Source organism: Peromyscus leucopus, chromosome 14 (assembly GCF_004664715.2).
Source record: "Peromyscus leucopus breed LL Stock chromosome 14, UCI_PerLeu_2.1, whole genome shotgun sequence".
Taxonomy (NCBI): domain Eukaryota; kingdom Metazoa; phylum Chordata; class Mammalia; order Rodentia; family Cricetidae; genus Peromyscus; species Peromyscus leucopus.
In genome coordinates this window covers 54,639,881-54,779,987 of record NC_051075.1, presented here as the reverse complement: position 1 = coordinate 54,779,987, position 140,107 = coordinate 54,639,881, and the positions used below count along the sequence as shown (strand labels likewise).

Here is a 140,107-nt window from a genome sequence, read left to right as displayed (position 1 = left end):
GCTGGGATTAAAGGCGTGCGCCACCACCGTCCAGCGACAGCTGTGTGTTTAAACAGCACACCATAAGTGTGAAGACTGCCCCTGTTCCTTGGAAGGCCAATGACACATCCTGACTCATGTGGCAATGGCAGAAGTCAGCTGGGTAGTTTGGGGAACGTTTTCATACTGCCTTTCCTTCGTGTGTGTGTGCATGTAGAGGTCTGGAGCCAACATCAGGGGTCGTCCTCAATTGTCCCCCCCCCTTTTTTTTATTCTTTAAAATGTGTGTGTGTGTGTGTGTGTGTGTGTGTGTGTGTGTGTGTTGTGTGTGTGGTGTGTGTGTGTGTGTGTGTGTGTGTGTGTGTGTGAGACACAGTGCTTGTGAAATCAGAAGACAATTTTCTGCCTCGATAAGGCAGGGTCTCCCTTGTTTCTGCCATACTGTGTACTGCAGGCTGGCTGTGGGGCGGGGACAGCGCTTCTGGGTGATTCTCTCATTTTATCATAGGAATGCTGGGGTTACAGATTTGTAATGCTGCATCTGACTTGGGGTTTCAGTCTCGTATAACTAGCACCTTTAACAGCTGAACCATCTCCCTGATCTTCTACCCATTTATTTGTTTGCTTATTTATTTATTTATTTGAGACAGAGTCTCTCTATTTTGTAGTTCTGGCTATCCTGGAACTCACAGATATTCACCTGCCTCAGCCTCCAGAGTACTGGGTTTAAGAGTGTGCACCACACACTCTTACTTTTTTCACCTTATTATTTTTTTAATTTATAAAAATTGCAGCCTGGTGGTGGTGGCGTATGCCTTTAATCCCAGCACTTGGGAGGCAGAGCCAGGCAGATCTCTGTGAGTTCGAGGCCAGCCTGGTCTACAGAGTGAGTTCCAGGATAGGCTCCAAAGCTACACAGAGACACTCTTCTCAAAAAACCATCAAAAAAAAAAAAAAAAAATCTGAAGGTCCACTATGACCCCTGCATGGAGTGAGGAGAGAACCTCTCCAGGAAACACACCCAGGTCATGAGTTCCTGGGACCACATTCCATGGAGGACTGCCTGGTCTCCAGAGGGCCTCAGCAGGTTGGAACAGAGCCAGTTTACTGAGAGGAGAAACTGAGGCAGCTCCCAGACTCCTCCTCTACTCTAAGCTCCCATACAAGGCTCAGCATCTCCTCCAAAGGAGTGTTGGTTAAGCCGTGTGTGTGTGTGTGTGTGTGTGTGTGTGTGTGTGTGTGTGTGTGGTGTATAACACTACTGGGAAGCATCAGACCTATAGGCCGCAGGGCAAACCCATCCCAGCCAGGCCCTAGAACTCCTAAATATGAGGTGCATTATGGTACATACTTGTAACCCAAGCGCTGAGGAGACAGAGACAGGGGATCTCTGGGGCTCACAGGGCTGCCAGTCTAGCCCAGTTAGTGAGCTCCAGGGTCATAGACGTGTTTCACAGGAAGTAGACAGTGTCGCTGAGGATGACGCCCAAGGTTGTCCTTTGCCTCTGTATGTGTACAAATGCACACGCACCACACGCGCGCTCGTACACCCACAAGCATGTGTACTTACTGGTGCATTCAATTTGGTGTCTTTAAAGCAAAAAGCTCCAGCACTTCGAAAGGAAAAATCAAAGAAGAGAAGGAGGAGTCCCCCTGCCCTTGTCCCCTGTCATCAACAGCCCCTGGCTGGATCTGTGTCTTCTACCCTGACCTCAGACAGTGCTCGGTGCCCAGAACCTTGAGACCAGCAGGTGAGTGTGATGTTTAATCGCCATTGTCGCTTGACTGGGTTTAGGATCACCCCGGGGACACACCTCTGGCTGTGTCTATGAGGCCGTTCCTAGAGAGGGCTAGCTGAGGGCAAGGACCCACCATGAATATAGTAGCATCATCTCTTGGTCTGAGGAACCGTGCTGAATAAAAAGGAAAAGGGGAGAAGGTGAGCTGAGCACCAGCGCTGACCACTCTGCTTCCCGAGTGTGGATGCTGTGACCAGCTGCTTGGGGCTTCTGCCATCACGCCTTACCCACCATAGTGGACATCGTCACACCGCGAGCCAAGCCACGCCCTTCTTCATCTAAGTTACCTTTGTATTTTGTCACAAGGAGAAAGGCAACACAGCGAGGATTCCACGAGTAGAATGGAGAGTCCCGGGAAACGCCACGGAAGAACAGACCTCACCGGTTCCAGGAGGCTCATGCTGGATTCTCAGGACAAAGCCTGCGACTCGGTACTTCTTACTGTATTTTAATTAAGTTACCAAATGACGGACGGAGACAGAGAACCCAGGAGGAGATAGTGTTGACAGAGATGACAGAGAAGACTCCTGGAGGCAGGCTGAACTGCTGAAATAGGAGAGCTGGCCCCGGCCAGGCACATCGCTAGGGACGGCCAGCCTGTCCCTCTAAGTGGCGCATTTTAATGTCATGTGTTGGCATGGAGGCCGCTTAGACCAAGATGGGAAGACACTTGGGGCAGAGTGTCTCGCAGCATGTGTGGTGGAGACTCAATGTGTTATTCTAATTCCTGTCAACGACAGGCTGCTCCTTTCATAAAGGAATATGAAGAAATTGCTAGAAACATAAAGGGGAAAAGCGTCATACAAATTCGGAGTCCTATCATTTTATTTAAATTGTTAAACGGTCGTGAAACCCTCTGCCCCACTGCTAGAGGAGTTTCTAAACGTTCCAGGGGCCTGTCTGATCTCACCTCACCTTGGGCTTGCTCCTGCCCAGGATGGCTGTGGAGCAGGTCAGGATGGCTGTCTGGGGCCAGGGGGAGGCCTCTGGCTCTTTGCTCCCTGCGGTTTTCAGAAGGGCTGGGACCACACCTGTGATGGAGGGCAGCCTAGGACACACAGCTGAAACACTCCGAAGACTTGCAGAAGTTGAGGCTGGGAAGACATGTCTCCTAGTCTCTTCCCACTCCTTCCTGGGTGCCCTGGCCACCCTGGGTCTTGTGCCTCCATGGGGAGGGTGACTTGACCTCTGCTAGGAGGGTTTCTGAGTGGCCAACAGGCCTGGCTGGGATGGGGTTGCCCTGACACTTGTTAGTTCGGCTGCATCACAGCGGTGTTTTACATAGCATGGACTTGCCCAACAGTCTCGTGGAGGAGACACTGAGCCTTGTATGGGGGCTTAGGGTAGATGAGAAAGTCTAGGAGCTGCCTCAGTTTCTCCCATATTCGCCACTATATCTGACTCTGCTTCAGCCTGTTGAGGCATTTCCCTCAAGTCCTGCCTCTGCCTCCATAGTGCTGTGATTAAAGGTGTGACTACCACACCTGGCTCATATTTATATTAAATTACCTGTTTATGTGTGCGTCTCATGTGGGTTCGTGCACATGAGTGCAGGTGCCCGTGGAGTCCAGGAAAGGCTGAAGGCTTGGATTGCCCATGATCTGTGGCACAGTCCAAAGCCTTGTCCTTTGGCTTTCTGGAGAGCCAGGCGGGACATGGTGACCCTTGTTGGAGTCCTTCTTCTGTACGGAGAGAAAGCTGTAACATATGCAAGGTCCTGTGACTGGAATCTGCCTTGTCCTGGGAGAGCTCAGGATCCATGGCTGAGGAAGTCTTGTCTGCGGGGGTAGTTGCCTGTTTAGCTGTTGACCCCATGCAACATTTCTGGGCCTCAGTTTCCCTGCCTGTTTCCCCTCCCCCAAATCTAGCCCTGTTCTGCCCACCCCAGCTCAGGCTGGCCTCAGACCTCTTCACAAGCGTGAAGACCAGGAGCCCCAAGTGTATCAATTTCTTCTGGGTTCTGGGAAAATTTGCACTGGAACAGGGAGGAGATTAACAGGCCGACTTGGGAGATGCCAAGGGAGGAGCCCAGGGCCAGGTTCCCAGCCTTCTGGAGGGAAGGTGGGTGTTGAAGTGTGGGGAGTGTGCAGCCTGAGGCCCTGGCTGCTGGCTGGCTGGCCCTTGCCAGGGAGGGCGGGTTTTCTGCTGTCTGGCTTCCGAGACCCTGCCAGGATCCCGGCTGGACTGAAAACAGGACGGAAGGCTGTCTCCACTGTCCTCACCCCAGCACACACAGGGTGGGGCCCCTCTCCCCCTCTTCTGTGGAGCCTGGATCCTTCCCAGGCCTACTCCCCGCCCACCAGCTCAGTTTCCCGGTACCCACTGACCCAGGACCAGCTGTGAATACAGGGGACACATCTGGAAGGTGGATCCGAGGTGGCTGCCTGCCTTGGCAGCTGGCTTGAGCTAGGAGGAGCAAGGCAGGCAGGCTCCAGCCGCCATCTGGAGGAGTTTCTGAATTACCCACTGGCTAGAAACCAGAGGCCAGAGCGCGCCTGGGCCGGTCCGGCTGGCTGCGACTCCAAAGAGCCTCCTCCTGGCTCCGGGCCTCACCACTGCTTCCTCCCTCCACCGCATTGTGTCTTCACCAGCCTCTCAGCCCTGCAGGCTCCTCCCGAGGCACTGCCAGCTCGTGGGGACCGTCAGCCTTACACTCACGCTACCCACACAGTAGACAGAGGAGACCACCCAGGATCCCAGGGCTGGCGAGCGCGGCGGCTGGTCCTCTGCTCTCTCCCTGACTTGTACCTGCCACCTGTTGAGGTCAGTTCTGGACTCCGCCTCTTTTCTCTTAGAGACACGAATTCCGTTGGTCAAGCTCAGGAGGAGGCCAGGCCGCATTCTTCACCATTCCCAGAAATGCAGGATTGAGACAGTGGTAAGGGCGGTGGCCGTCCCCATATCCTCTAATGCTGATGTCCAGGCAGAATGGCCTTTTATATTTAAAGTCCTCTCATCAGCGCTAGGAATTTGGCCCAGTTGGTAGAATATCTAGCAAGCACAGAAGCCCTGGGTTAGCTCTCCAGCACCATGTAAACCAGTCGTGGCATATTATTTTAATCCCTGTACTCTGTAATGTCAGCACTTGGGAGGTAGAGGCAGGACAATCCTATCGGTCTAGGTTACTTGAGATCATATCTTAAAAAAAGAAAGAAGTCCTTCTCCCAGACATGATGGGCTATATAATTTTTGAGGCCATTTGTTTTAAAATTAAAATGTTTTATAGCTGGGCATGGTGGCACGTGCCTTTAATCCCAGCTCTCAGGAGGCAGAGGCAGAATCTCTGAGTTCAAGGCCAGCCTGGTCTACAGAGCTGAGTTCCAGGACAGCCAGGGCTACGCAGGGAAACCTTGTCTCAAAAAAAAAAAAAAAAAAAGAAAAAAAAAAAAAAAAAAAAAAAAAAAAAAAAAAAAAAAAAGAAAAAAGAAAAAAGAAAAAAAAAAAAAAAAATGTTTAATATAGCAAAAAAAGAGCATGAAACTCACTGTGGGGCTTTGTGTGACTTGTCAACCCATAAAAGAGAGTCCCTAGAAGCCCTGCCCCCCCCCCACCCACTCTGGCCTACTCCATCTTTCCTAGATAGGCTTTAAGAGCTTGGCTGTAGAGTCTTGGCACTGACCCACCTGTAGTGGATACCTATTCTATCTATGACCTTGAAGCACCGACCCCTAGAGATGACGTAGCAGGTAACTGTCCTACCTACCTATGACCTCGAAGTACCTGTCCCTGGGGTAGGGCTTGGGGCTACGCTTAAGACCTGAGTCTTCTCTCCCTCCTGGGCTTGGATGCTGAGATGGACCTGGCAGAAGAACAGCGTTGGACTGTACCTTGGACTTCCAGGACCCTATGATAAATCTCCATGCTGTAGTGAGTCTTCCTCCCTAATAAATTCCTTTACCCTTGAGGCAGACTCCGTGGATTTCTCGCCCAACCCACCCATTTGTTCTTCCTCGCTTCCCAGACGTCTTCAGTGGGAGGCTTTACATTCTCATGAACACCAGGGAAACTGAGGTAACCAGGGGGCCCCTGAGCCTGCTGATCCCTTGCAGAACCACCCACTCCGGTGGGCCAGGGGAGGGGCCGACTCTGCTGGGGATGGACTCTGGGCCCAAGGGCCCTCAGGTGCTGACAGGCGCCAATCAGGGCTCTTGGCGGGGGTCTGGTGAAGATGGAGTCCGGCCCTGTCTTCTGTTACCCATTGGTGTCATTTTCCCTGAGGGAAGCCAGGGAGCACTAGACTGCTCTGCCAGTCCCAGACCAGACACTTGGTTCTTTTTTTTTTTTTTTTTTTTTTTGGTTTTTCGAGACAGGGTTTCTCTGTGTAGCTTTGCGCCTTTCCTGGAACTCACTTGGTAGCCCAGGTTGGCCTCGAACTCACAGAGATCCACCTGGCTTTGCCTCCTGAGTGCTGGGATTAAAGGCGTGCGCCACCACCACCCGGTGACACTTGGTTCTTGAAGCCACTGCTCGGTAGCAGACTGCCACAACCTGGTGCAGCAACCACCTTTGGAGCTGTTCAGTCCCCTGAGCCGCTGGGAAGGCAGGGACCTAGGTTTGTGCTCGAATGTTTCTTGATTTAGGAGCGTGGGTTGGCTCTGACAGACACCTGGACAAAGTCAGTGCTGAGAAAGGTGAGGCCCAGTGCTGAGACAGACGGGCTCTAAGATGGGCCGACGGCTCTGATAGGCTGCTCTGGCCATAGCCAACTCCAAGACCCTGTTCCCATGGCCTGGTCCAGTCATCCAGGCCTGTCAGACATTTGCACCTCTGTTTCTCCACTAGGGTGGGTTTAGTCAGGACCCTGGCAGTCACCATAGCGGGACTCAGATTAACAAGGAAATGGCTCGTCTCCACAGCTATGAAGTGGTTTCTGGATGGTGTTTTCTATGGAGGTCCTTATGATCATTTAACACGCGCTTCTTTAATTAGGGCTTTAACATTCCATGTTACTGAGTAGAGCAGCCATTTGAATTCACTCATATCTGTGAGGTGCTACTCAAGGCTGTAGCCCAGGTTGGTGGTACACACGATGATGGCCCGGCACTCGATAAGACTTCCATACACAATAAGGAATCCAACGTAAGGCAATCTGGTGCCAAGTTCATGCCCTAACCACTAGACAGCATTTCCTCACCATCACCTCAGTGTCCCCTGAGAAACCTCTGAGGAAAAGTTCCAGGAACAAATTCAAATGGAGACCTGTATCGGGCCTGGGCTGACAGGGGGGTGGGGTTGATCTCAGCTTTGTTGGAAGGAGCTTAAGGAGATGGGGAGGGATGTCTACTCAATGAACATCTTCACTCTTGAGATGTCGGGTGAGGTGTGTCCCACTTCACGGGAGACCTCTGGGTCTGACTAGGTTGACTAATTGCCTCCCAAGTCCCGTAACACGATGGTCTTGGGCAGGTGGGGAAGATTTCTGTCAGGAAGGGTGTCAAAAGTTTCTGGAAGAGATTACTATATTCCTAGTGTGCCTTCAGCTTTGCCCATGAAAGTCATCAGTGTCCCAATGTAGCTGGGGTGTCTGCTCTTACAGATTTTATGTGTATATGGGTGTGCCTAAGTGTAGTGTGTCCACAGAGGTCAGAAGAGAACACTGGATGGATCCCCTGGAACTGGAGTTACAGACAGTGTGTGAGCTGCCATGTGGGTGCTGGGAATTGAACCTGGATCCTCTGGGAGAGCAGCCAGTGCTCTTAACCACTGAGCCATCTCTTCAGGCCCTGCTCTTACAGTTTTGTTGGACCATCATCCTCTGGGACATCCCTTCTGTCTTCCTGAGCATCTGAGGGCATTCACCCAAGGGGGGTACTTATGCACAGGCATTGCCTGGCATCTGCTCTCGGGGAAAACCCACAGCTGGGTGGCAGAGAGTATAGCCCAGGTGCCCTTCTGCCTGCCCTTTAAATGTACACATCGCATTTCCCAAGTTCTGCACTGTTTCAGGTGTGGTCCTGGGCATGGAGATCACTAGGGAAGCAGGACAGGACTCAAGAGACTCCAAGTCCATTAGGATGATGTGTCGCTAGACTATGAACACAGGGTATTCATAGGCAAGGAGAGCATGGTGCCTGTGTTCTTCATTTTCGAGGATGCTTTTGGCTACAAGCAACTATAGTGTACTTTCTCATTGGGACCATCAGCCCACAAATAATGATGTGGAGACTTATTATTAATTATGAAAGCTTGGCCTTAGCTTAGGCTTTTCCCCAACTAGCTCTTATAAGCTCAAATTGACCTGCTTTTATTAATCTACATCCTGCCGCGTGGTTCAGTTACCTCTCCGCTGTACTGCGTGTCTGACTTGTTTTAGTCTCGCTGGCGTCTCCGCCTCTCTTCTTCCTAGAGTCCTCTCTCTCTCCTGGAAATCCCACCTATTCTCTCCTGCCTAGCTATTGGCCATTCAGCTCTTCATTAAACCAATCACAGTGACACATCTTCACACGGTGTAAACAAATATTCCACAACAAGTCACGGAGCAGTGGACTGAAAGTAGCCCAGAAATATTTGCCCACTTCACAAGAGGGGCTTGGGATAGCAATGCCATCAAAGACTCTGAAGAGATGGTTGTCTTTCTGTCCTGCCATCCTCAGTGTGATTGGTGACACTACCTGAAATTTCTTCCCCCTCCCTCCCCTGAGACAGGGTTTCTCTGTGTAGCTTTGAAGCCTGTCCTGGAACTCACTCTGTAGACCAGGCTGGCCTTGAACTCACAGACATCCGACTGCTTCTGCCTCCCAAGTGCTGAGATTAAAGGTGCGCATCACTGCCTGGCTCTCTCTCTCTCTTTTTTTTTTTTTTTAAAGATTTGCTTAATTTTTATGGATACAGTGTTCTGCCTGCATGTATGCCTGAACGCCAGAAGAGGGCGCCAGATCTCATTACAGATGGTTGTGAGCCACCATGTGGTTGCTGGGAATTGAACTCAGGACCTCTGGAAGAGCAGCCAGTGACATCTCTCCAGGCCCAGCACCTGTAATTTCTAAACTGGATGCCACAGTTCCAAACACCACATCCTCACACAATCATGGCAGCTCGGAGTGGAAGGCAGGCAACCCTCCTGTACCTATTCCTTTTATCAGAGATCCTGGTGCTCTTCTCTTTACATCTCGTAGGGTTAATTGGGTCACATAGGATGTCTAACTACAAGGAAAGTTGAGTGTTCTGGCTAGTTTTTTTTGTCAATTTGGCACAAGCTAGAGTCACCAGGGAAGAGAAAACTTCAACTGAGGATTGACTCCATCGGATTGGCCAGTGCGCATGTCTGTAGAGAACATTTTCTTGATTGGCTGCTGCAGGCCGCAGGAATATATCATAAGAACTCAGCTGATTATGGCAAAGTCACTACCTGAAGGAATCAGGGAATTCCTCCAGAGGAAGCCAAATCCCAAGGAGTTTTTGGTGTTACTTGGCTTGTTATATATCAGCTGTCTTCTGTTATGAAAATCATGTGTGCCTTCATAGTTTTCCCAGTTGACTTTTCCCTAAGAAGAGCTAACAGTGTGGACTGATCACTCTCTGGACATACACACTCCAGGAATTTGGAGAACTGACTCAGGAAAGGCTTTCTCTGGAATCAGATATCTCCCTTGGCCACTTTCAAGGACTAGAAGTAATAACAGTCCACATGCAAGTCTCCTGATTTAAGACAAATTCCACAAGGAGACACCGCCTAGGTCAGGTGGATGTTCAGTAATAGCTTTACACAATTTAGCTTGGACCCTCCTTTCTTTTTCTTTTCTTTTTTTTTTTTTCTTTTTTTTTGAGACGTTTCTCGTTAGCTTTCACTTTCTGAACTCGCTTTGGAGACAGGTGGTGCTCAGAGATCGCTGGCTCTGCTCCCGAGTGCTGGATTAGGCGTGCGCCGGCTTTTTTTTCTTTTTTTTTTTTTTTTTTAAAGATTTATTTATTTATTATGTATACAGTGTTCTGTCTGCACATATGCCTGCAGGAAGAGGGCACCAGATCTCATTACAGACAGTTGTGAGCCACCATGTGGTTGCTGGGAATTGAACTCAGGACCTCCGGAAGAACAGCCAGTGCTCTTAACCTCTGAGCCATCTCTCCAGCCCTGGACCCTCCTTTCTTACAGCCTTACTAACTTTATAGACCTCTAACTCCTTACCTAACCACTTGTAGAAATATTTAGATAACCTTCTGTGCTAACAGCTATGCTCAGCCAGAACCCCAGTTCAAGCCTCCCTGTAATTATCATTATTGGCAGCATCCGGCCAGGTCCATCCCCAGATGGAGGAAAGTACTTTATCAGAGATACCTCTGTACTCTCTAAGAACAGATTTAAGCATCCGGGCTACCTGTTTGAGAAGGCCTGGCGAATGTGTCAATTAAGCTCTACTTCCTCTTTTCCCAAACCTTACCTGTAGTTCCAGATCTCCCTTTAACTATCACCAGAGGCATCTAGCTGTACAGGTTGCCTAGCGATCGAGCACACTTTCCCCTACCCTGAAGAAAAATGGCAGAAAGCTTCGACAGATAGGAGCCACAGGAAAAAAGAAGACAGTTTTATTTTCTCCCATTGACCTAGCAGCTTATAGATTCTTAACATTTTCTACCATCACGTTTAAGACTATAGTTGAAGCTTGACGCTTTAATCAGCACTCGGGAGGAGGCGGATTTGGAGGAGGCAGCCTGGCTACAAGTAGTTAGAAAAAAAAAAAAAAAAAAAAAAAAAAAAAAAAAAAAAAAAAGACTATAGTTGAGCACATGAGAGCCCTCTTCTTTGATATTACCTGAATTTAGCCTTTAGTTAATTCATTTCCCTATTGGTCACTTCCCTTTGGGGTTGCAAGTGATAATTAACGGTTATTGCCTCCCTATGTGATTCTTATCACCCCTCCATTTGACCCTGGAAGCCTGGCTTTGCACTGCCAAGGGAATACTGCTTGTAAGTGTATATATACCAGGACTCCCAGGGCACGGGGAGACAGAGAAGAGAAAAGAGAATGGAAGAACTAGATGGGTAAGAACTTGAGAGGAACGAACTGAGATGGGGAAGAACTAAACTGAAGGACTAGAAGAGAGTACTAAAGGAATGAGATGGGAGATGAGGAAGAGCCAGATGGGGGAGAACAAGATGAGGAAGAACGAGATGAGGAGAGAGAAGGAGATGGGAGAGGAGATGATATGGGAAGGAACAAGATGGATGAAAACCTAAAAGGGGCAGAACTAGATGAAGGAATTAAGATAGAACCTAGAGGGGACTACAGATAAGTGTAGAGAGAAATCAGGCTAGAAATGAGCTAAATATGAGAGCAGAATATAAGCTTGTAACTGACACAGAATAATAAAGTATATGGACTAAGGAGTTTAGTGTACATAGATTCATTTCTTCTCATCAAAGATTAATTATCAGCTGGTTGTAGATTCTTCCCGGACCCTGGGAGGGGACTATCGAGGGGCTGGACCCCCATAGTCCCCATTAATTGGCAATTGCTGTGGGAGGGCCATTCCTGGGAAGGTGGTCCTGGACTCTATAAGAAAGCAGACTGAGCAAGCCATGAGGAGCAAGCCAGTAAGCAGCACCCTCCTCCATGGCCTCTGCATCAGCTCCTGCCTCCAGGTTCTGCCCTGACTTCCTTTCATTATACACTGTGATGGAGACCTGTAACCTGAAATAAATAAATAACCTTTCCTCCCAGGTTGGTTTTGCTCACTGTTTCATCACATCAACAGAGAAGCTAACTAGAACACTGGAGAACTGAGTACCGGGAACTCCCAGGTTCTGTCTCGTGGAAGGCAGAAGAAGGGCAGTGGCCATTGAGTGGGAAGAAGTCACCTGCCTCCGCCTTATCTAGTGAAGGGTTTCAACTGTGGCGGAACCAACCTTGCTGATAACTATTGTGAAAAGTTTTGTTTTTAACTTTAGGCGTGTGTGTGTGTGTGTGTGTGTGTGTGTGTGTGTGTGTGTGTCTGCCTCTCTTTTGTGGTGAGATGCATTTGCTGGAGGCAACAAATAGATGGATTTGGCTTTTGCCTGAATCCACTGGTCTGTGTCTTATGGTTGGGGAATTGAGGCTATTTGATATTCAGAGTTATTTTGCAAAGTGGGTATTGGTTTCTGCCATTTCGTTCATTTTATAGTGTTTGCCTCCTCTCTCTCTCTCTCTCTCTCTCTCTCTCTCTCTTTTGAGACAAGGTTTCTCCACATAGCCCTGGTTGTCCTGGAACTCACTCTGTAGACCAGGTTGGCTTCAAACTCACAGAGATCCACCTGCCTTTGCCTCCCAAGTGCTGAGGTTAAAGGCATGTGTCACCAACGCCCAGGTTGGTTTATTCTTTTCTGGGGTGAGGTCTTTTCTTTGGATTTCAGACTGCATCCTGGGCCCTTCCAGGCATCTTATAGTGGGGTGAAGAGTAGGGAGTAAAAATCCTTGCTCCCATTGATAACCACTGATTAATCTTCCCTGAGTCATTAGGAGGAGCAAGGAAAATGATCTCAGTTTATTTTCTGTTGCTATAACTGAAACGTTTAAATCCCCAGGTAGTGAATAATGTTGCCGATACACTGCTGATATTAAAAAGTCAGATCAGGCCGAATTAGTGAATCCAGGTTTAATCTGAGCAGAGCATTCGTGGGTGGTCCCAGGAGAAGAGGAGAAAGCCATGAGGGAAAGCCAGGAGAAGTCTTGGGCCAGATCTTAAATAAATATCCTGGGGGGTGGGTGGGGGTGGAGCCGCTGAGTGGTGGGTCTTCTCAGGGGCGGGAAGGCAGTTCTAGGAGATGTCGCCAACATCACAAAAACCAAATATTTGAGGCTGGCAATGCAGAAAACAAAGAGAGTGGCCAGGTATGGTGGCGCACACCTGTAATCCTGGAACCTGCGAGACTGGTCTTAGATGCTCGCACACCTCTGTAGAGGGCCTTTGCCGTCCTCCCAGCCTGAATGGCTGCTCCTCGAGGTGTCCACAGGACTCCCTCATGGCCTTCATCCTCTGGTCAAATTCAATTTCTCATCTGCTTAACTGTAATCCTTCCCACTCCCCGCCCAGCTCTTTTCCGCTGTACTTTCCTGGATTTTCCCCTAGAGCACATCTGATTTACCGTGTGATTTATTATATTATCTGTTGTCAGTTTACTCTTGTACGAATGTAGACTCCATGTAAGAAAGTCTTCTCTTTGAAACAGATTTCTCTTAAGCCAGGCATGATGGTGCATGCCTTTGATTCAGCACTTGGGAGAAAGAGGAAGAGGAATTGTGGGTTCAAGGCCAGCCTGGTCTACAGAGTGAGTTCCAGGTCAGCCAGGGCTACATAATGAGACTTTGTCTCAGACAAACAAAGATTTATCTCTGTGTGTGTCTATGCACATATGTTTGTGGGTGCTGGCAGAGGCCGGAAGAGGTGTTGGACCCCCTGGAGCTGCAAGTACAGGCAGTTGTAAGATGCCCAGGGCTGGGAACTGTGGTCCTGTCCTCTGAAAGGACCTTTATCTCCCAATCTGCCTATCGCCACCCTAAGTGCTGGGAGTGCGACTGTGTACTGCCCACACACCACAATTTATGTCGTGCTGGGGATCAAACCCAGGGCCTCAGGCGTGCTAGGCGGGCACCCTACCAACCGAGCTACACCCCCGGATTCCTCCTCTGTTTGTTCTTTAAAAAATGGTTTATGTGCATGAAAGTTTTGCCTGCCTATATGTATGTGCACCGTGCGTCCGCCTGTTGCCTGCAGGGTTCCGCGGAACTGGAGTTACAGACAGTTGTAAGCCACTGTGTGGGTGCTGGAAGCCAAGCCTGGGTTTTCTCCAAGAGCAGCCAGTGCCTCTAACTGCTGAGCCATCTCAGCTGTGCGCACCCACCCACCCCCCTACCCGCTCCGCACGCACCTCTCTTTGGAAGGATTTACATTCTGAATCCCCCCCGATAATTTCAAAGAGGAGTTACTGCTGCATCACACCATATTGGGGAAAAGCATTTTAAGGCTATCATCCCAAGTTTGAAATGAACAAGTAAGTGGAGGACCAACTGGGGGCCAGGAAGCAGGGATGGGGAAGCCCTTAAGAGCCATCCAAGAGCCGGGCGGTGGTGGCGCACGCCTTTAATTCCAGCACTCGGGAGGCAGAGGCAGGCGGATCTCTGTGAGTTCGAGGCCAGCCTGGTCTACAAAGCAAGTTTCAGGACAGGCTCCAAAGCTACACAGAGAAACCCTGTCTCAAAAAAAAAAAAAAAAAAAAAAAAAAAAAAAAAAAGCCATTCAAGAGATGGGCTAGGCTGGCAACCTCCCCTGTGTGTTGGGGGAAGGGACAGCGTCGTGTGTGTGTGTGTGTGTGTGTGTGTGTGTGTGTGTGTGTGTGTGTGTGGCCTGCCTACAATTGGCTGCTCCACAGGCAATGAGACAGTGATGCACAATGTTTCTCTAGAGAGTAACTTTCGAACCCAAGGTCTTCCAGTCCCTGTCTTGGCGCTGCAGGCTCAGAAGGCAGACTGGCTTTGCCTTAGGAAGGGCGGAACAGTTCCCCAGACTGCATTTCCTCAGCTGGGCACTCCTTGCCAGGAAACAAAACGGAGCAGCTGGCATTGGGGGACCTCATTATAGCAGGGGCACGTTGGGGGCTCCCAGAGAAGCCCCTTCCGAGGTCCCAGGATTTGATGTTCATACATTGTCCGCTTTTGGGGTTTCATGGGCTACACCCTCCACCCCCAACTCTAAATAAACACCTACTCTATCCCCTAGCATGGTCTGCGTTTTCTTAAAAAAGCCCCCCACCCCAGTAGTCCAAGCTTGGCCCCCACAGGACCTGAACTATCCACGTGGAGAAGCTGCTCCCCAGGCAGGTTGAGGTTCTGACCTTGGCTGTCAATATGCTGCTGTGTGCTGCTGTTGACGCCAATGACATGGCTACTTTCTCTTCCTTTCCTCTCTCCCTCCTTCTTCCCTCCCTTCCTCCCTCCCTCCTGCTCTCGATCTCTTTCTTCTTCTTCTTCCTCCTCCTCCTCTTCCTCCTCCTTCTTCATTTTTTTGATAGCCAATAGGAATCTGATTTTCCCGAGCCAGTTCTTCTCCCCATTACCAGCTTTCAGAGAACCAGGAAAACCTTAGCCCAAACGGAGGACTTGTAAGGCCAGAGCGCCCCCTGCTGGGCAAAGTAGAAACCAGCGAGTGGCATCTCCGCGGGACTCTGAGGGATGAGGTTGGTTCCTGGGGGCTTCAGTCTCTGACAGGCGCCTGTTTGAGTACAGAACACACAACAAGTTCAGACACGAGCACGCTTTTGTGTGCACTTGTGTTTCTCACTTTCCTTGGGCTAACTCCGGCGGATCTATGGCCGTTCTCACTGACCCTGCTCACCCTGGACCCCTACTGCACCAAGACTCCATTGGTCTAAGGGCTCAGTCTTCCGCAGGACTGAGATGCTAGCTTCAAGCGGGATTCCTAGGATGTCTGCATTTCTGACTGGCCACATAAAATCCCGAGTCCTGTTTCCCCCTCACAGGCTTGCCTCACACATCGTCAAGGCTGCAAGTTGGGGCAGGTGGCTCATTGGGTAAATGTGCATGCCACTCAAGCCTGGAAACCCGAACTTGGATCCTGGAAACCCACGTAAAGGCCAGAAAGGGTAGTCGGTGTCTGTCATCATACCCCTCCCACGGTAAGATGGGAGGAAATAGGAAGCTTGTCGACCAGCTATCCAGAAGCATTCAGCCAAACCAGCAAACAGGAAGGATTCTCTACCAAAGATGGTGGAAGGTGAGGACCCACACCTGAGGCTGTCCTCTGACCTCTACATGCACACTGTGACATGCTCACACTCGGAAACATAAACATGTGTATGTGTGCATATGTGTGCACACATGCACACACACACACACACACACAAATAAAATAAAATAAACCAGACTCATACAGGATAACACTCCAGGACAGTCAAGTGAAGGTGGACCCAGAGCAGGGGCCGAGGGCTGACGCTTGGGAACCCTCTTTGTGGAGTCCGGACACACCACCTCCTCCACAATGACTTGTTCACCACCAGGAAGTCCAAGAGCCAGGGGTTTTTAAGGAGTTTCATGAGATGGGCATGACTGACAGAAGGAGGCCAGAGGATTAAACTCTCCCTCCAAGCCACCCCCTCCTGGGAGGGGGACATTTGAGGCTGGACTGGAAGGTCTGGCTGCAGTCTTGGTCTTTCTGGTGATCAACTCCCATCCCAAAGCCAACTGAAGGTTGTATGAATCCTCCATTAGCATGAAAAAGACATCTCTTCTGGGGGAAATTCCTAGGGTTTGGACACTCTTGCCTAAGAACTATGGGAAAAAAAACCCAACCTATTATTTTCAAGCTGGGGACGAGGCCTGGTTCCAATATGGCAAATGCTTTTTCTTTTCTTTCTTTCTTTCTTTTTTTCTGTATCTGCACACATCTGTACAAGGAGGAATGTTGTGTCCCAGGCATCTTGAACTCATAGCAACCAGCCAGTTATCCTGACATTTTCAAGTACTCTCAAAAGCCGTGGCAAGACAAAGCAACAAGAAGAAAAAGAAAAAAAAATCTCCCTGCTAGGCATGATGGCTCATGTCCACGAGCCTAGCCCTCAGGAGGCTAAGACGGAGGGATGCAGAGCACTTGAGGCTAGTCTGGGCTACAGTGTGCACCCAGAGGAGGGGGGGGGGGAGGGAGGGAGGGAGGGAATAGAGAAGAGAGAGAGGGTGAGGGAGGTCCCTCTGAGGATCACGCTGCCATTCTCCCCCTATGGGGCTCGCTGGGCTGGGAGCCAGCTCCCACAGCTGCCCAGCCTCCCCCCCCCCCATGTGATGTCGGCTTCCTGAGAACCTTTCCTTCATTTTGGTTCAAGGCTGCTGGTCAGAAGCCAGGGTCTTAGGACACAGGCTGGCGTTGCCAGCCATTGTTTCCTTTTGTTTAATACAAAACAAATCCCGAGTCCCCACTTGGCAGGGCAGACTTGGTTTCCTGAGGACACAGGAGCTGCCACCAGGGCCGACTTTGGAGGCCGAGGTTTGTGTGAATGCTCTCACCCCTTCTGAACCAGCGTCATGACCATACCTGCTCTGAGAAACAGGTGGGCTGTGGCGCTTGCTTGCTGGGATGGAAACTCCTGAATCCAGAGTCCGCGCCTTCCCCTGGACTTGTGGTGGGGCTTCCCTTGGTAAAGATGTGCTGGCATCCTGCTCTGTTGATCTGTCTAGAGGTCATCACTGCCCCACCAAGCAAGCTAGTACTGCTGTTCCCACATCCTGTTTCCCTGTCATTCTTAAGACCCTGGGCTGCTTGCATTCCAGCCCAAGGTTGAAATTCCTCCACAGCATCTTTAAGAGTCAGTACTTGGATGTGTTGAGATAGCCCTGCCTGTGCCCTTTGGGTCCCAGAGTCCCCAGGACCCTCTCTCAGGAGTGGAATACCTCCGTCATGAGGTTGAGACAGGAGTTAAGCTCTCTGGAGGGAGTAAGGATGCTCTTGGTAAATTATAGGCTACCCACAAGGCTGGAAAACAAGGAAGGGTTCATATGCATTATTCCACTTACTCTTCACTGGGCTCTGTAGAAGACAGGATGCTATTATCATCCCCTATTACAGGTAAGGAAACTGAAGCCAGAAGCATGGACCCCACTGCTCAAGGTCACAGAGGCGATAACTGGTAAAGCTAGGTAGACTGCAAACCGAGAATGGCGAAATGCCAGAATTTACGTGGTTGACCACGTTACGGCTCTCACGCACGGAGGTATCCCTCCTGTTTCCTGCTGCTTTAGCTACCCAGTGGGATAGCTGAGCCCCATGGGAGTGGAGGCCAGGGGTGGGGATCGGCAGGGCTCATAAACCTTCCCCGTAAGAATTTGGCCACAGCAGAGTATGGAGTGCCGAGTGTTGGTTGGCACGGCTGCCTTTGTCTCCTCATAAGCCGTTCCAGCCCTCACAATGTATTTCCCACTTTGATGTCTGCAGAGCGAGCCCCTTTAAAACTGCCCCCTGGTGGTGAACCTGTGCAAGGCAGCCTCAGGGACAGGGAAGGACACGGAGTCTCAGTGTGGTGCTTGGCTACCTGGGAGATCGTGGACAGGACGCTGAACCCCTCCTAGTTGGGAAACGAACTTAACGGTGCTCACTCCACAGTCCTGGGAGGACGCAGGGCTTGTTCTCAGAGCCCAGTGGAGTGTGGAAGGAGGGATAAACCCAGGCTGCTGTTTCCCAGGGTATACAGCCGCCTCTAGGCTCTGCCTCTTCTTGATGGCCTCTGCTACTCCTGCTTATGTGTAGAGGCCGAGTGGCCGCAGCATCGCCCCCCCCTCGAGGCCCTCGCGGGCTTGCTTGTTGGGCTGGGTTTGCGGGTGCTCCTGCAGATCTGCCCAGTGGTGCTTCCTGCTGCCTAGCGGTCTGGCTAGATAGGGGACTGGCTGGGGAACTCTGTCCAGGTGCCAACTTTCCTTCCTTCCTACAGAAGTGCGCGGTAGTTCTTAGTAACCCGGATCGACTGTGAGAACGCGGAGCCGAGGAGGGGTTTGCGCACTTATGGGCTTCCTGGATCCCTGGGGTTGATCAGGCTGGGTTCCAGGGGCAGACGTTCAAGATGCTGGGAGAAGTTCATGGAAGATTCCAAGTTTAGGGAACGTCTCTGAAGAGCTCCCTGGACCGTTCTCATGAGGACTTTTGGAGCTGACCTGACACCTAGTGGCTACACATGGGAATGACGCCATCTTTGGGAGTTGAATTGGGTGGAGGCCACTTGGGATACTACGGGAAGGTTTGGGTTTGGCCATCTGTCTCTCACTTACTTAGGGTGGAGTGTCAGGGTCAAGGGGTGACCTAGAGGGCTGAAACTGGTGATAGGGGTAGACTTTAGCTCTCTAGACTTTCCGTCATTCTTAGAAACCAGTCTGAAAGAAAATCAAATTTGTAGTGAGCGTAGCTCCCTCTTTAATTTTATATACAGAAAGAAACGGGAAGCTTTTATTGATGTATAGTCATTCTAACTTTCAATTTTTGTTACATGTTTGGATGTCCCTTTCAGCCATACACAATCCCTAGGCCCTATTCGTTATGGGTGCTCCATAATAAGTTTGTAGGTTATGAAACATTTCAAAGATCCGTGACTTCAAAAACCCCAGCTTTCTTTGAGGAGACAGTTCCGACAGCCACAGAACACCCCGATATGTCCGCTCCTTTCCTTCTTCTCCACCATCCTCACTGTGACCCTGAGTTCTTATCTCACCACCCAGCTCCTGGAAACTCAACTCCAGCTCAGGATTGTACTGTCTGTGGTACTGACTGCTCATCATCTGCTTGTCTGATTATCACGTGCCGAAGACAGGCGCTGTCTGCCCTGATTGCTCTACGGTGGTCCCTGGCGACGTGATCTTTGACACGCTTCAGCATGCCACAGCCTGTCCAACTGTGGTGGTTTGAAAGAAAACGACCCCCGAAGGGAGTGGCACTGTTAGGAGGTGTGACCTTGTTGGAAGAAGTGTGTCCCCGTGGAGGCGGGCTTTGAGGTCTTAGACATATGCTCAAGGTACCGGTAGCCCAGTGTCTCAGACCACTTGCTGTGGCCTGCAAGATGTAGCACTCTCTGCTACCTCTCCAGCACGTCTGCCTGCACGCCTCCATGTCCCACCATGATGATAATGGACTGAACTTCTGAAACTGTAAGCCTCCACCCCAATGAAATGTTTTCCTTCATAAGAGTTGCCGTGGTCATGGCATCTCTTCCCAGCAATAGACACCCTAGCGAAGATACCAACCCACCCGAGCCTGTTGTGTGCTCATGGCTCTTCCTTTTCTTCTTTTTGTTAAATTCTCGCATCTTGCCTTTCTCTTCTCTTCCCTCCCCCTCTCTTCCTCTCCACTTGTTTGTGTTGATGTAGGTGGGTGTAGGTATGTGTGTGCCACAATACTCTTAACGTCCGAGCCGTCTCTCTGGCCTCTTGTTTTTTGAGACTGGCCTTGGACTCACCAAGTAGTAATTTTTGTAGTGTGTGTGTGTGTGTGTGTGTGTGTGTGTGTGTGTGTGTGTAAGACAGAGAGAGAGGGGGGGGGAGCAGGAGCGCTTCTGCGCCATAGCGTTCACACGCAGGTCAAAGGGCAACCTTCAGGAGTTTTCTTTCCATCGTGGATTCCAGGATTGGATTCAGGTAAGCGTGGGCGGCAAGTCCCCTTGTCACCTGAGCCATCTCGCTGGCCCTCTCAAGGAATTTTTTTAATGCGACACAGAGGGATGAGCTCTGGAACAGACTGAGAAAGTTTCCTGTTCACTGTTCCATTACTCAGGCGAGACCCCTGAGGCTCCAAGGTCAAGGGACCAGGCTGTGGTGTGCTGAGGTTGGACTAGACAGATGTGGAGTCTCTGGGTCTCTTAGCCCAGGGTCCTTCCCTGTGGCCCCACAAAGTTCCTTCCGAAGGACCCTTGCTTCTTCAGTGTCTCTTTCTCCTCACACTGCCTCCAGTCTTGCCCCTGACTGAGCTTACACTGACCATGGCCACTGCTTCTGTGACCTAACCTCTGTGACTCCCTTCCTTCTGTCTAGCAATCCTGCCTTCCCAGTTAGTCGCTGTGGCTCTAAACGAGACCACTTAGACCGCGTCCCTGTGACGTCACTAAACCCTGAGTGTTCCCCCACCCCAAGGAAGGGAACAGACTCAGCAGCACAGAGATGCCCAGAACCAAGCCAGACTTTATTTGCTCACACTTAGCTCTGCTCACGGCATCTGTCCGTCTGACCTTTGGTTGAATTTCCTCACAGCCACCACAACATGCCAGGACTTCTCTCGCTGGAGTTTCTGTCCAGACCGGACTGGCTGTTGTGACTTCCAGGCCTTTAAGAAACTGGTTTGAGGGCAGAGAGCAGTCCTCTTTTCCTCCGGTGCAGCTCGGGCCCCGTAGCCATCATGAATGACACAGTAACGATCCCAACCAGGAGGTCCATGACTAACCGTCTGCTTCAGAGGAAACAGATGGTGATCGACGTCCTTCACCCGGGGAAGGCAGCAGTACCAAAGACTGAAATTCGGGAGAAGCTAGCCAAAATGTACAAAACCACACCAGATGTCATCTCTGTGTTCGCATTCAGGACCCACTTTGTTTGCGGCAAAACAGCTGGCTTGGGCATGATCTATGATTCTCTAGATTATGCTAAGAAGAAGGAGCCCAGACACAGACTGGCAAAACACAGCCTCTATGAGAAGAAGATCTCCCGGGAACAGCGGAAGGAGCGCGAGAACAGAATGAAGAAGGTCAGGGGCACGGCAAAGGCCAGCGCTGGTGCTGGGCAAAAGCCAAAGGAGTAGATCTGCGGTGATTTGATCTGCGGTGATTTGATCTGCGGTGATTTGATCTGCGGTTGATGGGCAGACAGTTTCAGAGAGAACAAATAAACTGAAAGCTTAGGTGTCTGGAAAAAAAAAAAAAAGAAAGAAACTGGTTTGAAAGGTAAGGGAATAAGGGAATGCTGGGCTGGGGAAGTGTTAAGGTACCTGCCCTGCAAATGTGAGGACCTGAGTTCAGATCCCGGATACATAAAAGCCCATGTGATGGTGTCCAGTGCTTAGAGCTGGGGTAGGAAGCTCACTGGCCAGTCCATCTAGCCAATCGTGAGCTCCACCTTCAGTGAGAGACACTGTTTCTTTCTTTCTTTCTTTCTTTCTTTTTTCTTTCTTTTCTCTTTCTTTTTTCTTTCTTCTCTCTCTCTCTCTCTCTCTCTCTCTCTCTTCTCTCTCTCTTTCTTTCTCTTTTTCTTTTTTGTTTTGTTTTTCGAGACAGGGTTTCTCTGTCTAGCTTTGCTCCTTTCCTGGGACTCACTTGGTAGCCCAGGCTGGCCTCGAACTCACAGAGTTCAGCCTGGCTCTGCACCCCCCCCCCCCAGTGCTGGGATTAAAGGCGTGCGCCACCACCGCCCGGCTGAGAGGCACTGTTTCAGACATTAGGGCAGAGAGCAGTAGATGAAGATGCCAACCCTCTGGCTGCCACACGTACGTGCACACACATGTGCACGCACACACACTTGCATGCATACATGTGTGCGCGCACACGCACAAACCAGATGGCCAGGGAGATGGCTCAGCAGTTAGTGGCCCTTGCCAGAAGCCTGACCACCTGAATTTGGTCCTCAGAATCCATGTCACGGAAATGGTGGACTTACTTCCACAAGTTGTCCTCCACCTCTATAACGGAAACGTGGCACGTGTCTACCCGTCTTGCCAGACCTAGCTGACGTCCCACCCAAGTGATGCCTCCCGTGGTCCCCTGTGTACCGACACCCCCCCAGTCACCCCTGTCCTCACCTTGGAGGCCTGGATGTTGTCATGGGGGCTGGAGTTCCTCGGGCACGGGTCCCAGGCTCTTCCTCAAGTCTTGCTACGTCAGTGAGCTGAGGAGGAGAAGGAAGGTGGACCGTGGGGCCTGGCCGTGGGCTCTGGGACGAGGCCTCTGGGATACTGTAAATAGTCTCCTCTATCTCACAGAACACAGAAGGCAGATGGCAGGGGCCTGGGGCTGACGCCCATCCCGCTAGGGGTCCTTTGGCAAGCAGGGGGGACGGGCTGAGGGCCATGCTCACCTGAAGTCCACCATACCGTTCTTCTCGTTCAGCTTCTTCACGAGCTCCCTGACCTGGTACCGGTTGATGGGGACCTTGTTTTGCTGAGAAGGTGGGTGGAATGTGTTATGGGGTCCTCTGCTCCTTCACACACAGTGACCCCCCCCCCCATAATGTCTCACTCTTGGGACCACTGGTGGCCGTTGAGGGCTCAGAGGTACAGATGACTGTACCTACCACAGGGAGGTACCAGAGGCAGCCGCTTCCCATGGCATTGCCTTGCCTCCACAGGACCCCCTACTTCCGGGGAGGGACAAGGACTCAGGATCCAGGAGCAATTCGTGGCCTGCTGAGGTGGACAGGAGCTGGACTCGTCACCATGTGAAGGCCATTCTTGCTCTCAGATACCTAGCCCTGGCCAGCCCTCTTGCCCTATGGGTCTGGGTGTTAAGGCATTCATCCCTGCCCGGGCCCCAGACCCTTCCCCACAAGGCCTTCCCAGGATGTTGTCACAATTGATCCCTTCGTGCATACATCTCAGGGGACCTCCATTCCATTCACTGTGTTGGTAAGAGGGACCGTGGGGGCCCAGAAGTTGGTGACGTTGAAGGCCGAGTGTGGGAGCCGCGGGGAAATGGCCATTTCCCCCATCTTTACTTTTCATCTTCCTAGGAGCCAAACGCTACGGGGCGGGGGTGGGGGTTGGGGGTAGGGGTGGGGCTCTGAGATGAACGTATGCGTCCGGAGTGAGGCGTGGTATCGAGCCACGTGACAGATGTGGGCAGGGGGTTGAGGGAGGTGTTGAGTTCCCCTCCGAGTCAAGATGAATGAGGGCAGTGCCCTCAGCCGACCTTACAGGGCAGTGTGAAATGCAAGCCTGTCCACTCCCCCACCCCACATTACCCAGAGGCCCCGGGAGTCAGCACACCTGTATCATGGCTTTCCGGAACTCCCCCACAGGCATTGTCATTGACTGCGACGGATTCAAGTTCTTGAAGAACTCCACAATTGAGATCTTCTGCTGGTCTGTGTAGTTCTGAGAGGAGCAGGAGGTGCCAGGAGCAAACGCTTGGCTTTATTATGGCTATCACACCTCCCTCCTCGTCCCTCCAAAGGGTGGCCCAAACTCCTGGACCCAGACGTCCCAGGGGAATGGGAGACGGCAGCTCCAGCTTGAGGCCATCTGTCCTTTCACCACGGCTTTAGAGCGAGCACCAAGTGCAGGCGAGGAGCCGATGGCGCCTGTATTTGTCTAATTCCCCGGCAGCCTCACCCCAACCCAACAGAGGCTCCACTCATCCCGTCCACTCCCCGACTTCACAGACGGACACCAAAGCTGCTGAGCAGCCCCTGGTCTCACGGGTGCCCCGTGGCGACCAGATCGAAGTTTATTATTAAGCTTTGAAATGAGCTCCATCAACACCCTGCGCTTTTGGGGCTCTGCGGCTGGTGGGTGGGGCTTCTCTCAGCTGGGAGGTCACACAACTGCCGCGTGATTGGTTGGATGGGCTCGAGGCACACCTAGGGTTCTCACAGCCCCCCACCCCCACAAATGTACCCATGGAGAAGTGCTTTGCCAGGAAGCCTTAAAAGCAGCATTTCTGGGCCGGGCGGTGGTGTTGCACGCCTTTAATCCCAGCACTTGGGAGGCAGAGCCAGGCGGATCTCTGTGAGTTCGAGGCCAGCCTGGGCTACCAAGTGAGTCCCAGGAAAGGCGCAAAGCTACACAGAGAAACCCTTTCTCGAAAAACCAAAAAAAAAAAAAAAAAAAAAAAAAAAAAAAAAAAAAGCAGCATTTCTGTTTGTATCCTCTCAAGTCACACCCCATGGTCAGAAAGACAGCTGGTTAGTCCTGGCGGATTTACACCGTTTCCAGGGCTCAACAGTTCCCTTGGCCCCCTGCGCCAGACGGAATTAAACCCCAACGCAAGGTCTGAAATCTGAAGATACCAATTACGTCTGGGTCAGCCTCCTTTCTGGCCAGCTTTGCCTTTCAGGCTTCTTTCTGAGTCTGAGTCCCAGGATTCCGCAGCTGGACTGACGTGGTTCCGCTGCCTCCAGTGCCCCCGAAGGCTGCCTGCACTCCGTGCGTAAACCCTTCCTGCTCTGCCGGCAGAAGCCCTCTTGCTGGAACCGCCTTCCAGGCTCTGTGCTCACTCTGGTCCTTCCTATATTCTTCTGGGATCCTCCCCAGCCCCACCTCTGCCAGGAAGCCCTCCTTTTCTCTTGGCTCATCCTGGGGTGTCTTTACTTGGAATTCGGGCGAAGTTTGGTGGCCATGCTCACTTTCGTCCTGTTTCTCCTGTGACATTTTCTTTTCTTTTGGTCACTCCTGAATCTGTCCCATCTTCCCAGCCACCTGGTTGCCTCTTTCCAACCGTAGTGTACACAGATGTCTTATTTCATCTCTACCTGAAGATTTCTTCCCCGCTACACTCTCTTTTTCTTTGCGGTGCTGAGGATTGAACCTGGGACCTCACACATGTTAAACAAATGAATTGCCACTGAGCTGCATCCTCAGCTAGTCCTCTTTTGATTTAGTATTTTGATACAGGGTCTCTTTAAGTTGCCCAGGCTGGCCACTCTGTAGCCTAGGCAGGCACCCTGAGTACTGGGATGGCAGGTCTGCACCACCACTTGAGGTTTACACTCAAATTTAAATTTATTATTTATTTTGCTGTTCCTGAGATCCAGCGGCATCTGGCTCAGGGTCTTTCTCCATTTCTTTTTTATTTTGCTTTTTTTTTTTTTTCAAGATAGGATTTCTCTGAGTAGCCCTGACTATCCTGGAACTCACTCTTTAGACCAGGCTGGCCTCCAACTCAGAGATCCATTTGCCTTTGCTTCCCGAGTGCTGGGATTAAAGGCGTGTGCCACCACTGTCCAGCTTGCCACTCTCCATTTCTATTCTTTTTTTTTTTTTTTTAAATATTTATTATGTATACAGTGTTCCAGAAGGGGGCGCCACATCTCATTACAGATGGTTGTGAGCCACCATATGGTTGCTCAGGACCTCTGGAGGAACAGCCAGTGCTCTTGACCTCTGAGCCATCTCTCCAGCCCACATTTCTATATTCTTTAAAAACAAGAAGTGGGACCCTCGCTCTGCATCCGGCTTCCCTTCTAAAAACCCATCTCCCCCTGGTTTCATTGGAGTCTTCTTCCTGAAGAAAGCTGATACCTTTTGCCTTCTAGAACTTTGCACATAATAATTTTCATGGAAGACCTTTTTAGATTTAGTTTTGGAAACAGAGGAACGGAACCGACCAATCAGAGGCCAGAAACAGCCTGAGGTGGGGGGGGGACACACCCCAGAAACTGCATTAGCATAGTACCCCCAGATGGCGGCCCCCAGAGGTGCAGCCACGCCTGAGAGACACCAGACCAGGGATGCAAAGTTCCTTTCAGCGTCAATATTCGCTTGGTTTTTAAAATTTCACCCTTGTACCTACTTGTGATTTTCTGGAGACACACTAAGAGAGGGCTTGCCGGGTGTGTGCCCAGAAATAAAGGACTCTGCTAAGCGTGGGATGACTCGGCATCCAGTCTTAGAAGCTGCAAGCCCAGGGTGCTTATTATGTCCAGGCCTTACTCTGAGCACCTTATACCTATTAAGTAGTTCAGTCTTCACAGCCACCCTTCTCGTCTCTTCCCATTTTACAGGTGAAAAGACTGAGGCACTGAAGGCCTCCGTGGCTTGCCTTTGGAGGCACATTAGTAAAAGGCAGGTCTCAGGTAGCAGACTCTATCCTGTGCCTTCACCCGCCCCCCCCCCCAACATCTCAGTTTTTCTCTCCTTTGGGGTAAGAAGCAGTGTCCAGTGACCCAGTATCCAAGGGCAATAGTTCAGGTCTCCACTGCAAGGAACCTTATTAGGAAGGATCACATTGACACCCAGGCAGAGCCAGTGCTGGGTGGGTGATTTGGGACCATGTGGCAGCTTCCTCCAGGGTTTTCTAAATCTTTAAGGGGGAGGAGCTCACCTGGATCAGTTTCATGGGATTGGTCCACAGAGAGGTGGTTCTCTTGCTGGAGAGACCCTGTAATCCCTTGTACACCACATCCAGCTGGGGGTGAAGGGCACAGACCCCATCCAGGACTCTTACAAACTGCTCTGTTACCAGAATGTTCTGCAGCAAGGAGAGAGGGGCCACGGTGGAGGTGATGTCACTGTGCCGTGTGCCGGCCGACTCGAGTACCCGTCCCTCCCACCCAAGCCAAGTTCAGGAGCATTGGTCCCTCTGGTACGTTCTGCTTCTGAACTGGCGTGGTTTCTGGTGTTTTCTAGCGTGGGACTGACTTGTGTCATGGGTTACTTTTTGAGGCAGGGTCTCATTCTATAATCTAATACAGCCTTGGATGTCACCCAGGCTGGCCTTGGACTCATGGTGATTCTCCTGTTTTCATCTCTCAATGCTGAGATTACAGGCATGTGTCACTATGGCCAGTTTTATGGGGTGGTAGGCATGCAATCCAAGACTTGGTGCATGCTAGACAAGTAGAACTTAGCTACATCCTCAGGGCTGTTCTGGTGTTATGGAGCTTGTGACTTGATTTGTAAGTTTCCCAGGTGTGTGTGTGTGTGTGTGTGTGTGTGTGTGTGTGTGTGTGTGTGTGTGGTGGTCTTACTTTGTAGCCTGGACCGGCCTTGAACTCACTAAGAAGCATGGGTCGGTTTTGAACTCACAGTGACCCTTCTGCCTTAGCCCCCTGAACACTGGGATTATAAGCATGTGTCAGTCTGCTCAGATCTCCTAGGAGATTTTGTTTAGATGTTTTCATTGTGTTTGGGTGGCTTGTTTGCAACATGCTACGGAGTCAGCTCTTTTCTGAGGCGATAACTTTAAGTGGCCCCATTTGATGGGCAGAGGGTGGTCCATACACAGATACCCTGACCTGTCCACATCTATGTGAATGTTGTCCTTCAGAGCAGGTACCCAGGATCCCCAGTGCCAACCATCCTGCTACGGCTCACAGCGAACTGGAAACTCCTCTTTTGGAAGAAGTCAGAGCTGGCACCCAGGACATGGAGAGTGCATGTGGTTTGGAAGAGCGATCTAGCCTGTTCTCCATTAGCTAGACGACCCTCATCTTTCTTCGGGTGTGGTTCTGAGTCCCCTTTTGCCTTTTCAAAGGATTGAACTCATGCTTAAGGGCTGAAGGTTTTGCAGATACTCTGGTCTTAGGAGTATCTACAAAGCAGGAATTCCAGTACGGTTAGAGTCATGGCATCATCATTGACAAGAGGGTAGGACACTTGGTCCCCAGGGCAGTGTGAGTAGTGATGGAACCTTTCAGAGGCCTAGTGGGAGGAGCTTGGGTCGCTGGGGACACTGCCCTCACAGGAACAGGTGTCATGCTCAGGGGACCTGTTAGTTCAAGAAGGAAAGGAGACTGAGTCCTTGGCTTCCTGTCTCTCCATGCAGTATCCTTTCCTTTCCCTGTGCAAGACCTCTGTGATGCCTTCTTGTGTAAGGTAAGGTGATCAGAAGGGCCTTCACCAGAGCTGGTGCCATGCTACCAGGTCATTCGGCCTCTGGAGTGGTGAACTAAATAGCAATCCTTTCTTTAGAACACCGTGGCTTCAATCACTGCGTCACAGTATCAGAAGAAGACAAACTGGCTAACTCTGTCTATTGGCTCTGGCAGACAGGTTTAATGGCCGTTATGCATGGCTCACGGACCCCTAAGCAGCGCATTTCTAAGGTTTCCTCAAGTGTACCAAGCCTGGGGCCACGCCCCCTGCCTGCAGGAGTCAGGTGGGCAAATGGTTATGAAATGTGAATGTGGCTGAGACTCTGGGGCAGTGTGGGTTGGGGCTGAGGGGCATTGTATCCAGGGACAGTCAAGGCTAGAGTGTGGAGAGATGGGGCCCCTGAGGAGAAAGACTCAGGAGCAGGAGGGGCAGGGAGGGGTGGGTGACGGAGCAAAGAGAAAGAAGAGCGAGCGCGTCAGTGGCTTCAAGTGGAGAAGCATTCAGCTGCAGATATTCAAAACATCATGACTCAGATAACTGCAAGCATGAGGGGAAATCTTACGGCACATCACTGTGAAGCATTAGGGGAAGGAAGATACTCTCACATCGCTGCCTTCACGGAACTAGAGAAGGAGGCGGGGCCCTGGCTTTCTCCTAGGTGTTTCTCATTTGCTGTGGGTCCTGGGCAAATGACCCAATGGCTGTGCTTCAGGTTTCTTGTAGGTGACGTGGGAAATGAGGGAAAGGATGTGCTACAGACCGAGTCTGCACCCCCACGTTCAGGATGGTTAGTTGTTTTATGTTTTGTTTTGTTTTTTTTGAGACAGGGTTTCTCTTTGTAGCCCTGGCTGTCCTGAAACTCACTCTGCAGTCCAGGCTGGCCTCAAACTCAGCGATCCGCCTGCCTCTGCCTCCCGAGTGCTGGGATTAAAGGCGTGCCACACCACTGCCTGGCATCATGATGGTTAGTTTTAAATGTCGATTAGCCACAACCTGAGAGTCGTTGGGGAAGAAGATCCGCAGGAGGGATTGGCTGCATCAGGTTGGCTTGTGGGCATCTCGGTGCTGGATTGTCTTGATTGCCTTGACTGATGTGGGAAGACCCACAGACCATTCCCTGGATGGGGGACCTGGGCTGTATAAGGGTAGAGAGGGCTAGCCAAGCACTAGGCCTGCAAGCATGCATGTACTCAGTTCTCTCTGCTCTTGACTATGGATGTGATGTGACCGGCTTCGAGCTCTTGACTCTGTGACTTGTCTGTTGTGATGGACTGTAACCTGGAATAAGCTTCTCTTTCCTCGTTGGCTTTTCGTCAGAGTGTTATGCAACAGAAATAAAACTGTTCCATACCCTCCAAGGGCATTGAAGTCCCTTTTGCTTTTTTTTTTTTTTTTTTTTTTTGAGGGTGTCACTGTATAGCTCTGGCTGTCTTGGAACTCACTGTGTAGACCAGGCTGGCCTTGAACTCAAAGAGATCCACCTGCCTCTGCCTCCAAAAGTGCTAGGATTAAAGGCACAGGCCACCACACCAAGTGGGTTTCAGGTCTTATCCCATAGATGTGGCCCCATTTGGAAATAGGGGCTTTGTAAGAGATAAGCAAGTTAAATTGAGGTCATTAGGGTGGGCCCTGATCTAATATGATGAAATCCTTAGGAAAAAGAAAAAGAGATTTTGCTTAGAGATGGTCGTGGACTCAAGGAAAATGCCATGAGAGGCTGAAGGCAGAGATTGGGGTGATAAGTCTGCAAGCCAAGGGGTGTCAATGACTGCCAGCAAGAGCAGAGGCCGGGAGAGAAGTCAGGAGCAGATTCCTTCTCAAGTCTGGAGAAGGAACCCAGCCACTCCACACCTAGATCTTGCATTTCTGGTCTCCAGAGCTGAGAGGCAATGCGTTTCTCCTGTATTAGCTTCCTGGCTTGTGGTACTTTGGTGTAGCCACTCTGGAAATGAACACAATACTCTACGAACCTCTTAGAGTAGCGCCTGAGGATCCAGCACCCTGAAATCACATTGGGACAAAAAGTACCAGTGGTCGAAAGTATAGGATGTTGTTAGTACCAACTGCCATCCCTGCGATGATTGGCCATGTCCCAGGCAGCAGGCTAGTTGGTTCACGTTCCTCCTTCAGGAAAGGATCACCTCTAAGTAGAGCTCTGAGCACATTAGGCCACAAGTTGTGAAACAAAAATGCATTTGTGAGGTGGGTCCTAAAAATCCTGGGATTCTGACTGGGTATGTGGCACATGCCTTTAATCCCAGCACTCTGGCAGGCAGAGGCAGGCAGATTTCTGTGAGTTTGAGGCCAGCCTGGTCTATATAATAGCAAGTTCCAGGTCAGCCAAGGTTGAAAAAAAAATCCTGGGATTCTGGAACATTCTGGGACCCAGTCCATTTATTACCAAATTTGGTAGTGTACAAATTTTGTCCTGGGGTCCCTCCTCCCCCATCTCTCTCTATGGTTTTTCCTCGTGAATACTCTTAGGTGCTCATGTCCTGGGTTCCCAGGATCGAGTACATTATTGCACATCGTGGTGATGTTCACTGAAGGGCTACTCCCCTCACTTAGTCCCTTGCCTCTTGTGTGGGAGGGCCTGTCAGGGACACAGCTGGCAGAATGGTGATTGGCTTGTGCCGGGAGCAAATGACCGGCATTTGATCACTTACAGAGATGTCAAGCTCTTCCATCCTGGATTTGGTGTTCCTCTTGATGGACAGGATAAGATGCACTGCCCCCTCCATGCTCATCGGGTTCAGGAAAAGCTGTGGGGGAAGGGAACAGCAGGAGGAGCCTGAGATGGGGCAGGAGAGGCTGTGTTAGAGGACAGCTTCACTTTCCCCAAATCACAACCTCTCTGCTGCTCCTAGACCTCTCCACCTCTTCCTGTCCGTTTGTCCCACCATACATCCTTCCATCTTTCCACCCGCTACTCAGCACACATGTGTCTGTTCATTTACTCTGCCCACCCGTAACCCATAAGCTCATCGCTTTGTCCATCTATTACCCACCCATGCATCTACTCATCAATTCACCTTACCTTCCATCCATCTATGCATACATGCACTAATTAATCCATTTCACTATGCTTCCATTTGTCTACCCATCCACTCACCAGTCTCTCTTATCATCCATCCACCCATGCATTTATCCTTCCATCATCCACTCATCTATCCATCTATTCATCCATCTACTCATCCATCCATCCATCCACTCATCTATCTATCTACTCATCCATTCATCCATCATCATCCACTCATCCACCCATCCTTCCATCCTCCATTCATCCATCCGTCCATCTTACCTTACTACCCATCCATCCACTCATCTATCCATCTACTCATCCATCCATCCTTCCATCATCCACTCATCCTCCCACTCATCCATTCATCCACTCATCCATCCATCCATCTTACCTTACTACTGATCCATCCACCAACCTACACGTCAATCCATCTCACCCTCCACCCACCCAACACATCCATCCTCCAACAAATATATATATGTATATATATGTATATATGTGTATATATATATATATATATATATATATATATATATATTTTGGTTTTTCGAGACAGGGTTTCTCTGTGTAGCTTTGCGCCTTTCCTGGAACTCACTTGGTAGCCCAGGCTGGCCTCGAACTCACAGAGATCCGCCTGCCTCTGCCTCCTGAGTGCTGGGATTAAAGGCGTGCGCCACCACCGCCCGGCTCCCTCCAACAAATATTTATCGAGGCCTGCTGTGTATTAGCCAGTGGGCTAAGCCCAGATAGACATGACAAGGGCTCTGTCTTCAGATGACATTACTCTAGTTGGAGAAGACAGGTAGAAAAGTAAATGGCATCAGATATGTGAGGACAGCAGTGACAGAGGGATGCATACATACTGAGGAGCAAAGAAAGGTGGGTCCATCATGGGTAGAGGACCCTTGAGTAAAGCCTTGCTGGGATGGGGGGAATTAATCATATCTGAAGGGGGATCAGGAGCAGAGTTGGGGAAAGATTCACAGAAGAAGAAAAGAGCAGGCAAGGGTGAAGGTGCGCTGGAGAAAACAGCATGGGGGGGGCGCGTTGGACAATAACACATGCTCCGTAATTGGGAACAGAGAGGAGGAGGCAACAGAGCCAGGAAAGGTCACGGCATGGTGGGCCTTGTGGGCTTAGGTTAGTATTGCAAGGGGGCCGAGAGCCACGGAAGCATGGATGGAGATTAGGAAGAGCGAGTGTGGAGGCAGCTGCCCTTGGCTTTGACTCCCTGGCCTCTTTGTACCCATGGAGGAGCTGTTCCAAGGGTCCCAACCTAATAATGCAGCCAAAGCATTCAAAAAGGTGCCCGGTGCATGGCAAGCAGTGCATGGGTGGTGGCTGTTGCTATGGGAGGCCACTTCAGGTGGTTGTATTAGGAGGGAAGCCATGGGTTTTATAGGGCGTTTACTGTGTGCCAGTTTCCCAGACTCTGATGTTCTCTGGTGAGAAAAATCCAGTGATTGTGCAGCTCGGCACCTGGACTTTGTGGGACTCATTTCCCAGGGAGATTTCTTAGTTTCCCAAGACGGGGGACCGAAGGGGTATGAGTGTGGAGGACAGTAGATACTTCCTTTGGGAATTTCCTTTTCTACTATTTTCTTTTATTTAAGACATTTAAAAAAATTATTTCCGTGTGTGTGTGTGTGTGTGCGTGTGTTTTCACAGAGGCTGGGAGCTTCAGAGCCCCTGGAGCTGGAGTTACAGGTGGTTGTGAGCCACCCAACATGGGTGCTGGGAATTGAGCCCAGGCCTTCTGAAAGAGCAGTGTGTGCTCTTAACCGCTGAGCCATCTCTCCAGCTCCACTTTAAACATCTTTTAAAGTTTAAAAATCCATTTGTTACCTATGACCACTGTGGAAGATTAAAAGTTAAAAACATGTTTGGAATCACCTAATTCCAATAGACAGAGGCAACCATTGTCCATCTGTATGAGTTGGCCTCTCTAAGTCTTAAAAAAAAAAAAGGATATGTTTTAAAACTGTGTGTATTTATTAGTGTGTGTGTACGTGTTTGTGTGTGTGTGTGTGTGTGTGTATGTATGTGCATACATGTGTGCCATGACGCGCATGTGAAGGTCAGAGGACAGTTCTCGGGAGTCGTTTTTTTTCCCCTTCTAACATGTGGTTCTGGGGATTGAACTCAGGTCATTAGGCCCGGCAGGTAGTGCCTTTACCCACTGAGCCATCCTGCCAGCCTTACTTCTTAGTCGATGGGACCTTTCAAAAGGTTCAGGTTCTTACAGCAATCCTTGGCTGCACCGGACGTTAAGGCTGAGTTACTCACAGCCTGGACCGCCTCTCTGAGCTGAGTGGTTCCATTCCACCCCAGCTGGGAAGTCTAGTTTTCCTTCTGGATGTCCAGTCTGGTTCTATTGACCATTATCATACTTCCCCTTCCAGAATCTGGCTTCTTCTTGTCACCTTCATGGCACCTCAGACAGCAGGTTTATTCTCCGTTTTCTCAAGTCCACTCCTCCTCCATCAACAAGGATCCCAACGCCCTCCATGCCTCCACCATCCTCTTGGGGGTGGGGTGGTTAGAATGGCCTTGAGAGCCAGATCCAAGCGGCCACCCTCTTCATAGTGATGTGGTCTGAATGAGTCACTTAGCCTCTGTTTTCCCGTCTGGACGGTGGACCTGGCAGAGATACCCAGCCATACTGGGCAACGGACTAATGAATTATTGCATCATCAGATTCAGGGTGTGGCTTGAGAGAGCCCAGAGAGAAGACCTCGGAACAGAAGTTCTCGTGCATCTGTTTTTTCCAGCTCTCCAACGGCCTGTGTCATAATTAGTCTCCCCAAGTAAGCTAATTTACAACGAAATATTAATCCGTCCATCCATTCACTTACTACAGATTCGCCGGGTGTCCAGCACCATGCTGGGTATGAAGGGTATGACCATGGCCAAACTGAACATCCTTGTCTGGAGGAAGAGTTCCCATTCAAGTGAGGGTATAGTCAGGAATCATAGTATAGAGTTCTGCACGGAGGGAGAGCAGAGTGCTGGCTGCGGTCCCCTAACTCAGGAGGTCGCAGGCTGTCGTGGATGCTTGTGTGCCATGCTCTGCAGCTGAGCAGGCATGGGTGTGGCTGGTGCTAAGAAGGAGAGGAGGAAACAGGAGGCCAGGGGAGCCATGAAGAGCAGGGGTGAGCTGAGGCTGCAGAGGCTCATGGGGATCAGAGGAGTGCCAGAAACCACTGGGATCTGGGATTAGTATCTCCAAAGCATAAAATGGCCTTAGTGGGAAGAAAATCCCAAGAGAGACCCAGATGGCACGAGGGGGGACCTGTGTAGAAGCACACGTGTCACCCGAGAGCTGGGGCGGCCCTGGGTGTATAGCAAGGGCACCGTGTGCACATGGAAGTACGGTGTGTGTGTGTGTGTGTGTGTGTGTGTGTGTGTGTGTGTGTGTGTGTGTGTGTGTGTGATGATTCTCCCTAGCATTATCCAGTCCACTTCTACTACCCTGCTTCCCTACAACACAGACAGATGGATCACACACATACAAATATATGTACACACACACACACTCACGGACACACAGGCAGAGAGAGGCGCGTGGCATACAGACACAGACATGCACACCCAGGCGCCAGCTCAGCGAGTCTACCTTCATCACTTGGAGGCTTTCATTGACCTCCAGGCCCTTGCTGATTCTGGAGGCTCCCTCATTGGTGATGCCGTTTCCGCTGACGTCGATGTAGATCAGACAGCTGTTGAGTCTGAGGACGTCGGACAGGGCCTGAGCGCCTTCGTTCCCGAAGCCGTTCATGGAGACGTCCAGTTTCTTCAGGGTCACGTTAGACTCCAGGGGAGGGGAAGAGCACCGGCATCATGGTGGAGTGAGACTCCCCAGGGAAAATGCCTTGACTGCCAGCCCAGCTCCAGGCCTCACCCCCACCCTCATCCTAACCGATCTAAACCTTTATCCTTACCCCTAACATACTCTGCCCTTACCGTCACCCCCCACAACTCTCAATCCATCCCGTCCCAGCCTAACCCTCTCTCTCACCTTCCCTCCCCCCTCCTCCCCCAGAGCTCAGTGGTTTTCTCTCGAGACGGATGTACACAATCGTTCCCGTTCCCTCCAGACGGGGCTCAATCTCAGGTCCTCTCGAGATCGTCTCTCTGCCCCTTAACTGAACTATCCTCTGAAGGCATCCCTAGAGACGGTTACTCAGGCCTCAGTAGGGAGGATTTATAAACTAGAAGGGCACATCCAGGGATCGTGGGAGGAACCCCAACAACTCAGAAGACACTTGGTGAGAGCTCCGCACACCCGGATGCGTGGTGACCTCAAGGAAGCGGCTGAACTCACCTCTTAGAGCGTGACTTACCCGGAGACCGTTACAGAGGGCCAAAGCTGCCCGAGTGTGGAAGTGATTCCAGCTCAGGTTCAGCGACTGGAGCCCTACATTGAGGGCTGGGAGGAAGAACAGAGACACAGCTCAGCATCTCCCACATCGCCAAGACCCCGCCTCAGACCCACAGCACTGGAGGTGGGTAGGCAAGCTAGAACACCCAGCTGACAGCTTAACATTTTAAAAGTGCATTGGTGTTTTGCCATGGGTGTCGGGTCCCCTGGAAGTGAAATGACAGACAGTTGTGAGATGCCATATGGATGCTGGGAATTGAATCCGGGTCTTCTGGAAGAGCAGTCAGTACTCTTAACCATCTCTTAACCAGAGATGGCTCTTAACCAGCCATCTCTCCACCCACCCACCCTTTTTTTTTTTTTTTTTTTTTTTTTTTTTAAATTTTAAAGACAGAGTCTTACTATATAAAGCTGGCTGGCCTGGAGCTCACAGAAATCCATCCACGCCTCCCAAGTGCTGGGATTAAAGTTTGTATGCCACCATGCCTGGCCAGTGATAATTTTCAGTAAGTTACTTAGACACAAGATTGAAAGATGACCTTTAATTCTGGGGAAAAAGATGACTTAAAACAGTCCCACTTTTCTAAAAGAGGGCAAGTGGCGTGATCTAGCCAGTCAGCAGGTGACCACAGATGTTTTCTCTTGAAGAGGTGTGCACTCTGAGACGCCACCGAAGAAGACAGCGCAGACTGTGGAAGGACTCCATCATAGATGTTTACCCTGCTGTCACGAATACAGTGACATATATCTTGAGTGTTCATCTGGGACCCTGAAGGGTGTGACTCAATTGACAGAGTGCTTGCCTAGCAGACGTGAGGCTTTGGGGTGGATCTCCAGAGCCACGTTAATTGGACATGGTGGTGTATGCCTGTAATCTAAGCACTTAGAGGATAGAGTCGGGAAAACCAGAAGTTCAAGGTCATCCTCAGATATAAAACAACTTCTAGGCCGGCTATATAAGACTCTCTCTGAGAGAGAGAGAGAGAGAGAGAGAGAGAGAGAGAGACTGAGACTTGAGGATATGATTATCCAAAGATGGAAGTTATAGTTAGGGGTCAAGATTTGCACAGAAAGCACACTTTTAAAATTTATTCATGGGGGGCTGGAGAGATGGCAGAGCGGTTAGGAGTCCTAGCTGTTCTTCCAGGGGACTCGGGTTCAATTCCCAGCACCCCCACGGCAGCTCACAACTTTTGGTAACTCCACTTCCAGGGGATCTGACACCTTCACACCAACATCTATGCAGGCGAAACACCAATGCACATAAAAAATAAATGAAATTTATTTGTGCTTTAGACAAGGTCTCGGCCTATAGCCATCACATGGCCTAGAACTGGCTATGTATTTGTGGTGGTCTGCTTGCCTCTGCGTCATGCCCAGCTCACGCGTGCACGGTTGTGAGCCACCACGTGGGTGTAGACAGTTGAGCCCGAGCCCTCCTCTGCAAGGGCAAGTGTTCTTAGCCTCCAAGCCTGTTCTCCACCCCGGACCCACATCTTTCTAGTCTCAGTTTCCCAAGCAGGTAGTACTGACTACAGGCCCATGCCACCATGCCTAGAGATCGACAGGGTCTGTCACCTCCAAGCTGGCTGGGTAGATCAAGCCTTAACCAACCTCTTGAGGCTCCCCTGGACTCAGCCCCTAGGGCACCCGGCCTACATTGCCTGGTGGTGCAAATCCTTGTGTTGACACAAATGCTGTGTGTGCTCCCTTGTTGCCTGCTTGTCTTTAAAGTTGCTCTTGGGTGCCAGGCGTGGTAGTGCATGCCTTTGATCCCTGAATTTGAGGGGTGGAGGCAGGAAGAGCAGGAGTTCGAGGCCAGCCTCAGCTATGTGAAATCTTGTCTCAAACAAACATATAAGCAAACACAATACTCCAAGTTAAAACAGTAGAGCTGTGTGTGGAGGCAGGCAGTCCTCTGTGAGTTCAAGACAAGCCTGATCTACATAGCAAGTTTCGGGACAGCCAGGGCTCCATAGAGAGACCCTGTCTCAAAAATCACAATAAGAAAATTTCCCAAAAGATCTTGTTATCTTTTATCATGTATATGTTTTAAATACGTTTCGATAAAATATGTGAATAGTTTAAGGTGCAGTTTATGTTATGTGACATGTAGTAATCCTGATCTCCCCAACACCAGCCAATTGCTGTTTTAAAAAGAGATTTATTTAGTTTATTTTTTATGAATGTAATTAAAAAATTTTTTATTAGACTTACTCATTGTTGTTTATGTATGAATGTTTTGCCTGCATGGATGTATGTGTACCACATGCATGCTTGGTACCCGTGGAGGTCAGAAGAGAGCATTGAGTTCCACAGAAGCGGAGTTATAGATAACTGTTAATCACCACGTGGGTGCTGCGAGTCCGACTAGGGGCCTCCAGGAACAGCAAGTGCTCTTAACTGCTGAGCTGTCTCTCTAGCCCTGAGCTTTATTTTATGTTTATCCGTGTGTGTGTGTGTGTGTGTGTGTGTGTGTGTGTGTGTGTGTGTGTGTATCAGGGTGAGTGTATGCTGTGTGTGTGTGGCTGCCCAAGGAGGCCAGAAGAAAGTGTTGGTCTTCAGGAGTTGGAGTTACATGTGTTTGTGAGCCGCCTGATTTGGGTGCTGGGAACAGAACTCTGGTCCTCTGCAAGAGTAGCAAGCAGCCTTAACCTTTGAGCCATCTCTCCAGCCCTCACGCAAGCTGCTTTTCTACAAGATCTCATCACTGGCAAGTTTCGCTTCTCACATCCAGATGTTGGCTTTGCTCTATTATTTTGAGCCTGATTTACACCACTTTTATAATGGGGACACTCAGGACACATACCTATGATCCAAACACTTGGGAGGTGGAAGCAGAAGGACCTCAAATTCAAGGCCAGTCTGGGATTCAATAACAATGAGACACTGTTTCAAAAACAAGACAAAACAAAACAAAACAAAACCCACCAATAAACTGAAGAACAAAAACACAGCATCAGCAGCAGAAACAAAACACAAATCAAAAGAGGGACCACCAAAACAAACCCCACAAAGGAAACATTGAAGGCTGAGTTAGTAAGAAAGGGAAAGGGATTGGAGAGCTGGCTCAGCCGTTAAGAGTACTGGGTGCTCTGCCCTCAGAGGACCTGGGTTCAATTCCTGGCACCAGTGTGGTGGTTCACAACTGTCTGTAACTCCAGTTCCAGGGAATCCAGTGCCAGTGCCCCATCTGGTCTCCACAGGCATCAGACACGCTCGTGATTCACGTACGTGCATGCAGGCAAAAGGCCCATACACATAAAGGGAGAGCTGGAAGTGGTCTTCTCCCCAGCCCCTCCGCCCAGGTCCTCTCCCAGGTCCTCTCCCCTTCCCTCCAGGGGGACATACCTAGCATCTGTCCCAGGTACTCCCCTCCTACGTCAGAGAATTGGTTGTGGCTGAGGTTCAGTGACCGAATTCGGTAATTGGACTAAAGGAACAAATTGTAGAGAGGTTAATTTTCTTCCACTTAGTTATCTTGAGACAGGAGATCACTATGTAGTTAGTACAGGCTGGTCTTGAACTCTCCATCCTTCTCCCTCAGCCTCCTGAGTTCATGGGCCGTCATGCCCAAACAAGAGGTTATTTTTGTCTTTTGATCACATGACTTTCACTTAACCTTGAGGCAGAAGGAAAGAGGACTCCTGGGCACCTGAAATTGAGTGGGCTAGGGTTCTTAAGCAAATGATTTCCTACACATTTTTTTTTTCTTTTGGCTTAACCGTTAATGGTTTCTTGAAGAATTACTGTTACCCAGAAAGCTCTACGACTTGCTGAAGTTTTTGCAGGGGACAAACACATATTAGTTTCCCAAACCAAGCAAGTGCCTTTGCCCAGAGTGTTTCTCAGGTCACCCAGAATTCCCAAGGGACATTCTCACGTGCTCCTTACCGACAGGGCTTGGCATAAAAGTGCAGCGGATTCCTCCTTGAAGTTGTTTCCTGAAGTGAGGATGCTTCATTAGCAGCACACTCCGGACTGTCCATGCTCCCTCGCCCTCCCGTATCGGCTGGGTCCTTTCCCTTGGGTGGAACCGTCACCCCTCCCCCTGCCCACACATACACAAGATGAAGCGCTTAAAGCCAATAGGTAGACACAAGGAATGGAGGAGACTGCTGGCCGTCTCCTTCCTCCTCTCTGGCATCAAATCTGAACATCCTTAGTGTAGTAAGAATGCCTAACATTCGGACTGGAGAGATGGCTCAGCGGTTAAGAGCACTGACTGTTCTCCCAGAGGACCCAGGTTCAGTTCCCAGTATGGCAGCTCACAGCCATCTGTAGCTCTAGTTCCAGGGCATCCACTGCCCTCTCCTGGCCTCCATGGGCACCAGGCACACATGTGGTGCACAGACACACATGCAGGCAAAACACTCCACACCCAAAAGTTTAAAAAAAATAACAAGTTTTAACAGTCATAGCAGCCCCATCTAGCAGCTGACATTTCCATAGAAGAGGAAATAAACGACGGGACAAATGTCTGAAAAGACGATCTCAACGTCAGTGTGAACTGCTGCTGGTGATTAGTGCATTTGAACATGCCAGCTTGGTGCGCTGAGCACTTTGGACCGTAATCCACTGCCTTCAGAATCACCGGCTAAGATGAAGTCTGCGGCTGTTCTTGGCTCGTGCATGAGAAGGACGACGAGTTAACTGAACAAAGGTGTTGAAGCTGGGATTCTGATCCCTGCACTGTGACCTCAACCACCTACGCTTTTAACCGTTTGGTTCACAGATACCTCGGTTAATACCCTGCTGGAGTAGGATAGGGAGGTAGATGGTCCGTTGGTGGAATTGTAACCGGCTCTAGGCTTTTTAAGGGGAAACGCAGAAGTTACATTTGGATTTTACAAAGGTGGCTACATCCACTCATTACACCCTAGGGCGTCCATCTGGATATACTGGAACATGTGCCCAAAAGATGAGCATGCAAGAAAGTCCTTGGAAACATTAATGGAGAGGGTGGGACACTGGACAGGACCCATCACTGTCCCTTCGGTCCACTGGTGTTTATAAAATATGCTGTCTCCCTGCAACATGGAGTACTGTTCAGAGAATGAGATAAGTCTAGTCATTCTATCAAAGAGGAAAAAGCACTCGGAGGGAAACAAGTGAAACTGAAGAGGAGTACCCGAGGTATGAGAGAGTTTCTACTAACGATAAGCATTCTAGTTCCTTTTCTGGATTCTAAGATGTGGATGTTTTAAGACACTTCTTCGTATCTCAAAGGATTTTTTTTTCATTGACAAATTCAGGTGTGGAATTCTTTTTTAAATTTTATTTTGTTATTTTGTATGTGTATGTGATTGTGTGTGTGTGTGTGTGTGTGTGTGTGTGTGTGTGTGTGTGTGTGTGTGTAGGCCAGAGGTTGATATCAGGTGTCTTCCTCAGGTGCTCTCCACCTAGTTTTTTGAGACAGAGTCTCGCTCTGAGCCTGGAGCTCACTGATTTGACTAAACTGACCAGCAAGCTTCCGGGATCCTCCTGCCTCTGCCTCCCAGCTGGAGGGACGCACCATCGGGCCAGCCCTCCACACGGGTTCTGGAGGTGCAAACACAGGTGCTTCCTCCACTTAGCCATCTCCCCAGCTCCTGGTGTCTGTTTCCTTTCCTTGAGCTCCTTTCCGACTGACTACGCTTTCTGGATCTGAGACTTCAGGAAACACACACACACACAGCCAAAAAAACCAGCGATTTTGTTGAAATATTCCTGTTTATTCATTCTCTTCTTCTGGAATGCCTACCAGCCATGCTGGATCTGTCCAGTCTTTCATATTCTTTTACCTACATATTTATTTCCTGTAATGCAAAGATAAAATATCCTTTTCACTACTTCTAGTCACCTATATCTAATATGCTATTGAATTTATTCACCAATGTCTTTTTTAAAAAAAATCTCTGTGTGTGTGTGTGTGTTGTGTGTGTTGTGTGTGTGTGTGTGTGTGTGTGTGTGTGTGTGTGTGTTTATGGATGCCTTCCTCTATTACCCTGCACTTATTTTCTGAGTTAGCATCTCGCACAGATCCTCAGGTCTGCTCATCTCTTGCCCTCCCCTGATCTGGAGTGACAGACGTACACCACTAGCTTTCACACGGGTCCTGGGGATTTGAACTCAGGTCCTCGTGCTTTCTCAGCAGGCATTTCATCCACTGAGCCATCTCCTGATCTTGAGATTTTTCTTCCATAAGTGTTTTATCACAGAAACAGAAAAGTAGTGAACACATTGTCTGTGTCTGAGAGTTCTATTTTCTGAAACTGCAAGTGTCCACTTTTTAGGTTTTTTTTTTTTCCCCTGTCAATTTCACAGTTTTGGACCACCTGCACCAAAACGTATCTGTGGGAATCCCAAGCCACCAGGGCAAAGAGTTGTCCTCCAGAGAGGTCCTACTGTTTGGCATAGGACCACTCTCTATATTCATTTCCTGACTTAGAAGTTCCAGAGCCCCGCAGACAGCATGCATCTGCAAACCCAAGTGAGGGTGTGTCTGGGTACTAGAGTCTCCAAGTGACCCTGTTCCCCCAATCATGGATGGCGCATCACTCATTTCAAGGTAGACAGGCAGTAATCAAGTGGTTAATAGACATCAAGACAGCTGGAGAAAGAGGACAGAGAGTAATGGTGATAGATAGGACATTGCCTGTCATGCTTGGAGTCAGAGAAGTCCCTTTCAAAGATGACATGGGAGTGAAGGTGTGAAGTGAGAGAGTGAGGCATACGAGCCAGGCAGACCCCAGAAGGTGGAGATGTCCAAGACAAGAATACTGCAAAGAGAGCTTGTTGGGGAAAGCAGGACGTTGGTGTGGCCCTGGAGGGGCAAGGCTGCCTGGTCCAGCAAGGGAAAGATGCAGCGTGCTGTTCTGAGATCCTCTGCTCTCCTGAGATCCTCTGCTCTCCTCTCCCTGTGTTCCCAGCATCGTCCCCTCCTCTCCCCAACCCTCCCATCCCGTGGGCTCACCTGAAAGTTTCAGTTTCCAGAGAGAGGAGTTGTTTTCCTGGAGGAAATCTGAGATGATCCTGGCTCCGTCTATACCAAGGTCGTTGTCGGACACGTTCTGAGAGGTAAGAGCACACACACACAGAGGAAAGAATAGCACAAAAAAGGCCCTCAAAAACAAGGGGGTGGGGACTGGTCAGGGGATGAGTGAGGGGGTGAGATGGGGTAAAAGGCTTAGGATTGAGGTAATGAGAAAGACAGAGAGATGGAAGGCAAGGAAGCGTGTTCCCAATCTGACTTCTTTTATGTCTCTCATGGAATCTCATTTTTCTCCAATATTGTCTTTAATGACACCTGACTCCCTCAGTTTAGTCCTGGTATTTCAGATAAGGCTATCAGTTGTTTGTTTTGAAGCTTGGGGCAGTATTCATTTGGAGGATTTGAAAATGAGCCGCCTCACCAGGTCCCCGCTTTCCGAAGAAGAAAGCATGGGTAAACCATTCCATTTGGGGACTTGTAAGGAGCAGCCAGAAACGGCTCTTCAGGTTTTCCCACAGCCACAGGGTACAGTGCCTGAGCCAGCCCTTGATACCTGGCCCTCCTCTGAGAAGTTGTGTCTAGAGAGGAGGATTGCACCGGCTGGTTAGAGATAGCCCAAAGCTGACCTGGGCCTGGGCTGGGGGGCCCTGGCTTGGCTTGAGTGGTTCTGAGTCCCCAGGTGTGCCAGGAGGGGCTGGTGGGGGAGGGCGCCCGCCCTACCAGCTCCTCCCGCCCTACCAGCTCCTGCAGGTAATAGTTCTCCTGCAGCATCTCCATCAGACTCAGGATGCCCTCGTCCATGATGGAGTTGTCTTCCAGCTCCAGTTTGAGGATCGTCGTGTTGGACTTCGACCGTCACCGTGGGAGAGGAAGAAAGACAAGGAATTGGTGAGTGATTAAGGTGGTTCTCTGTCCGCTCTGATCCAGAGCTTGGTTTCTCTCTAGAACACCCCAGGCACCGTGCGAGGGTGCTGTGTTGGAGGCCTGGCCCCCAGTGTGGCCGTGTGGAAGAGTTCCTGAGACCGTGGCGCTGCTGGTAATGTGCTTGCCAGGGGAGCATGAGGATCTGAGTTCAGATCCTCAGCACCGGCGTTATGTAATGGTGCGTGCTTGTAATGGTGCATGCCTATAATGGTGCATGCCTGTAATGGTGCATGCCTGTAATGGTGCATGCCTATAATGGTGCATGCCTGTAATGGTGCATGCCTGTAATGGTGCATGCCTGTGATCCTAGCGCTGGGAAGGAGACTGGAGGACCCTGAGGCTTGCTGGCCAGCCAGTCAAGCTGAATCAATGAGTGCCATGTTCGGTGAGGGATCCTGAATATGATGGAGAGCAATATGGGAAGTCACCTGACATCAACCCCCACCCTACCCCCACCCCCGTGAAGAATTCAAGGTCAAGTCCTTGTTTGGTCATGGCAAGCCAAAAGATAATATTATTCACGTGGAAAAATGTGATTTACTCTGCAATATGATTTCTAAAAACGATAATGTGAAAGGCAGGCATTGAATGGAACGGCTCAGTAGTGGCTCCATGCATGGCCAAGGTCAGCTTTGGAATGGAGATGCAGGTCTACATTTTGTACTTGCAGTAACTCTTGGGCCTGGTTCTAGCCCATACAGGCTGGCTGATGCCTCGTTTCCCAACTAGGAAAGGCCACAGTCCTCAAAGTACAGCCTCTTCCACGAGCTAACAGGGAAAGCAATGGCCAGTGACTGAGAAAGGACCAGGGTAAGTTGCTCTTTAGACACCAAAGAGAGCACCCTCTGAATGTCAAACCAGCCGCCCCCTTAAGCCTCTTCCACCAGGTCGGATGTGTTCCGTTGGCCAGCATGCTCACCACCAGAGTTATGGCGATGGCCTTGGTGCCCTTGGGGCCCAGCCCATGATGGTTGAGGTTCATGTAGGGCTCCTCCATGTTCCGGATGAAGTAGGAGGCGGGCACTACGCCTACTAGTTTGCAGGCCTCCAGGTACAGCTCCTTCTGTCCGATGGTGAAGAATTTCTCTGTGTCTGTAGAGAAAGTCAGAATGAAATGAGGGGTCTCCTCCAGCCTGCCTCAGCCCCAATCGCCCCAGGGGAGGTAACTCTTCCGCTTGGGCTTTCCTCTGCCTGGGATCTGCCCTTGTGGGGATGTGCTCTAGAACTCAGCTGCTCTAGAACTCAGCTTTTCCAGCCGCGGCTGATGATGTGTATGCAGGACAGTGTGACCAGATGTGGTGGGCACAAGGAAGTGGCCACAGTAAAGCGTTTCTGAAGGTGTGATGGCGGAAGATTGATTGACAGTCACACATGAGAGGAATTCAGTGTGTTTCTGGCTGCGCTCGCCCATGTGGCATCGTGTGTCTTCACCACAGGCTTCATTCTGAACAGAGCACGCACACTTAGCCCTTTACATGCTACGGCACTACACAACACCACAGCTTCCAAAACACCTGGGCTGCGACTCCAGATTCTTGTATATTATGAATGGCAGTTTTTTGGTGTTTTTGTTTTTGTTTTTTTAACTACAATACAATGTCCCCCTCTTGTAAAAACATGGTTTAGTCAGGCGGCGGTGGCGCACATCTTTAATCCCAGCACTGGGGTGGCAGAGGCAGGAGGATCTCTGAGTTTGGGGCCAGTCTGAACTATAGAGTGAGTCGCAAGATAGTCGGGGCACAGAGAAACCCTGTCTCAAAAACCAAAAACCCAAATCAATCAAACAAACAAACAAAAAACCAACCAAAACAAACAAACAACAAACAAACACCCCACATGGTTTAACTATGAAAAACAGAGACTTTTAGTACTTCCCTACTATCCGTTCCTCAGTATGTACATATCAAATCAGGATATCTTTGGGTTAGATTAGATTATAATGTGATTGTGTTACAGTACAATACAAAAATATTTGAAGTTTTTTTCTAAATTTTACTTTATGTGCTTTGGTGTGAGGGTGTCAGATCCCCTGGAACTGGAATTACAGACCTTTGTGAGCTGCCATGGGGCTGCTGGAAGAGCAGCCGGTGTTCTTAATTGCTGAGCCACCTCTCCTGCACCCAATTCTTTTTTTTTTTTTTTTTTTTTTTTTTTTTAAGATTTGTTTATTATGTATACAGTGTTCTGCCTACATGTGTCCCTGCAGGCCAGAAGAGGGCGCCAGATCTCATTACAGATGGTTGTGAGCCACCATGTGGTTGCTGGGAATTGAACTCAGGACCTCTGGAAGAGCAGCCAGTGCTGTTAACCACTGAGTCATCTCTCCAGCCCCCAAATTTTTTGTCTAATTTTGAGACAGGGTCTTTTTTATGTAGCTGCTCTGTCTGTCCTGGAACTCACTATATAGACCAGACTGGCCTTGAACTCCCAGAGATCCACCTGACTCCACCTCATAAGTACTGGGATTAAGGGTGTATGATGATACACCTGGCTACAATGTTTAACTTGTTGCAAAATATTTGATCACACTGTGAACCCTGAGTTTGAGTTTGCATTAGTTAAATAAAATCAACCTTGGGTCAGGAGGCCGAGTTGACAGAAAGTAATCTTAGGAGTCAATCGTAGGGTGTCTGGAAGACAATAGAGAGGCAAATAGTGTGTGTGGGAGGAGGACTTAGCATCTTTTTGTTTGTTTGTTTGTTTTTAAGGAGGGAAGGGGAAGGACACGCTCTCTCCTAGATGTCAGCAAAGAGAGAAGGTCAGCTAGTTGCTCCTCTGAGCTATCGGGTTTTCACTCCAGCCTCTGACTCCCGAGTCTTAATGATAAACAGAACGATAGACATTTAATTAAAAGCCATATATGGTAGCAGTGACAGAGCCGGTGTCTTCAGGAACGGAATTCCTGCCAGACTGTGCCCTGAGCAGCCAGGCTGCTGCCGGAGAAGCAGGCTTTAATTGGGGAGCCACAGTTACTGGCTAAAACAGCAGCAGATGAAAGCGTAGCCTCTGTGCCAACAGAAAAAACAACAATGACTCAAGTATCACAACCAAGTTATTAAATCAGTTTTGGCTTGGGATTAAAAATAATTTCTGTCAATGACTGAAATGGTTCTACACATACTTTTACGAGTGCGTTTGTGTTTGCGTTTGTGTGTGCTTGTGCGCAGTCTCGCCAGAAGTCAACCTCAGGGGACATTCCTCAGGCATTTGTACCTTGGTTTGGTTTTGGTTTCTGGTTTTCTGAGACAGGGTTTCTCCATGTAGTTTTGGTGCCTGTCCTGGATCTCGCTCATGTAGACTCCAAGCCCAGAGCCAGGAGTTTGGGAAGAGAGGGGACACTAGCTTCAGATAGCCCAGGGGATATATCCCTCTGGTTAAGAGGAGAGGCTAGCGGTTTTATGTCCCAGGCCTTTGTAGGAAACAGGAACAGTAGGCCTTTGGTCACCTTCCCAGGCTGGCCACATTCAAAGACTGGTCCTAAGCGGTATTTAAAGGCCCAGCCCCTCTGTCTGCCTTCATAGAGCATTGCAGGGTCAAGTAGTCGCCCATTGCTGTTGACTTTTGATGGTCGAAGGAATCTCTAACCCAATCTTAGTTTCACCAACACTGCTTTTTATTATTACTATCACTTAAGTTTATGTGTATAGGTGTTTGGCCTGCTTGTACGTCTATCTACCATGTGTGCTGGTGCCCACAGAGAGCAGAGGAGGATGCTGGATCCCCTTGTATTAGAGTTAAAGCTGGTGGTAAGCCACTACCGTGTGGGTGCTAGGAATTGAACTTGGGTCCTCTGGAAGAGCAACCAGTCCACTGAGCCATCTCTCCAGCCCCAGCTAGTCTTCTTCTTCTTCTTCTTCTTCTTCTTCTTCTTCTTCTTCTTCTTCTTCTTCTTCTTCTTCTTCTTCTTCTTCTTCTTCTTCTTCTTCTTCTTTCTTCTTCTTTCTCTTCTTCTTCTCTTCTTCTTCTTCTTCTTCTTCTTCTTCTTCTTCTTCTTCTTCTTCTTCTTCTTCTTCTTCTTCTTCTTCTTCTTCTTTGTCAGAGCTGAGGATCGAACCCAGGGCATAAATCTTTTTTTTTTTTTTTTTTTTTTTTTTTTTTTTTTTTTTTTTGGTTTTTCGAGACAGGATTTCTCTGTGTAGCTTTGTGCCTTTCCTGGAACTCACTCTGTAGCCCAGGCTGGCCTCGAACTCACAGAGATCCGCCTGGCTCAGCCTCCCGAGTGCTGGGATTAAAGGCATGTGCCACGGCCGCCCGTAGTCTTCTTAAAACATAAGTCACAGCCAGTGGTGCAGCTCGGCAGTAGAGTGAAGTCACGAGGTCACAGATATGCGAGTCCTTGGCTTGATTCCCCAACACCACAAAAAACTGTGAGCCATGAATAAAACTTTGCCAAAGATTTGGAGAAGCACCTGCTTAAACAAAAAAACAGTTGTTTTTTTTTTTTTTTTTGTGTGTGTGTGTTTGTTTGTTTGTTTTGAGCCAGGGTTTCTGTGTAGTTTTGGTGCCTGTCCTGGATCTCGCTCTGTAGACCAGGCTGGCCTCAAACTGACAGAGATCCGCCTGGCTCTGCCTCCCCAGTGCTGGGATTAAAGGCATGTGCCACCACTGCCCAGAAAGACAGTCTTATAAGCTGACATTGGGGTAAGGGCCACTTTGACCCCTTTTGATGTGGCCTGAGAATCACTGACTGCCACCCCTGTTCGAGAACACACAGGAGGGTGGGGATAACGATGCGCAGAAGTAATCTCAGCACTCGCAGGGGCTGGGATCAAGAGGTCCCGGTCATCCTTGGCAAGGCAGTGAATTCAAGGTCTGTCTGGACTACACGCAACCCTTTCTCACTAAAACAAAAGCAACAAGAGGAGAATGGTGACTGGGCTAGACTAAGTGTGCAAAGCTGAAGACTGCCCCCACCCAATGGGACCAGCGTCCTTCTCCCCTCGCTTCACAGATGCTCACAAACGAGCTTTTTTGGCCCTTTTCTCCTTAGGGGAAATAACAGGAAGGAAGGGATGCTGGCCGTGTGTTGTTTGCGAGAACAGAGTGTCCGCTTCGGCTCCATCCGATGGGGTAACAGGGATGCTTGATTTCTGTGACAAAACTTGGGGCTCTGAAGCAGGAGAAACGAGAGCTCTTAGGTGACCAGAAAGCCCCGGGGTTAGGGCAGCAGAGACACTCTAGGGTACCGCGTGGAATACTGAATGCCGAAGGCAGGTCAAGCGTGGCATCAGCTTAGGGAGCCCTGGCCAGCTCTTGCTGTCTTTGGGTGACTCTCACAACCTTGAAGCCTCCTTTCTAGAAAAGATGGAATAAAGTCCGCCTTCTGGGGTTATGGGAAAATCACGTAAAGAGTCATGGGGTGGAATGGGGTGGGGCTGGAGAGGTAGCTCAGAGGTTAAAAACACACATACTGCTCTTTCAGAAGACCTGAATTCAGCTGCCAAAACCTATGTCAAGAAGGCTGCAACGGTCTGTAACTTCAGCTCCAGGGGGTATCTGATGCCTCTGGCCTCTGTGAAAGCACCTGGACTCATGTACACACACACACACACACACACACAGTCATATGAGAGAGATTTAAAGATCAGACACTTCTGTGTGTTGGCTTAGATCTTAACAACAACCTGATGTGGGTCCTGCTCAGAAGGTCCTGTGTTGTCTGTCCTCAGCCAACCAGGAGGAGCAGTGCTCCAGAATCGCATAGCCTTCCTGGCCCTATCTTCCAGTAGGACAGAGAGGAACGTTCTGGTGGAATCACATCTCTCCAGTTCCCGAGGAAGCTGGCTGCGCCCCCCACCCACCCCTCCGCAGATGTGACCTCACCTTCAATTTCCAAGTCGGTTTCTGAATCCTCCCGGGTGGGTTTCTCTTTCTCAACGCTTGGGGGGGCCTCGGCTTCGCAGTAGAGAGTGTCATCGCTGCTCTGAGGCGCTAACGCGGCCTCATCTGGAAGAAAATCCCATCCGGTTCAGGGAATCAAACCTGCGGCCCATTGGGTGACACCTGCCGCTGACTGCCCTCCATCTCGGCCTCCCTCCCAGGTTCTGCCTGCAGCCTTTGTCCTGTCCCATAGCCTCACACAGCAGCCCTGTTGGGGAGACCCCCTTCTATAAGACCTCCCTATGGCTGAGGTGGTGGAGTCCCTGTGTCCCTGTGTCCCTTGTCGGTGGGCAGCTCCTGCCCCCGACCCTCATCTGCCTGCTTTTGGTGGGGCCCTTGCTCACGCTCCCCTCTTATCATCTGCATGGAAGGATTTGGGGGGTCTGCTGTTGAATCTGTTACTCCTTGTAGTGAACAGACGTGTTCCAAAGCCTGGGCTACTTCATGGTCACACACTGTGCCGCCGGGAGGTAGGTGATGGGCAGGACACGTGGGGACTGGGATCGGATGCAAAGCAAAACAGCCCCGGATCCACTCCAGGGAGCAAGGGGACAGTCAGATTTCTAGGCAGGTGGCCTAGCTCCCCTTCCCTCGAGTCTGGCACTGTTCCTGGGCCTATGAAGGAGAGGCTTGAGGGTGTCCCTGAGCTGAAGTTTGGTCTGTGACTGAGCATGCTTGTCTTCATCGGATGAGGCTCTGTTGAGAGCAGCAGTGTCGTCTCCTTCACTCTGGCCCCTGTCCTCGCCGGATGTGGTCAGTTAGTTCACTGGGCCAGGGAGTGGTGGGCTCCTGGGAGCCACACACAGGCTTCAGAGAGGACAAATCCAGCATCAGCAGGCCTCAGGGGTTCAGGAAGCCACACTTATGCTTCCCAAAGGCCTAGCAGACAGGGCCAGCTCTCTCTCTCTCTCTCTCTCTCTCTCTCTCTCTCTCTCTCTCTCTCTCACCTGTTGGTTTTATTTATTTTTATTTTTGATAATTTCATACACGTTTGCTCATCTACACTTTGAGTGGGTTGAGCGTTATGTGCCCCCACCAACCCCCGTTTTCACAGTTCAGATTCTAGGAGGGCGGGCTTCTTATTGATCCCAAGTAAGTGTGTGTCTTCATTTTTGCTCACAGAGCCAGGTCCCGATATTTATCCCCAAGCCTCCGTGACAAGTTTCCATGTGACATCTAATCTGAGTAGCAGTGGCTCAGTGGTCAGGAAGCATTCAGAAGCCGAGCGACCCAGGCTGCCGCCCTGGGCTCTGAGAAAAGGGGCAAATTTCTGACTCTCAGTCAAACAATAAAAGAAAGGAAGGAAAGGAGGAAGGAAGGAAGAGGAAGAGGAAGGAGGGAGGGAGAGATAAAGGAAGGGAAGGTAAGAAAAGGAAAGGAAGAAAGAAAGGAAAGAAAAGAAAGGAAGAAAGAAACAAAGAAAAAGAAATGTGTTGGGAGTGCAATGTGTATGCTTGCAGTGCCCGTGGAGGCCAGAAGAGGGGGTCAAACCCCCTGGAGTCGGCGTTTCAGGTTATTGTGAGTCCCTGGGAAGTGAACTCGAGTTCTCTGGAAAGCAAAAAGCTCGAAGCACTGATCCGTCACTCCAAACCCTCACAGTTTTAGAATTCCACTCAACCAGGGGGATGCTAGCAAATGAACAGCTATCAGCCAATTCATGTGGTGTAAACGTTTTCAGTATGGCTGGTTTCTAACTATCAACGTGATGTCAACCAGTCTACAAAATGAAAATTAAGATTGGTTAGCCCTCATAAGAGCCAAGTTCAGCACCATGACTCACTATATTTGAGTGGTTTCTAAACCCTGTGGCAAATGTCACACACCATCTCCATTGCAGAGACTCAGGCAGAGGGAGAAGGGCCTTTGGGGTGTACCCAATCACTGGACACTACTCCGGGAGGGGAGATAGATAAGGGCCTTTTCACCTTTGGCCTCAGACTCAAGAGGCTCATCATCATCATCGTCCATGCTGCCAGGACTCTCTGGGGGCTGACAGCTTCTTGTCCCCTGGTGGCTGCGTCCCTAGGGTGCACACCTGTCCATTCAGCTCTGTTTCAAACTATGTGCACTGCTGCCCTCTGGAGGGCGGATCCCAAGGGAACCTGGAGCTAATTTTTCATCCAAGCAAGCTTGGAGGAGAGCCGGCTTCGGTGGGAATTGGGCATGCATGGATTTGCCTCCAACTCTGTCTGGGGGAGGTAGCTAGGCCCGGATGGAGCTCATCCGGGACAAAGATAGAGCTCTATCCCCCTAGACCTTGGTCAAAAAGGATGCCCGCCCACTTGTGACTTTGTGACCTAAGAGCCACTTTCCTTTTAACCTCAACATTCCATGAGCTCATGCGGTCATTGTGATCCTTGAGGGTGGACCCGGCAACAACAGGTCTCCCGCCCTTTGGGTGGCTCTGGGGTGGGTCATTTTCCTCATATGTTCGCTGGGTCCAAGCCCAGACTTGGCTGTGAGTGCTTGGGTGCTGTGGAGGGACCTCTTAGTGACAGCCTATTTCCTTCCGAGTCAGAAGCAAACCCAAGGCTCCTAGTCAGGTGACCGTGAAGCGCCGCCACCATGTTTTTCTCTCCAGGTGGCTGCGCTTCAGGTACAAAGTATTTCAGTGATGGGTGAGGTCAGAGCTGTTCTACCCAGTTCTTCTTTTTGGCTTGCACCCTTGGGAGAGCACCCTCCACCTCGGAGCAGGAGGACGAAAGGGCAGCACGACAAGCCTATGTTCAATCACTACGGGTTGTTGCTGCCACAGCACCGTTCAGACCACACTGCTAGGCTGTGTGACTGGAGGCCAGCATTCCCACGCTCAGCCGGGATTCCCACGCTCAGCGGTGTTCACATGTGGAGCTGAAGTTCACTTGCAGCGGGGTGTCGGGAGAACCCGAGGGCTGGTCTGCTGCTCCTCGACTAAGGCTTCAGAGCATCACACAGTCAGGTCAGTGGCTGGAAGACTTGAGGGGGAGGGCGGGTGAAAGTCCCCTTTGTGTCTTTTACAAGATGAAGAGCTAGAAATCTGACCTGAGAAACTATAGCTACAGATGTGTATGTGTAGGCAAGAGGACGCCTCTTATCGGTTCTCTTCGTCTTCCCTCTTTTTCGCGAGGGCAAACTTGTTTCTGTGTTGTAGACTGTGTTGTACTCCAGGATGGCTGCTCCGTGAGACGGGACGGTTCTCCCATCTCCTCAACTCACCGCAGGAGTGCTGGAGTTACAGATGCACACACCACATCTGCATTTTTACATAGGTTCTGGGACTGAACTCAGGTCACCAGGCTTTTGAGTCCTTCTTTGTGCATGAGGCGGGAGCGTTATGTGTGCATGTTGCATTGTCTCGGCACAGCCATTGAAAGGGCTCTTCTCTCCTCATTGAAGCCTTTCCATCATTTTCATTCATGGTTGGAGATTGTGTCCTTTCTGTTTTGTGTCACAACCAACCAGGTGGTAGCACTTGCCTGTAATCCCAGTACCCAGGAGGCAGAGCTGGGAAGATCACAAGTTCAAGGCCAGCTTGGACTATAGAGTTTCAAACCGAACCAAACCTCGGAATGCTGCATTGTGCCATCCAATTAAACCACTGTGCGCTAAAGTGACTAGTTTGTGAGACAGTCCCCTACAGTGCTCAGGGGTGGGCCTGAGGGCACCTGGGAGATGAACTGATGCTGCAGGTAATTCAAACAGCAGGGTGCCATGATTTTGGAATAAATCAAAGAGAATCATCATCTGGGGCAAGGTTTGGATGCCAAATACAGATACGAAGAGAATGAGAATTGGACCCTGAAGATGACTCAGGGGTTAAAAGCTCTTGCCACCCAGCCTGATGGAGCAAAGTTAGATCCCTGGGACCCACATGGTAGAAGGAGAGAATGGAATCCTGAAAGCTGTCCTTTGATTTCCATGTGTGTGCTGTGGCACTATCCTTAACACACACACACACACACACACACACACACACACACACACACACACATGTTTTAAAAAGAAGAGGGTGTGTGTGTGTGTGTGTGTGTGTGTGTGTGTGTGTGTGTGTGCAGATCTACATGCAGAGGACAGAGTGGGACACTTCAGGAGTCTTCCTCTATTGCCCTCTATTTTATTTTATTTTATGCATTATGGGTGTTTTGTTTGCATATATGTCTATGCATTGCTTGCATGCCTGGGTAGGGCAGGCATGAAGAGACCAGAAGAGGGCATAGGATCTTTTGGAACTAGAGTTACTGATTGATGCCATATTGGGACCGGGGATTGAACCTGGGTCCTCTGGAACAACAGCCAGTGCTCTTAACTGCTGAGCCGTCTCTCCAGCCCCACTGCTTTTGGTTGTTGTTGTTTTGTCTGTTCGTTTTTGGTGGGGTCTATCACGGAATCTGAAGCTTGATGGTTGGTTTCCTTTGGGGCTAGACTGGCTGGCCAGCAAGCTCCCAGGATCAGCCTCCCAACACTGGGGTTATAGGCATTTGTTGCCTGGTTTTCACGTAGGTGCTAGGGATTAGAACTCAGGTCCTCTTGCTTTTACGATAAGTACTTGTGCTGGTATGCTTGGTCGTCAACTTGACTACATCTGAAATAGCCATCACAAGTACTAAGAACACAAGTCACTGGGTATACCCGTGAGGGATGTGTAGTGAATTCCAGATGTAGTCAAGTTGACAACCAAGAATAGCCATCCCAGGACTGTTAACCACAGAGACATCCTCCCAACCCCAATTCCCTTCTTTATTACCAGTATCTCTGTTCACCAGTGAGGTTTAAAGCAGAGGGAGTCCTTTGTGGCCTCCATGCTAGCATTTATATATATATGTGTATATTTATCCCTGATAAGCGCCACACTCTGCTCCATGGACTTCATATGTTTTCATTTGTTTCAGCTGCTCAAAGCCTCTCTTACTCCTACTTTGCAGAGGAGGAGACGAGAGAAAGATTAAGTAACTGGTCCAAGCTCACAAAGCTAGTGGGTGACGGAGTGGGGATGCAAGTGGACTCTGTCTGGCTTCAGAGTCCATGCTGCCTCTGTAGTGACTTCTGTGTTTGAACAAAACAAGGCTGTTTCCTCTCTGGGGCAACTGTAGCTCTCGGTTGAGGAAGGTTTGTGCTCAAGCGATGTATTTCAGGATTGGTGAACTGTGTAGTCCACTGGTTACATCTGGACCATGGCTTGTTTTTATAAAGTTTCTTGACACAGTTACACCCACTTTAGGCATGGCCTATGGCTGCTTTCAGAACTCTAGAAAGCCCCAACTACTTCTTATCTGGTTCTTTAAGAAAGAGTATTTGATGGCAATTAAATAAGATGATCCAGGATGGAAGGTCCAGTTTCTTAGGGGAAGAGAATAGAGACAAAGGGATTAGAGCTGTGGTTCTCAATCTTCCTGATGCTGCGACCCTTTAATACAGTTCCTCATGTTGTGGTAACCCCCAACCATAAAATTATTTTTGTTGCTACTTTATAACTATAATTTTGCTACTGTTATGAATCATAATGTAAATATTTGATATGCAGGATATGCACCCACAAAAGGGTCAAAACCCATGGTTGAGAACCACTGGACCAAAGGGAGGAAGTTAGCAGAAGCCACATTAGAAGGAAACATGACCTAAGAAAGGAATAAAAGTTGTTGTGTTAGTTGTAATGATGCCGGATTTTATGCAAAAAATTATTTTGATAGGGTCTTGTTATGTAACCCAGGTTGGCTTTGAACTCAAGGTGTTTACTGTGTCTTGGCCTCCTAAGTACTGGGATTACAAGTGTGTGCAGTCATATCTGGCTTGGGATTTTATTGCTGTTGTTGATGGTGTGTGTGTGTGTGTGTGTGTGTGTGTGTGTGTGTGTGAGATACCAGAGGTTAATGCTCTACTGCTTTCCATGTTTGTTTTTTTACATTTAGGTGTATATGTATGTGTGTGTGTGTGTGTGTGTGTGTGTGTGTGTGTGTGTGTGTGTGTATGTGGGGAGGGTGTTTGTACATGTGAGTGCAGTGCCTTTGAAGGACAGAAGAGGGCATCAGATCTTCTGGAGCTGGAATTACAGATAGCTATGAGGCTCTTAAATGTGGGTGCTGGGAACAGAGTCCTCTGTAAGAGCAGTGCATGCTCTTAACCACCGAACCATCTCTCCAGCCCCATTTCTGCCATTTTTTTTTTAAATATACAGGGTCTCTCACTGAACTTAGAGCTCACTGATTGGCTAGACTGGCTGGCCAGCGACCCCCAAGATCCTCCTTCCTTCAACTAACAGTGTTGGGATTTACAGGGATGCGACGATACCTCGGGCTTTTTATGTGGGTGCTGGGAATGCTTGCCCACTAAGCCACCGCCCCGCGCCCTAGGATCTTTTAAATGATAGTTTTAAGTGATAAGATTTCAAACATGGGGAGGGGGGCGTTGAATTAAATTACTCGTCGCATTGCTACAACCAAATGTCTGGCAAGGACAGCTTAAGGATGGAAGGTTTATTTGGCTCACGGTTCAGGATGAATTCCAGTCCGTTAAGGCAGGGAAGGCCTTTGGTGTGAGTGTAAGGATGCCCACCATATTGTGTCTGTAGTCAGGAAGCAGAGTGGACAGGAAATGGGAGCTGGCCATAAAACCTCAAGGCCAACCTCCAGTGACACACTTCCTGCAGTTAGGCCCCACCTCTCATAGGCACTAGAACCTTCCAGACTGGCAACACCAGCTGGGAACAAAGGAACATAAAGGGAACATTTCGTCATCAAACCACGTTCAGTTATGGAGTGCCCTGGCACTGGGCAGGGTGATGGGGATCAAGAGGGTGGACCTCATGGAGTGTGCAGTCTACTGAAGGGTACAGATGAATGGATACAGTGACCGTATTGAGTCCAGGGCAGAAGAGGCAAATAGGAGGGGCTTCAGGTCTGTACTAGGGAGCAGTGTTGTGTGCTGTGTGAGTGATGGAGATCTGAGAACCTTGAGGAAGAGAGAGATGCCTGGGTTAGGAACCAAAGATCCACTAGACAGTAGTAGCCAGGTAAGTGGATGAGGGCGAGGAGGCGTATTTAAGGCTGACAAAGAAAAGCATGTACAAAGCCATCCCAGCATGTTAAGGCTGGGGCATGATTCCCATCGGGGAAGGAAGTGTTGGGAAAGGAGCTGGGAGGGTGGGGAGACCCATCCTGCTGTGCCAAGCAGTCAGGATTGCATCCTGACATCCACACAGCTTTGCAGAAAGGTGTTTAAGCAGGAGAATGACCCAGTGGGTGTCGCCCAGTGGAAAGCATGCTCTGGCCGCACTGTGCAGCATGGATTAAAGCTAGGATGGGGGGATCAGCACCAGCTAGGAGCAGATGAAGGGTGAAGTGGATTGTTTCCATAGATTCGAAGGAGATCAAACCACTTGGACTCCAGTGAGCTCAGAAATAAAAGCAAAAGAGAAGAAGTACTGTAGGAGAGCAAGGTAAATGTTTGTTATTCAGGAAAAAAGATAAAGAAACTGGAACCGTGGGGTTTGTGGGACAAGCTGACAGGTAGGAGGTAATGAGTGTACTTTGAGGGCGTTGAGTCTGGGAGTTATCCCTGGGCATCCATTGAAGAGGACTGTGAGGTCAGCAAAAGGCGATTGTGGTTCAATTGGGCTACAGAGGAGAAGGACAAAGCTTGGGTTGCAGAATGAAAAACACAGAATATGAGCAGGAGCTACAGGGTGGGGTGCTCCGTTGGTAGAGTGCTTGGCTAGCATGTATGTTACGAGTCTCTGGGTTTGAACCCCAGCAATGCATAGAGCTGGGTGTGGTGGTTCCTTCCAGTAATCGCAGCACTTAGGGGATGGAGGTAGGCGATCCTGAAGTTGAAAGTCATTTTAGGTTACATAGTGAGTTCAAGGTCAGCCTTGGATACACGAGACCTTGTCACAAAAATTAAATGAATGAATGAATGAGTGACAGAATCCTCTGCTCTACAAAACAACAACAACAACAACAACAACAAAACCCCCCACAAGAATGAGAGCTGTCATATAGGAGCAGTATTTGAAGCTATGGCAGCAGCAGACATTTCTCTAAGGAGAGACTGTCGGGAAGGAGAAAGAGGCTGAGAGTGAAGTCCTGGGCACAGTGTCAGCGAAAGACCGGTGCTCAGAGGGACACACGCAAGGCTGGGAGGGTAGAACAGCCACAGAGATAGAAGGGAAACAAACGCCCAAGAAACCAAGATGGGAAAGCACGTGAAATTACATAATCGCCAGGAACCAATAAGGCCCGGGATGTAGCCTTTCTACAGCTCTCCTATGTCCTCAACAGGGAAGGCGGAGGGAGCATTAGAGAGGCAGGCTCAGCAGAGTGATGGAAGAAATGCGTGCGAAGGAGAGGTAAAGAAGCAGAGAGAACAGAGTTGGTTATGAAGGAGAGATGGAAAGGCAGAGGGACGGCCAGAGGGGTAATAAGTGTCACAATGTAGAAAAGACTGAACATGCCTAAGAATTGATGTGAGGACTCGGGGGAAAAGGGGTAGGGAAGCCATCTCTGGGAAGAGGGATAGAGGGTCCTGAGCTCGGTGGAGGGGCCAGCCACCGTGTCGGGAGGCGAGGGGAGAAGGTGGCTCCGGATCTTGTTCCACACACTGCTGTGATAGCATGGAGGAGTTTATTCTTGGTGGCTCCCCTTCTCAAAAGCTGATGGGGAGCTGGTCTCCTAAGAGCCAAGGAACGGGGCTGGGTAGAAAGTCAGAGGACAGACATGAGAAACTGACGAACATTGAATTTGAGAGATGTCTAATGAAAACGTGGTCTCCTGACAGCAGTGACCGAGAGTGAATGAATGACTAACACTAATTTGGATCATTCGGGGAATATCTAGTCATTAATTCTGAGATGCTGGAGAAAACGCTAGGCTCAGAGAAGCAAGGTTTTTTTAATTTTTTTTTTTTTTTTTTTTTTTGAGACAGGGTTTCTCTGTGTAACCCTGGCTGTCCTTGAACCTGCTTTGTGGGCCAGGCTGGCCTTGAACTCACAGAGATCCACTTGTCCCTGCCTTCCAAGTGCTGGGATTAAAGGTGTATGCCATCACTGCCTAACTAAGAAGCAAAGTGTTTTTTTTTTTTTATAATCAGAAAACTCGAAGAGGCAATGCTTTTTAGCCCATCCTATCAGAGAGGCTGAGCTCACTTGCTAGATCCGCACAGATTGAATATGGGAGCCATTAACTTATTGTAGGTCTTCAGCCCTTGGAATGTGGCCACTCCAAATTGAGATGTGATGTCTGGTTAACACACATACTAGATTTCAAAGACTGAGCACAAAAATAAATATTAAAAAAGACATTTAAAAATATAAATTGTAGGTTAAATTTTTTTAATCTACAGGGTTGAATTAAAGATTATTAAAACTAATTTCATTTGCTTTATTTACTTATATTTTCATTTCCTTTGTGTGATGCTTGGGATTAAATACAAGGTCTTTTTTTTGTTTGTTTGTTTATTTTTTTTGAGACAGATTTCTCTGTGTAGTCCTGGCTGTCCTGGATCTCGCTCTGTAAATGAGGCTGCCTCGAACTCAGAGATCTGCCTGCCTCTGCCTCTTGAGTGCTGGGATTAAAGGTGTGCGCCACCACTGCCCAGCTAAATGCAGGGTCTTATGCATATGAGACAACTGATCTGTCACTGAGCTACATCCAAATCCACATGTTTACTTTTGATAAAACTTCTTTTTCTGTACTGAGGATTGAACCTAAGGCCTCATACATACCAGGCAAACACTTTACCATCAAGTTACACCCTCAAGTCTCTGGTATACATTTTTTCCTCTTATTTTATTTTAGGTGTATGGATGCCTTGGCTGAATCTATGTCTGTGGGCCCTTAGTACACCTGCTGCCTGCAGAGACCAGTAAAGGGATGTTACGGATGATTGTGAGCGACCATGTGGGTGCTGGGAATCGAACCCTTATCCTCTGGAAGAGCAGTCAATGCTCTTAACTGCTGAGTCATCTCTCTAGTAGAAGTTAAAAATTACTATTATTATTATTATTTTATGTTTATGGATTGTAGCTGAAGAGTTTTCTCTTCGGGTCCCACCAAACCCTAGCTGTCCAACAGCCCACTTATAAAATAAACACACAGACACTTATATTATTTAAACTGTTTGGCCTAATGGCTCAGGCTTCTAGCTATCTAGTTCTTACATCTTAAATTATCCATTTCTATAAATCTATACCTTGCCATGTGGCTCATGGCATCTTCACATGCTGCTTGTTATGGCGGAAGCTGGCAGTGTCTCCCTTCACCTTCTTGTTTTCTCAGTTCTCCTCTCCGTTAGTCCTGCCTATACTTCCTGTCTGGCCACTGGCCAATCAGTGTTTTATTTATTGACCAATCAGAGCAACACATTTGACCTACAGCCCATCCCACAGTAATGGATGTTTTATTTCCATGTATGTGTGTGCATTATATGTGTGCCGGCTGCACACAGAAGCTGGAAGAGGGCATTGGATCCCCTGGAACTGGAGTTATAGACAGTTGTGAGCCGCCATGTAGGTGGCATGTCCTCTGGATGTGCCGGCAACGCTCTTAACTACTGCCCTCCCTAAGATCAACACTACACCTGTGGTTCACATTTTTTGGTGGGGTGGGCAGCACTCTCCAGGCCTTGGCCAGTAACTTCTCCACTCCTGAATGTAATTGGCAGAAGTATAGCAAAAAAAGTTACAGGCAGTCAACTTCCACATGAACCAAGCTGAGCTCCTCAAAGTATTGCAAAGCCTTTCTCTTCCTCTGTTAGACAGCGCGTGCACCTTGAAGCCGTGCTAATGAGGAAGGCACAGGCGCCTCTTGCTGCCATTCTTATCACTGTGGAGATGAATGTCAGGGTTCATCCCTCAGAGTATTTCTGCTAAGATGAAGCTGGACACAGCGAAGATGATGCTCGCAATGTTCCTTTGGCTGAGGAATTGTGGTCCAGAGGTGTCATTAACGGTGTAGGGCTATGGGTCGCACCCCTCCTTGGAAGCTTGCGTGGCACCCTCTGGTACCATGAAAACTAGTCCTCAGAGAAGAGGCTTTCAGGTCAGATCCAGCTCAGATCCTCTGGGTCCTGTGTCTGAAGTACACGGTGTCATCAGCGATAGGGACTTACCTTCCACCTCTGGGGGGAAACCAAGGACAACAGCAACGGCCTGTAACCTTTTGAGAGTCTGTTAGATGACCCTGACCAGCAACACAAAAGATAGCTCATGTCTGGTGTTGGGATTTTTCTTGGGTCTATGGCTCTTTGAGGGGAGCATTATCAGCCCAGATGGGAAAATTTTATTTGAATTATATATGGAATCGGCGAGGCAGTGGTGGTGCATGCCTTTAATCCCAGCACTCGGGAGGCAGAGACACAGAGAAACCTTGTTTCGAAAAAACAAAACAAAACAAAAATTATATATGGAATCCACAGTTACTGGCTCTCTTGGTAATCCAGTGTCGCAGTTTGGAGAGCAGGAACTGTATTTTCACCAGGGATTATGGAAGAAGACCCAACATTTGCAATTAGAGATGGCTTTTGTCCAAGTTTAAAAACCATGATAGACACTTAGCATTCATAAAACCCCAGGCTTGATCTCCACCATTGCATACTGGCAGCATTGGTGCAAATCTGTAATCCCAATACTTGGGAGGTGGAGGCAGAAGGATCCTAAATTCAAAGTCATCCTTGGAAACATTCTTGGAGCAAGTTCAAGGTTATTCTGGGATAATGAGATCCTATTTGAAAAAAAAAAAAGAAGAAGAAAAAGGAAAGAAGAAAGAAAACACTGAGAGCCCACTCTGGCTCAGCGTGGTGAGGAAATCGAGACACCAAGAGGATGGGTGACCCAAGAGGCTCCGTGGGGAGGAAATGACAGAACTGGGGTTCTGAGTTCAAGCGGTCAAAACCCAAAGCTTGTGTGATTCTCCAATCACACTTCACCTTCTAAATCAAGTAGCTAATTATAAGTCAGGAAACAGAGGGAAGCCCAGCTTCACTGGCTCCAGGGAAAGCTTTGGAAAGAGCGGCATCAATTAGCTGGCCATACTCTGTCCACAGCTGTGTCCCGAGCAGCCCAGGTGAGGCTAGCTCTTTTAGGAGAAGCTTCCTATCTCAAGGATTTTTGTTTGTTTGTTTAATTAGATTTATTATGCACACAGTGTTATATCTGCATGTATCCCTACAAGCCAGAAGAGGGCACCAGATCTCATTACAGATGGTTGTGAGCCACCATGTGGTTGCTGGGACTTGAACTCAGGACCTCTGGAAGAGCAGCCAGTGCTCTTAATCTCTGAGCCATCTCTTCAGTACCCAAAGCTTCCTATCTCAAAACAACTTGATGAGTGTCTAAGGGCCTTGCCTCAGACCTGTGACGCAGAACTCTGGAAGGAAGGCCTAGACCTCTATACTTTAAAGACATTTTTCAAGTCAACGGAGGAAGCATTGCCTTCTTGGTTTATGGTCTGATTTGGAATTTGGACGTGCAGCTAGCTCTTGGGAGAAAGCGGAGAGTTTACTTAAGCCATGTTGAAGGAGTGGACTTGATTGGGGTTCCTTGGGTAGTGCTAATGGTCGTAGCTTACTTATGAATGGCTCCCCAGCCTTCAGAGTGCCAGAGTTCATCTCGGGTGAAGGGGTGGGTATTGTTGCTTTTGCTGCTGCTGCTGCAAGCTGCTCATGAGGGGGAAATCTCAGGAAGGCCACACCACTGACTCTCTCCTCCTTCCTTTTAGCCCTCCAGTGTTATGATGTATCCAGCTGGCCCAGGATCTGGTGACTCCCCGGAGGGCTTCCCTGAACAGCCGAGGCTCCAGCCACAAATTGGAAATGGCACAGCTCAGACACTGGGTACTGGAACTGGGTGTACAATGTGGTCCTTCTCCCTTAGGTCATAGCTGAGGCAGAAGATGGAGGGTGATAGACAAGGGGAGAGAAATTCCAAGGGGTCTTCGGTTAGTACAGACTTGATGGAAGAACTGGCCTTCGCTTAAGCCGACACACACTTTATCCAGTCATTAGTCCCTTCTATGTGACTGACTGTCTTATATATTTTGAGTCAAGGTTTTTGTAGCTCTGGCTAACCTGGAACTCAAAGAGATGCACCTGCTTCTGTCTCCAGAGTGGTCTACCACGCCCAGCTTTAGTTTTCTATTGCTGTGATAAAACGCCACGACCAGGACAATTTTCAGAAGGAAGGGTTTATTTGGAGCTTACAGTTGCAGAGAGCTAAGAGTCCACGATGTCAGAGCAGAGGCAGCAGGCATGTGGTAGAACGGGAGCTGAGGGCTCACATCTCAAGCTGCAAGGGCAAAGAGAAAAAACTGAAAATAGTATGAGTCTTTCGAGATCTCAGAGCCAGCCTCCCGCGACAATACACTTCCTTATTCAGACTACCACACTGACCTAGTATTAGGTATACTAGAGATACATGGTAAACACACCGTCAGTCACACTTGGTTCCTGGTATTGAGGAGTCCTTCTTTCATTCCAATGGGCCACTCATTTTCACCTCATGATAAACACACAGCCCACCATTCAGTCTTGGTCCCTGATCTTGTGGAGTCTCCTCTCCTTCCATTTCTCCCTCCCGATGAGAGGGGCACACCTTTCCCCCATAACCCATTTGGAACAGGTGGAGGAGGTAAAAATCTCATGTGTTCGAAGAAAAAGAGGACTCCATTTGTGACCTAGAATCTGAGCTGGGAAACAGTAAAGGCCAGAAGAGGTGTGGGCATGAGGAAGAACTTGTCCCCTGTCCTCTCGGCTCAGAAGGGTTAGTTACAGAAGTTATGCCCAGACGTCTTAGCGCAAAGTCCAGTCTTTCGTATTACAGATGAGGAAAGTGTCAAAAAAGGGTATATGATGTTCCACACCTAGGTTGTAGTAGAAGTGAGAATAAAATTGGGCTCTTAAAGGTACTTAGAGCCTCCAAGGGGCCCCTTCATTTTATTATTTGTATTTGTTTATTTAAATGAACTTTTAAAGTTGGCATACAAGAGTAACGGGATTCACTGCCCGGCTGTTCCGTTGCCGTGGCAGCCGGCGCCTTCCAAGGCAGCCCCTCCCCTCGCAACACCCCCCCCCCACACGCTTACTCCCAATAAAGTTGTTGTTGAAGCGATGGCCGGGGGCGGGGCCTGGGCGGTGTGGAGGCGGAGCTTGGGCGGCTCGAGGCCGAGCTTGGGCGGCGTGGGGGGCGGAGCCTGGGCGGCGTGGAGGGGGAGGAGCCTGGGTGGCGCGGGGCGGGGCCTCACAGAGGGAGACCGGTGTGCGGCGGCGGCCGTGTGTGGAGGGGCGGCGGCGCGGGCAGGCGGCCGGCCATGATCGCGTCGTGCCTGTGTTACCTGCTGCTGCCGGCCGCGCGCCTCTTCCGCTCCCTCTCAGGTACCGGCCTCGCGTCCCGCGGGGCGGGGAGCTGGGGCTGCGCCCTGTGGCGGCGGAGGAGGGGCGGAGGGTCCGCGGGGCCCTAGGGTGGAGGGAACGGGCGGGCCTCCCACCCGCGGTCCTCGGCTGGCGGCCAGGTGTGGAGGTGGTGGCTCTTTGAACCCCGGTCCGCGGGCCGTTCTGGCCCCACGAGGCTCGGGCTGGCCGGCGACTCTCGTGGGCAGCCCCTCCTCACGCTGTGGTCTGGTGACGTCGGGCCACGGTTAACGTGGACCCGGGGCTGGGGCAGGGGGCGCCCTCCTGGGCTGTGGCGGTGGTCCTGGGGCAGGCGGAGACACTCCCGGGGGGTCGGGAGCGGTGGCCACCCCGGACAGGCGAGGACCGGACTTCTCGGCAGGTAGAGTCGGGGAGCGGTGTGCCCTGAGACGGTGGGCTGGCTTCACCGAGGCTTCTCACGGCGGCCTGTCATCTGCTGGCCCCCGGCGGTTCGAGTCTAGTTGGAAAAAAACAAAACAAAACAACTTCGTGCTCAGAAGCCAGAGGCGTGTCTGGAGCAAGTGTTGAGAGAGAGAGAGAGATGTGATAGGTTGGATGCCTTAGTGAGGGAGGTGGTTGTCACTTCTGCACAATCTGCCTTCTCTCTGCTTTTGAGATCCGCAGGCTTTCATGCAACCCCGGTTTTTCTCTGAGGTCCCGCAGGATTCCCAGACTTCCCCGGTAGCTTAGGGAAGGGCAGTGTCAAGAAGGGTTTTCATAGAAATAAGAGGCCCAACTGCATTCTGTGCTTTTCGTTTGTGGAGCTGCACTCTGTGGGTGACGGATACTATATTTTCATATCAAATATTAAAATTTTAAAAACATTTGTCTCCACTAGACTGCTAGCTTCAACAGAGCAGGGCCTTGTCCATTTGTTCACTGTATCTCATGCCAACACATGGCCTGCTGGCCGTCATGGGTTTCCAGAGGCTTCAGGAAGGGGTGTCCATACTTCTCAGGCATGGGAAATCCTACAGAAGTCACTGTTTACAGAGAACCCAGCATAGTCCTTTCATTAGGTGGCTACCTAGTCTCTACAATGGTAGTCTTAATATTAGTCCTCAGGTTTCCCAGTCAGTAGAATTCTGGGGATTTTAGAGGAGCCTTCCATCCACACATTATAAAGTGACAAGTATATTAATTTTGTATATTTGGTATTTTGAAAAAGCTTTGTTTAAGCAGCATTCTCCTCTTGAAAAACAATCACCACCAAAGCTCCTCTGGCATGTGCCATATATAATGTTTCAAGGGACAGATAGTTAGCAAGTTGGTAACTGAATCCCAGCGACCAGCCTGTGGCTTGAGAGCGTTCTTGACGTTTTTAGAGTAGACCATTTATTGTGTTATGTTTGGTGGCATCCCTGCCCCTTAACCAATGGCACTGTCACAGTTGTGGTCCCACAGTGGCTCTGGACATTGTCGTTCCCTAAAGGCAAAATCTGCCTCTCTCACCTAGTTGAAAAATACTGATTTAATTTTTTTTTTTTTTTTTGGAGACAGGGTTTCTCTGTGTAATAACTGTGGCTTTCCTGGAACTCACTCTGTAGACCAGGCTGGCTTCAAACTCACAGAGATCCGCCTGCCTCTGCCTCCCAAGTTCTGGGATTAAAGGCGTGCGCCACCACTGCCTGGCCACTGATTTAAGTTTTAAAAGATTTATTTATTATTCTGTGTGTGTGTGTGCACAAAATGTGTGTATGTGGTGGTGGTGGTGGGGCTTGCCATGGTTGGCGGAAGTCTGAGGCCAGCTTGTGGATTTGGTTCCTTCACCCTTTTCTTCGGCAAGTGCCTTTATTTGCTGAGCCATCTTGCTGGCCCAGATTTACCACTTATTTAGAGGGACATAAATTCATATAGGTCACATGGATATTTGAATTTTCACCATTTTGAAGTTTTTCATTCCTCTAAAAAATTGTCGATAAAACGAGTGTCTGATGATTGTGGGCCATCATTGTGTTCATGTCATTTGTTCCGACATGTAAATAAGCTCTGGTGTGTGTGCATGTGTGTTTTGGGAAGGGAGTTACTTGCTGTCATCAAAACGTTACTTTGAAGCTCCCATTTTAGAGTTCCCTGCCTGCTTTATCGCCTGTTGGCTGTCATTCATGGCCGCCACAGCAGAGATGACAGCTGTCTTGTCACTGTCGGTTGCTGGTGCCTTCTGATTTACAGTCTGATGTGTTATGGAGTGAGAAAACAGATAATGAGGTTTGTGAAAATGTTATGGGTGGAATAAATAGCTCTGGGAAGAGACCTAGGGGTTTTGTTAAAAAGTAAGTTGGTTTTTTTTAAGACTGTCCACTTTATTGTATCATTTTTGGAATGCTTTCATAGATTAGGGAGTCTATAGAGCTTGAAAACTCTTGGGAGTTACCTGGTTTGAACAACTCTGGTTTTCATCTTAAGGTCAAGAGTAAGCCCTTCTGAAGGAGCATTGTTTAGGGTCAGTTTTGTTCATTTTGTTATAAGGCTATGCTTCTGGATTATTTCATGGTCATGTGTTAGTTCTAATATAATGTGGTTTTCAGGACCCGAGAGTTGATGTTAGAAGTAGTGTCTTCAGGACTGGAGAATGGCTCAGTGGTTAAGAGCACTGGCCGTTTTTCTAGGGAACCCAGGTTTGGTTTATTCCCAGCCCTCATGTGGTAGCTTACAATAATCTGTAACTCCAGGCCCAAGGGATCCCACACCATTATCTCACCCCTGTGGGTACCAGGCACTTACATGATACACAGACATGCATGTAGACACAGACATACACATAAAATGAATAAATTAAAAATTAAACAGTAGGGTTTACTTCCAGGAAAAGGGATGAGGTTGTGTGCGCCTATCTGTGTTCTAGGTTATCCCCTGGATTAGCTGTTCTTGCATTGAAATTTATTGGGTCCCTGCCATGCACGTTGGTTAATACTTGTAAAGCAATTAAAACAGTGTCTGGCGCATAGAAAGCACTGCTAAGACGATGTTCCAGGTATTAGGTTGGGAAGGCTATGACAGTACAATATGAGCAAGCTGGATGTGGCTGTTGCTCAGATGAGGCTCCTGTGCTAGCAAAGGAATACTGTGGAATGAGTGCTGCTGTCTTCTTATAACCTCATACTTTGTTTCCTTTCTAGATGCTTTCTTTACATGTCGAAAAAATGCCCTTCTGGCGAAGAGCTCGTCCCCCCAGGTAGAGGGTAACTTTGCCATGGCCCCTCGGGGGCCTGACCAAGAGGAGTGTGAGGGCCTGCTGCAGCAGTGGCAAGAAGAAGGTTGGAGCCAGGCACTCTCGACTGCGAGTGAGGGTCCTCTTGCAGATAAAGGACTAGCTGAGAGCAGTCTGGCACTCCTGATGGATAATTCTGGAGAACAGGATGCTGCCTCGGAGGACAAGTGGTCCAGCAGGCAGCTGAGTGACCTTCGGGCAGCAGAGAACCTGGACCAGTCTTTCCCTGAGGTGCCAGGGGAGGAGCCACTGGCCGAGGTTGAGGGCCCTTTGTGGGCAGCTGTCCCTGTGCAGACAGGGCCCCAGTATGCAGACTGCGCTGTCCTCCCAATGGGCGCAATGGCTGCAGAGCAGTGGGAAGAGGACCCTGCAATGGTGGCCTGGAGTATAGCACCGGAGCCTATGCTCCAGGAAGAGACTTCCATGTGGCCCTTTGAAGGCCTGGAGCAGCTGCAGCCTCCCCCGATGGAAATACCCTATCATGGTGAGTCTGGCAAGCAGCATAGAGAGCCCCGTGCAGGTCGTTTGGGAAAGATCCTGTGGTGGGGAGTTCTGCTGCTACATTTATTTGACTCCTGCAGGATCAGATATTGGGGGTGTCTTAAAGGTCATCATACCTGTCCTCAGGGGCCAGATGAAACGTCACAGAGCAGAGAGGCAGTGGGACCTGTCTGATGTCTTGCAGTTAGGCAGGGGGAGAACTGAGGCCCAGCCTTAGCTCTGGTACTCTGCACTGTTGCTCTGCAGACGTGACACAGGGTATTGTGGAGGCAGGGGTAGAGAGCTCCCAGGGCCTCCACTCTGCCTCAAGGAGAATAACAGAATAACTGGTTTCATTTATGTTGCTTTTTTTTTGGTTTTTCGAGACAGGGTTTCTCTGTGTAGCTTTGGCGCCTTTCCTGGAACTCACTCTGTAGCCCAGGCTGGCCTGGAACTCACAGAGATCCGCCTGCCTCTGCCTCTCGAGTGCTGGGATTAAAGGCGTGCGCCACCACCGCCCAGCTTGTTTATGTTACTTATATTGGGAGTCTATGAAGATGTGAAGAAAATTCTATGGCTTAAATAGGTTTGAAATCCGTTCAGGTGCTTCATAGTATCACCAGAAACCAGGTACAGATACAGAAAGCACTCAGGGTTGAAATTACTCTCGACATGTCTTTAACCCCAGGAGACTATTAATCATACCCACTGCATTATTCCCCAGAGACTCGTGGTTATGTCATAGGTGGGAACTTGTTAGACTCCTAAGTATTCTTGAGCATATGCTAGTGCTAGGTAGCCAGGGGATACAGTGATGGACAGGCTGAGATATTTCTAGCTCTGAGGGCTTTACTATCAGCTCTGGAAAATGCCCTGAGAGGAATGGATGGCAGGGGCAATGGAGAAAGAAACCTCAGGCATGACACTGTGACTTTGGGTAGTAGTGGCTTGGCCGCTGAACAACCTGCAAATTCTTCTCTTGACCCCTCTGCAGAAATCCTGTGGCGAGAATGGGAGGATTTCTCCACGCAGCCAGATGCTCAGGGTCTGGAGGCAGGGGATGGCCCTCAGTTCCAGTTCACTCTGATGTCGTATAACATCCTGGCCCAGGATCTGATGCAGCAGAGCTCAGAGCTCTATCTGCATTGCCATCCAGATATCCTCAACTGGAATTACCGCTTTGCCAACCTCATGCAGGAATTCCAGCACTGGGACCCTGATGTGAGTGAAGAGGGAGACGCACCATCTTGCCTAGGTGTAGGACCCAGGCTGTTTTCTGACGCTTAGGGAGAATGAGATCCTACTCCTTAGCTTTTCAGATGATGACAGTTGTGCCAGACAAGCTAAGATTATCTTTTGGCTCCATGGATGGCAGACAGGTTTGAGCTTGCTTGCCCTGGAGTGAAGTATTTTGGGCAGATGCCAAGATGATTCTCTAGTATACATTTTCTAGCACCCTTATACAGGAATTCACAGGGTGGGGAAGCCTAACACACCTGCTCTTGCTGGTGGTGGCTATCTGTCTGGGAAGTCAGCCCTGTGGGAAGTTTCACTATGACCCTCAATCTGGTCTGGGGGCCTGCTCCTAGGGAGTAGGAGTCGTCACATCGCCTCTGGCCCCCTGGAGTGATTGGTTCTCTTGTCATTTTCCCAGATCCTGTGTCTTCAGGAAGTCCAGGAAGACCATTACTGGGAGCAGCTGGAGCCCTCTCTGCGGATGATGGGTACTGCAGCTCCCCAGCGTGTGCGCCAGCCCTTCCTCCTCCAGCCCTGCAGACTCTCTCCTCAAGAGACCTCCTCTTCTTTGTCTTAGTAAACCAGCAGCCTTGCCAGTGGGCTAGTTCTTTTCCTGTGGGGCTGAGAAAGTAGAGCTCTAGTTTTTGAAATCTTTGAAGTAACAAACTCCATGAACTCCATGAGACTGCGTGTTAGTCACCCCCTTTTACAGACGAGAAACAGGTTCCAAAATTTGGTTTGACTTGCTCAAATTCCCCAAACTACAAAGTTAGTAGGTTGTGGAGTCAGGACTCCCGCTTGTCTGGCTCTAGATTCAAGGCACTAGGGACTGGGGAAGCCACATTGCTGGTAACCCTGTGGGTCACAGGACCTCCTTTGGAGCCAGTTTTGCCTCTGGTGACAACCTCTGTTCTTCCTGTCTTGTGTTGCTTGTACGCATCTCTTGTTCCTCCCCTTTCTGGTCCCTCAGGCTTCTGGTTATGGGTGTAAGGGAGTCTCTGTAGAACCCAGAGGTGGCAAGAACTCACTCTTACGGGGCTCCAGGATCAGTGCCTCAGGCACAGACCCTAGTGCTGCTGCAGTGGTCGGAAGGGATTCAGGATTCACCGACTCTGACCCGTCTCCATGGTGGTGTTTCCTTACAGGCTTCACCTGTTTTTACAAGAGGAGGACTGGCTGTAAAACGGATGGCTGTGCTGTGTGCTACAAGCCCACCAGGTTCCGTCTGCTCTGTGCCAGCCCTGTGGAGTTCTTCCGACCTGGGTTGGAGCTCCTCAATCGGGACAATGTGGGCTTAGTGTTGCTGCTGCAGCCGCTGGTCCCAGAAGGTCTGGGGCAAGTCTCAGTGGCTCCCCTATGTGTGGCAAATACCCACGTCCTGTACAACCCGCGTCGGGGTGATGTCAAGCTGGCCCAGATGGCCATTCTTCTGGCCGAGGTGGACAAGGTGGCCAGGTTGTCAGATGGCAGCCACTGCCCTATCATCTTGTGTGGGGACCTGAATTCTGTCCCTGACTCACCTCTCTACAACTTCATCAGGGATGGAGAGCTCCAGTACAATGGGATGCCAGCCTGGAAGGTGAAGTGGGCAACCACTGGGGTGGGGACATGGATGAGGGAGGGGCTGGGCGCTGGCATCAAGTGCTGCTTCGGTGGTAGCCGACTGTGGCTGCTGGTGTGGAAGAGCAGTGTCTGCTCCTGGAGGCTGGCAGCACATAAGTACCTCCAGCACATCGAACACCTTCCCATTTGTATCATCTTTAGTGTGCAAGTGATTCTTATAAATTGTTTAAGAATTAAAACACAAAATAAGGGAAAATATCCCTTTATTGCCCAGATCCCCTACCATCCATGTAGTGGGAAGTGACGACTCCAAGTTTAGCAGAATTCTCGAATTTACAGTGGAATTTATGCTCCTAGAGTAGTATCTCAGTTTACATTTATCAAACTCTTAGCTGTGTGTCAAGTAATTTTGAGCACTTCACATGGATCATCTCTTCAATTTTCCCTGTTCCTGTCATTGCTTCCATCTTGATAAATGCAGGAACTAAGGCACAGAGATGGTAAATAATTTTGTTTAGGTCATGCAGTTAGTGGAGGGCTCAAGAATTGTAACCACGTGGTCTGGCCTTTAGTACTGTGCTGTGATCCCCATAACAGGAGATATGTACGTCCACCACATTTGTTTATCAACACAACACAGTACTGTTTTTGTTTGGGGCTTTTTTTCTTTCAGTCAATAATTTGCATTTGAATCTAATTTCTTACAGCTGCCACATAGTGGTAGCATAGATAGCTCATGGTTTTATCAGCCTTTGCTGACTTTGTTGTACATTACTTAATCCCTTTGTTCCTCTCTTGTCTCTTCTGGTTCAGCTTATTGCTTAATTTTTGGCAGAGCACAGTGGAGAAGGGACACAAAGTGACAGGACTGTTATTGAGCACTTGGGCTTTTATTTGAATGCGGTTACTTAAGTGCTGGCAGGGTCCTGGTTGCCTAGAGCAGGGCAGTAGCCTGCTCTACAGGAGCTGCCTTCAAGAAGCTCAGGGGCAGGAGAATTTGCTGAGTGCCTACCAAATGACAGGCACTGTTAGGCATGGCTGTGAGAGCGCTTGTTTCGGAAACCAGACAGCCCTGCATTCACATCCCTGCTCTGCCATCCTGGCAAGTCAGCGAACTTTCTCAGGCCTCTTTGCTTCATCTGTGCCCTGAGATTTAGTGGGACCAACAGTAGATACTTTATGATTACATGAAATGGTGCATGTGAAGTTTTCAGTGCCTCGTTCAAAGGGAGCAGTCAGTAATTGGTAGTGGTTATTATTAGTGTAAGATTTTTATTGTATTATTAGTATTAGGGTCCCATTTCCTAGCAAAGGATAGTAACTTAAAGAACATAAGTAACTTGTCTAAAGTCACAGCTATTAAGTGGCCATTCGGTTCCAAGTCTCTTTTACTCCGGATTATAGACAATGTTGATGTCCTTTCATGTGCCTTTGCACATGGTTAGCATTCAGATATCTGTTGTTAAATGAAGTAAAGGGAATTTTGCTGCCCACACTGGGGCTATGCGGATGACTGATATTGCTGAATGTTTCCCCCATGCGCTCTGTCCGTTCCCAGGCTGCTCATGACCTTGACTGAGGATGGTGACGTAGATACGGTAAAGTGCTTGGTGCATTCCCCGTTTGGTTTTCCCCTGTGGTTTCCCAATTACAGACTCAAGGAACTGACTTTGATCTAGAAGATGCAGAGTTGAGGATGGCAGGATAAACTGTATCCATTACAAATTAAAATCTGTCGAGATTCGGCCTCCCTGGTGGAGGATTGCGTAGATTTTTCTGAGGTGAACCTTAGGACCACATGCTCATACAGAATGTTCTGTTTTCCTTGACTTGTTCTTCACTCTCTTTCCAGTCTTTCCTATCTCATGGACATTTAAGTGTTTTAGTGAGAATGTAATGTTAGAATTCGTTCCTTATTGCTGCCTTCCCCTGAGATTTACGTGGCTTGCTCATTTCATGTGTACACTGTCTGATTGTGTGTGTTTGTATTTGTTCAAATGCCCCCCACATGAGTCGTTTCCATTTTCTGTCTTGGCCTCCTCACCCCCACCTTGCTCTTTCTTGTAGGTTTCTGGACAGGAGGACTTCTCTCATCAGCTTTACCAGAGGAAGCTGCAGGCCCCACTGTGGCCCAGCTCCCTGGGCATCACTGATTGCTGCCAGTATGTCACCTCCTGTCATCCCAAGAGATCAGGTAAGCACTTCTTCTTTCGTTTGTTTGAAGTGGGTTTTTTGTTTGCTTGTTTTTTGTTTTGTTTTGTTTTTGTTTTTTTGCCTGCATGATTCTGTATCCACCATGTGTGTGCCTGGTGCCTTCAGAGGCTAGAGGAAGGCCTCAGATCCCTTGGTACTAGAGTTAACAGATGCTTGTGAGCTGTCACGTGGGTGCTGGGAACCAACCTTGGGTAACACAAGCAAGAGTAACTTGTGCTTTTTTTTTTTTTTTTTCCATCACAGGCAATTTATTTTGTTCTATTCATTCACAGTTAATACAGAAAATACTTGGAAACATTTCCATATAATGTTTGACACAGAAATCATCAAATAGAAGTATACAATGTTGATAGGAGGCAGTACATTTATAATTTATAACCCCAAATGTATTTATAAATTAGAAATGGAAAGATCTACAAATGAAATTATGAAGGTTCACCAAAGTCATTTAATCTGTCAGTTTCTCATTCATTTTTATGTCTTAGTAATATTCTATTGTATGAATAAGCCACATTTTATTTCTCTCCAGTATTTGATAGCTATTTAAGTTGTTTTAACTTTTTTACTATTAGCAACACACTGCTGTAAACCTTCATGTACATGTTTCATAGGTGCACATTTTCAGTAGTTTGAGGATATATTCCTAAGGGTAGAATTGTTGAGTAACAGAGTAACAATGTTTTGCATTTTGACCAACCACCAAACTGTTTTGCCAAAGTGGCACGCCATTTTACAATCTCACCAAATCCTTGTTTTTAAGGCTCTTATTTTTGTACAAAAGCATTCAATCATTCTGTCAGACCAAACCAGGAAAAGTAAGCTATAGTTCAGAGCTGTTCTATTCCATTTACTATGCAAAGCCATTCTTGGCGTTTGCAACTCTCAGCCCTTTTGAGTATTCTTGCAGTGTTCACCTTTTCCTCCACCACTTTTTTTTTCTTCTTTTTTTCTGGTTTATTTCTATCTATTGCAAATGTATAAAAAATCCTCCATCAACGCTGCTGATAGCAGCAGAACCTTGAGAAATATACCTTTGGTTTGCCTCAGAAAAGGAACACATATTGTACTGTAAAGTTTATAAAATTGGCGCAAAACATTGTGATAATGTTACAATACCAGTTTTAAGAGTTCAGTGACTAATGGGGAGCCGATGGGATACATGCAGAACTGTGAAAGCGATCTCACTTAGCCAGCTGTACACATAGACTGTAAATCTACATTCAGATCATTTCTGAACTAAGACTATCATCTCAGTTTATCTGTTGAGGTCAACTAGGAAACCCTAGAATATACCTTGATTTTTGCAAAAAACAAAATAGGGGGAGGGGTTTCTTCAGCATTTCAGTTCACAAGTAATAGTATCCTAACAGGCAAAGTGTTCTCTCACTGTCAACATAGAATGAACTGCTGCTGGAGGTCAACTTGGGCTTTAATTTGCATTAGCACTTACATGCATAGTAGTCCAAGTTGTTGACCTCATGACTTTAAAAAGTAACTCTAAAAAAGTAAAATGGCCCTTCTTGGAAGACTAAAGAAAGACATCCAGCCATAGTTGTAAAAAGTCTCATCAAAACAATATACCCTTTTATGAATTATGCCTCAATTAAAAAAAAAGTAGCCCCAAATAAGAAGCAGCTCTGAAAAAGAAAATATAACTTAAGATATTTGAAAAAACAAGGTGAATACAGGTTCAAAAATAATTAAGATACATTTTCTTAAGGCTACCTAGAATTAGGCTTTAAAGAATTCTACCATTTCAAGTTTACCACTAGTTACTAGATACCTATTTACAAACAAGATGTTCACCTTTTTTGTTCCTTTATCAAGAGAAAAATCTACCTTCAGACTATGAGGGTGGTGATGGGGAGGGACTAGAAAACAAGATTCAAACAATCCCATGCAAATATCACATTTTTCAAATGGAAGAACTCCAAACTACACTAGTAGAACTCCAAACTGCACTAGAAGATCCAATTACTAAGACACTTTCCATTGAAATGATTTAAGTACAACTACATGGCACCAAGGTTTAGGCCTAATATAGGCCTGACAACCAAGTCCTTGTTTTCTGGAAGAAAGGCCTCAAAGTCCCACTCAATTTCACATAACAATACTTCAAAGATCAATTAGGTTTTCCTTTCCTTAATATTTTTGTTTTTGACTTCTAATCTTAAAGACTAGATTAAAACTTAGCTCATTTCCCAGGAGGCATTGCTTCCCTTTGCTCTATGAAAGAGTCCACCAAGACCTCTTCCTCAAAACCATCTAGCCCCCAGCCTCCAGCCTGTGCTTGTGATGCATCTTTCTCAACATCCTGAAAAGGTAATGTAGGTAAAATATGCTCATAAACATTAAAACTAGTTGTTAGAAAGACGTAACTAGCTTTATAATTTAAGTTTTAGAACATAAATACTTGCAGCTTAATCTGCACTGACAATGATTGTCGAAGCCTAGAATTCAACATTTACAAATTCTCATTCACACACACAAAACACACTATTATCACACAACTTGTGTCTTGAGAGAATCTTCTGCTTTTTAAATCTTTGGCCTCCCAGTCAATCCCAAGTTCAACCAACTTTTCCGAGTTCTGGTAGTTACCTGGACCACTGAGGCATTGCCACAAGACTTCTTCTCTTTTGAAACATCCTTTTTCTCTAGATATTAAGATAGCTACACCAGCTTGTTTCTTCTGTGGTGTATGTTGGTGTGGGATTATCTATTGCTTGATTTTTCATGGATGTGTTTAGCTTCTTTGGGTTGAATTTTCCCTTCTAGTGCTTTCTGTAGGGCTGGGTTTGTAGACAGGTATTGATTAAATCTGGTTTTATCCTGGAATATTTTGTTTACTCCGCCTATGGTGATTAAGAGTTTTGCTGGGTATAATAGTATGGGTTGGCATCCGTGGTCTCTTAGTGTCTGCATGAGATTTGTCCATGATCTTCTAGCTTTCATAGTCTCTATTGAGTAGTCTGGTGTTATTCTGATGGTTTACCTTTATATGTTATTTTGTCTTTTTCCTTTGCGGCTCTTAATATTTTTTCTTTGTTCTGTGTGTTTAGTGTTTTGATTATTATGTGGCGAGGGACTTTTTTTTTGGATCCAGCCTATTCGGTGTTCTGTAAGCTTCTTGTATCTTCATAGATATTTCTTTCTTTAGGTTAGGAAAGTTTTCTTCTATGATTTTGTTGAATATATTCTCTGTGCCTTTGAGTTGGTATTCTTCTCCTTCTTCTATCCCTATTATTCTTAGGTTTGGTTTTTCATGGTGTCCCAAATTTCCTGGACGTTTTGTGTTACGACTTTTTTGTCTTTAGTATTTTTTTTGACTGACGAATCTATTTTCTCTATCGTGTCTTCAGTGTGAGAGATTCTCTGTTCCATCTCTTGCAATCGGTTGGTTATGCTTGTTTCTGTATTTCCTGTTCGTTTTGTCAGGATTTCTATTTCCAGCATTCCCTCAGCATGTGTTTTCTTTATTGTCTCAAATTCATTTTTCAGATCTTGGAATGTTTCTTTCATCTGTTTAATTGCTTTTTGTTGGCTTGATTTGATTTCTTCCCATTTTTTGTTCGTTTTTTCTTCCATTTCTTTAAGGGAGTTTTTTATTTCCTCTTTAATGGAGTTTTTCATTTCCTCTTTAAGGGAAGTTTTTATTTCCTCTTTAAGAGAGTTTTTCATTTCCTCTTTAAGGAAAGTTTTTATTTCCTCTTTAAGGTAGTTTTTCATTTCCTCTTTAAGGAAAGTTTTTATTTCCTCATTGAGGGAATGTTTTATTTCTTCTTTAAGGGCCTCTATCATCTTCTTAAAGTCATTTTTAGGGTTGATCTCTTCTGTTTCTTCTGTCATGGTATGTTTAGATCTTGCAGGTGTAGAATCACTAGGTTCTGATGTTGCCATATAGGTCTTTATGTTGTTGCCTGTATTTTTGCACTGGCGTCTACTCATCTTTTCCTCTGTGCGGCGCAGGTGGTGTCTGTGTCTGAGAGTGCCTCTCTTGTTCTAATTTTTAGTCTTGGTTTAGTAGGGTTCTTGGTTAAATTGGTGCTATTGGGCTGTTTCTTCAGGGACAGCTGATTTCAGTCGGTGAATTATATACTTATGATTCTGGTGATCTGGTTTAGTGGCTAGGTAGCGCCTTCTTCTGTGTTCCCAGGTCACGTTTTGTTCATTTGTCAACTCCTCAGCTGATCTTGTTTCTTCAGACTTCAAACTGTAGTCATCTGAATCCTCTCCCAGATGGGTTTCAGCTGAGCAGGGTAGTCTCACCAACACCTCCAAGTTGTTGGGTTTCACAGGATCAGCAGTTGGGCCCTGGGTTGTCCCCAGACGGAGTGCCCAGACTCGCCCTGGTTCTGACCCACGGAGATAGCCTCTTCCCCAGGTGTTGGGGCTAGGGGCATCCCCGTTCCAAGCTGCGTACGCCCGTCTCCGTCCCCGGGCCTGTCCACCCCTGTGGCCCGCCGCCACAGGCCCACCTGCATCCACTTGTGCTTTTAATGGCCAAGCCATCTCTCCAGCCCTCACATATCCTATTCTTCCTTTTGTTTTTTGTTTTTCTTTCAAGAAAGGGTCTCTCTACATAGCCCTGGCTGTCCTGGAACCCACTCTGTAGACCAGGCTGGCCTCCAAAATGGCCTTCATGTTCATGTGGGATGATAGCTTGCTCTCAATAACAAGAGGAAGTGTGACCTCCTGAGTTTCTTAGCAAGTTCCCGCTTTTCTCATTGTCCTCCATGTGCCACTAACTGAGATGAAAGAATCTCCCCATCCTCAGAGGCAGATCTCCTCTGTGCTGGTATGCTAGAAGGTTCCCGGTGCTCAGGAGGTCTCAGCGTGGGATTCTTGCCTTTCTTTCACCATATGGCATCTCCTGGTTTACAGAGAGACGTAAGTATGGCCGAGACTTCCTGCTACGATTCCGCTTCTGCACCATCGCCTGTCAGCGGCCGGTAGGACTGGTCCTCATGGAGGGAGTGACAGACACTAAGCCAGGTAACAGGAAGAAGACCCTTCTTCACCCCGACATTTATACCTGCTTGTTTTCTAGTCTCCTCTCTCTCCCGCTTCTTAAGAAGCTTTGTTTACTTTGTGTGTGTGTGTAGATATGCGTACCATGTGCATGCAGGTGCCTGCAGAGGACAGGATAGGGCGTCAGATCCCTGGGAGCTGGAGTTACAGGTGGTTGTGAACTTTGTAAATGTGGGTACTGGGAACCGAACCTGCATCCCTCTTCAAGAGCAGCAAGTGCTTCTAACTGCTGAGCCATCTTTCCAGCCCGTTCCTAGTCTCTTCTAAAGCTAATTCTTGACCAGCTTCTGATAACGAGTTAAGAAGAAGGAGGTGAGTTGAGTGCATGCATTGGATGTATATTTGGATAAGAGCACTGGACTGTAAACCAAGAGCCCTGGGTTCTTGCCAGCTCTGAGTCTGGGTGAGCCAATTAACCTCTTTAGGATTTAGTGTTTGTAGGGAGACGATGCATGTATCACAGGGCTTTGAAACTGAGGGCAGCAGAGGGTCTGGTCACAAGAACGGCCTGCTCCTTTGGAGACGTCCAGTTTAGATAACGGTATTTTGATAGCCCCACTTTCCTGTCTCAGAAACCACTTCAGAGTAATAATGAAGATGGAATAAAAAGAGCCAAAGGCAAACCCCATCTTTTATACAGCTAGGAGATCCAAAGGTGCAAACCGCAGTGAATTGTAATGGCTACAAGGGGAAATGGGCTGGGATGCCAGAGGAAATATGGAGTCTTACCTTTGGGGCTGTATAGATCTCAGACAGAACCACACTGTATTTCCCCAAGGTGAGGCACACCATTTGAGGGACAATCCCCGAATCTCTTGCTTTTTCAACACCAAGGTGAGGCACACCATTTGAGGGACAATCCCCGAATCTCTTGCTTTTTCAACACGAGTGGAATGCATGCAGCATGATAGAAAAGTCTGCAGACTGTTTTGTTCCTGAAAGGCCGTGTGAGGAGGACTGTTCGGGAATCAGGCCGCATTTTAGTCGGCAGGCTGTTGAGTGTCTGAGGGGCGATGGCGGTTCTTCCAGAGCTGCATAGCCCTCTGGCTCCAGAGAAGTGAAGATGAATCCTGTGTTAAAAGCAAAATTCTTATTACTTAGACCATGTTCTCAGTGTTTCCTTTATATAAATAAACTTCAAATAAATAGCTGGTATAGAATACTATAGCTAACTCAAAGCTGGCCTTGCTCAAAGTAATACTGTGGAGTCTCCACTAAGTATATGAAGTAGTGGAAAACCAAAGGCAGGTAACAGATGCTCTAGAAAAGAAAGATAAGTGAAAGAGTGCTTCAAAGATAAACATTGGAGCTATGGAAATGATTATTTCTCTGTGAATAAAAAGATGAGACGATCCCTAGCTGAGGAGCTATTGGCAGTTGATGGCTTCTGAGAGTTTGTTTTCTTGAGGGATGTGGTCCCTGTGAGACTGCCTGTGATCCAGTAGATGGCCCTATTCTCTTGCACATAGTGGCAGCACTAAGTGAACTCAGTGGGTTTGAAAAAAACCACACACAAAACTGGGAGGGAACAGTGATGGGGACCCAGGGGACATTGGAAAAGGGGGAAGCTGGGAGGCCATGATTATATGCATGTGGGAAATTCTCAAACAGTAGAAGTGCTTATCTTTATAAAACAGTACAAAAACAAAACACTGGTCTTAAAACACTCAGGTCAGGCACCTAACATCAGAAGATGAAAACTAAGCCGTGGTGCTCAGAACAAAAGTAGGGAGCTGGGGTGTACGCAGTAGTAGAGCACTTCCTCGGCATATGGCCTGGAGGAGATGATACAGCTGTCTCATTCAGGGTCAGCAGCTCAGCTCAGAATTTTAAGATTACAAAATCCCCAAATAAAACAATAACAGTCTCACATGGATCACTTTATATTAAGAATAGATTATTTTGCCAGGTGGTGGTGGCACATGCCTTTATCCCAGCACTCAGGAGGCAGTGGCAGGTGAATCTCTGTGAGTTTGAGGCCAGCCTGGTCTACAGAGTGAGTTCCAGGATAGCCAGAGCTGTTATACAGAGAAACCTTGTCTCAAAAAACCATTAAAAAAAAAAAATAGAGTATTTTAAAAAAAATGAGTGCACACTTGAATGAAACATAAAATAGCACTGAAATGTAATAGCAAACAAAATTAGACCAAGATCTTTAACCTACACATGATAATCACTTCATAAGTAGAAAAGAGTTCTTGTGCTGGGCATGGTGATGCTGAGGAGGCTGAGGGGGACGAGGAGACCAAGGCCATTCAGCCTAAGCTACATAACAAGATCTGTATCAAAAAAGTGTTATAATGGGAAAGATTGAGTAACAGTGCAAACCAATTGCAGTGTTTTCACACTTGAGGTAGAGTATGGTGAGCACACATGCTCACCACATGCTTTGTTGCCCCCAGTCCAGGGCTGAACAGGCTACTGTCGAATCTCTTTAAAGACTCTCCATCCTGAAAAGCTCGCATCACTGTAGACCAGAAATGGAAAGGTTTACTCTGTGCAAATAGTTTTCTAGAGGATCTGTTTAAATATGTGAACATATTTAAGCATAACAGAAGATACAACTTCTAGTTTAATACCAGAGTTACCCAGTTTTAAATACCTATCAAAATGTGTCACCTTGTCTGTGACACTAACTTTAATGGTGACCTCCTAGTGCAAAGGGAGATGCAGTGCTGGACCGTATGGCTTGACTTCCAGAACTGACGTAGCATGTAACTAATGCTTTACCTCACCCCCACTGTGTGATATAAAATGCTGATTCTTTTCTTCCCAACGTCCTTTATGAAAGAATGATTCTTTTTTTTTAAATGATTCCTTTTTTAAGACTGATTTTTTTTTTTAATGTATGTAAGTGTTTTGCCTGCCTATATGTCTGTACACCAATTGCTTTCAGTGCCCTTAGAGGCTGGAAGAGGGTGTCCGATCCTCTGGAACAGGAGTTAAAGATGGTTGTTAGCTGCAATGTGGGTACAGGGAACTGAACCTGGGTCCTTTGCAAGAGCAACAAGTGCTCTTGACTGCCGAGCCATCTCTCCAGCCTCCACAACGATTCTTTGTTTGATTTTTTGAGACAGAGTTTCTCCGTGTAGCTCTGGATGTCCTGGAACTCACTCTGTAGACTAGACTGGCCTCGAACTCACAGAGATCTTCCTGCCTCTGCCTCCCGAGTGCTGGGATTAAAGGCATGTGTTACCATTGCCTGGCTCATAGTGATTCCTTTTTTCTTTTTTAATTTAATTTTTAAAAATTTTATTTTTTGTGTGTTTTTTTGTTGTTTTTGTTGCTGTTGTTTTATGTGTGAGTGCTCTGTCTACATGTATGCCTGCATGCCAGAAGAGGCATCAGATCTTATTATAGATGGTTGTTGCTGGGAATTGAACTCAGAACCTCTGGAAGAGCAGCCAGTGCTCTTAACTGCTGAGCCATCTCTCCAGCCCACTCATAATGATTCTTAAGTAGGATATTTAAATTAAAGCCCTCTCTTGCTAATGGTATTAAGTGTAGTGCTCTCCCCTCCCCATTTTCCACGATGGGGAATCTCTCTTGGGCATGTTATATAAGAACACAAATTCCATTAATGACTGTTTAGCACACTGGTTCTCAACTGTGAGTTGTGACTCCTTGAGGATCAAATGAACCCTTTCACAGGGGTTGCCTAAGACCATTGGAAATAATAGATATTTACATTACAATCCATAGCAGTAGCAAAATTACAGCTATGAAATAGCAATGAAATAATTTCGTGTTTGGGGTCAGCACAACATGAAGAGCTGTATTAAAGGGTCACAGCGTTAGGAAGGCGGAGAACCACTGGTTTGGCAGAGTAACAATAGTAGGTTCTCCCCTAGGGCGTGTGACCTATCTAGCCACAGGTTCTTAGCTCCAGTGGTGGTTCTGGGTATTGGTTCAGTCTTGTGAAGTGGGCCTTAAATATAGTCAGAAAGTCCCACAACATTGGTGTCACCAGTACATCAGGAGGTGCATCCTGCCAGGCTGGTCCTTGTAGCTCACCCAGGAGTTCACGTCTGGGTAAGACTGATGACTTCTCTCCTCCAGTAGCATGCAGAGCACCTTCCAGCACTCGAAAGCTAGCCAATAGGGAGAAGCTTCTAGGTCAGTACCAGTTTGATTTCTCCTTGTTTTGTCACTCAAGTATGTGGTGTCTTCAGTAATAGGGTCTTAACATCACGTTCTGAAGGGTGACCAAGAACACTGGCAGTAGCCTGTAATAGTTGGGTGTCTGTGGGACCCCACTGGCCAAAAGAGGTAACCCATTCTAGATACTGTGTTTTTTGTTAGCCTGTTGTGTCTAGTGGTGCCATCTTATAGGGTAACTAACTCCATATCTCTGCTTTTCATCTATGTATAGATGACTTTTTCAAAAGGTCTTTAGTATTAAAATGAGGATTCCACACTTGTGGCCTAAATACTTCCCAAAGCTGCCATTCTTCATATCGTTGTTTTCTGGAGAATTAGGATTTCAACTTATGAGTGTGTAAGGGTTCACAAATATCCACACTGTTGAAGACACTAAAGAGATTCCCTGTGTTTCCTTTCTCATGGACAGTTGTGTGTTTGCATTGGGCTTTACTCTGTGGTCCAGGATGGCCTAAAACTTACTATGTAGTAGCACAGACTGGCCTGGAACTCCCAGGACTTCTCCTCTCTCAGCCTTCCGAGTGTTAGTATTATAGGTGTGAGCCACCACACTTGGCACTTAAAGGTTTTACAAAGTGCAGTGGCTGTTTCTGTGGGTACCAGAGATGCAGCTCATGTCCTCACACTTGTGGTGTGTTACTCTGACTCACTGACCCACCCTCCTAGCACTTCAAATTAAAGATAGTTTCAGATGATTTTATGTGTATGAATGTTTTGCTTGCATTGTGTCTGTGCACCATAGGTATGCGTGGTGCCCAGAGGCCAGAAGAGGTGTCAGATCTTCTAGAACTGGAGTTACAGATGGTTGTGAGACAGCATGTGGGTGCTGGGTCCTTTGTAAGAGCACCAAGTGCTCTGAACTGCTGAGCCATCTCTCCAGCCTCCACTTCAGGTTTTTAATAAGAGCAAACCATGTCTGAAATTTAGTAATTATAGAAGAAACAGCTGCCAGTCGATGACTTTTGTAAGTCACTGGTTAAACTGACTAGAAGGTTACTGGGAAAGACTGGTCAGCTTCCCGAGCAGGGAAGTTCTGAATCTAGAATGCCTACTGGCTTGTATATATATGCCAAGGCTCTTCCTTCCAAGTACTTGCTTGGTTGGCCACTTCCATCAAGGAATAGGACCTGGAAAAGATGTTGCAGCTGTGTAGAAAGAACTACATCTCATGTGAGGCCTTGAGTCCTGGATAACTACCAGAATGGTGCTGTTTGGACACAGAACTGCATGCATGGAAAGTACCAAGTGGTGTGGGAAACATTCTTTCCAGTTTTGCTGAGAAGAAGCCAGGTGTGGTGGCATATGCCTTTAAGCCAGCACTTGGAGGCAGCACTTGGGAGGCAGAGACAGGGGATCTGTGTGAATTTGAGGCTAGCCTGGTCTACATAGCAAGTTCCAGGACAGCCAGAGCTAATAAGAGAGATCCTGTATCAACAAAACGAAACAAACCAACCAATATTGCTGAGAAGAAAAGACTGAGGCCTTAGCTCAGTAGCAGAGTGCTTGTCTCACAAGTGCAAGGCTCTGGGTTCAATCCCCAGCACCACCCCAAAATAATAATAAACAAATACATGAACACACAGCCTGCTGGTTACTGTGATTTGTCTTGTATATTGTAGTGATGAAGGGTACAACTCCAAGTGAAGAGTTAGCATTAGAATGTTGAAGTTTCAAGTAATACATCATTAGTAACCATGATGTGACTGGTGAGGCGGAGTGGTCAGGAAATCACACAGTCTGTAACACAAGATGCTTTGTTCAAAATAGAAGAAAAGTGTTCGGCCTCCAGCACCATAAAGAACAGAAACCAAAGCCACTGAAGCTCCCCAGAGATGCTTTCTTTAAGCATCTTCAGTGGCATCCCTGTTAGGGTGAGGGGCAAGACAGGGACACCTGCTGTGATTGATGTTGGAACAGAGAAGCCAACAGTAGAAGCAAAAGAAAACACAAGTCTTCAGATTGGTACTTGGTGACACCTCTGTGTAAATTGGTTGAGAGAAACAACCAAGGCCAATAGCATTAAAATGAAGATAATCCTGGGAAGTAGCTGGTTGTAAATTAATAGGTAGCAATCAGCAGTGGTCACATACTATGTTCTTATTTTGTTTAAGACACAATGAAAGCAAGATTCTGTTTATAGGAGGAACAACAAAATAAATGATAGAAAAAAAAGCAGATACAGAAAATAGGATTTCCTTCCATCTGAATTACCAATTTTACCCTTAGTTAAAAACTCTATTTAGGTGAAATTCATATAGTACAAAATCCACTTATCTAAAGTTCACTGGCTCTTAGTATATTTCAGAGTTGGCGTAGCCATGACTACAATGTAATTTTAGAACATTTTGTTCTTGTCCTGTGATATACTTCATACTGGGGACTAAACTCAGGACCATGTGTTTGCTAAGCAAGCACTCTGTCCCTGAGCTAAATTCTTTTTTTTTTTTTTTTTTAAAGATTTATTTATTTATTTAGAAGAGGGCATCAGATCTCATTACAGATGATTGTGAGCCACCATATGGGTGCTGGGAATTGAACTCAGGACCTCCGAAAGGGCAGCCAGTGTTCTTAACCTCTGAGCCATCTCTCCAGCCCATGAGCTAAATTCTTGAGTCTTAGTTGTAGAACATTTTTATCACCACTCAGAGAACTTCCATACACACTGGTGGTCAGTTTCCATTCATTTTCCTCATGTCAAAAATTGAAGGGCCATAGATGTGTGAATTTCTGGACGTTTAAAGTTTTTTAAAAAATTTTCTTCCATTCAATATAGTATAATTATGTCCTTTCCCCTCCCCCAACTCCAACTCCTTGGGAATCCTCCTCACCTCCTGACCCACCAACTCTATGTTCTCTCTCTCTGTCTCAAAAAAAAAAAAAAAGCAAAAAAAGATCAGTAAGACAATAACTATCAAAATGAAATAAAAAGTATACAAAGAACATGGGGTCCATATTGTGTTGGCTACTTCTGGGCATGGGGCCTGCCCTCGAATGTGGTTGATATACCCCATGACACTCCACTGAAGAACATTGGTTTTTCCTTTCCCAGCATGTTTGAGTTGCAAACAGCTTCTTGGTTAGGGGTGGCACTTGGTGTCCGTTCCCCTTCTCGGTGCTGGGAATTGGTGTGGTTTGAACCTGTGCGGGTCTTGTGCTTGTGATCACAGCCCCTGTGGAGTCTGGAACACACCGTTCCCTTGGAGTCATCCACCACCTCTGGCTCTTAGAATCTTTCTGTCTCCTTCTCCTTAGAGATCCTGGGGCCTTGAGAGGAGGGGTTTGATGAAGACATCCCATTTAGGACTGGATGCTCCGAAGTCTCTCACTCTGCACTTTGTCCTGTTGTGGGTCTCTGTGTTAATTCCCATCTACCACAGAAGAAGCTTCTCTGCTGGGGGCTGAGCGATGCTCCTATATCACTCAGGATCATTGTTTCTAGGGCCATCCATTTACTTGAAAATTTCATAGTCTCATTTTCTTAACAGTTGAATAATATTCCATTGTGCATTGTACCATATTTCTATTATCCATCCATGAGTTGATGGACATCTGAGCTATTTCTAATTTCTGGCTCTTATAAGTAGAGCAGCAATGAACACGGATGAGCAAGTATCTCTATAGTAAGATGTAGAGTCCTTTGAGTGCATGCTCACCAGTAGAGTCCTTTGAGTAGACCCTGATTTCCATGGGGGCTGCACCAGTTTGCACTTCCAACAGCAGGGAGTAAGTGTCCACATCCCCACAGCATGAGCTGTCATTTGCTTTATTGATCTTGACCATTCTGACTGGGAAAAGATGAAATCTCAAAATAGTTTTAATTTGGATTTCCCTGATGGCTAAAGATGTTGAACGTTTTAAAAGTGTTTCTCAATCATTTGTGTTTCATCTTTTGATGAAACTCTAGTTCTATTCCCCATTTTTAAATTGGGTTATTTTTTTCTTGATTTTTTTTTTAGTTCTTTATTTCTAGATACTAACTCTCTCTCTCTCTCTCTCTCTCTCTCTCTCTCTCTCTCTCTTTCTCTCTTTCCACACGCACACACACACGAACACATAAAATTAGTAAAGTTTTTCCCCTATTTTGTAGGCTGCCACTTTTCTCGAATGATGGTGTCCTTTGCTGTTCGGAAGCTTTTAAGCTTCACGAGGTTCCCTGGTTAATTGTTGATCTTACTGCCTGTGCTGTTCAGAAAGTCTTTTACTGCACCAGTGAGTTCAAGTCTATTCCCTACTCTCTCTCCTATCAGATTCAGGGTATCTGGTCTTTTTTGAGGTTCTATTATCATTCTTTTACAGACAGCTCTCCAATTTGACCAGCGCCATTTGTTGAAGATGCTCTCTTTTCTCCAGGGTGTATTTTTGGTGTCTTTGTTAAAAAAAGAATCACATGCCTATAGGTGTATAGAATTCTGTCTGAGTCTTTACATTATCCCATTGATCAACATGTCTGTTTTCATTCTAATACCATGCTGGTTTTATTACTACAGCCCTGTAAAACAACTTGAAATCTGAGACGGTGATACTTCAGCAGTTCTTTTATACTCAGAATTGCTTTAGCTATTCTAGTGTGTGTGTGTGTTTGTGTGTGTGTGTGTCTGTCTGTCTCCATATCAAGCTGAAGATTATTTTTTTCAAATTTTGTGAATTGTGTTGGAACTTCGATGGGATTGCACTGAATTGGTAAGTTGTTTTTGGTAGGATGGCCATTTTCACAGTATTAATCCTACCAATCTGTGAGAATGGGAGATTTTTCCATCTCTTGGTGCATTCTTCAGTTTCTTTCTTCAGTGCCTTTCACTTGCTTAGTTAGAGTTACCTCAAGGTATTTTATTTTTATTTATTTTTTGAGGTTATTGTGAAAGGTACTGTTTATGTGTTTTTTTTCCCAGTATGCTTGTCATTTGTATATAGCGATGGCTACTTACTTTTGTGTGCTAATTTTGTATAAGGAATTTGTAGCATTGGTTGCCCCTGTACAAGAAGAATGAATGGTGAGTGTTGAGTAGGAGGGACTCTTGACTGGTTGATTTTCTTCTTAATTCTGTACTCTGGGACTGCATAACCTATTTAAAACATGCAGGGTTTTAAGCCTTGGTTCCTCTGCCTCCTTTTATCACTGTTTTCTTTTCCCTTTCCCTTCTTGACCTCCTGGAGCAGTGCAGCCAGGGTCTGAGAGGGGTCTGAAGGTGAAAGGTTCTGAGCCTGCTGCACAGGGTGTGGATAACAAGACCTTTTCCTCTCTGGCTCCCTACAGATCGACCTGCTGGTTGGGCCGAGAGTATCTTTGAGGAAGAGATATCAGAACTTGAGCCTGTCTTCTCCAGGTAAACTTCTTTCCAGTTCTTTCCAGTTTTCAGTCCAGGCAGGAGAGAGCTCCTCACTGGCTGTGCTGAGGCTGACTGGGGGACTACTTTTTCTAAGCTCCCTCTTTTCCCTAAGAAGCTTATCGAGGGCATGCGTATATGCAAAAGCCAAGGTCATGTTCTTACAGGTGAAGAGCCCATGCAGTCCTTCCTCGAGGGAGAAAGGCTCCCAGGAGACAATGCTGGCTCACACGCAAACACTGGTGTTCTTTACCAGGCAGATGGAGAATAGGGATGAGGAGTGTAAGAGGGTCCCAGCTTTCATTTCTGTTTCTGTGTTGATTTCTGCAGAGATCTCCAGCCTCTTGTTAGTATGGGAAGGAGTTTGATGAGACTGAGTAATGTATTAGTTTTCCTGCTGTGTAAAAAGCCCGTGACAGAGGCAGCCAAGGGAGGAAGGGCTTATTATCCAGGAAGCAGAGCCATGGCCGGTCATGTGCACCTGCAGTCAGGGAACAGGAACCGAATGCCAGTGCTTTGCCTGCTTTCTCCTTTGTTAAGTCCGAGACCTCTGCCCGTGGAATGTGCCACCCACAGTTAAGGTGGGCTTCCTTCAACCTAATCTAGATAATTCCTCACAGGCATGCCCAGACGTGATTCTAAGATCCTGTCAAGTTGACAACATTAACCAGTACAACTCTACCCCTTGTCACTTGGACAACTAACCACACCACTTTTAAGCCTTATCTTTCTTCCCCATGTCCCATGGTTCATGGCAATCTTACAATACAAAATGCATTCAGCCCAACTTCAAAAGTCCCCATAGTCTCTAACAGTTCCAACATTATTTAAAAGTGTAAGTGACGAGCCTCTTCTGACACCAGGAACTCTCTTCACTGTAAGCCCCTAGGTAGGAAGCTGTGTGTGGAGGCACACACCTTTAATCTCAGCACTTGATCTTTGTGAATCTGAAACCAGCCCAGCTGGGGTACAAAGTGAATTCTAGGCCAGCCAAGGCTACATCGTGAAACCATGTCTCAAAAAAATTAAAAGCAAAACAAAACAAACCCAAACAACAAAAAGAAGTTACATACTTCCAACATACAATGGCACAGAGTAACCATTCCCTTTCCAAAAGACCAGGACCCAGCAGGGACTAAACCTTGAAGCTCCATATTGGGAATCAGGCTCATGACAGCATCATCTGGATTCTAAAAGCTTGGGTAGTCCCGCCTTTCCGGCTCTGCTGCCCATAGCACACATGGTTCTCTCTCAGGCTAGCTCTGCTCCACACTTCCAGCTGTTCTTGGTGGAGATGCCATGGTTGTGGCATCTCCAGTATTCTGGTGTCTTAGTTACTGTCCTGTTGCTGTGATGGAACACCATGCCCAAGGCAGATTTTAAAAGAAAGCATTTAATTAGGGGTTGCATACAATTCCAGAGTGTTAGTCCATGGCCATCATGGCAGGGAACACAGGGGCAGCAGGAAGGCACGGTGCTGGAGCAGTAGCCGAGAGCTCACATCTGATCCACAGGAAGCAGGCAGAGAGAGGAGAGAGAGAGACCGGGCCTGGTGTAGGCTTTTGAAACCTCAACGCTCACCCCCAGTGACACACTTTCTCCACCCAGGCCACATCTCCTAATCCTTTCCAAACAGTTCCACTAGCTGGGGACCAGTATTCAAACTACCACAGCTCAGGGCTCCACTGAAACTTAGACTCTCTCTTTACAACCTTACACAGCCTCTCAGAACTTCCTTACAGGAACTAACACTGCCACACATTTCCTGGTGTCAGCAACCTTTGAAATCGTCATTAGGTATTATCCTTTAAAAATATTCGTCAAACCCACGGAGGAAGTGGCCTGAGGGAAAATGTAATGTTTTTGTTAGCTGACGTCTTACCTTCTGTCCTTGTAGGACTATAGGCACCATCCAGCACTGCCTCCACCTGACCTCAGTATATACCCATTTCCTGCCCCAGCATGGCCGCCCAGAGGTCACAACGATGCCCTTAGGTCTTGGGATGACGGTGGATTACATTTTTTTCTCAGCCGAATCCTGTGAGAATGAGAATCGAGCTGGTAAGCCTGGTGAACCAGGGTTTTCTAAAAGCTACCTGAGGGTGTCTGGGAATAGCGGGTGGTAGGTGTCTTTGGTGGCTTGGGTTCCAGGAGCCTGAGCACCACAGAAGTGGGCGCCGTGCCAGCCTCATGCACACTCTTTCTGCAGGCTGCCCGTTTGCTTTCTGCTCCTCTTGTAGTGTCAGGGTTGGGGTGGGGACAGCCGTTCCTGTTCTCACCACAGAGATAAAAGTAGAGCACTGAGAGAAACCAGGCTTGTCTAGGGCCAGAAGTCGGGGAGGGCTTGGTGGGTCAGACCCTGCTTCTGCTTGTCACTAGTTATGGTGAGCAGTGTACCATTCCTGTGCCTAGTGTGCTTATTACTTTTACAGTGTTTGGATTAATTGCCCACACTTGGAATCATGTTTTATATAAGGAGTCTATATTTCTTCCTTTCCTTTCTTTTTTTAAAAAAGATTTATTTGTTATGTGTACAAGTATTCTACCTGCATGTATGCAGCCAGGCCAGAAGAGGGCACCAGATCTAACTACAGGTGGTTGTGAGCCACCATGTGGTTGCTGGGAATTGAACTCAGGAACTCTGGAAGAGCAGCCACTGCCCCCCACCTCTGAGCCATCGCTCCAGCCCCTGGAGTCTATATTTGTTTGTCTTGAAAAATCAAACGCTTTGTAATGTTGGGCCCAGAGCATGTGTTCCGTTTGTCCCTGTGTCCCTGTACCTGTCTTCCTTCACTGATGTTATCACAGGGAAGCCTTCTAGTCAGCCTGTCGGGTGGGGTGTGTGTGTGTGCACACACGCATGTGCATGCTATTCAATTCAAAGTGCGAGTTCTGACTGAGGTCCATGTCTACCATGCAGCGTGGCTGCTGGCTCTTGTACCTACTGGCTTCTGCTTTGTGCTCCAGATCACAGGCTGGATCGCGATGGGACTCTCAAGCTCCTGGGCCGCCTCTCCCTCCTCTCTGAAGAGATTCTCTGGGCTGCCAATGGCTTACCCAACCCCTTCTACTCTTCAGACCATCTCTGCCTGCTCGCCAGCTTCGGCATGGAAGTCACTGCCCCATGAGGGCCCCAGGGAAAGAACTCACTGGATGGACGACTGCAAAGGCCCGTGCTGTGGAAACTTCTGTCCCTCCCCTCATTTCCTCCTGCCCGTGGTTAGACTCTCTCCAGGCCTGTCCACGTTCTCTGCCTGTGGTCCCTGCCCTGCCCCAACCTCTTCCCCATCCTGTGCCACATGCTAGGTGGCCCTGGGAGAGGTGGAAAGCGTTCCTCTTCCTTCCATGTACCCAGAGCCCCTCCCCCATTGATGTTTAATGACCAGGGTTGCGGGAGTTATTGATCTCATTGGTTATTTGCTTTCAGGCCATTTCTTGGTGACACCCTCTGACCTAACTTCTCCCTCCCTTTATGACCTCTGGGCTGGCATACACATGCAAGGTGTGTGTAAAGCATGAGTTCTCTTGGGGTGGGACTGCCCAGCACTGCCAGGCCTGCCTCTGCCTAGTCCACATGCCACCATGAGGTGCTGGGGTAAGGGCAGGTTGAGAGCATGGCACAGGCGCTGTGTGCTACCTGGAGGCAGCAGGTGTAGGACCCTTTACCCTCCAAGGTTCCTTAGTCAGCTAGGCAGCCTGGCATACTTGTGATTTCTGCAGACAGATTGGCCACAGCCTGGAGCAGCAGCTCAGGGATGCACCATATACCAGCACTCCTCAGACCTGGATGATTTTGGTAGGACTTCTCTGAGGAAGGCAATTTGAAGTCTTGTGTTGGGGTTCAGTGGGCTGGCACAGTGGTGTGAAGTTTAAAGCATTTTAGGAAAAGAAGAATGAACCTTCATGGAACTGTAGTCTCACTGGACTCTGCAGAACTGGGCAAGAGTTGGAGTCCCAGTAGAAAGAGCAAGAGGCTGTACAGCTGCCTTCACCAGGACTGGAGCCCCAGGGGGCGCGTTCTCTGACCTTTGCGCACCTAAGAGAGTTTCTTTTCTCCTTCTCACTCTACTCCCCCGCCCCCGTCTCCTGCCTTCCTTGTTCTTCTGTTTCCTCTCTAGAGAAGACTGCTGTTCAGTCACTCCAAACCATCTCAAGAGCCTGGCTTTGGGCAAACTAGGTCCAAGAACTCAGGGTGAAAGTGCTTGCAGATTTGCTCTGCCTTTCCTCCCCAGACATGGGACCCCTGATCCACTCGAGACCCCTGTAGCCCGTGCCATGTCACCTGCATGCCTTACTCATCGCCGGGGTGCGGCGGGGTCCTTGGGCAGATCCTCCGCACAGCTTTAACTCAGTGTCCGCTGGCCCTCGTTGGTTTGTCCACTCCATTTCCCCCGGAGACTGGAGGCTGTGCCTAGGGATGGTGGGCCAGAACTTTTCCTTTCTTTGAAAACCAAAGCCCTGGCTGGAATGCTGCTGCACTGCTGATTCTCAGCTTCCCGAGCTCAGGTTCTGGGGGACCTTCTTTTCCTGTGTGTGTCTGTTTTTAAGTTTTGTTTTCTGGGTACTGGACATACGCCTGTCTGAGCCCCAGGCCTGTCTGTCCACGGCCCATTTTTCACCATCTCTCTCTCTGGTACCTCCTGAGATGGTTTCACAACCGTGCCCTGTCCTCAGGACAAGGGCCAATGACTAGTCCCTCTGCCAGGAAATGCAGGTTCGGCTGCTAAAGAAGGTGGAGGGCTAGAGTTTGATGGTTTATCTTTTCCCTGTTTCTTACTTGTTTCTGTTATAGAAATGAAGTGTGGGGGTTTAAAAGGCATTTAAACTGCGCTCTGTAGCCGGCAGAACCAGGCAACGTTTTTCCCAATAAAGGCTTATCATGCCCCCTCCATTGTTGTCTTTTCTCTGGGACTCTGAGAGGCATGGGGTTGAGAGAGCTGGAGGATGTGGTGGGCAGAGAGGGTCTGAGGAGCCTTGATCCTGGGGCTGGGGCCTTAGGTGGGGGTGGAGCCTTAGGTGGGGGTGGGCCTTAGGTGGGGGTGGGGCCTTAGGTGGGGGTGGGGCCTTAGGTGGAGGTGGAGCCTTAGGTGAGGGTGGAGCCTTAGGTGAGGGTGGAGCCTTAGGTGGAGGTGGAGCCTTAGGTGGGGGTGGGCCTTAGGTGGGGGTGGGCTTAGGTGAGGGTGGAGCCTTAGGTGGGGTGGGGCCTTAGGTGGGGGTGGGGCCTTGGATCTAAGTGGAGAAGAGAATTTTTTGCCATCTGCTTGTTATCTTCCCTGTGCTCTGGGGCTGGACAGGCACAGGTTTTGAGTGAAGTCCCCTGCCCTGCCCTTTGCAGGGTGCAGCTCCTTCTCTGTCCCCCCTGTGAGAAGAGAAGGGTTCTAATTTAGCTGCTTTTCGCTCTTACACCATCTGCTGCCTTCGTCTCTCTGTAGACTGTAGACTTTTGCAGATGAGTCAGTGTGGAAAGCGGGATGTTTCTGGTCAAAGCAATGGCAGCTGCGGGAGGCATGATGTGTGTGGCAGATGCCCCTTGCCGGGTGTCTATTTCTGATCATCCCTCGTAGTCCGGAGCCAGGACTGCGCTGTGGGCCATCTGTCGTTGGAAACACTTCTCTTTCTAGCTGGCCTAACTGCTGGTACTTAGGTCCTTCTCTGGTCTCCTTATGCGGTGCATCAAGCCAAGGCCTCATGAGGTGAGCTTGGTTTTCTGTCTTACCTCAGGAGATTGCCAGCCCCATGCTCAATCTCGAGGCAGTATCTTCCCCAGGGACCTGGCATTATTTAAAATCACCTGGAGCTGCTGGTGCACTCTGGGTCAGAATCCACTGATTTAGGAGACAGCAAATCCAGCCAGGGATTAGGCTTAGGGTGCCTTACCTTGGCCAGGTTGGTTGATGACGAGGTAAGCCACTTAATCCCTCCACCTTTGAGCTTGCATCCTTTGGTGAAAGGAAGTTGGAGGAGTGCTTTTGAGGGGGTTTAGGTCTGTGTTGCTTGTACCATGGCAAGAAAGGGATGCTAAGAACGCCAAAAAAGATTCTAGTAGATTGGGGAGGATGGTTGTCCCCAGAAAGGTTGGATGACCGGCCCCATGGGCTGGGAAGTATTTGAAAGCTCCAGGCTTTGAGTTATAGTTCTAGTGCACTCTTTGACTGCATGGAGGATCCTCCAGTGCCTCAGTCCCTAAACACACACTCAGAATTTTGGTTAACAGTTTACATTGAGTTTCCACTTGTGTGTGTGTGCCGTGTGTGTGTGTGTGCACGTGCATGCATGAGTGCATATTCATATGGGTGCATGTGTGCATGGATGCTTGTGACTGTGTATGTGCATGCCTGTGGAGACATCAACTGTGGTTGTCAGCCTTCAGGGTCCATCCACCCTGTTTTTTGAGACAGGGTGGTTCATTGGCTCAGGACTTACAAAAGTAGTCTAGGCTGGCTGGCCACGTGAGCTACCCAGTGCTGGGGCGACAGGAATGTGGCACCATGCCCAATGTTCGTTGGATTTAAGGCTCCAACTCAGGGCCTCATGCTTGTACAACCACAAATACCTTAAGGAGCGACTTCCCCACCCACTAGGAGGCAGTAGGGGTGTGGTCTTGACAGCAGAGACCCAGCAAGAAGCCCAGAGTCTTGAATCTTGGCTTAATTTCTTACTGGCATCTGCTCCTCAGACATAGCCTTCCCAGAGGACCAGGAGAGCCCGGCTTTCTTGCAGGTTGCCCATCCCAGGGTGGGGCCGGGAAGAGTTGCTCAGAACCAGCTTTCGGCTGGAGCCTGGGAAGGGATGTGATCCACTAGCTTTTTTTTTTTTTTTTTTTTTTTCTTTCAAGTTCCTCAGCTGGTATGTAGTGACTCACTGGAGAACTGGGTTTTGGTGTGCTAGGTAACTCACGATGCAGTTTCTCTTCCCAGGGCATGAAAGCCCATCTCTATAGTTTCTACCAGGAAGGAGCTGTCTAGGACCCAGGACCCCCAACAGCCTAGTGCACCCTTGCCTTCCCTTAATTGTTGAAGACAAGGGAAATCTAGACAGCCTGGTGAGGTGCAGATCACATCGGGACAGAAGAATGTGAATTCCATGTGTTTTGTAGGGAAGTTGGCCCTTCTATACTATCCCCAGTCCCTAGGACCTACTGAGCAAGACTTCAGCTAGTTATGGAGAGAAGGACTTCTTATATTCTATTACACCTACATTCTTGGAAATTTTGTTTTCCACTAGCAAATTCCCTCTGGCTAGGGATGGCAAAGAATTGGCATGTGTGGGCTGGCTCAAAAGAGCTAGCCAGTCTGTCACCTCCACCTGTCTGGCCTCAACAGCTGGTTCTCCAGCCCTTTGGCAAACACTGACTGTTGCCAGGCAACCCGCATCTGGGTCAGTCTTAGTCCTTGGTATGACAATTGCTTCCCATTGCCACTGCCCTCCACAGTAGCAGTCCAGATGTTAGGTCCTGGCAGGTGAGGAGGACGAGTCAGTCTCTCCAGGGCTTTGGGGAAGTGTCAATTCAGTCATGTGCCTAAATGAGGTAGGGTCGGGCTGTGTGCCTGGGAGAGCCTGGGAGCAGAGAATAAGGCAAACACTTCCCCCAGGAAGCTGGGTTCTGAGCAGCCCAGAGGTCAGCAGCAGTACATCTGTATTCTATGAAAGTGGCTTAGCAGTGACCACGACGAGCCATGAGTTCACTGATGACCTAGGCTCACCCCAGGCCATTCCTATCCCTCAAGGGCAGATCCAGGCCTACTGTGGCCCTGTACTGTTGGGGCTTCTCACCATGTCCTCTGACGTGTTTCACACAGCACATCCGCATGGAATGCCATGCATTCGCCATATCCACAAATTCCAATTACCTTTATGTAAATGTTTGTTTTAATTTGGGGGGGGTGTATTTTAGCTGGCAACAAAAACTTCAAGTGTATATGTCAAACTACCCCTGGATAATAGCAGATCGCCTCTCCTCTCCAGCTGTCATGCTGACCCCAAGCCTGGTCATCACAGATTGCAAACGACAGAGGCTTGCTGGGTTAAAACTGTCCTCTCGCTAGGACAGGGTGGGGTTTGGCTGTCCTGTGACATAACCTCCTCTCTACAAGTCTGCATTTTACTCTTAAACTTTATGAGAAATGTGAGAAAGGATTTTGGCTGACAAGTTCTGTGGGCTCTAAGAGAGAATTCTGGTGTGTGTTGGTTTGGTTTTCAGTGTTTGCACTTGCCTTAGCATGGGAGGGTAAGAGGTGCAGAGCCAAAGGACAATGGAGAGGACAGCGGTGGGTCCAGAGGTTTTCCCAAAGCTGTGTGTGGATGGGCAGCCGATGAGAAGGAGCTTCAGATCCCCGTGGCTGTGGCTTCCTGAGATGAACTGTCTTTCTCCTGTATCCTGATTGACTGTGGACAGCTAGGGCATGGCTCTATCCTGGGGGCTGTGTGAAGAAGAGGCGCCTCCCAGAAGGAAGGGAAACCGGATCCCAGATTAGGGCTAGCAGGAGCTGAATAGCTTCGACAGGCTGGGAGTCAGAATCCCGAAATCCCGTCGAGGCTTGCCAGGGCTGGGAGGCTTCCTGTTCCCCACTCTCCGATTCTCCTCCCATCCATCTGCTTAGGATCTTGGCTTCTCCCTGCAGCCAGTGGGGCTGATGAGTGTGGGAATGGGCCTGGGCTCCAGCTCCCAAAGTGAAGCAGACAGAGTTTCGTGTGATTTCTGCCAGCCCATACAACAGGAGCTGGGGAGACTTTATTCATTTCGGGGAGGAAAGCGAGAAAATGAGACCAAGTGTGTGCGGTGAAAGGCAGGGCTAATACTGATATGAAGACAGGGATAACGACATCCACGACGACACAGCAGTCGGACAAAGCACGGGGTGGACGGTCCATCATCGCTGGCCCAGGGGTCGACCGTATCCAGACTTCTTTTTAGACTTAAATTAACAAGGAGGCTTGGCACCTCGAAGCACCGAGCTGGAGTGAGAGAGAGGGTCCTAGCAAAGGACTTGCAGTTAGCACTGTGGCAGCCCCACCTGCCTGGAGATGCTGGCGGGAGGCTGTGGTGCCTGGCAGGGTCAATCCTCAGCTCCCGCCTGCTCCTTCTAGAATATCCTTGCCTTTTAACACCTCTGGCTTATTGGTCCCCACCTGCACATCCTTGCACTCCGAACACCAGGGTGGGGCCAGGATGTGTTACGCCAGAATTCATCCCAGGCAGGAAAGCCAGGTGTCTATGTACACAGGCCTCAGGGCACTACACAGCTATCATTAGACCTAGTCCCCCGAGCCAGGAAGTCATCCCGGCTGGAAGGGGTCGGGGCATCACCTGACAGACAGAAAGGACTAGACATCAGCCACGGTCAGTTTTCTGAGTCTGCTCCTCAGTACCCGGTCTCTCTCGGCTTCATCATCGAGTCTGGGGCCAGGAGGCCGCTGCTCTGCCCACTTGGCCATGCCCGCTAAGGATGGGTGGTTGGCATGAGAGATCAGGGGAGCATGGGAATGTGAGGCTATGGAGGGAAAGGACTGGCAGGTTGCTGGGTGGAGGGAAGGTTCTCTGAAGCCAGCTTCCCAGTGTTCTGACCCAACACCCAGCACAGGGGACCTCTGCCCTAGGCCGCCTCCACCAAGGGACTTCCTCTGACCTCACCTTGACCCTGCCTCAGCCAAGGGTGGGCCAGAGAAGCTGAAAGGCAGGCCTTGAGTCAGGAGGTCTGGAGTCACACCTGCCAGGTCCCTGTCCCTCATAGGAAGGGAGATGAAGTGACGCCATGATGGTGACTAAGGCCCCAAAGTCCCTGCCTCTGCCTCCCTCCCCAGAAACCATACAGCCAGGCCAGCCCCAGGAAGCACAGCCTGTGTAAATGGCCCCAGAGGGGAGGATGGCTTGCTACATATGAGAAAGAGTTAAAAAATAAAAAGCACCACTGTGGCCTGTGACAGGCTCCACAGGCCGGAAGTCCTCAGCTCCGGAGAGGTCAACAGCAGGGGAGTCACAGCTGGCCACCAGCTGTTCTCCCGCACCCTGAACAAGTCAATGCTCCACCGGCTTCCTCCTCTCCTGGACCTCAGAGGAAGAAACCGGGGCTCAGAGCGACAGCCCCAAGGCTGTGGGACCTGGAGCTGTTCTCTAAACATACTCGACTCTGGCTGCCCTCACACCCCTTCCTCCCATATTCTGTCACGTCTTGAAGTTCCCAGAGACACAGAGGGCTACGGATAAGCAGCCACATTCAGATCCAGAAAAGATCTTGTTCGGCCCTGTACCTCTCAAGGTGGGCATGGGAACATGGGGATCACTATCCCTGCCCCCCGAACTCTGAGGTGGATCAAAGAGTGTCACGCTCTTCTTGGGGCTCCAGCCATGGGTCTGCACTTCCCAGGGACCCTCTGACCCCAGGAGGAACCAGGTAAGGCCAGGGAGGGACTAAGCAGCTGGCCTCCCATGGTGCCTGTGCTGGGTCCCATGAGCCTGGCTCTGGGGTCGAGGAACTGCTGGTGTGATGGGCAGCCAGCCTCGGTGTGACACCTGTGGCCAGAAGAGACATTGCTCCTCTTCCTCCCTCTCCCCTCTTTACTTCCGGCCACTGTCCATTTCCGGGCAGGCAAAAGCTCTTCCATTCTATCCCACTGTACCCCCTCTGGTGACCAGCAAGTACACACATGGTCTCTGTAGGACAGGGTAAGGGGGATGATACAGGAAGTGGGCCCTTTCTGCTTCCGAGAACCTGAAAACCGTCACATTTCCACCCGCACACCCCAGGAGTCTCCCCACAACCGGCCCGAGCTCTCCACCCCAGAAGCTGCAGGCTGGTACTCTCTCTCACCTACAGCGACAATTTCTTGAACTGATGGGTTAACTTTTAAAAATTACAATTCATGTTCTAATTCAGAGTCCTGGCTTAAAAAGCAAAACAAACAAACAAAAAAAGCAAAACAAGCCCCCCACCCCGCCCCCACTCCCAAACTACCTCTTAGGGTCTGCACTGTGGGAACGGTAGAAAGTAGCAGCCCACTTTAATGGGACATGGTCTTCCCCGGACACAGTCCCCACCCAGCACTCTTCCTCGTTATCTGTTGGTCCTGTGGGCATCTGAGTTCCTACTTCCCTTGCTCTTTTCCAAGCCCTCAACCCTCTGCCGACATATGGCAGCTTCCCGGGCTGCCTCTGCCTCTCAGGAAAGCGCCCCCTTCACGGTCACCTCCTCATCCTGCTATTCCATCACTTACAGCCACCAGCAACCTGATCGAACGGTACTGTCCATGCTTCAAGGGGACTCAGCGCCCCCACAGCCCCATCCCGAACTGCCCCCCACACGTCGTCGCACTTACACGCTCCCAACTCCGGGGCTGTCTCTCCTCCCCCAGCCCTGACGGCCCCTTTCCACAACCACACTTTCCAGATCAGGGATCTCTTGCCTGAGGGCTGGGAGATGGACGGCTCCTCCTGCCCGGCCTCCTCCCTGCCAGTGCCCCAAGGAACTGCTAAAGTTGGCTGCCAACCCAAGCCTAAATGGGCAGCTAAGGCAGGCAAGGCAGGGCTGGAATACAGGCATCCTGGTCTGGCCTTGTTTCCCCAGCAAGGGCTGAGACTCTGAGAAGGGGAGGAGAAGAACCCACTCACACAACTAGAGGGCCCTACGCAACTACCCCAAGCCCAGCCCGTTTCTCAAGGTCATGGTGTCCCCAGTGCAATTCTGGACTCTCTACAAAGTCCAGCCCTTCTGCAAGGAGTCCCTGGGATGCAGCAGTAGTCAAGACCAGACTGAACCAGCATATGGGTTGGGGGCCAGGAACTCTCCCCTGCTACGGGCCTCTCCCGGTTCGCCTACAGCCTAATCCCACGCTGGCTATGGTGACAATATGTGTGTGCGTGTATTTGGGGGGGCGACGACACAGTGCTGTGTAAAGAGTCACACTGACCTGACCCAAGGGCTCTCCTGTGCCACGGGCTTCCACCTTAGGCAGATGTGGCCTCTGCCAAGTTCCTGATTTGAGGAATAAGTGGACCTTTCTCAGGGGGACCTCTACCCTGTTCCCTTTCCCTGGGTCATGATTCTCCGTCCCTACCCCACCCCACCCTCACCGCACAGGATGGCGAGGCCCACCCAACCCCGATCACTGCTGGAAGAAGGAGCCCACAGAACCAGCAAGCGCCCCCCCTCCGCCCCAAGCCACACAGTGCTCAGAGAGAACAAGCCTTCTCAGCTACCAGCAGATCCACGTGTCTTTCTCCAAAATTCCTCCAAATACCTTCAGTTGTGGGGCTAAAACGCCAAATAAAATACTAACTGCTTCTTGGCCCAGGTAGGGGCTTGGCTCCGTTGGGAGGGGAAGTCACTCAGGACTGACCTGCAAGGCATCCTTCCTGCCTCCCAGCTCCCAGCCCCTGTCTGAACCAAGTAGATTCTTTCGTTCATGTGGGTCAGGGCCTCCAGAAGCAGAGGAGGCCTGGGGGTGCTGGCATCTGCCTCACACCCGGATCTGGTACCCATTGAGGTCCGGCATGGCTTTGGGCTCTGCAGGCTTCTTATCTCCTGAAGGCCTGCGGGGAAAACAGAAAGCGCAGAAGAGGAGTGAGTGGTTACTAGGGAGATGGAAAAAGGGAGGAGGAAGGGATGGATGGAGGGATGGAGGGAGGGAGGGAGGGAGGGAGGGAGAGCTGCCCAGTTGGCTTCCCTCCTCTAAGGGGTCTTTAGGACAGCAGCAGAGGGTATGGGGAGTGTTTCTGGAACCGTAGTCGGCCAGCCTGGGGTGTCCTAGATGGTCCCTTGTCACCCAGCCTCTCGCTCTTTGATGGCCGTTACTAGACCCACACCGTTTCTGGGTAACAGCTTCAAGAACAGCCCAGAATCGGTTCCCTACAAAAGCCGCCTAAATCAAAGTCAGGGTGACGGGTATTTTAGCGCCGCCGGAGGTCTGCTCAGCGCCCCTCACTCACGTCACAGCAGACAGGTGGCTCCAGGAGGTCAATTACACTTAAAGCAAGAGCCTGAATGACATGTGGGAGAGGAAATCAGGGAGAGAGGCCTGGTATTTAAATAGCAAATCTTGCCATTTGGACACAGAGAGAAACCCAGACCCCAGCGGGCAAAGGTTGTGTTCAAAGCCTTCTCTCCTGGTTGCACACGCAGCAGCCTTGGGGCAGAGACAGAGTCCCTGCAGCAAACTGCAGAAGGGCCCAGGACCTTGTGGGAGCCCCGTGGGGTCCACCCTCCCTCCTCAGTCCATTCTGCTGCCTACTTCAGTCAGACCTCTGGCCGGGCACAGGCTAACCAGAGACAGCAGAGGGGTGTCTCCTTCGGGGAAATGGCCCCGCATTGCCGTAGGCAATGTCTGCACGCAGACACACGGACCCATCATCCCAAGCGGTTTCTCAAAGAGAAATGGATGGGAAGGAGAAAAGAGGAGTGAAGAGGGACCAGGAAGACGAGAGGAAAGGCTTGCGTTGGGGCTCCCTTCTCACCGTCTCTCGCTGCGGCTGTTCCTGCGGTGGGGGCTGGACTGGGCCCTCTGTGGGGAGGAAACATCCTTCTTCCGGTCCTTGGTGGGGGAGGGCGGGCCTGTCCCCTTGCCAATCTGGATGAGGAGGAAGAAACAGGAGTATGTTCTGGGTTGCCCCATGGGCCACTCCGCTCTGCCAGGGGCCGAAGTCCCTGGAAGCCAGGCACCGTGCGCTCCAAGCCTCAGGTGGCCTTTGCCTTGTCTCTGGGTCATTCCTGGCCCTTAAACCATCAGGGCAGCAGATCCTTGGTAGGGCTGTCTGCTCCTTGGGGGTTCTGAAAGGTAGTGCAGGAGCTGTCTGTCACAGGGCTGGCAAACACCTTTGAAGAAAGGCCTCTTTACCCAGGCCAGGCAAGTGTGCCAGATGGGGATGTGGGAACCGCTCTGGGACAGGTCCTACCAGCCCGACAGCGACAGTGACTATCTCAGGCTAATCAGGTGTCAGACTGGTAACTGATAAAAACCAAAAAACAAAAAAGAACAAAAACCGAATCAACAAAAACAAACAAACAAACAAAACCCCCTAAACCCGAATCATCTTTTATGAAGTGTGGTCAGCCTGCTTTGAGTTTTCTTCACTTCCACGGGCTGAAAAAGCATCAGCATCTCAGCAGGCTGAGAATCAAAAGCTCAAGAAGGGACCTATAGGCTCCATTTCTATCTATGCCTTGTTGCCTTGAAAACACTGAACCTCAGGGTGTAGGGCCACCTGGAGAAAAGTGTGGCCCTGGCACTCTATGGCAGCATCTACCTCGGGGGAGGGCACTGTTAACCACAGGGGTCTGGAGGAGCAGGTCACGGTAGGGCTGCATGATAGAGAGGAGAGCGCCCTGGCAGGCCCTAGGAAAGGTATCTCCGGTCCAGGGAGACTGAGGGCGCCCTCCCCAATCTTATCTGCTAGAAGGCTATCAGGAGTCAGGATGGACAGGGGAGGCGGGGCTCTTCACTACCTTATCCTGCCACATTCTCAGACAGACCAGGTGTCTGCTTCTTCCATGCAAAGCACCCAGGCCTGGAGCACCATGTCCCTGTCCTTCACATGTCCAAGACCTATGACTGTGTAAACCCAGCTCATTCCCTTCCTCCTTCTAGAGCCGAGTTCCTTGGTCTGCCCACCAAAGGTTCCAGTCCAACAACAGGGCTCTTTTAACTAATGCCCGATCCTGAGTCCAAGTAGATACTTCATCCTCAGGCAACCCCTACTGGCCGGGGCAAGCCGGTAAAAGCATGGAGGGGATCCTCTGAGGAAGCTGCAGTTGACACTGGCCCTGGGGAGCACTGCCCATTCTAACCTTGAGACGCATGTCTCGGGCATGACGCTCCAGTTCCTTGCGGAAGTCTTCCCGGCCCAGCCTCTCCACGTCCAGCACTGAGTGCTTCCACTCAATCTGCTCCACACTGTGGGGGTCGTGGGACACACACTGGCCCAGCTTCACCTTCTTCAGCACATGCCAGCAGCGCCCGTAGGCCGCCTCGTAGTCCAGCACAAGCTCGCTGAGGGTGCGGAAGGCTGGAGGTTTATACATCAGGTCCTCCCTCCGGCTCATGCCCAGGGCTCCGTAGCGGCCCCCAAAGTTCACCCCCAGCACAATGTGGCGGAAGTAGTTCCCTGAGAAATAGGTCTTGAAGCTGATGGGGAAGCGTTCCAGGGTGGGCATGCTGTTGGTGAGGTAACTAGTGAATCAATGAGTTAAGGAAAGGGCCAGGGGAGTCAGGGTGGTATACGTGTGCCAAAGAGCCCCTAAAAGCGATCTTCTGAAGCCCGACAAACTGGTCACAAATATCCGTCTCCCTCCGCAGCCCTAAATGGGGTCCCTGCACAGGGCTGCTTCTCCTGGGGGGCCTGTCGGTCTCCCTAGGTGCTCCTCTGCCCTTGGGGGGGTTGCCTGAGAAACGCTATGCGTCTTTGTAGGCAGCTCTGCTTCCAAGACCCCATCTGTCTTCTCTGTACGTCATCACTATCTGGATGTGTCAACGCTGGGCCTCCCCGCTGCTTCTCCCAGACTTAGAAATGGTACGACAGCCAGGGTACAACTGGACCCAGATTTGGAGTTCCGAAAACAGAGTCACCTTGTCCAAGGGACTCAAAAAAACGAGCACTCAGAGGCAATGAGACAAAGTCCTCCCCAAGGACCCTCCCTTCTGCAGAGACTCCTCCACCTCGGGAGGTGCGCCACGCTGGGTGCCAGGAGAGGCTAGCCCAGCAGGGACCCCAGAAAGCCCTTAGGACCCTCCCATTCCACAGCGTGCAGCCAAGGGTGGGCCACTCCAAGCCAGAGGAAGGATACATTCCCAGGATCACAGCTTCCAGGCATTTGATTGGCAGAGCCTCTTTGGTCATTTCCTTGGCCAGGTCCATCAGCCTATGGGAGAGGGAGGCGGAGCTGCGTGGAGACTGTCTCCAGCCCCTCAGGCCCTATTTGGTGGTGAGCCAGAGAGACTTGGGCAGAGCCTTCCCTCCAAGCCGCTGCCCCCCCACCCCCCACAAGGCCTGGTGCTTCCTCCGCCGGCCCCTTCCCTACCCCCACCCCCGCCCCAAGTCTAGAGTCTCTGAGGGGGTGAGGAGGCATTCCCCGGAGCTCAGGAAATAGGTCCACTCTCTCCGCCCTTCCCTCCATTCACTTTTTCCTCCCTCCCTGGCCCGGCTCCTGCTCTGCTCAAAGACTTCTGGGGGAGGGGGGCATGAATGGAGCAGGACCCGAGGCGCCCATGCCTGATCGGGGCAGTGGGGCTGGGGGAGGGGAGAAGCTTAGCATTGACGGTGTCCCTTCCTGAGCACAGCGAAGACTCCTCATGGAACCACAGCTGGGAAGTACTCTTTGCAGCCTGGATGCAGGAGCTCAGGAAGACAGCTGTCCCGACTCTCTTGCCTGCCCCTGACCTTGGAATTTAGGCCCTGGCTTCCTTCCTTCCTTTTTTTTTTTTTTTTTTTTTCTTTTTCTGAAGACAGGGTTTCTCTGTGTATCCCTGACTGTCCTGGAACTCACTCTGTAGACCAGGCTGGCCTCGAACTCACAGAGATCCGCCAGCCTCTGCCTCCCAAGTGCTGGGATTAAAGGCGTGCGCCACCACCGCCTGGCAAAAATGAGGCCATTTCAAAACAGTTTATCCTCGAGGTCTGGGGACTCAGCTTGGCCACTGGCTATGCCTGGGACTCTTGAACCCTATGGGAGGATGGATACCTACAGCTACAGCAGCCACTGAAGGTCAAGAGCAAAGCCCGGGATCAGAGAAGGTGGGTTCGACCCCCAGGGTTTCGAGACAGGGCCGTTAGTTAAATAAATAAGCAACTCAGGGCATATCCCACCACCACACACGCACAATTAGGTAAATAAGCAACTTAAAACTGCCTAGGACCAGAGATCCAGTCCGAGTCTGCATGCTGAGTCATGATGGGCTGGGGAGTGAGAGAAGCAGTTTTCTTTCTTGTGGGATCTGATGCTTAGACACCGGACTTTCTACTTCATGACCAGACAAACTGGGTTAAGTATACAGGTACCCCGTAATGCAGAGTGCGCGGGACGCTTCTAGGAAAGGGACGGAAAAGGCTCTTCCCTGCTATCCCCCCACCCCGACCCCACCCCCACGCGCCCAACAGTTCCTATCGACCCGAAACCGGCAAGCTGGGAAGGAGGGCTACCCTATTAGCTCAGTTGAACTTCCCTTTCTTCAGCCCGGGGTGGCCATCTATCTCACCGGAATTTCCTTCCCTGGGGTAGCGCCCTTCCCCCATCCTGTGGCTGCCCGGCTTTCCTCAGGAAAGTCCCCGCCTACCCTCTGAAGCTGTCACTCTAGGGCCAAGCACCGAGGTTCCCTAGTGGGATCGAATCCAGTGGCAGGTGGGGACACCCTGGGAGCCCGGGGCAGAGGCCTGGCACTTACCCTGTCAGAGGTCTGCTCTTCTTAATTTCAAAGAACTGTGTCCCTGTGTGATTGTACCTGGGGACAGTGGTTAAGGGCTTCCTGGCTGCGTCGATCCCTTGGCTGCCCTCCCAGACCCTAGGATGGCCACCGAAGGACCCTGGCCACAAAGCACCATGCGGGATGCTCACCATCTCCCCCCCCCTTCTCTCCTGGCCCCCTGTCTCAGGACAGGACACGGATCGGGCAGCCACCCCAGGCAGGGCTGAGAACGCGGCCTTAGCTGGGGACAAGCTCCTAGCAGGTGCTGGGTTTTTCCAAACAGCTAAGAAGGCCGGAGGGGCCACCACCTCCCCTGCGCCAGGTGGTTTTATGTCCGCTTCACACACTAGAGTCATTCGGGAAGGGGGAAGGTCAATTGAGAAAATGGCCCCAGCAGACTGGCCTGTGGGTATGCCAGTGGTGAAGTCTGCTAAGGAGTGATTGATGTGGCTGGGGGGCCCAGCCCATTGTGTGTGGTGCAAACCCCCTGGGCTTGGTGGTCCTGGGTCCAGGGGCCCAGAGCAGAGACATAAGGCAGCTGGCCTGCTGCCAGGGAGGAAAAACGCCAAGAATTAGGAGAAAACTTCAAGGTATGGATGGTATATCCATATCACCTTGGCTGGGGCAGGATGAATGATAGCTGACGCCCCCTTTTTCTCATCAAGATACTTAGGAGCCCCCTTCTCTCCCTACAGGGGCACGTGTGCACGCGCACGCACGCGCACGCACAGGCGCGCGCGTGCGCGGCATGGGGAAGCTGATGCTGGAGAAGCTGGAGCAGGTCCAGCACTCAGACACAGCCCTTGGCAGCTCCAGGGAACAGAGATGCCGGTGCGTGGCGGCTCTGGAGTTGGGAGGGAGGGAGGGAGCTGGCCCTGCGGATCCTTCTCCGCGCCCTGCTTGGCCTTTGGGGCTCTCGCTAAGTGGTGACCACCGCTCTGGCCCCAAGAGGATACTGCAGCTCCCTGATGTAGCGCTGCACGGCTTCCAGGCGCTCAGGGACGGGCGTCGTTGGCTGGAAAGTAGGCACACTTGGTATGGGAATCTAGGGACAGATGGAGAAAAAAAGCTGTCACATGGATAGCACACCCTGGAGCTTCCAGACACCCCCGTCTCCCGCTCCCCAGAGCAATACCCAGGAGAGAGGCTCCTTCTCTGAGCTGCTTTCCCTGAGATCCCTTCTTTCCCAAGCCTCCTCCCAGACCCCCAGCTAAGCCATCCCTGATTACCTGATTGTACTTCTAACATGGAGCTTACGTTGACCTTGCAATTTTATTTATTTATTTTTTTAAATTTATTATGTATACAGTGTTCTGCCTGCAGGCCAGAAGAGGGCGCCAGATCTCATTACAGATGGTTGTGAGCTACCATGTGGTTGCTGGGAATTGAACTCAGGACCTCTGGAAGAACAGCCAGTGTTCTTAACTGCTGAGCCATCTCTCCAGCCCTGACCTTGCAACTTTATGCTGTTAAATAATTTTAGAAAACGCAAGAGGATGCACAGACTATATTAAATTTAAAATATGCATTCATTAATGCTTAACAAGAATGTCCATATTGGGATTAATTTGTTTAGGTTTGGGGGTTCACTCTGTTCTGTGGCTTGGATGTGGCAAAGGTGTTAGACCCTTTGTCCCTGGGTAGGTTCTAGACAAAGGTATTAGGGCACTGGAGGCACACCCCTGGAAAGGCAGAAGGCAGTTCTCAGGGTTGTCATCGAAGGGCAAAACCAGCTCCCCCTTCCTGTGGCTTCTTCCTTCTAGCATGATCTACCTCCTCATGCTCCTGTCGTGGTGCCATCCACGGCCATTAGACCTGACCACAGGCTGAACCAACCCGGGTCCCTCCAGTCCCCAAGGCTGCAAGCTAAATAAACCTCATGTCTTCATAAGTGTCTTGCCTCCGCCATTTCATTATAGCAATGGAAAACAGACCAATACGCTCTGGCTCAAGCACCAGATTAAAACTGGCTTTCTCGGTGTTCCATTCTACCAGGTGGTACCTTCAGCTAAGGGACCTATCCTAGACAGGTGGATATAACCTCAGCAAGGGCTGTCACCCATCTCCACGGCAGGGCAGGTGTGCCAGGGCTTCCAAAGCACCAACCGGCACTGTCAAGGAGTGTGGCAGTTGGGCATTGTGAGGGGGAACATAGTGTGGGAGCAGATCTTGCTTCAAAACACCCCCCCCCCAACTCCACATCTAAGTGGTATGTTCCTCTCTTTTCCCAGTAGGTGGCCATTGGACCCTCCAAGGCCGCACAGAGCTTGCCCATGGCCACCTTGCTGCAAATGTAAGGGTGGGAATAAAAGGAAGGAGTATCAGGAGTCCTAAGTACACTCAGGGTGGGGCGGTATGGCAGAGGAAAGGCTCATCCTCGGTAGGCGGTCCGGTGATGGAGAGGCTGGGCTCACGGGCACACTACAGTTGCTGTGTCTGGACTCTGTCGGGAAGAGAAGTGACACACTAGTTATCACCACACGCTTGTCTCTGGGGCGCTTCTGGTGGTGGGAGACGAGGACTGTGTCTCTAGCAGATACTGCTCCGCTCCATAGGGCGGAGCCGCAGGAAGGAAGGGCCCTGGCTCAGAGACAGTCTAGCATGCCTTTCTTCCCTCTTCTTTCCCCGGGGTCCTTTGCTTCCTGTCTAGGCAGTCTCTAGCAGCAGATGCCACAGTTGGGGAAGTTACTTCCTCTTTCACATCACTTCCATCTTCCAACTGGTACTGTACATCACTTACAGGCACCTGCAGGAGCCAAGCTCAGGATGGGCCCTGCCTTCTCTTGTCTGATCACAAATGCACCCTAGAACTGTCCAGCGGGCTAGCTGCCCATCCTGGTTGAGGGTATGGGGGTGGGGAGGTAGGACCAGAAATAGCTTAGTAAACCTCTATAAGTAATACTGCATATCCACCCATGTTGCCTGACCTCAGTGCAGCAAAATCACCCTTGCTAAGCCTTGCTAAGGTTCCAAGAACTGGAGCTGTGTAACTGAACCACCTGCCCGTGAGCCACTCGGGACAGGGAGGGAGCCATAGAAGGACAAATGGCCAAAGCTCAGGCAGAGAGATTTGGGGACAGGCTCAAGCCAGGATCAGGTGGTACCCACAAAAGCATCATGGGCACCTGCCTCACAAAGGACCAGTCGATAAGGCTGCTGTGCAAGAAAGGTCAAAAAAAAAAAAAAAAATGACCTAGGATCCTAAGCATGGCCTTAGAGACCACCTTACCAGGGAACCAGACAGTCCAGGGTTCTAGGATAATCCTACTGGAAGAGTCCCTCAGCCCAGCACAACGAGGAGGCTTAGAGGAGGTGGGAGAGCCTGTGGCTGGACTCGGAGGTGAGTCAGGAAGACTTAGCAATGGACAGAGGCCTTCAAAATGCCTCATTGGTGAATGCACCTCACTCCTGAAAGTACAGTAACAGAACCTGCCTGGGAACATCACTGAGCGCTTACAAGCAGACACCCCAGAATACTGCCCAACACCTGGTTACCAATGCGTGCCAAAGTCTGTCCAGCACACACTTCCCCGGGGCCAGCCGGCCCTCTAGAGATGTCTGGATTCCCATCTGCAGGTGCTCAGCGGTCAAAGCCACAGCTAGGTCTTCAGCTGGGTTTGGGTAAGTGGCTGCTGGGCTTTCAAAGGGGATGACAGCTGGAGACAGGAGAGATTCTCATGAAGGAGCGGAGCCTGCCGCTGGCTTCTGGATCCTTCTAGAAACTGTTATGCTTGGCACCGCTCTTGCAGAGACTGCAAGTGCTTGCGGCTTGCTGCATGCCCACTCTGTGCACCCTCAGATGCTCACCTAATGACGTGCTTTCCATCAGCAGCTCATCTCAGCATCCCCGTGAAGTGGGCATTGCCGCTGGTCCACTGACAGACAGCTGGGGATGCTGAGGGGCTAGGATGTTGCATGCCTTTCCTCTCACAAATAGTTAGGAGACAGCAAGGACAAGGACGGGAAAGCACGGTGGCTGCCCCTGCAGAGTACTGCCTTTTACCACACCGCCCTGCTGCTGTGGCTCCAGCTCCTTGCAGAGGCTTAGCCTGTAAAAACTCGGGGAAGGCAGGTGGGGGCATGGGGAGCTGTAGCCAAATGAGGGAGCAGAAAACACACCCCAGCCCCTCCTGCCGGCTGCCACAGACTCGCTGTTCCCATATCTCTTCCCTTCCGGTAAAGATGCCAAAAGTTACGGATCATTGTGTGAGAAATCTCCCAAGGTTCATGTTTGGCTCAAGTGGTCGGTTAAGACATCGTGTATCCTAAGAAACTGTTCCCGGGGCCTATCGTGGGCAGTGTGACCTCTGAAGCAGGCCACTAGGGAAGGGACAGGCCAGGCTCAGGCCTTTCTGCAGCTCACAGTCTGGCACTCAATATTGCTGCTTTTCTCCGTGGCCGCTTGGGCTCCTCCACATCCCCTGGACCCTAAGGGTTCCCTGGGCCAAGTTTACAGTGGAACTTCAGGCTTCTCCACTTCCTCAATCTGAGACATTTCCCCCAATGGCTGAAAGATGAGAAGCTCGACATTCTCTCCATCTTCGTAGGCTCCTGCCTCCGTACTCTCCTCTCTACCAAACAGCTCCATCCTTTCAAACACGTCCTTCCTTCCTGAACACGAGGTCTGAAGATGACCATACTGACCAATCGCTATTGAAGACATTGATGGTTTGAGTCCTCCAAAGCAGTGACCATTCTGCTGCTCTCCTATGGTCCGATTCAGACAGAACCACCGGGACCGGGTACTGTGGGGGCATGTGTGTAGTGGTGGCCTCATCAGCCAGATACACTGGGTGGCATCTGGTCTCCCTCCACAACAACAGTCCCAGCTTCTCATTTCACCCTCTCTGTCACCAACCCATTTTACAGATAGAAAACTGTGACTCGAGCAGGCTGGAGGGGACTGCCTTGACAAGCTCACTTGGATAGGCAGGGGATCCAAAACATTACCTAAATCCTACGATGTCATACTTTCTTGTTTTGGAATTTAGCCTAAGGTCAAACATCAAAGCTGGATCCCAAAATTTGTGTTTTGGAATGTCTGGCCCAGTGTTCACTTTAGGGTAAAACAGTGGAAACAATGTCCAGTTCCGATTAGCTGAAGACATGAGGGGATGATGACGTCACTATTCAAAGTCAGCCTAGCTTATTCCCCTGTGAAACATTAGGCAGTAGCAGCTCAACCTTCAACCTCAGATTATATCCCCCCCCCAGCAAACTATTTTCTGATGGCTATGGCAATAACTCAGCGAAAGCAAAACAGGCCTGGTCTCCATGTATCAGTTAATTCCATTCTCCCCTCTCTTCTGGCAGGACCAAGCCTTAGGTCTGACTTCTGACCAATGGCCCAGGACATGGAGCAGTGCTTCCTTAGATGGAACATAAACATTAAACACACACACACACACACACACACACACACACACACACACACACAGAGGACAGCACAACCCAAAATGTCCTTTCATTTAGCAAACACACATAAGTGCCCGCCCTGTGCCAGGCACACAGGAGACCTCAGGAAGACAAAGATGAATGAGACAGAGCCTCTCCTTCCTCGGCAGTACCATGGAGGCACTGTTGTGGCAGAAGAGTTCCAGCCACCGCAGGAGAACACTTAACTCCTCTCTTCCCCACAGGCCCACTGCTAATGTCCCTGGAGCCCCCAGACCTGGTGCTGACTCCCAGCTCGGCCACATCCCACTTACCTTTCGACTTTCTCATCTTAAAAGGGAGCCCAAACTGTACTTCCTTTGGGACGTGGCTGGTCAATCTCAGTAGGTAATATATGAAGCTATTTTCCCACCATACAAAGTCTTGCACTTGCCTGGTCATTCATCTTTAGTCTCACAGTTTTCTGGCTTGTCCAGTGTCCTGAGCCCAAAAGAGGCCAAGCCACATCGGTTCCCCAGTTCATCTGTGGTCCTACTCAGAAAGCCATGGGAGAGGGCCTCCTGGAGATGGGGCAACTGAGCCTCCCTCATTAAATGACTCCAAAAGCACTGGAAAGAAAGTTCTGGACAGGCGCCACCTACCTATGTTTTAAAAATCTTACCTTACTCATGGCCCCCCTACTGCATCCATCAGAAGCAAGATGTGTTTGGGTTATTTTCTTAGCCCCAAGGTCATTGTGCCCGCCCCCTCCATGGTCTTACCTTGGGCAGGTCCGTGGCCCCACGGATCCGCAGGGCCACCTTCTCTCCATCCGGGTGGATCTTGGCCACATGCTTCCACATCCTTTCCCAGGTGGCCTCATCCACTGGCAGTCCACCTCGGTTGATGAAGAAGGGACACCTCCATCTCGTAGATCCTCTTCCCCTTCATCCTCTGGATCCTCGTCTCTCTGTGCTGAAGCCCCTTCGCTGGTCTCCAAACGTTTAATGCCAGAGTGGGCGGCGGCGACAGCAGCAGCAGCAGCGGCGGTGGTGGCGGCTGCGTTCGGTGAGGCACCGCTGCTGCCACTTGGGACCACTTTCTTTCCCCCTGGCATCCCTAAATCCTCGACGAGGGTGGGAGGATATATCAGGAGGCGGGAAAAATTAGTGCCTTACAGAAGGCCTCCCACACACCCGCTATAGAGATAACACATGGCCAAACAGTGCCGGGCGCCTTTAAGAAACCAGGGCGTGGCTCCTGTACAATAAAATACTATTTGGTAAGAAAGAATCAGTGCATCAACCTGGAGTGATGGCCAGGTGGGTTGCCCAGGGTCCGCCTTAGTAGCCCTGTTTTGTTTGAAAAACGGGATGAAGGGAACATACCCCAACTTGGCAGCCTGTACAAAGCACCCCCATTTGGCAGCGAGAACAATGACCCGCAGCGATCTAGGATGGCAGAGAGGAGAAAAGTAGGGGCCCGGGGGTAGGGAGACTGAGGCCGGACAGCTCCTGGGGCAACGCTGGAAAAGAGGCCCAAGGCACCGGTGCCCACTCACTCCCAGTTTTGGAGAGAACAAATTCCTCTACGGAATCCTTGCACACTCACACTGGCGCGAGAGAAGGGGGCCCGCGTGAGCTCCCAGTCTGGACCCGGGGGACCGGGGATGCGAGAGGAGAGAGCGGCGCCGGGGGCGACTTCTCCGTCGCGACCCTTCTGGGAGCCAAGACTTGCAGCTGGCGGGGCGGGGAGGGGGCGCGCGCCGCCGCGCACATTCCACGCCCGCCTCCCGCACAAAGTGGGGCTTTGTCTAGGTCCCCCTAGCCCCTAGCCCGGGGGAACAGCAGCGGAGAGGGCGGAGGGGAAGGGCGCGGCGGGGAGGCGACAGTTGGGGGCTCCCGGGCCCTGCGATCCCCGGCCTGGAGCGGATCAGCGGGGGTACCGGGGGCACCGGGCGCGGCGCGGTCCCAGCCGAGCCAAAGCGGGACACGGGGCCCCAGGCTCAGCCATCGTGGGGGAGCGCCTCGGGCGACGCGCGGGGACCAGGCTGAGGTCACTGAGGGGCAGGCTCGCCGCTCGCCACCAGCCGCAGCATGAGCGGTCGGAGGATGCTGCGCTAGGGCTCCCGCGGCCAGGCTGAGCCGAGCTGGGCGCGCGGGTGCGAGGGCAGGTCCGCAGGCTCCGCCCGCGGCGGCGAGCGACCAAGCCCCGGCGGGCGCCGGGGCACGGATCCCCGGGGAGCAGCAGCCTATGAAGGTGCAGCCCAGCGGCCGATGGCGGCGTCCCGGCTCGGCGAAGCAGAAGCCACCGCTGCCGCCGGCCGGGTCGGCTGCGCCTCCCGCCGCCCACCAGGCTCGACTCCGGCCCGCGCCGCGCATGCGCTCCGTCCCCCCCTTAAAGGGCCAGCGCGTTCCCGGTGGGTCCTGCTCCTGCTGCCGCCACCCCACCACCCCGCAGCTACAAGTTATCGCAGGGATGCCCTGGAGATTCTCTCCCTCCTCACCTCTCTCTTAGGGTGCTGAGAAGTGTGTGCAGGGCTGCGGAGGAAGTTTGCAGCCTGCCACACAGAGCGCAAACTCCGGAGGGGATTCCTGGCGCGGAAGGAATTGTGGCGGGCGGTCGGGAATTTCCTGATGGACATATCGAGGAGGGGCGGCCCTCAGCTATAGAATCAAGGATGCTGACCTGGGAGCCGCGAGTTCTAGACAGTGTTCATGCCCATTTTCCTATGGGACGTTTTGTAAATCTCTTCCCTTTTACAGGCTTCAGTTTCTCCATCCATCAGCCGAGATGACCACACTGGATAAACTCAGCTCCTCTGGCAGTGCTCCTCACGGGAGGATTTGTAGGGGTTGAGAGTTGTTATGTTTCATTCGGTTATTTGCATGGGATCCCGGGAGTGTGCCCCTAGTTCTGACTTTGGATACCCCAATCCCTGGCACCTGGCTGGAGACAAGAGCTTTCCCAATCATGGGACCAAGACAGCAACCTCAGAGTGGGAGGCAGTGTTTGGGGAGTGTCGACCTGGCCGGATGAGTACAGTTGATGGTTGTGTGTGGCACACAGACTCTGTAGACCCAACACACCCTCCCCTTTCCCTGTAGCACAGGTCTGCACGTGACTCCGCAACTGAGAACTAGCAGATGTCTACAGCTTGAGTTCACGGTTTAAGACCTTCTTTCTCCTACCAGTAGTTGGTATGAATAGCAGCCATCTGGGAGAAATGTTCCTGACAGATATAGTTTGGATATTGAAGGTCTCCCAAAGACCAGTGTGTCCCCAGATGGTGCTATTCGGAGGTAGCAGAACCTTTGGGGGGTGGGGCTTTGTGTGTGTGTGTGTGTGTGTGTGTGTGTGTGTGTGTGTGTGTCTTTAGGTTGCTGGAGGTATCTCCTCTGTCCTAATATCCTCTCGGTAGCTGTGATAAGACACTGACCAAAAGCAACTTAGGGTGGAAAGGATTTCTTTTGGTCTATACTTCCAGGTCACAGTCCATCACTGAGGAAAGTCAGGGCAGAACCCAGGGGGAATGCTGCTTACTGACTTACTCATTCATGTCAGCTATTTATTTACAGACAAGATCTCACTATGTAGCACTGGTTGGTCTGGAACTTGCTAAGTAGACTGGTTTGGCCCCAGTCTCACAGAGATCTGCCTGCCTCTGCCCTCTGCCTCTGGAGTGCTGGGATAAAATGCGTGCATCCACAGCAAGAGTAGAAAAGACCTAAGACTCCCCAGGCCCTTAGCGCTTCTCCGTGGGTTCCTTAAAGTTCCTCCTGGTGTCAGATCTTTCTGAGCTTCAGTCACAACGTTTGTCACCTGCTGTGTCAGGAACCAGGCATGGTCAGTGCTAGTGATGTCCCCAGAAGGCCAGGTTCCCAGGTACTTAGGCCTGGCTCTTCCTCAACTCCCGGAGGCAAGAAGAGTCCTGGCATGCAAATGCCACAGGAGATCAACAGCTGCTATCTTCTTATTGTGTAAACGGGGAAGCCCGCATCTCAGAGTGCAAATTCCCCAAGCTCACAGGGACAAGCAGCCAGACTGTGAGTAGAAGGGCCTCCTTCCAACACTGCCTCTCCACCTAATGATACCTGTCTCTCATGTTTACCCAGTGCTGGCGGGGAATTTAAAGTATGTTTACAAGTTCTCTGCCATCCTTCTGTGAATACTGGAGCCTGATTTCCCCTCCTCTGAATGTGTGCTAAGCTTAAGGACTTGTCTCTAAGGAACAGAATGAGAGGAGGCGGATGCTCTGAGACCCTTAAAGGCCCCGTCACAAAAATGAGATGCTGTCCATGTTGTGAGGAAGCTCAAGTTATACAGATGCCACACGAGGGCTTTCTGACTGATAGCTCCCAGTAGCTCCTCAGCCAATCAAGACAGTCAGTACAGGTGGTAAACTAAGTCTTTGGAAGACTCAACCCCTGGCCTTTGGGTCTCACCCCCAGGGTCTCAGACATGGAGGAGAGGCAAGCCAGCCACATGCACCCTATCTGAACTTTTCTCCAATAGAAATAGAAATAACAAGTGATATATATATATACATATATATATATATATATATATATATATATATATATATATATATATATTTTAAGCAGGTAAGTTTGAGCAGTAATTTGTGACATTGCATCAGCTAATTGGCACAGCAGATTTCCTAAAGTGAAATAGATTTGGGGGTATTCATAATGCATACTAAATAGATGTAGGTTATTCATGGAAACCTTCAAATGGTGTAAGCTTTAGGGAGCATTTACACTGGTACCAGGCACTGTGGCTACAGATGTGAACAAGAGGGATGTGGTCTTTGTCCCAACAGACCTTATGATCTGCTAATGGAGGAGAAGGCTGTACACGATTCCCATGAAGTCCTCTGCTGTTGTAGAATATTATTTTAAGGTGTGTTACTTTTGTTTATGCTGTATTTATTTAACTCTGTGAAGCTGTGTTACTGCGCCTGCATAAAACACTTGATGGTCTAATAAAGAGCTGAACAGTCAATAGCGAGGCAGGAGAGAGAAATAGGTGGGGCTGGCAGGCAGAGAGAATAAATAGAAGGAGAAATCTGGGAAGAGGAAGAAAGAACAAGAAAAGAAGGAGAGGAGGACATCAGGGCCAGCCACCCAACCACACAGCCAATCACGGAGTAAGTGTAAGTAAAGCTACAGAAGTAAGAAAAGGAAAAAGCCCAGAAGCAAAAGGTAGATGGAATAATTTAAAGTTAAAAAAAACAACTGGCAAGAAACAAGCCAAGCTAAGGCTGGACATTTATAATTAAGAATAAGCCTCCGTGTGTGATTTATTTGAGGGTTGGGTGGTGGGTCTCCCAAAGGAGCAAAACCAAGCAACACTGCCAGAGAGTAGAGCAGACTACTGTGAGCGCATATTCCGGGCACCTTCCCAGTGAGGTGGAAGCTGGGGAAGGAAGAAAAGGGTCACAGAGCCGGCATAATCTAGGCTGGGGATTGGCTGGCTGTGTCTGTAGATGTGGGAGGAGACATGCATCCAGCATGGGATGTGCAAAAGTACTAGGCAACAGAGAACCTGGAAAGGGGTGTGTCTCACTCAGTCTCCAACAAAAGTCTAGAGAGCACAAATGTCTTGCCTGTCGTTGCACAGCTTGGGAACTGGGACCAGATCCTGACTTCTTGTCAAACCCTCCCAGGACACCTCCAAACTTGTGCCCTGAGAACAACATCTAGAAGAGACACAGGTAACTCCTTACTTTGGCTCAAAGTGCTTACGACCATGATCTCCTTTGCTATCCAAGTAAAATCTCCGGAAGAAGGGGTGGGGTGTGTCGCTTTGTAAAGAGTGCTTGTCTAGCATGCCTGGAACTCTGAGTTCGATCCCCAGCATTGCACCAACCAGTTGTGGTAGTGTGCGCCTGTAATACCATTTCTTTGGAGATGGAGGCAAGAGGATCAGAAGTTCAAGGCCACCCTCAGATGATCAAGGTCAGTCTGGGTTACACAAGACTGTCTCGAAACAGGACTGGAGGAAGGTAAGATGGTATGATTTCCATGTGTCAGATGAAGAAAGGCTGTGTGGATTGTGTCCCTAGTAGAGGTACTGGCACATCAGAGCTACTAGGCATCAGTGATTTTGATGATAAAGATAAAGTTCATGTTATTGCTATTCACATTCTAGACTACAGTTCTAGAGATGAATACAAAGTGTCCTAGGACATCAGCATTCTTAGCAATCTCTTTTGACTAATTTTGTTGTTGTTGTTGTTGTTGTTGTTTGAGACAGAGTCTCACTAGGTAGCCCTGGCTGCCCTGGAACTTGCCATGTCGACCAAGCTGGTCTCAATTCACAGAGACTTGCTTGCCTCTGCCTCCCACATGCTGTGGTTAGAGGTATACACCACCACCCTGGCCCTTATTTTCTATTTTTGTGACACTGAACCTAGCACCAGAGTCCCAGAGAGGAGAGTCTGACTTAGCTCGGGTCTCAGGCCCATCCTTCCTCTGAAGGATAGCAGTCCAATTTTAGTGGTTGTCTAGCTATGGCCGTAGACAGTGGGGGCAGAAGGCTGTCCTTAAAGTAATGGGGTGCTGTTAGTAAAATCGAGGTGTGGAAGTACACAGGCATAGACAGTGTTTGTAATGATTGACACACCATAGGGACTCTATCCACCATGGGACTACAAATCATTCAAGACTCTTTAAATTTAAACTTAACCCTAAATCAACTTGAAAAGCTAGAGTCTAGCCACATTGCATAGACTTAGTAACCATATCCGGCTCAGAGCTGCCGTGAGGAACAGCTAAGGCTGCAGAAGCTTTCCATCGCCACAGAGACTCCACGAGTCAGTGCTCTTCCGTTTCCACTCAGAATTCATTTTTTTCTTTCATTTCCCCTCTCCCTCTCTCCTTTTGACAATCACATGTATCGGACTGTTCACAAACTCACTCTACAGCTGTGGCTGACCTTGAACTCCCGATCTTCCTGCCTCTATCTGCTGGTGGAGAGTTACAGGAAGGTGCCACCCCACCCAGTCCCTTTTTCTTTCACCTCATTAATGATGAATATGGAAGCAATGAAAGAGGTGAGTCATGATCTCTACTCACTCAGGCCCCAAGCCCATGCTAATGTCTTCTTCCAGGATCAAGCCTGGCGGCTAGCCGATCACAGGATCACAGGCTCCAGGGATGCCTGTGAAGACCCTTAGAGCTCTTTTGGCAAAGTGGATCTCAGGTTAGACTCAGCCAGGGAACTCTCAAAATTACTCATAACCTGGGCTCCAGTCAACAGAATGCTGAGAAGTTGGTCGGGACTGAGGTGGTACCCAGAATCTAGGGACACTTCAGAATGATGCTACTGTGCAGATGAAATATGATCTGACCAGGGACATGCTATGCTTCAGAAAGCCTGCTCCTGAAAGTCTGCATCCCTCCTCAGGACTTTAAATTTTTAAAATTATCACTGCACCTGTGTTTGTGCACCATGCATGTGTACCTGCTGCCTTCAGAAGCCAGAAGAAGGCGTCAGATCTCCTGAAACTGGGAGTTAAAGATGAACTGTGAGCTACCATGTGGGTGCTGGGAATTGAACCTGGGTCCTCTGAAAGAGAAGCCAGTGCTCTTGACTGCTGAGCCATCTCTCCAGCCCCTTCTCCAGGGTTCTTTTGTTGTTGTTGTTGTTGGCTTCTTTGAGACAGGGTCTCTCTGTGTAGTTTTGGAGCCTGTCCTGGAACTCACTCTGTAGAACAGGCTGGCCTTGAACTCACAGAGATCCACCTGCCCTGCCTCCCGTGTGCTGGGATTAAAGGCGTGCGCCACCACTGCCAGGCTTCCAAACAGATCCTTCCAAATAGGATCTAATCCATTTTATGGCGGTTTGTTCATTATGGAGCTAAGCGAGCAGCGTCTTGATAAAAATAACCACCCTTTACCAAACGCGTGGTCGGGGGCAGTGGCGTCACACATAGTTTCCGATAAGGCACAGGGCAATCTCGCAAGGCAGGTGTGACTGACATCAGCTTCCAGCTAAGCAAACGGAGAGTCTCAGCTGCGGAGGGTTCTGACTTGTCTGTGTCCGCATAGCTGGAATTCCAGCTCCAGTGTGTACCCTTTCTCCCTCACTGTCCCGTTGCTGAGAGTATGGAGCCAGGAGCCAGGCTCCCAGCTCCACTCTGCCCTGGGTCCTCTTAGGGAAGAAGACTGTGTGGGTCAAGTGCGGCCCCTGCTGTGTGTGTCAGGGGAAGCCCCACCGCTGAGGTGATCTGGATACTTGTCACCTGTCCCCAGCAAGAGTCCCAGGATTCTGAAAGGAAGGGGGATCTCGAGCTCTGTGGGGTGAGAGATTAGGAGTGGGGTTATTTCAGTGGATGGATTCCTGGCTCTTGGGCATTTGGCACAGACAGCCGAGAACACTGCTGTGCCCGGAGTTGTTTAGCTTTAGGCACTCAGTCGTTATGGCACATGCTTGGTGGATGCATTATCTATCCTTGGCTTGGATTCCTGTGAGATGGTAGACTGTGTCCCAGGTATCTTTGCCATCTGAGCCCCTATCCAGGCACTTACTTCCTGGGCAACGTAGCCTGGTCTCCAGGGGCCCAGAAGAGGCAGGACACTCCAAAGGACTCCACCCCTGCTGTCCTCTGAGGACCACCTCCTACAATAATAGGAGGTCTGTGCCTTAGATGACATCAAGGGACAGACTTAGAATGGACTTGGACGTCTTCCTGTCGTTCACCAGGTCTCCATAGGAGCAAAGTGATGACTGGTGATGTGAGAATACATGACGTCATTGCTGGAAGTACCTCTCAAAAGCTCCCCACCCCGCTCTCGCTTCACAGATGGGAGCTGGGGCTCAGCAAAGCAGCGGGATGTGTTTAGGATTGCACAGACAGGAAGGGTGAGGGACCGGGCGTGGTGGTGCACACCTGCTTCAGCACTTGGAGGCAGGTGGATTTGAAGTTGAAGGTCATTCTCAGCTACATAGCAAGTTCAGAGCCACCCTGCATGGCATGAGACCAGGTCTCAAGAAACAAAGGAAGGCCAGGGGGCACGGCTCTGCAGGTGAGGCGCCTGCTGCCTTAAGTTCCATCCCTGGGATCCACGTGGCAGAGGGAGAGAATTAACTCCACAAGATGTCCTCTGACCTCTGCAGGTACACCCCCGCCGTGAATAAATAAAATTTAATAAAAACAAACAAGCAAAATAACCAAACCCTACACCGTAAACAAACCTATGGATGTTAGTAGTCGGACTCACTCTGGGACTTTGGGCCCCATTCATTCCTGGCTCCGTCTGCCTTTCTTTCCCAAGGTGTTGTTTAGCGGCAAGCAGAGAGGCTGGCTCCAGGAGAACCCTTGAGAGCTTGGCAGGAGCCATGGACGAAGAGGGGTTGTTTCGGGTGTGGCTGAGCTGTGAAGCAAGGGGTGGGTGAGAAAAGTCCTCTTCCGTCCAGCGGACAGGGTGGCCTGTGGCTGCCACAGGGCCAGGGGCTGCTCATGGATTACAAGATTTGTTTTAGTTTCATTTCTGTGGCTGTGATAAAAAAAAAAAAATAGCCGGCAAAAGCAATTGAGGGAAGAAAGGGTATGTTTTATTTATTTGTTATCATCTAAAATATTCAGTTGCTTTTATTGTATGTGTATGAGTGTTTGCCTGCATGTATGTGTGTGCACCGTGTGTGCATACCTAGAGCCTGTGGAGGCTGGAAGTGGGTGTCAGGTCCCCTGGAACTAGAGCCACAGACAGTTGTGAGCTGTCCTAGGGGTGCTGAGAACCAAACCCGGGTCCTCTGCAAGAGCAGCCAGTGGTCTTAACTCCTAAGCCATCATCTCTCCAGCTGCAAAAGGGTTTGTTTTAGCAACAGTTCCAGGTTATAGCCCGTCACTGTGGGCACGTCACAATGGCCGGAGCTTGAGGAAATGGGTCACGTCACGTCCACAATCAAGAAGAGAGAGCATTGAGTGCATCCATACATGGGAGTGCTCAGTTCTCGCTCTCCACTTCCATAGTTCAGTATCTCCTGCCCAGGGAATGGTGCTGCCCGTAGTGGGCGGAACTTTCCACCTCAGTTATGGTAATTCAGATAACCCACCACAGACATGCCCAGAGGACAACTTGATCTGAACAACTGAGACTCTCTTTCCAGGTGACCCTATACTGTGTCAAGCTGAACATCACAACTCCATCCCTTGTCAAGTTGACACCCAGACACACCACTTTTGTGTTTGTTTGTTTGTTTGTTTGTTTGTTTTTTGAGACAGCATCTCTCTGTGTAGCTTTGGTTGTCTTAGAACTTGTTCTGTAGACCAGGCTGGCCTCAAACTCACAGAGATCCACCTGCCTCTGCCTCCCGAGTGCTGGGATTAAAGGCGTGCGCCGCCGCCACCACCACCCGGCCTCAGACACATTACTTCTAAGCCTTAACTTTCCATCCTTTATTCCCAGTTTTATGTTTATCTCATAACACAGTACAACTTTAAAAGCCCAGACTCTGGGTCTTTAAAAATTCTAATACATGACAAGTCCAAAAGTTGCTTAACAGTGAGTTCCTATAATCTCCCCCCTCAAAAAAAGAACCCCACAAATTACACACTCCCAACATACAGTAACATGTTCTTATTTCAAAATGGAAGATCCAGGGCATAGCAAGAAATAATCACACCAAGGAGAAATGAAAAACCAATGGGAAAAACACCAAATTCAGCATCTCCATGTTCATCGTCTGGGGCTTGTCCTGTGATTGGCTGGGCTCCAAAGGCTTGGACAACCCTACCCCTCTAGCCCTGCTGCCTACGGCACACACAGCTCCTCTCCACACCTAGAGCTCTCCTTTTATCTCCGGCGACTCCAGTGCTGGGGTCTCCACAGAAGCTTCGGCTTCACCCTCAGAGCTTCACAAAATGGCTTCTCAGGCCCTCTCCATAGAGACTTCAACCATGCCCCACCTTGCCCGGCCTCAGCTGGGCTTCGTGAGCCATTCAGTCTTGCATCCTTGACGCCTGCAAAACCATTACCACACGGACAATGCCTACGACATTGCCGGATTCTGCTGCCGGCTGGAGGTGTAGCCTGGATCCTTGAATCAACGTCTGTATTCTGACTCCAGGGGACTTTTCTCTACATAGCTGCTTTTGAGGAGCAGGGAACCCCTGTAGCTTAGATTTTTTTCTTTTAAATGAATTTGGATATTCAAAAGATGGAGCCTTCTCTGAGGTATAGGATTTTGCCCAGAGGATGGATACTTTTTCTATCCTTCCAGGGTAGCACAGGATGTTCCTACACAGTCCTGCTGATTTCTGCATCAGCTGCTTCTTCAGCACCAGCCTTAGGACAGCCGGAATGAGAATGCCCCCGCAAGCTATGTTTGAATACTTTGGTCCTGAGCTGGTGGAACTATTTGGGAAGGGTTAGGCTGTGTGGCCTTGGTGGAGGAGGTGTGTCACTGGGACATGCTTTGAAGTTTCAAAAGACTTCATTCCCTGGTCTCTTTTCTCTTCCTCCCTCCCTCTCCCTCCCTCTCCCTCTCTCACACCCTCCCTCCCTTCCTCCCCATCCCCTCCCACTTGCTGATTAAGGTGTGAGCTCTCAGCTGTTTTGACCCCATGCCTTTGCTCTACCACCATGGACTCTTAACTCTGAAACCATAAGCCCCACCCAAATTGAACATTTTCTTTTGTAAGTTTCCTTGGTGACAGTATTTTATCACAGCAGTAGAAAGTAACTCAGACACCTTGAAATTTACTCTGACAGACAAATTAGTCCATCACCTTCAAGCTTGTGTTTTCAGGACACAGGTAGAATGCAGCTAGACTCTTGGCCACAGTATCACATGAATGATCCCATCTCAGTCCCCCACAGAATCCTGTTCTCACTGAGACCTCATACACCTCCACTGTCTGTGCCTTTCTTAACATTCTCCTCAGCTTCCATAAGAATGGCCCATTCAACTCTGCTCAAGGCAAGCAATAGCTTTTTTTTGGGGGGGGGGCGAGGAGGGGAGGCACAAAATTCCAATTTCTTCCATATTCCTTCCACAAAACATTCCAAAGACTTAGAAGCCACATGGTCAGGTTTAGTCACAGCAACAATCCCATTTGGGGCACCAATTTCTGTTTTAGTTTGGTTTCTGTTGCTGTGATAAAAACACCCAGACAGAAGCTGCTTAGGAGAGAAATGGTTTATTTTAGCCCACAGTTCCAGGTTACAGTCCATCGCTGGGTGGAAGTCACAGAGGCAGGAGCTTGAGAGAACTGGGTATATCGCAACCATAATCAGGAACAGAGGGCCTTGAATGTGTGCCTGTTCACCTACATGCTGGCTTGTGCTCAGTTCTCATTCTCCATTCATATAGTTTAGAAACTCCTGCCTTGGGAATGATGCCATCCATAGTGGACAGGTCTTTCAGATAATTAAGATAATCCCCCCCCCCCCCCCCCCCCCCCCCCCCCCCCCCCGCCCCCCCCCCCCCGTCATACACACAGACATGCCCTAGGACCAACTTCATCTAGACAATTTTTCAGTGAGATTCTCTTCCTTGATGAATCTACAGCAGTGGTTCTCAACCTTCCTAATGCTGTGAACCCTTTAATACAGTTCTTCATTTTGTAGTGACCCCCCAACCACAAAATTATTTTCATTGCTACTTCATAACTGTGGTTTTGCTACTGTTATGAATCATAATGCAAATATCTGTGTTTTCCAATGGTCTTAGGCAGCCCCTGTGAAAGGGCCATTCAACTCCAAAGGGGTCCCGACCCACAAGGTGAGAACCACTGCCCTATGCTCCGTGAAGTGGACAGTTGAAACTGTCACAGCCTCTCTGTACCCCACTAATCCCTGGCCCTTGTGGGATCAGTCTGGGTTTTAAGTCCCTCCCTTTTCCGGAGCCCTTTTAGTGAATACACTTTATCATAAACCATGACCACCGACTACTGATGCTTGCCCAGCACTGCAGGGAGTATTTTTATAATGGCAACTTTATGATTGTGAGGTCTGGAGTCCTCACAGCACCCAGAAGAAGGTCTTCTCGACATCTCTTTCTACACTGGAGAATATAGGGCTTAGAAGAAGCATATAACAAGCTCAAGTTCCCAGCCTTGCTAGGTGTGGCAGAGAAACAGAATTTGAATACAGACCAGCTAAGCATTTTTTAAAAGCCAGTGTGCTTTGCTGGCTTCCGAGAGTGCCCTTTCCCAGTGTGCTGCTGCTCTCTGGCATTCATTGTCTCTCTGTGATGAAGGCACAGGAGGCCTATGGGAAGCAGCTGGTTCTAGCAGGCTTGGAAAGATGCGGTGGTGGGTGGTGGGTCATGGGGTGGTAGGGAGCCTGTCAGTTGTGCTGAGGAAGGGGACGCAGCTTTTAGTGGCTCGTTTCCCAGTATTTGGTAATTATCTAGCACGTGTGGCGTTCTGCAGTCCGGGAGGGCTTCCTGGGAACAGGGCAGAGTGCCCAGGCAGGCAAATGGGTGGCATATGGGCTCCAGCCCGACACACAATGGGCTTGTGATTGTGCATCTGCACACAGTGAAATAACAGTCTATTATTGTAGCCAATAATCACAGTATGTGGGATTGGCCCCGGGACCATCTGTATATCCCTTCTCTCCGGGAACATGGCCCCTGCAGGAAAATTGATAGTGAAGCTTGGGGGATGTGATTGGCCCTCTCAGGGTCAGAGTAGCAGGTGCCAACAGGTAGATAGATGACAGGTACATAAATAGTAGATGGCACTCTGGTTTGTCAAGTTCGAATATGACCTTTGCTCCCTTACAACTGTCGGGGGAGACCTGAGTGAACCATGGGATAACTGAGTCAGTCCCTGGAGAGGAGAAGGAAGGATAACTGGCCTGTCCATGCCCATCATTAGCAAGTTATGTCGAAGACCACGCAATCATTAGGTTCCAAGGTTTTATTCAACAAAATCAAGACTGAAGTGACATGGTTTGTGTGTGTGTGTGTGTGTGTGTGTGTGTGTGAGAGAGAGAGAGAGAGAGAGAGAGAGAGACAGAGACAGAGAGAGAGAGACAGAGAGAGACAGAGACAGAGAGACAGAGAGACAGACAGAGAGACAGAGACAGAGAGACAAAGAGAGACAGAGAGACAAAGAGAGAGACAGAGAGAGTTGCCAATGAACATAAAACAGCATAGTATCCTATGACTTGAATTGGGATTTATCTTTTTTAAAGGTATATGTGTGTCTACTGAGCAAAATTCACTTGTGTGGTGCTATAGTTTGGGCTGTGAGTGACCCCCAAGGACCCCTATCTTAAAGGCTTGATCCTCAGAGTGGTGCTAGTTGGAGTTGGTGGGAGTTTAAGGGGTAGGGTCTGGTGTCCTTAGGACATTAAGGGTGTGTCCTCAAAGGAGACCACGGGATCCTTGCCCCCTCTTCTTCCTTCCTATCCATAAACTGAACAATTCTGCTGTGCCATGCCCCATGACAGGCAGCCTGCCACAGGTCCAAAAGCAATAGGCCAACCCATCAACAACTACTACACCCAGCCAAAGTGTGAGTCAAAAGAATCCTTTTTCATAAGTGGATTGCCTCAGGTATTTCATGATAGTACCAGAAAGCAGGCTAGCAGGCATTATCTATGGATAAAGTAATTTCCATTATTATCAGCTTTCTACAATTTAACTTCTATCCTTACAGGGTAAATGAAACAGCCAATCATAAATACATGCCCCTATGGGGTCAGATTGGATTAGGGAGCCCCCAAGTCATCTGGAGAGCTTGTTAGACACAAATTACTGGGCCTCAATCCCAGACTCTTTGCTGCTTTGATCAACCAGAGACCCGAGAGACTAGAATATGTTTCTTAAATCATGCTAATGTCCCTAGGACTCACTCTTTGCCATTTTCTTCTCTATATTATCAGAGCAAGGAAAGCGATGAGAACCAGGTCCTGTGTGGTTGGCAGGGCTGGGCAGGTGAAGGAGGGTACTGGAGGGCTTGGCAGGGGTGAGAGTCACCAGTTCAGACCCAGAGACAGCAAATGTCAGAGAACCCCCTCACCAAGGACAGTTTCCGGGAAGCAACAATGTCTTCATTTTTGAAGGATTGTTCAACAGTTGAGGATTCCTGTGAAGACAGGAGGAGACCCGAGCACCTCAAGGGTTCCAGCCCTCCTCTGAGGGCTGGTGGCAGCCCCCAATTCTCAGTTGTAGTTTGGGAAGCGCTTCCATTCAGTGAGACCCTGTAGAGATACAAGGGATAACGGCATTTCCTCCCCCAAGGCCATCTAGTGGCTATTGGATAAAAGACATCACGATAGAAAATTCTTTAAGAGTTTATTCCAGGCCAGTAAATTAATTCTCTTCCTGGTCACCAATGTGACGTACTGGTTGTGTGGCCTCAGCATCTTGGCTGATCAGTAGTCACTGGGTGTTTTTCCGCTTTCCAAAATGATGTGCTTAGTGATGATGGTGAGAAAAGTCTCAAATTCATGTAATGTCTTCCATTTTGCAAAGTATTTTCTCCAGACACTATCTCATTCAATTAATATTTTTGTTAATGTTTGTCTATTACAACATCCTAAAAATGTCAGCTATTTCTTCAATAAAAGGTCTCTTTGAACAATGGGTTGATCATTGAAAGAGATTAAAATCTGGTTTATGGACAGAAAAACTCAACGCTGCACAGATACCGGTCATATCCCAATTAATCTTTATATTCAAGGCAATCCTTATCAAAATACTGATAGAGTCTGTGTGTGTGTGTGTGTGTGTGTGTGTGTGTGTGTGTATGTGTGTATGTGTGTGTGTGTGTGTGTGTGTGTGTGTATGACAGAGTTTCACTGTGTAGCCTTGGCTGGCCTTGAACTAACAGTGTAGATGAGGAAGGTCTTGAACTCACAGACACTGGCCTACCTTGGCTTCTGAGTACTGGGATTAAAGGCATGCATCACTATGCCTGGATCCTGGTAGATTTTATTTTTTTAGAAATTGATTTCCAAAAATCACAGAATTCAAAAGGCCAAGAAGAATAAGACAATTTAGAATGAGGAAAAGGAGGAGGAAGAGGAGGAGGAGGAGGAAGAGAGGAGGAGGAGGAGAAGAAGAGGAGGAGGAGGAGGAGGAAGAGGGAAGTCATAGACCAGAAAAACTAAGACTTACTATAAAGCCGCAGTGGTAGGAGGATGTGATGTTCCTCTCCCTGCCTGCTATAAGTGTATACGTGTTTGTATAGTTCCGGGTTGGGCCAGAAGCTGAGGGTGCAGAAGCATGTATGGCATCTTTCCATTGTCTAAACCAATTTGGAGCATGCACTATCACAGGATCTGTGTTCATGTCAGCCACCACTGGTGATCCAAGGCCTACCACCAAAGGCTGCAGTTGGTAGACCCTGCCTCCTGTCTCCGGCTTGGTTCTTCTCGTCAGGCTTTGGTTTGCCCAGCTGTGCTGTTGCAGCTGTTAGAGCCCCGTGCTCTTGGAAGGCTCCAAGGTTCCAGCTGAGTGCAGTCCCTTGCAGAACAAGTCAGTAGGTCCCAGATGGAAGTAGCAGGAGTCGATGTGCTGACTCCAGTAGGTCTCTGGGGCTGGAGTCACAGGTCTCCGGTGCTGAGGCAGAACTGAGTCTCTCTGCCTGCAGCCACTGATCAAGTTCCGGAGGCTGGCTCCAGCCAGATCCCTGTGGGCAGTACAGGCCTGCTGGGCCCTGCCTGGCTATGGGCATGCAAATAAGGCATGGAAGGTCTGCAAAGGGATTGTGATCAGGGTGCACGATGAGAAACTTCCAGAAAATCAATAACAATATGATATGTGTGGGGAGAATGAGTAGAGATAAGGCTAATCAGGGAAGAGCTATCAAAAAGTTACCAACAGTTCCAGGTGCTCGAGGGGTACTTGATGTGGGATGCCACCTGCTGCTTTGTCCCGTCACAATAGCTCGGGCTAGCAGAGCCCAGGCTTCCCTGCATCCAGGGCTCATGTCTCCCCTGTGGAGTTTTGCCACGCATTGGGCTAGTGTTTCCTTGTCAGGTGGGAAGCACCGTACTGGGGAAGTCTTCCACCCACATCACACACACCACACACCACATACACCACACCACACACACCACCAAGCACTCTGTTATCGTTCTGATCTGGGTGTTCCCCCAAAGTCTTATGTGTGGAAGGCTGGGTCACCAGTCTGTGGTGCTATTGGGAGGTGATGGGACATTTAGGAGGTGAGCTCTAGCGGACATACTGGTACCTCAGCCCCCCCTCCTTTTGTTTTCCAGTCTCCAGCAGATAGACAGGTCCCCTTCGTCATGTGTTCCACCACGACGTACTTCCTGTGCTGCCACAGGCCTAAAGCCTCAGAGCCAAACGATCATGGAGTGAAACCTCTGGGACCATGAGACAAAAATAAAACCTTTTTTCCCTTTCAGCTGTTTTATCTCGGACGTTTTGTCATAGTGATAAAAAGCGAGCATAACTCTGGCGTTTCAAACTGCAGTGGCTCCCGATGAAAAGAGGCAGTCACGGTCTGTCCATTGCTAACTGGTTACGACTGCTGGGATGAGACACCATGACCAAAAGCGGCTTGGCGAGGAAAGGGTCTATGTCACTCACAGTTCCACATCACAGTTCATCACCAAAAGCAGCGAGATCAGGAACTCAAGCAGGGGAGGAACATGGAGGCAGGAGCTGAGGCAGAGGCCATGGAGGGGTGCTGCTTACTGGCTTGCTCCCCATGGTTTGCTCAGCCTGCTTTCTTACAGAACCCAGGACCACCTGCCCAGGGGTGGCACCGCCCACAGTGGGCTGGGCCCTCCCCCACCAATCACTAGTTAAGAAAATGTCCCACAGGCTGGCCTACAGCCTGCTAAGGAGGCGTTTTCTCAGTTGAGGCTCCCTCCTCTCTGATGACTCCGGTTTGTGTCAAGTTGACATAAAACTCTTCAGCAGGCAGTCCCGGCTCCTTAGGTAGGCCCAAAGAGATAGCCATGCGCTCTCTGGCTCTGTCTGCCTGCCTGCATTTCTAGCCTTGTCCTCAGCCACACTCTCCAAGCCTTCTGGACACCTTCAGGACCTTGGGTGACGTGAGCCTTAGATTCTGGGCATTAGATTATCTCCCTGCCTGCTCCATTTCCCCCCTCCCCCTTCCTTGGCCAACTCCCATTGACCTTCCATGACTCGGTTTAATGGCTGTGGCTCAGGACTGCCAGGGCCCTTGACTCCTTAGCTGGTGTGACTCCCTGCCACACACTCTTTGAGCCTCCAATGCTCCTGACTTGCAGGTGTTTCACACCTTTCTTCGGTATCTGTCCTTCCAGCATCACGAGACTGGGGACGTCTGTGTGAGGTGCTCCTAGGACCCTGTCCGGTACCAGGTTAATTGCTCAACCCACAGAGTCTGAACAAATTAACATATAAACAAATGTATAAGTGAGTCATACCTGTTTGGGAGACTGATTCTGTAGTATCAGACCCATCAAGTCTTACCTAACTCTACCTTTGGCAAAGATCACCCGTTTATGATGTCTAAAATTCTGCAAAGGGCTGGGCTAGTGCCTTCCCGTCGTCACCCAAACCTGTCCTGCTTGTCCAAATGCGTGTCAGACTGGATGAGGGAATGCGACTGGAGCAAGACCAGCCCTTCCCCAGCCCTGGAAATAAGAGCAGGGCGGACTGACGGCGTCATCATTGTACGTGAAGAACCAGACAGACCCATTCTCCGTGCCTACTTTGCCCTGAAAACCAGAGGTTTGTTCTGGCTGGCTGGTCCTAGCAGAAAGTCCTCTGGTGGGCAAAACCACAAACGCCAAACCAAGTGACTTAAGATCGACCACTGGAGGATGCTGCCCCTAGAGCCGCGGTCCTCAACCTTCCTCATGCTGCGCCCCTTTAATACAGTTCTTCATGCTGTGGTGACCCCCAACCATAAAATTATTTTCTCTGCTACTTCATAACTAATTTTGCTACTGTTATGAGTCATAATGTAAATATTTGTTTTCAGATGTCATAGGCAGCCCCTGTGAAAGGATCGTTTGACCCCCAAAGGGGTGGTGTGACCCACAGGTTGAGAACCACTGCCTTAGAGGCTGTGTTTGTTTCCAGCTTTGTGTGCTGACTTTGCATAAGTGGGCCATTTACATGCACCAATTTTTTGGTTTTGTGCAAATAGTGTTTTGTTATACTAAAAAAAAAAACCCTCTGGTATTGAAACATTATAAAACGAAGGTAGAGGTGGGAACTGAGATAGAAATTAGGTGTTCTAGGAAACAGGGAAACACAGTGTTTTAGGGTCCACGGAGTGTTTTCGTTTTCTTAAAAGTGGAGAAAATGATGATATTGACATATGATAATGACTCTGACAAGGTGCGGCACACCGCGCATCCTCAGAGCGCTGGGAAGGACGGCAGCTCTCACGCCTGATTATCCTCAGCTTTCTGTTGATGCCGTCAAGACATAGAATTCCCAGCTCTTATTTATGGAGGGAGGGGCTCACAGAGGCCAAAGTGTCTAATGCTCATGAAAGTCGTAATGCGGCTCTGTACAAACAACAGTTCTAACGACTGGTGATTTATGATTCCAGTTTTCTAGTATGTATACAGCACTCCTGAGTACCCATGTTCGTATTAATATCATTTTTACAGAGGTGACATTGTATTTGCAGTTTCTAATGCTTCTTAACTGTACAATATATTTCTGTGCCTTTTTATATTAATAAAATACTTAGATTTTAAAATTCCATATATATTTATATATTTATTTATATATATTTATTTATTTGTGTGTGTGCACGTGTGTGTGTGTGTTCACACATAACCATGGCTCACATGAGGAATTCAGGGGACAACTTGTGGGTGTCTGTTCCTTCCTTCTACCATGTGGGCCCCATTCAGATGCCCGGCTTGGTGGCAGAGTTTCACCTCTGGATACACTTTAAACGTGTTTTTCTTTGATGTTTTATTTCTTATCATAAAGGCAGCATATACAGCCTCATTCTTAATGCCTTCATGCTGTTGCATGAGTGCACACATTATAATACACATAGCCAACTTAATTTTGGTATTTCTGGGCTTTTGCCATGATAAATGGCAGTCACCTGGACACTGTTAGTAACATCAGCGCTTTGCCCAGGACCATCTCCTCAGGGTAAATTTATTTATTTATTTATTTTCAATGCGCATTAGTGTTTTACCAGGGGAAGTTTCGGGTCCCCCTGAAACTCGAGCTACAGACAGTTGTGAGCTGTCATGTGGGTGCTGGGAGTTGAACCCGGGTCCTCTGGAAGAGCAGTCAGTCCTCTTAACCACTGAGCCATCTCTCCAGCCCCTTAGGGTAAATTTATAGATGTGTAATGCTGGAATTCGATGCTGAAGGAGTTAAGTACATGCCGTTGCCTGAAGAAGCTACTCTGGCATGCTGGCTGTTTTGAGGTAAAGATGCGTGAGAAACAGCAGGCTAGAGAAATGCCTCTGGACATGGAACTGCCTCCTCCCGTGTGGAAAAGGCCCTCCCTTCCCCGGAAAGAGAGGAACATTCCTATTATCAAGGACAGGAGGTAGGCAAAATCGTTCCCTTTTTTCCCCCCTCTTTTTTTTCAGACATGATCTTTCATTGGTGTAAGGTTCACGAATCAGGCAAGGCTGACTAGCCGGGGGGTCCCAGGGATCCTCCAGTCCCTGTCTCCCCAGCACTGGGATTACAAGTAGGCCACCAGCCTTGGCTGTTTCTATGTGGGTTCTCAGAATCAAACTTGGGTGCTCATGCTTCTTCAGCAGGCACTTCCCTGACTCAGCCATTTCTCCTGGCCCGAGCCTGACAATTAAATGGACATAAAACCTATGCACAGAGGAAAGCATGCAGACTTATTCCATGCAAGTTTTACATGATCCAGGAGCCTTCACGAGGACAAAAAGGCCCCAAAAGTCAGTTAGAGTTCAACATTTATCCACTGAACTGGACAGAGAGTAGCCAAGTCCTGTGGAAACAAATTATATGGGGAGCGTCAGGGGAGGTGAGAGTTAGCATATCACAGTGTGCACAGAGTTAGCTCCCCATTGTTATTCCTGGCCCCTCTTTCTTTTTCTACAGGGTCCCCTGTAGCACAGGCTGGCTTCCAGCTTGCTGTGAGGATGACCTGGAACTCCTGATCCCCCTGCCTCAGCCTCCCGAGTGGTGGGATTGCAGGCCTGCGTCACCACAGTGAGCTTCCACTGTTGATGAAAATGCCTCCGGAAGGGCATAGTGAGGGTCTCGGTCCTGTGACAATGTCACCTCAGGCTTCAAGAAGCAGAAGGGAGTTGGGGGGGGCACCTCGTTGTTGGGCTTCACAGGTGCCTCTGACTCAAAACATCGTCGCTGCAGCCAGGCGCAAGGCCTGTTCGATGCGGCATGCTCTTAACTCCTTCTGTGGGAAGGGAACAGCAGGAAACAGTGTATGGTTTCTGAGGGGAAACCCTATGTTTTCTCAAGCCTTTGTCTTGGGTTTGTTTGAACTGCACCTGCGTTTCTTGCAGTTTTTCCACAAAAAAACTTCCTTTCGAGAGTCACAATATTTCAACTCATGTTCTTTCCCCCACCGGCAGGGAAATGTTGGCAAACTCAGCCTTTGTTAACCCACCGACATTGTTCCACTGACATTGATTGAAGTAGTCATTTCCTTTGGGGGAGCCTTTGCCATGGAAACAAACCTGGAGTTTGGATTTGAATGTCTGAGTGAGAAGGAGTCCTCGGGCGCTACGGCGTCTAATGGCTGCCAGCCTTTTGTCGTAGAGCTATCGAAGTTAGGATCTGCAGGACGGCGCAAAGGGACATGTCCCCACTGGCTCGGCTGATCATGAGAGGCGAGGCCAACTGTGTCAGGGCACAGAGCCTTACACCTGAGCTCCCTGGATTTTCAAGCCTCCCTCTGCTACTGCAAGATGACTCTTCTGAGACTCAACTTCTGCCTCTACAGAATGGGGGTGGCAATACCATTTACTTCCTAAGATTGTTGTAACTAACTACTAGCCAGCACACTGAGCAGCACTTATTGATGGCTCACTACTAATAAGGGCTGGAGTTTAGTGGAGAGCTACGCCCAGGTGAAGTCTTTACCCACGAACTACATATGGGCTGTAGTCCCAACTTTGTGGCCATGTGGTGTCTATATAGTTTGTTCAAGCTGTTATACGGCGAAACACCCAAGGCTGGATAATGTATGAAGAGCAGACATTTAAGTTCTGTGCTGTGGGTTGTAGAAAGAGTGCCATCCGTGGAGGAAGGTGAGAAAGGCATCCGTAGGAACTTGGAGTATTTCTGAAATTACTTCAGAGGTTACAAAGCACCTAGAAGACTTCAATTTGATCATGTGATTCTCTGAATAAAGGCATTTCCAGGAGACTGTGGGATTCCTGAAGTTAAGGACTGTTTTCTCCTCGGCACCTACCACAATGCCTGATATATCCTAGGTCTTCAACACTTTTTTGCTCAATGAATAAAGAATGAAGTTGGAATTCTGAAGGTAGCACCAAGAGCCAAAGCAAAAAAAAGAGAGAGAGATTGGTCCTGTGTTTGGGGATGGAGGAAAAAGGCAAGAAAAAGTTGATATGCCAACTTGGTTTTGTTTTTGTTTTTCAAGACAGGATTTCTCTGTGTAACAGCTCTGGCTGTCCTGGAACTTGCTCTGTAGACCAGGCTGGCCTTCAACTCAGAGATCTGCCTGCCTCTGCCTCCCGAGTGCTGAGATTATAGGCGTGAACCGCCGCTGCTGCTGCCGCCGCCGCCGCCGCCGCCACCACCAAGCGATGTACCGAATTTTGGTAGAGTTATCAATAAACTCTACCAAATGTGTCATCCTTATGCATCTTGGGGAAGAGATCGAGATCAGTATCTGGGTTGTTGCATAAAGGGTGCTGGCATTACAAGCAGGAAGGAGAGACGCTCCTTAGGGTAAGGACTCAGCAGATGGGACTGCACAGCACAGAACCAGGGGAAACCATGAGACTGTGGGCTGATCCCTGTCACTTGGATCGTGGATCCAGCTGTCTGTTGGAGTGACTATCAGCCACCTTGTCTCATTCTCCAGTGGTAAATATGAGGACGATTGCTTTCATGCAGATTGTAGCCCAAAGAATGTTGAAATGTTCTTGCCGGAAAAGAATGATTTGGGTGTCCCACGAAGGGACACACTAGCAAAGTGAAGTAAGCTGGCCAGGTAACTTCTTTTTGCCAATGAGGGTATGCTAGCATGCAAGCTGGGCTAGCTAGCAGCACTTTCCACCAAAACGGCCTCTGTGTCTTTCATCCCTGATGTTGGTGTTGACTGCATCTCGTCCCATTGGTTCAAACTTAACTTCACAATATGATGCAATTGGCTGATTGGCACAAAGGGGAGGGAGTTCAGAAAACTATGGCCCTTGTTGGGCTATCTATCTTTTAATAGAAACCATGTTCCACACTACTTATTTTGCTGGCACCTAGTGGCCAAGCTCAGGAATAAAGTCAGACGACGCTCGAAGTGACAGATCTGTCAGTACAACCCAGAGTTCACACAGACAACTCTGTTTACGGTGTGAAATGTGCTAGAAATCAAGGGGTGGCTTGTATGATTGTAACCCGAGAAAGACATAAGGTTCTGGTTTGCATTGCGGTTGGATGTTACATGAACACAGTTCATCAGAAAGGTGACAATTTCTAGGCAGGACCTCCAAGCTCTGAAAGGGGGGTCTGCGGACGGCTTTCAGGTCTTGGTTCTCTCGTGCTACCTTGCTACCTTGTGGGAACCAGGGATCAGATTCCAGTTGTCAGACATGCAACACAAGCGCCCCTGGCCTGTACATAAGTGTCCCAGGCCTGCACACAAGCACCCCTACCAGACTCCATCCCCACCCCATACTGTGAGCCACTTTGCAGGTTTTTTTTTTGGGGGGGGGGGGCTTGTATTTCTTTTGATAACACACAATCAATTTTGTTTATTTATTATTTTGAGTCTCAGACCTGTCCCAGCTCTCCAGCTCATTCCCATTCTTGGGAGGGCCCTTCTTTAATAAACTGTCTTTATTTCTATCACTTAAAAATTAATATATATGTATATTCATTGCGATAAATACAAACAGTACAGAAAAACATGAGGAAAATTAAAACCAGGCACAATATCTGTGGGAAGTGGTTTTACATATAAACTAGACACAGACATGCTTTTCTGCAAAAGGGGGGTTTAAATAACACACTGTTGATCCTTGTTATTCACTGTGATCTAGAAAATTCTTGCCATTACATGTAGATCAAGGAGAGATTACCCTTGCTGACTTCATAATATCCATTCTCTATACACGGTGTAAATCCAATCCCTGATGTTGAACATTTGAGGCATGTCTAATCCGTTAATGCTACTGTAACAAAATACCCAGGACTGGGTCACATATAAAGAACAAAAAGGAATTCTCCAAGTTCAGGAAGTTGGGAAGCCCAGGAACAAGACATGGACCTCCATTTCTGATGAAGGACTTCTTGCTCCATACTCACATGGTAGAAGGGAAAAGAACAAAAGAGGCCAACTTGGTGTGAAGCTTTTCATAACTCAATAAGTGCGTTCATGGGCAATGAGTCCTCATCATGTGACCATCTTCTAAGGCTCCACCTTTTAAGAAAATAACATTGGCAAAGGAACCTCAACATCAACCTTCCATCTCTGCCCCTACCTCAAACACATCCTTCTCACAGACGTGAATACATCATTCCATTCCATTAACTTCCCAAACCCTAAAGTGGTTCAGTATCAACTCTAAACTCCAAGACAGGGTCTCTTGTTTATCACTGTATTGATGTGGGATGTCTTTCTGTACACTGTGAATATGTGTTGCTCCCATTGGTTAATAAATAAAGCTGCTTTGGCCTATGCAAAACCGGACAAGAGCCAGGCTGGACATCCAAGCAGAGATACAGGGAGAAGAAGGGTGGAGTCAGGGGCAGATGCCATCCAACTGTCCAAGGAGCAAGATGCCAGCAGACCGGTAACTCCATGGCCACGTGGCAATACATAGATTAACAGAAACGGGTTAATTTAAGTTGTAAGAGCTAGCTAGTAATAAGACTGAGCAATAGGCCAAACAGTTTATAATTAATATTAAGCCTCTGAATGATTATTTATAAGCAGCTATATATTATTTATAACCAGGTGAAATGCAGAAAAGCCTCTGACTACAGTGTATGCCAAGGAGTCACCTCTTTCCTCCTCCCTTCTCACTGCAGGAGTGCTGGGGTTCCAGATGTTTGTTACTGAATCCAGCTGTCATGCGGGTTCTAGTGATCCAAATCCAGGTCCTCATGGTCATACAGCAAGTACTTTACCCACTGGGCCGTCTACCCAGCTCTCTCTCTCTCCATATACGTATGTACGTACGTACGTACGTGTGTGTGTGTGTGTGTGTGTGTGTGTGTGTGTGTGTATTTAAATATATTTGTTGTGGGTTTTTTGTTTGTTTGTTTTTGTTTTTTTGAGACAGGGTTTCTCTGTGTAGCTTTGCGCCTTTCCTGGAACTCACTTGGTAGCCCAGGCTGGCCTCGAACTCACAGAGATCCGCCTGGCTCTGCCTCCCGAGTGCTGGGATTAAAGGCATGCGCCACCACCGCCAGGCTGTTGTGGGTTTTATGAGATGAAGTCTTGCCATCTCTGGCTGTCCTAGAACTCACTCTGTAGACCAGGCTGGCCTCAAACTCACAGAGATGCACTTGCCTCCGCCTCCCCAGTGCTGGGACTAAAAGATGTGGGCCACTACACCTGGCTCTGTGCTTGGTTTTAAGGTTCGTCTTCAGCAGGCTGTGGAAATGAGCTAGCTGACTCTGGCGTCCCGCAGCTGGTGTGCCAGGGCTGGGCTAGGGTGGTTCTTCACTCGGAGGTCTCCGCTAAACCGGAATTTCAGAGCTTCAAGGAAGAGAGACAGCAAACGCCCTCCCGACCCCCTTGGCAGGTCCCAGGCAGGAGTTCAGAAGCTAAAGGATGTGAGGCCTCAGATGTCACCAAGTCTCAATTAGTGACCCACTTCCTCTGTCTCCTCCTGCCCTGGGAACTGGGGAGAATCACACAGGATGCCTGCCGGTCTCTGCTTCTCCTTTGACCTCTCTTCTAGGATGGGGGGTGGGGCTTCTGCATTCACTTGGAAGCCTGGTCCTCTTGGTCAACATCAGGGAAGTCTGGGACCTGTGACATGGACCGCGGCAAACAGGAAGACAGAGGACAGTCACAAGGTCACACAAGGTCGTGTCTGGGTCCTGTCAACAATCTGGGAGAGGGAGTGAGGATGCGTGTGCTTCTCCTACTTCCCAGGGCAGACTCAGCCTACCCTGATGCCTTTCCGACCACCCCGTTCCTGGGCGAGGGAGTCAGAACATGGGCCTCTTCCAATCCGCCACCTTGGCAGTCACGCCCGGTTTGAGCTAAAGGCGCTCCACAAACGACAGATGCAAGCCGGGCCTTCTCAGCTCTGTCTCTTTCTGTAAACAGGAGATAAAAACTCTCATGTGGAAGATGTCGCTGTCACCAGCAGAAAAGAAGCAGTCTGAAAAGGAGCCACCCCAGGAATCTGCTTGCTCACAGAGAAGGGAGCGGCACTTTTTCAAAGTTTTTCTCCTTCAGTCTTTGCTCAGGATCACTTTTTGTTAAGGGCCAAATAGAAACATCCCCCCCCCCCCACACACACCCTTCTCTCCAGACTGGAATTCTCTGGAGAGCTCTGGGTGCCCCATTTCTCTAGTAGCAGCTCCCAGCCCTGGCCAGCAGAGGAGGGAGGAATCTCGATCCCCTGGATCCAATTTTGAGGTGCCCTCTCTTCAGCTCTGGTGTCTGGCTGTTTTAGAGTTTCACTGTTTGAATGGTACCAAGACCCTCGCGGTTCTAGGGTGTTGGTATTGGTCATTGGCCACGCCCGAGCTGTCCTTTGATCTTGTCCCCAGAGCCCTGGGCAGTTATGGAGGCCACTCTGTTGCTTCATGTCAGAGCCCTCTGAGCCCCTGGACTGTCCCAGACACACAGGGGTCTGCTGTGGACATCCTGGGACTTTGCCCCCAAGCAGGACCCAGCCCCTCTTGGGACCCATCTTTTTATTGTTGTTGTTCTCACGCTCTCTTCTCCAATCCCAACCTAGATTTTTTTTTTCGTCTAGATTATTCATCTTTCCTAGGTGATTTAGTTTGTCTCTCCTGTTTCTCCTCTGCTCTTCAGATATGCGTGGCCCTCAGGGCTGGGAAGCTGGGAGTTCTTGCAGGCTAGAGGCCAGAACATGGAACCCAGCATCTGCTTAAAAGGGACAAAGAGCAAAAAAAAAAAAAAAAAAAAAAAAAAGCAAAAACGGGGAACGTACTAAAAAGAAGTGACCTCAGTCTGAGCACTTGTCACGTGGCACAGTGCCCAGCTTCAGCAAAGACTGTTCGAGAATAAACAAGTGAGCAGGGGGATGAGGAAAGCAGGACCCTGGCTCAGACGAGGTCCAATCCCAGCCACTGGCTGACCTCCCTCCAATGACCTAATCCCTTGAGGAAGGAGAGATGAGATCATTTCTGGGACCCTCTCCAGCCCCGACACTCTGGATTTTGCATCTGCATAGAGAACATAGAATATTTATGCTGTTCCTTCCCTGAACTTACACAGGGAGGAAGCTCCCCCTCCCCCGTGGGAGGGTCATACTCTGCCTACCATTGCAGCCCAGTGTGTTCCCTCCTGTCAGAGGCTGTCTCAGTCAGACAAGACTGAGAAGCCAGAGAAGACTGTTGGGGAACCCAAGCTGGGTTTTCTCTGGCTGCAACCAAGGGAGCCTCAGCAGATTCCCAGTCGATGCACGAGAGAAAAGTTGGAGTCTGTGGAAGGCAGCTGTAATGGCTGTCAGCTCAATTAGGACTGATGAGGGTCGCGACTGGTGAGGCAGCTGAGTGAGGATTTCCAGCAGAGAACGTCAAGGAATTCTGGTGTAACCGTTCTTAGATGCTCTCAATTGAAGAGATGGTGTGTCGTCTTCCTGGGATGAACCGATTCTTGTCTCCCAGGACAAGCATCTTTTGGAATCACGGTAGTTGTTTTCACGAAGAGAGTAGAATAAAGTCACACCTTTGTTGTCTGTCTAAAAGACAGTGGTGTCTCCTGTCCTGGTCCCTAGAAGCCGACAGCACTGGGTACATTGCTCCTCGTGAGTACCCTTGGTCTATCTGGGTTTGGCCCATGATGGCAGGAAAGAGAAGAGCCAAAGCACTCATTCGTATGCTCTCCTGCGGCTGACCTATTGGTGGATTCCTCTATTTCAACCCCTAGCTCCTGCCAGGTGCCTCAGACCCTCCCCCCTGAGCTGGATTCACTACTTCTCCCCTTGTGCTTCCACCTCAGGGAACTCTAGCTACTGTCCTGTTAGCCCCATTGCTTCCCCGGGATGTCCCGATGAGCTGTGTTGCTTTTCTTTCTTTCTTTTTCTTTTAAAGGTTTATTTTCACGTTAAATTCCATGTATGTGTGTATCTGTGTGGGAGTACGTGCACGTGAGTGTAGTTGCCAGTGGAGGCAGAAAGAGGGCAGCAAACCTCTTGGGTTGGAGTCACAGTCAATCGTGAGCTGCCTAGTGTGGGTGCTGGTCTGAACTCGCATCTTCTGCAAGAGCAGTACATGGCTTAGTGGCTGGGCCATCTCTCCAGCCCCTCCATGCCTTTTAAAAGTCAGTTGTGGGTAAACACAGTCAGAATCCAAAGGAGAACCGGAAGATAAGCATAACCAAACAGTTTATCAACACATTTTCAAGCTATGATAGTTTTCGGAGAAAGATGAAACCAGGACACTTAAGCAGATATAAACTGAACACGTTAAGGATCCTATTTTGTTATTGTGAATGAAAAACTGCTAAGATGTTACAAACAGTTCAAGTGAGAAGTCGGAGTTGCACAAACGCACAGGGAGTGCTGCTGGGGGATGTCTTTCTGTACACTGTAAATATACATTGTTCCCATTGGTTAATAAATAAGCTGCTTTGGCCTATGGCAAGGCAGCTTAGAGGCAGGTGTTGTTATATATAATTTTACTATGTTAAAGTTAAAACCTTCCTTTTTGATTAGACAGAAAAGGGGAAGTGCTGTGCCTTTCTGTCCGCCGTGAATATATGTTGTTCCCTTTGGTTAATAAATAAGTTGCTTTGGCCTATGGCAAGGCAGCTTAGAGGCAGGTGGGAAATCTAAGCAGAGATACAGGAAAGAGAAAGGCAGGATAAAGGAGACACCAGTCTGCTGCCCAAGGAGCAACCAGATGCCAGCAGACTGGTAATGCTAAGACCATGTGGCAACATATAGATTTATAGAAATGGGTTAATTTAAGATGAAAGAGCTAGCTAGCAAGAAGCCTGAGCCATAGGTCGTACAGACAATAATTAATACAAGCCTCTGTGTGTTTATTTGGGACCAAGTGGCTGCAGAGCTGGGGCAGGACAGAGAAAAGTATCTGATTATAGAGTGCAGCCACAATGAAATTAATTTCCAAATAGAAATACCCATTGACTTGCAATGGGATTACATCTTGACACAATCATCACACACTGAAAATGCACTCACTATACCTCACCTATGAGCCCAGGCTGCCTTGAGTCCACGGGCTGACTGGAGTGTCACAGTCATCAACACAAAGGGTGCTTTGTAGCAAATGACTGGACACCCCTGCAGTTTATTGGACACCTGCTATTGAAGATGAAAAGGCTGAATAGCTGTGTGGACATAGGACATAGAGATGGTCACTTTGTAGATATGACCGGATGCAAAAAATCACAAATATGTTCTAGTTTGCTTTCCAAACACTACGATCAAACACAACTTAGGGGTCGAGAGGATTAATTTCAGCTTACTCCTCCAGGTCACAGTCCATTCATGGAAGAAAGTTGGGGCAGGAACTTAAGGCAGGAACCTGGAGCAGAAACCATGAAGGAAGGCTACATACTGGCTGGCTGACTGGCTCGTGCTTACTTAACTGTTTATACAGCCCAGGCCCACCTCCCTCGGCATGGTACCTCCTGCCCACAGTGGGCTGGGCACTTCTACATCAATCAGCATTATGGACATGCCCCCCCCCCCAGTATAAGTCTGGAACAGACTGTAGAAGATGGTCTGTTCTCTTAGGGGATGGAAAGAAAGTCATTTGAACCTCTACAGGACGGAATTGTTGTGTGCACCTTGAAAAAAAAAAACCTGCACAGCTCTGAGTAATCTACAGTTACTGACATGTAAAACAGCTCAAAGACAATGAAAAGCCCCAGAGTGTCCCTAGCATGACAACTGGGTGACCCGGAAGGGTGTGCTTCAGTAATGTGGCTTCCAAGTGAAGTGGAAGTCTCCCTACACCACATTTACCAAGCCCTTAATACTGGCAGGCGGCGATTCAGCACATGGGGGCTGATGATCTTCCCGGGGATTTAAGACTCAGAGCTAAGCTGGTTCCTTGCAACTGTCCAGTTGATGGGCACTTAATACATTTCTTCGCCCTGACGTAGATTCATTTAGAAATTGAGTCCCCTTATCAAGGTTTCCTCTTTGGGAAAAACCAAAAGCTTCCACTGTTTGAAAGCCACCAAACCATATTCAACAGCTTCATTTTACAGAAATGAATCAGGTATGGGGCAGAAGCTGGTCCGGGCCCTGCCGCTTGTTCATTGATCTCTGGTTGGAAGACTGATTGGCTCTGAGGCCGAGAAGGTGTTCCTCTCCGGCGATATTGGGTGACACAAAGGGCTTCCCTGGAAGGACAGACTTAAGAAGCAGGCCGTGACAGATGGCTTTCACCGCTTGTGCCCTGGAAATCGGCGAGTCTCCCTAATTGGATGCCGGGGAGTTGTAAGCAAACGGGGATCTATATCAAATCATTGTTCGCTGTCCCTAATTAGACCTTGGAATTTGGCTAAGTGCGTCGTAGAGGATGTTCATTTG

At 49.3% G+C, this 140,107-nt stretch overlaps 4 protein-coding genes across 7 annotated transcripts; 2 read left to right on the top strand and 2 right to left on the bottom strand.

Annotated features, from left to right (window-relative positions):
* Positions 1-20,396: 20,396 nt before the first annotated feature.
* Lrrc74a (leucine rich repeat containing 74A) lies at positions 20,397-51,228 on the bottom strand. 2 transcript variants are annotated; one of them, XM_037210740.1, is made up of 15 exons: positions 50,858-51,228; positions 48,876-48,998; positions 43,972-44,144; positions 42,867-42,974; positions 42,111-42,207; positions 39,050-39,099; positions 38,507-38,588; positions 35,118-35,203; positions 34,391-34,585; positions 30,419-30,514; positions 26,260-26,406; positions 23,205-23,312; positions 22,298-22,380; positions 22,023-22,108; positions 20,397-21,133 (listed from the first exon to the last, which is right to left on the bottom strand). In XM_037210740.1, exons 1-14 carry the CDS (start codon positions 50,898-50,900, stop codon positions 22,096-22,098), a joined length of 1,404 nt encoding a protein of 467 aa, XP_037066635.1. In that variant the 5' UTR covers positions 50,901-51,228; the 3' UTR covers positions 20,397-21,133; positions 22,023-22,095. The 2 variants fall into 2 exon arrangements, with proteins under 2 accessions (XP_037066635.1, XP_037066636.1); XM_037210741.1 differs by lacking the exon at positions 26,260-26,406.
* Positions 20,610-21,117, top strand: LOC114698960 (40S ribosomal protein S24-like). Its single transcript, XM_037210742.1, has one exon. The coding sequence runs from the start codon at positions 20,631-20,633 to the stop codon at positions 21,027-21,029; it is 399 nt and encodes a 132-aa protein (XP_037066637.1). The 5' UTR covers positions 20,610-20,630; the 3' UTR covers positions 21,030-21,117.
* Positions 51,229-51,347: 119 nt separating the features above from the next.
* Positions 51,348-91,414, top strand: Angel1 (angel homolog 1). Of its 3 annotated transcripts, XM_037210738.1 has the most exons (11): positions 51,348-51,870; positions 61,619-61,733; positions 66,425-67,000; positions 67,991-68,217; positions 68,651-68,720; positions 69,378-69,811; positions 71,863-71,989; positions 76,894-77,004; positions 86,456-86,525; positions 88,423-88,586; positions 89,493-91,414. In XM_037210738.1, the coding sequence occupies exons 2-11, from the start codon at positions 61,631-61,633 to the stop codon at positions 89,651-89,653; spliced, it is 2,043 nt and encodes a 680-aa protein (XP_037066633.1). In that variant the 5' UTR covers positions 51,348-51,870; positions 61,619-61,630; the 3' UTR covers positions 89,654-91,414. The 3 variants fall into 3 exon arrangements, with proteins under 3 accessions (XP_037066633.1, XP_028732016.1, XP_037066634.1); XM_028876183.2 differs by lacking the exons at positions 51,348-51,870; positions 61,619-61,733 and adding an exon at positions 63,136-63,269; XM_037210739.1 differs by lacking the exons at positions 51,348-51,870; positions 61,619-61,733 and adding an exon at positions 63,456-63,666.
* A 3,801-nt stretch (positions 91,415-95,215) lies between these two features.
* On the bottom strand, positions 95,216-111,273 carry Vash1 (vasohibin 1). Its single transcript, XM_028876196.2, is given in 8 exon segments — positions 95,216-99,051; positions 99,973-100,085; positions 101,303-101,684; positions 102,299-102,373; positions 103,893-103,949; positions 104,870-104,958; positions 110,069-110,205; positions 110,208-111,273. Coding segments are annotated over 8 exon segments (1,122 nt in total). The 5' UTR covers positions 110,404-111,273; the 3' UTR covers positions 95,216-98,978.
* Positions 111,274-140,107: the final 28,834 nt, after the last annotated feature.

Bases quoted from the DNA above. Each gene is read 5' to 3' on its own strand.
- LOC114698960 (XM_037210742.1), top strand. From the start codon at position 20,631: ATGAATGACACAGTAACGATCCCAACCAGGAGGTCCATGACTAACCGT.
- Lrrc74a (XM_037210740.1), bottom strand. From the start codon at position 50,900: ATGGACGATGATGATGATGAGCCTCTTGAGTCTGAGGCCAAAG. The intron at 35,204-38,506 runs GTATGTCCCCCT...TCTTCCTCCCAG, and splicing joins GTACCTGGGACAGATGCTAG to CCCTCAATGTAGGGCTCCAG. The intron at 22,381-23,204 runs GTGTGCTGACTC...CCACCTTCTCAG, and splicing joins TCCGGAAAGCCATGATACAG to CAAAACAAGGTCCCCATCAA.
- Angel1 (XM_037210738.1), top strand. From the start codon at position 61,631: ATGATGTATCCAGCTGGCCCAGGATCTGGTGACTCCCCGGAGGGCTTC. The intron at 69,812-71,862 runs GTGAAGTGGGCA...TCTTTCTTGTAG, and splicing joins ATGGGATGCCAGCCTGGAAG to GTTTCTGGACAGGAGGACTT. The intron at 77,005-86,455 runs GTAACAGGAAGA...GGCTCCCTACAG, and splicing joins AGTGACAGACACTAAGCCAG to ATCGACCTGCTGGTTGGGCC.